Genomic DNA, 113809 nt, shown 5'->3' with positions numbered 1-113809 from the left:
GATTCTATGATTCTATAAAGTGAGTAAATTTTCGTATATTTAAGGGTGAAGTGCTTCCTCTTTGAATGTTCACAAGGGGGCCTCAGGTAACTTGATGCCAGCCATGGTAGTAATACTGTGAGAGCATGGGTGTGAATATTTTCCACGGTACTGTGCTGCAATGTCTTTGATCCATGTTAGAGTAAATAAAGCTCCAGTGCAATTATCTGAGATTATTTCAGTGTCTGTGTAAAACATAGATTTTAAAAATGCTCTTACTTCACTGAATTATTTATGCAGGTACAATAACATTAAAATGAATACCAGTAAGTAGAGCAGCACTATAGTTCCTGTATTTCCTTTTCCACTGCAAGCAAAACAGAACGGCTTCTAAGGAGAAAAGCTCTTTGCTTTGTTTAGGAAAACAAAATTTTAGGGAGAATCCGTCATAAAATGAGTGCAAGTGAAGTAAGGCCGTGACTCCATGCTATCTGCTTCAGCATGTTGCCCATGCTGTATGGTTTAGTGCTGCTAGAAGAGGAGACACACACACATCCAGGCAAAGACAGTCCTACATAAATGTAATGGAGTGCCAAATATACTTTTTTTTACATAAATCTGTATGATCAGACAGTGGATACATACCTTCTTTCTATAGTTTTTATTTTATATCTGGTTTAACCACAAATTATTATACAAGAAAATGTTGTCCTTTTGTAATAACATTCACTGAAAATTTTTCAAATTTATCTGAGGCAAGGGGCATCCATTTGAGCCTTTTAAATGTGGGAATCATTTTGATCCGATGCTGATTTGAGGTACAGTTCTGCTGTTGCTATGTCAGTGAAACTCTTCCAATTGCTTACAAAAAGCACAAGCTGCATGCTTTCTGCATCAGAATCACCTTCTTGAGTTCAAGTCTGAGTTTTTGTGCACTTAAGCCTCTGCATTCCTAGCTACCCTAATCTCCTCTCATTTCAGCTTTTAGTATGTCATTCTATCTTCATGTTTTTTCACACATAGCCCCTTCTGACTGCCTCCTTACTCAGGCCACTTAAAGAAAGACTTGAAGGAAATAACTTCCATCTTTTCTTCCTTCAAATGTTTCCTTAATTGTACTTATGCCTTGCATCCATTTAATTTCAGTCCATTTAGTTACGGTTTTGTGTGTGAGCTCCCATCAATTTAAAACTTGAAGTCTAGTTCTAATTAGGGCAAGTTGAACTACTGTGTCTTCTATCCATTATTAAAACAGTTACTAAAACTGTTGGTACTGCCTTCCTGGCCATGGCATTACAGTTTAGTACAACTTGTTCCCAAGCAATAGAAGGTAAACCAGACAAATCACTTTTTTGCCAGTAAGCCACATCTAAACTAATAAGTCAGACAAGACCAAGGTGTGGAGTCATACACTGTCACCTGGGCATCCATACATTAAAACTGGTGTCATGGTTCATGGTATGGCTTTGCCCACAAACACTGTCCCAAGGAATGTGGGGTATGTCTGAGGGGCATCAGCTATAGACATAAGCCAGGCCAGGCCAGCTGGTCTCAGGACTAGCAAGTCAACAGATTGTTTTACTTACTAGCAAATACATAGCAAAGAGAGACACAAGCCTTTCCAACTGCTTAGTTAAGCAAACCCTAAGTCGAAGTGGTGTAACTGTAAGTAATTCTTTCCTCCTCTCCCCTCCCTATATCTGTTTTCTCCCTCAGAAAAATAAATAAATAAAATATATATCTAATCATCTGATAACAGCAGAATATCACAGAAAAATACAAAAGAGTAATACAAAAATACACAGTGGCAAGACAATCCTTATTCAGCCAGCCAGATGAACATAGGAAGCATCTTCAGACACAGAAGCAGATGACTACTGCTTTGATAGTGACTTTCTGTGGTATCCCCTGGGAAGGATTTCCTCAATATAAGAAGCAAGAGGCATTTTCTACCCTTTACCCAGTGTGATGCCGTTTGAAGCTGTAAAGCTCTGCCGTGCTCCCAGCTACACTTGGCTTTGCCCTTCCTCCAAATTTCACATCTATGACTTTTCAATTAGATTATAAACTGTTTGGCTTTGCCTTTTGTTTCTGAAGTGCCGGGTGAGCTCTTACTGACACTTGCATTAACTGTATCTGTTTAAAAGGGGCATGCTTTTTAAAGGACAACATTTGCCTGCAGACAAAGAGCTCCTACACATCATCTCCCTTGCTGACCTAACTGGATATTTGAATATGACTTAAGTGTTCCAGATGTGTCCTTCACATAAGGGTGAATTTTACCGGACTGCCTGATTGAATTCTGCTCATTCCTCTAGACCACACTACTTTGCCTTCTCTTCCTGTTTATTGATATTAGAAGCACTTTTATTCAGAAAAATAATAAAAAGAAATCCAGAAAAACTCCAACCTTTCCTGCAGAAGGTGGGCCATTTATATGAAGATAAGATTTGTTTACTATGGTGGGACAGTGATGGCACCCTGAGTCCTTGAGTTGTATCATCCATTTCCTTTTCGTAACATACTTTCTTTAGTTTACATTGAAGAGTATGACTAAATCACCTGTGTTTATATAAATAACAGAAGTATAGCACATGTTCAGGTGAATTGAACAAAACTCCATTTGATGATAATGCCATTTTGTTTGTGTGACATTACTTCTACATAATTCTTCATTATTCAAAAGAAATATCAGAAGAAGTCAGGATGCAGATAGATGAAGGACTTTTCCTCAGAGGAATAGCTATAGATAAGTAAGGCTAGAACATATCTGAACATACCATGCCATACATTATATCTGGATAGGTGAGGGAAAGCAAGTATTTAATGATTTTCTTTTTTGAAAAAGCTTTCTCACTTTCTCAATATAGAACAAACCTCTTCTGATGGTGAAAGAAAAGGCAGACAAGAGCACTGATATGTCTGTCCATCTGATTCTTAGATGCCTGTTCTGCATCTGTCATCTTGGGCTGGGTTTCAAGATCACCAAAGTCAAAGGAAAGATCTGTGCCCCCTTTCCACATGTGGAGTTTTCCAAATACATATATAGACACATAAAGCAATGTTTATTCAATTTAAATCTGTTGTGATTAATCTAGAAAGGTTTCTTTCCGTGTGGGCTCCCTCGTTGTACTAGTACTGAAAAGACTACTCATGCAGGGAACTAGCAAAAACTTTCTCTCTTGCAACATTTAATGTTAAGTGAGAGACAGGAAGAGGAAAAGAAAAGGCTGAATTCTGCAGAACTTTGTCTCCCTCAGCACCCACTATAGTCAGCAGAAGCAAAATCATGGGGGTGGCCAGGGAGCATAAATTAGGAACCTGCTCTGAATCCTGCAGTGAAGGATTTTCCCCTCCTGTCTCCTTACACAGAGGTAGCTTATGGAGTAGCTTACGGAGGGAATCTCTCCCAAAACCCAATAAAAGTTAATTCAGGGAACCAGTCCTTTAGTAGCTCTTAGCCAACGACAGAATCAGATAACTAAAATGCCTTTCCTAATCCCCACATTATTTTTTTTTCCTTGGTTATTAGTACTACTTTTTTGACAGCCTCTTAATTGTGCAGTTTTCCTGAGAGAGTGAGTTTCCCTTCATTTTCATTAATGTATTCCTCTTTGATTTTAATAGAGTACTACATTAAAGTTTATTTCTTTTTTTAAACTCATATTATTAACGAATCCAGCACATATCTGGTTTTGCTCTCTAGCTCAGGCACCCTCTGCTGGTCTTCCCAAAGCAAAACACAAAATATCAGAGAATTTTCATTAACAACCAACATTTTTAAGAGAAAAATCCAGATTTCTGTTTCTAAATCTTTTACTATCAGAACAGAAATTACGAGGAAGATCAGCTTTGGAGCTGTAAACTGACCGTGGAGGGAGTTTTTAAATGAATTCAAGAATATAATTGCATAATGAAGCATGTGAACCTGTGGAATTTCTCAGGCAAAAAGTCCAAAAGTGAACGTGGCCTAAAAAGCTGACGACAGTCTGACCTGGCTCTTAGCAGAACCCTGTGATTGTCATTTTAATGAAGATACTATGTAAGGAGCTCTAGAAGCATACACTATTGGGGATGTTTTTTTTCTATGTATCTCAGTTAACAAAAGTCACAGGCAGTAGTCCTGCTTAGATAATGAGGTAAAGAAGTAAGGAGATACAGTGGCTAAATACTAGCTTCCATTCCAGCCGCACAATAAAACAGGGAGCTGATTTAATTATTCATCTGGGGAAATCCCTGGGTGTCAGAGAAGTGGATTACAGCACAGCGCTTTCTTAACCAGTTGAAGGAGAAGGCATGCCGGTGTTGGGAGAGGGGAAGCTTGGTGCACCTGGAACGCCAGTAGGCCCTTTCTGGTAACCTCACCCAAGACAAAGTAGCTCTAAGTCTGCTCTAACTACTATCAACACCTAAAAAAGTTTCCTGCTGCCCAGGATCAGGCAGATGTGGGTCTGTCAGGAAGGTGGCCTTGTTCATCTTCTGAGGTGTATGGGATGGTATGCTGCAAGAAGTTTTATTTTAAATCTACGGGAACACAAATCCAAGATGTACACGATCTGATGAGCATTTCACCTATTCCACTTTCTCAAGTCAACTTTTACTTTTACTTGGCATTAAGCCTCAGTGTAAGCAACCAGGTGCTTTGAGGATCCATCAGCCGGCTGTATATGGTAGCACAGATATCTACCCAGAGAGCTTCAGAAGAGTTGCAAAAGATAGTAATGTTTTATTTTGCATAGCTGAGTTTTTTAATTATGTTTAAAAGCACCTTATATGTTATAGCAACAGGCAAGATACTAGCCACAAGTATTTAAATCAAAGCTATGTAAGCAGCCTCCCGTTACCTTTCCTGCATAAGTGAATTCTTCAACATACTGGACAAAGTGCAGCAGAGGGCCACCAAGATGAAGAGAGACTTAGAGAACCATCTTTGCTCAGCTGTAAGAAGAGAGGGCTAAGGGAAGATATCACTGCCTTCAACTGCAGACCCTTTTCAGAGGCACACGGTGATAACACAAGAGACAACGGACACAAATTGCAACGTGGGAAATTCTGACTGGAAACACAGGAACAGGTGCCCAGAGAGGTGGAATTTCCATTCTCAAAGATGTCAAAACTTAGCTGGACAAAGACCTAAGCAACTCCATCTCACTGGACCTGCTTTGAGCCGGGGGTTGAACTAGATGACTTCCATAAGTCCCTTCCAACCAAAATTATTCTATGATTTCATGATAAGTGACTACTGTATCATTAATCCATCTTAAACAGATGAAAGTAATTTTGACAGTACTGATGCTTCCCCGAGGAAATACATTTAAACCCAATCCAGAATTGCTGAAGTCACTGAGAAACTTGAGTTTAACTTGAAAAGCATTGGATCAATTTCAGTGCTTTTAGCATTCATGTTCAGCAAAGATCCTACAATTTATTTGTGTAGACAACACTAGAAATAGCATCAGAATGGTGTTGGGGTTTACTGCGGTTTCTCAGTAGGTTGCTCTCGCAGCAAGATGAGAACGAAGCATTCCACAACTGCTATCTTTGAGTATTCACAAATTCTACCTAGAGAGTTCGCAGCAGAATTAAGTGTTTGCTCAGTGTCCTGAAGGTATGTAATTTTGCTTTTCAGTTTGCACTTGCAGGAAGATTCCTATTTGCTAACTGGTAATGAGCCTTTCATCTAACTTGGGTTCAGCTCAGGTCAACTGCTACTTTCATGTTGAGACACTGTCTATATTAATTGAAATTTATGTCATAGAATGGCAATCTTGTGACCTCTGTAGAGTGAGCTAATGATTCCAATCCCATTTTCAGCAGGCTGCTGTGAATTAACATCACCAGTGCTTTCCCTTTTTCACCTCATTGTTTGTCTCATCTTTGTAAGACAAGCTTTTTTCCTTATAATATAATAAAAATATTTAAAATAATATAGTCCAGGGATTAGAGTATGTATTTTGAACATAAAACAGAGTAAAACAACACAAGGGAGTAATCAGAATACAGCACAATAAATGTCAAGTACTAGCCAATTATTCTGATTATTCCTATAAAAGTTAAAAAATGAAAAAAAAGAAGTGTGCTTGTAAAAATATAATGTATGCCTCTACACACAAATATATGGAAACAGAATTGCCTTGATAAATACGAGTGATATACTACAATGAATGAAAACAAGCAAGAAAACAAACTTATTTCAAATCCTTGAAAGAAATCACATTCCCAAATCTCTCAAGAAGTAGTTGTACTCCTAATCCATTGGATTAATTGAAATTTCCTGAGAAGGAAGGATACTTTTCTGTTTAGGGTGGAGACCTGAACTATCTCCAAGTAGCATCCACATTTTGAGTAATACTCTAACATGAAGCTGCACCACATTACTTGCACTAAAATGTTCCACAGAAGAACTTAAGCTAATGTGATCTGCAATATGAGATTTTCCTTTCCTCATAGGTTCCTCCTCCTGAAACTCTGAGAATGAGTTGCACAAGTTCTTGCTACACAGATTGTTTTCGTAACGGCCTTTATCGCTTTGCTAGTATTTTGTTCTGCACCATTCCCAAAGTAACATAACACTGTTGAGGGGTGGGGGGCGAGGGTTGTCATAAAAATGGTAAAATCCAAATTACTACTTGGTTTGCTTTCCTAAGAAATCCATCACATATAGCTTTTGATCTCATACCCATTTTTATTATGTCCCTTATGCCAGAAAACATGAAACAATGTCTTTACTTCTTAACAGCCATACCACACCAGCACCTATGTAATGCAACTAAACTTCACTTATGTTGTCAACTAAAAAAGGCGAAGTGGCAAAACCAGAATAAGGTTATCCTTTAGATCCTGGACTCTCCAGAACCCCTGGTACTGTGGAAAACCTATTATGCAAAATACTGAGCAATGTTTACATTTAAAATATCTCCACACCTTGACTATTTGATTCTGACATGCTGATTTTAGTTTAGTTTAACTGTTTAATTGACACAAAAAAATTATCCCCTCAGCTCTGTCCAGATAACAGGCTTGTTAAAAGAGACAACTGATTCAACATATTTATATGAATGAATGTAGCAAAAAGTAAGTTGTGTTTGGTTGTACAAAGAACATGACTAGATCCAACTATTTAAAGAAGAAAACGACCAGTAATTAAAAAAAAAATAGTTTTACAGAATATAAATCTTATCCTCTCATCAGGACTTATCTCCTTCACATCTGGAAATTCCAGTCTTTATTGAATTTCAGTCTTTAGCTTGAATGTTAATAATTATAAAACTTTAAGAGCATCATAAGACTCATGATGACTCAGTATGAAGTATTCTTATGCATCAACAGTCTGACATGTAATTTTCGCTGTGATTGCTAAGCTAATTTTTAGGTTAAACAACTGACAATTGTAGGCAGGCCCATTAAAACTGGCTGGGATAACAGCCATTTTTACAACATGCTAATGACTAAGGGTTTGATCCTGCCACGCTGAGGTCAATGGAAGCTTTGTCACTGACTTTCAGGGTACAGGCTTTCATGCACGGACTACTAATAGCAAATGAAACCAGCAACTTACATATACCCTCACATTTTTAAAACAGAAAAACCATCTAATGAACAGAATAAGCTAAAGCCTAGCTGATAAAATATTCTGGTTGTTATCTACTTCACGGCTTGTCTTATAGCAAAAGATGATCTTGTCAAGAAAATTAAACTTTCAGCAATGGAACACAAAGATGTTGTAAACATTCACCACTGACAGATGAAGATTCAATGAAGTGTACTCCCCTCAGGTTGGAAAGGACCATGGAAGGTAGCTGTGCTGGAGTCCAGTCAGGTGTGAATTCAACCCAGCCCGTAGAATACTGCAAATCAACTGATGTTTTCTACTAATGTTGCTTTAAGCTGATTCATGGTTTCTGCGTTGAGGAGTAATGCAGATGGTCCCAAAGAGACCGTTTCCGTTGTACCATCACAAATTGGGTAGATAGCACAGGGGCCAAGATGAACTGGCATACCCTGGCACGCCATGCCAGCACTTCCTCAGACATTAAACACCTCCCTGGAGGTACAGAAAAGACATGTAGATGTGGCACTTAGGGACATGGTTTAGGGGTGGGCTTGGCAGTGCTGGGTTCACAGTTGGACTCGATGATTTTAAAGGTCTCTTCCAACCTAAACAGTTCTATTATTCTAGGTCTGTCTTGTCCCTTTTTATATAACAAGTTCAGTGCACACAGGCTTTCTATCAAGACTTCTCCATTTCAGTTACTGAGGCAGCTGAGATTCTAAAGGGAGGGGAATAAAATCAGTATTTAACTGGTTCTCTTTTTCACCCCTCATTTTTAATTTTCTTTAAAATGCTCGTAGACTATATTGATGCTCTTAATTTCCCCATTTCACATGAAAAGCAAATTTTCCTGGCCACCAGGTCTTTAGTGACGTCTTGCTACAGGTAGAAGGAATTGCGAAATGTAGGTGATTTGCAAATGAGCTCTGAAAACCTTGACAAACTGCAGTTAGCTTCCTGAGCTGCCTGAATTTTTGTCATCTTATTTTGGTCTTTTCAAGACATTGGGAAGTGTCATGCTCTTCCCATATCTCCCATACATAAAAGTAGGAGAAAAATGGAGGGACAAAAATAATAACAATATTCTAAAATAAAGCTTTATATTAATTTTCAGCATAAAAGGATTTTCTCTCTATTTATATTTTGGTCTTTACTGTACTTTGCTTTTGCTGATTTTCCAGAATTGCAAGTTACTTCCATCAGCAAATTCTCACTGGAACCCCCCCCCCTCATAACCAAGCACTGCTTGCTTTCTCTTATAGCTAGAATAAGAAAACCACATTGTGATGCCCTAATGATTTTGCACCTAATTTTGTCAACTGAAAATTACTAGAATTGTTTTTTAACAAATGTCCCAACTATCTGAATGTTGTATTGAAAAGCTGTCAGGAAAGCATAAATCTCATCTCAGAGGAGCCTGTGTGGCAGTTCGTGTAGCACTTTTCAAGACTCTAGCAGAAAGTGACTTTTATCAGAACTCCTGCATTTCAAGAACGCGGGATATTCACACAGGATGTTCTTCAAAAGACCAAAGTGTTTGTGACATCTTTCAGATAAATTCACTTTGGATACAGGATACACCCTAGGTGTGCGCTTTTGATGATTAAACATCATGTGATTATTAATCATAGCTACAGTACTGGCATTTTATGAAGTTCCCAATGGCACAGCTGCCTTAGCAGATACCTACACATGTCATCACAGCAGGGCGTTGCAGCAACAGTACCAAGAAGACATAAAGCCTGAAGCATAGTCATCCAGCTGGCTTTTAGATCCCAAAAACAGGTACAGCCCACTGGAGAAGAGATGAGGCAGGGCATCAGTACTTCACAAGCCAAGTATAAAGTTCTGGCAAGTTCATGATCACACTATTACAAGCTACACATTTCATTAATATGACAGTTTCTATTAGGTAACTTCTAAGTACCACAGGTGATCCATTTTAGCCATCTGAAAATTAGGGGTCCAGTTTAGGTGATCATCTGAGCTTCTTCTGTAGTCACGGAAACTATAGGAGAGAAAAAGTCACCTTCAGTAGGCAACTCACCCAACCTGCTTTAGACAGCAGTGCAAGCATGGGAGTAATGATTATCTGAAGGTGCCTGTCTCCCTCCACTGAAGCAAGACAGCCTGGACAACACCTTGATTATACATCTAATATTTAATGAGTATTATTTGGTGATACAAACCCTATTCCAAACAATCAAAACCACAGTCTACCAGCTTTCTAGGCTGCAGAGTAACTTCAAATACATTATTCCCTGCCTACATTCAAGGCACACAATATAAGAGAGGAGAAACAGGGATGATAAGTAAGGGAAGCTGAAACCAAAAGGCTCCATTTTTTCTGACCTTTTGAATAAACTACAGGTGAGACACTTGGAAGAAGTACAGCTTTTTTATTTAGGGATCAAGAAATCTAAATCCGGCAACATAACAGCTAATATTTGTATTAAATGTCTCCTGTTTAAGGAGCATACAGACAAAATTCCAACACCTCATGATATACCTTCTAACAGAAGTTTAACCAACTGGTATTAAAACTGAATGAGTTAAAAGAAGCAATATTACACACAGCAATTACAGCAGACTCCTACAGAATATGGCCATTATGATGGAAATAGATTCCAAAATGCAGTTAAATTGCCATGTGATCCTGTGACAACTGCAGTCCCCTATTCTCTTTTTATAGGAAATAATGTCATTGGGAACAGCTTCATTGGGCAAAGTGTGGAATTTTCTAAATTGACAGTTTTAACTGAAAAAAAAATCACCCTTCTGCCTGTAATAACCAAGTGTGCATAGGTGGAAAATATCTATTTATTTAGATACATAGATTTTTTTTGGAAATGCTCTTGGCAAATACCATCCATCTAAAGACTTTTTTAAAGCTGTAACAGGAAGCAGAAATAATTCTCTAAAACTAGTATTATTTAAAAATACACTGTGGAACAGCATGTCACTTTGAATATGCCTTATTATACTAATAGAAATTTCTGGTTCCAAACAGTGAAATATGAATATTCTCCATAATTCAGTTATGGTTTATGATGCAGTGTTGAAATAGTTTCACAGTGGTTCTTGTTACTGGCTTCTAGGTGCTAATGGCTCTAGTGACTACAGGTTCCAATTATCTGTATCCCATCTTGATCTACAGCTAAAGAGAAAATAGACCTGTATGCTGGGAGATGTAGTCTCAGCAGCTAGCTACAAATATACATAGTAAAGGCATACATTACACACAGATTTTTTTATCCTAATTACATGTGATGTTTGGATTTCCTGTAAATATTTATTACCATTGTCAGTACAACAAGCCAGGCAAAACTAGCAAAGTAAATAAAAGTTACACTTTAAGAAAATACTGTGGTAATTTGACTCCATCCAATTCCCCAAGAAAAACATATAAATAGAAAATGACAGCAGCAAACTCTCTGCTGTCATTACATTCTTGCAGCTTAAAAGTAGGGCATCACAAAAAAAAAAAAAAAAAAGAAAAGCTGGGCCATGTTTTCATTCACTTTTATTCAAAAAAACGCCACACACAAACCCACAGCTGTAGGTAACAGAATCTAAATGAAATTCACAATTGTATATAATTCAGTGTCAGGGGAGACTTACTGAAGCGGAAAAGGAGGATGAAGAATTAAATTTATGTTTGTAGAGGTTAAGGAAGCATGGCACATGCCTGCAGGAAACAATTCTGCATAACCTCTACCTTGTCTGTACACTGTTAAGGTGTGGGGGGGATGGGGGCACGGAGAAATGCAGTTTTAAAAATCTGAACTGCATCAAAATTGTAACCAATTGTCTTTAGATACCAAGAAGAAATTCAAAATTGTATTGATGAAGATGATGGGAATTACCCCATAACCTTCCAAAATGTCCCCCTCCTTGTGGAATACGGTACATGTATGCTGCTCCCCTGAAACGTATTTTCAAGGTTTCTTTCTGCTAAGGAATTTTGCTGCTCTGTATCATGCTAACAAACACGATTAGGATGAATACAGTGCGATTGGGTCCAAACATACCATTCAGCCACAGTCAGCAATGGAAACTGGAGATGTTGTAACCGCACTGAAACAGTCAGTTTATCTATTACAGGAAAGCCTTACAACGATGAGGTTTTGTTACGTGTTACAGCTCTTCTAGCTATCTCTGGGTAGGGCTTTGCTGTTGCCGTAGGTCTTATCTGAGCAAGAGCCCTCCATTAACTGCCCTCAGCTGCTGGCACGCTCCAGATGCTGCTGCACCGATTGTTATCTGCAATGGCTAGGGCAACATAACCAGCAGTTTGATGTCTTTCCAAATACTGTTTCGGTAAACCTTAACGTAGGGGTGTTCACTCTGATTGCTGCTGAAGACAGGAACTATCTAAGTAGACAACCTTCCCGATCCTTTACCCAAGTACCTGCTTCACCTTTCCCAAGCCCTCTTCAGTATCTTGTCCTCTGTACTGAATTCCTTCTTCACAGCCTCAAAACTACTATGCATTCCTAATCCTGCCGTTAAAAGCACTCCTTGAATCCACCTCAAAAATCCCCAGCCCTGTGATTTAACTCTAACTTGGCTGGAATTAGCCGTACAGGAGTCCCTGAGCCACCCCGCTCCCAGCGCAACCTCCCCGAGCACCCCCGCCACGTTGTCACCCTCCCTGAGGCGAAGCAGGTTTCTCTAAAAGCCCATCCCCTACATGTGCTCCCCGTCGCTCCCTGAACGGGCTCCTGTCCCTTTTGTCAACAGGCCAGGCTTCATCAAAGGGCTACTGAAAATCATGGGATTATGAAACCCATTAGGCATTCATGGCTGGTAATCCGCTGCTGATTTGGCCAGCAGTTGTGCTGCCAGCGGCGAAGCCCGCGGGGCTCTGCTGCAGCAGGGTGAGATCCCCCAGCGTGTCCCTGCGGCCTTGGGCCGGGACACCAGCGGGGCGGCGCGGCCCCGCCGAGCGGCGAAAGACGCTGCTCCCCGCGCCCCCTCAGGGGGACAGGCACGCCACTGCGGCCGGCCCCGCCGGGGCCGCAGCTTGGCCCTCACTGCCCGCTCCCCCGGCCTCAGGCGAGCAGCGAGCGTGAGCTGCCGCCACGACACCGGCACCGACTCCCACCGACTCCCACCGCCGGAGCCGCCAGCGCTCGCCCCGGTCCCTCCCCTGAGAGAAACAGGCGGCGCCCATGACGTCTCCCACCGCCCCAGCCCGCCCGCGCTCGTGCCGCTCCCTCGCGCCTGCGCAGCGCGGCGAAGCAGGGGGGGCGGGGCGGGGGGTGATGTCATACCCGTGACGGCGCCCCGCCCCCCCGCGGCTTTGCCGGCCCCGACATCCGGGTACCCCGCGCGCGGCATAGGGCGGGGTTTTGCCCCGAAAAGCGGCGTTTGTCGCGTTTGGCGTTTTGTTGCGTTTCTGTTCTGTTTTGGTTTTTAATGGCGGGGGCGGCCCCGGCGGGGAGGGAAAAGGGCGACGGGGCGCGCGCGCGCACCCACTCCCGCCTCCGCCCCCACCCCCCACCCCGTCCCCTGCGGCGCGCGCGCGGTGGCCGCGGCGGGGCGGGTGGGGGGAGGGGAACGGCGGCAGGCACGAGCGCGCGGCGGGCGCGCGAGGCGCGCCTGCGCAGAGAGGAGGCGGAGGCGGCGGCGCAGTGCGCGCGCGCGCGTTTGTGTGTGTGTGTCTGTGTGTCTGTGTGTCCGTCCGCGGGAGAGGCGGGGGGCGGACGGCGGTCCGCGGCGCTCCGCGAGTGGGCGCGGAGCTCGGGCGGGCGGGAGGGGGCCGGGGCGGGGGGCCGGCGGCGGCGAGCGAGGAGCGGAGCGGAGGCGAGATGAGCGCTGGGCTCCCCCTGGGCAGAGAGCCGCCCTCCGCAGCCGCCGCCTGTGAATGAGCTGAGGCGAGGCCGCCAGCCGGGTGCCCCCCTCCTCCTTCTCCCCGTCCTTCCCCCTCTCCCCCGGCCCGCCCGCCCGCCGCCGGCCCCTCCGCGGACGTCCCCGCCTGCCCCCGGCCTCCCTGCCCCCACGCACCTTCGGGAGCGCGGCCCTGCCCGCCACAGCCGGCGCCGTCCGCCGCGGCCGGGGGGTAAGTGGTGCCGCGCCGCGCGGGGCTTCCGGCGGCCCGGGCTGAGGGGGCAGCGGCGGGGCCGGGCTGCGCCGGGCGCTGGGCGAGCTGCGGCCGCCGCCGCTTGGGCCGCGGGGCCTGTAAACAAGCGGGGGCGGCCTGCGCGGGGGCTGCTCTGCCTCTCGGCCCTGCGGGAGCGGGGAGCCCGTGGCGGGGGCCGTGCCTCCTGCGGCCCGGGTGAGGAGCCAGGCGCCATCCCTGGCGGCGGCAGCTGGTACCTGGTCGGGGGTGGCGAGAGGGAGGGAGATGGGGCGGGGGGCGGCGCGGGTGCGGGCCTGTTCGAGATGCTGCTGCCGGGAGCCCCCCCCCGCCCCCCCCCCCCCCCCCGGGCTGAAGGTGGCCTGGCCGCGGAGCTCCGCTGCGCAGCCCCTGCATTGCAGGCGCCTTTGCAAAAGGGTGGGGGGTGGTAGGGCAGCCCCTTGGGGCTGGGCATGGGGAAAGAAAGGGAGGAGGAGGACGACGACGTACAGAGGGGTTTGGGCCCGGCTCAGGTAGCAGCAGCTTTCCTTTTCTCCCTCCCCCCTCCTTTTCTTGGCCGATCCAGAGTTCATTTAATAATGGCTATAAACAGCCTGCTCTCCCATCGCCACCCAAACGCTTGGGGCACGGCACTAGGGAAAAAAAACCCGCATCTATTTATAAAGCACCCCACCCTAGCGAGGGTCGGAGCATCAAGCACTCCCCAAATAGTGACATTATTATGCAGCGGGCGGTTTTCCCTTGCCAACGCCTAAAGTTTGAGAGAGATTTCGCTGCCTTTGAAAACAATGTCGTGAGCAAAGGTTACGCTGATGATCTGAGATCTGTCATAGCATGCGTGTTAAAAGCAACTCTCCTGTATTAAAAAGTTGTCCAGTGATGTACTGGATAATTGGGCTTGCATGTTAAATGCCAGAGTTTCTGAGCATATGTGTAACCTTTTTATTACATTAGCTGCATTATAATAGATAGGATAGGATACAGTTTTAAGACTGTCAGCAAGTTAGTTTCAGAAGAACTGATTTTGTAGACATCTGTTCGTTAATGTATTTGTATTTAATTAGTACAGCTTCAGTTTTTCAGTGTTGCCATGTGTATGGCAAAGTTTTGGTGTTGCAAAACTAATGTTTAAGTTTACGGTAGTATGTGGGAGGAACTAATTTTTTTTTTGAGTTGTACCTTTTGTGAAAAGAGAAAGTCCTAGTTATTAAGATGGCCTGTGTGGTAACCCTAAGGTTTAAGGTCCTGCGTGTCATACAGAAGATTCATTTATTTATTTGTAAACAAAAGGCAGTGTTTAGATCCTGAGAGCAGTAGGTTTGAAGGTAGGTGATGCGTTCTCCTTAGATTGTGACATTTAACATCAGAGTAAGTAGAACTGTAAAGTAGAAGTTCTAACTCCTGTGATTCTAGGAAATAACTTTCCAAACATGAGCCTGTGTAGGTAGCACTTTGCTGAGCCTGTACATGTACATTATCAGTGGTTAGGTGGCTGAAGCAGGATTTGTGAAGCACTAGTGAAATTAAAGGAATACGGCTGCTGTTCCTCGGGACCCTGTGTGACTTGCCAAATGACCAAGAACTGTGCAAGTTCTACCCACATTTCTTCTCTTGATAGCTTCCTTTCTGTTTCTGTTCATAGTTTTTCTGTGAATAACATCAGAGATGCCGGGGGGTGGGGGGGGAATGTGGGTCAGGAAGTTTTACAGTTGACCTATCCAGTCAAAGTGGCAATCAGGAAAGGCATTGAAGGAAAGCAGTTTTGATAGGTGTACCAGCGTTTTTCCCTGGGGTAGGGATAGCTGCCCCTAAAGTTTTCTCTTCCAGGCCTTTCTGGGTCTATCTTTTGTTTGTGAGATTGGGCTGAGAGTAAAAGACTTGCTGATGCATCATGCCAGTTATTAATGTTTTCCTCACAGACATAGATATCTGATAAAACCCTCTGATAAATGTAGCTTGTACTGGAGAGAGCTGGTCTGTACTCTCACGCTTTTCTGGCATAGCCGTGTTTTTCTGGTATACAGGCAAGGCTTAGGTCTGGTTTGTAGGTGTAGTCCTTTGGCTGGTGGTTGTCTGGTAAATCTCTCCCCTTGAGGTACAGTAGAAAACTACTTGTTTCCCAAGTATTTGCTTAACTGTCTATAGGTAAGCTTAAGATACTTTTGTTGAAATGAGGAGGAGAGATGGAAATGCCAAATGACTGGTGAAGCTTGCAGGTCTAAACAAGCAAACTCACTTAGTGCAATTTGGATTAAAGCAGAATACAAAAAAGTTTTTTCTATAAAATCAAGCTAGTTGCTTATCTGAAGTGCAGCTTAGGCAGTGAAGTTGAGTCATTCTTGCTGAGATAGCATTTTAACGACAGTTCTTAAAATGCTTAGATATTTAACTGGCACAGTATAATTTGCAAACTTATGTAACTGGTATGTTTTTGAATGCAGCTGTCAATAAGAGATCTTACTGCACTTTTCCTTTTTAGTGGAAGTAGGGAATACAAAGCAGCTGCTTTCACAAGGCGACCTGAATATAAGTAATTTAACAATAACATATTTCCTCCTAAAATACTGATACTACTATTGACTTAATTTTTATATGTTCAGGTTTATTCTGATGTAAAAATACTGTTTTATGTAATTGGCTGAGCAGAACTGCATTGCAATTAAGTGATTGAATGATGTAGGTTGTGCTGTTAAATAAGCACGTTTTGGAATGAATATGAATTGTATTTGTTCTGTGTCTGCAAACCTGCAGCTCATTTTAAAGACTTGAACAGTAACAGTGTTTGAAGTCAAGACAGTAGTGGGTTATCATAGCTACACCTGAGTCAGACAACATTTATTCTTACTATTGCACATGGCCCTTTGTAATTTTTGTTCCTCTTCTCTCAGAAATTATACCTCACTTTTATGGGTTTTTTGAAACATTGTTGTATCGTCTGTAACTGTTCTAAATGATGGAACCCATAGTGTCATTTGTTCTTTTGAAAATTAAGCTCTTTTTGGATACTACTTTGTTGCTGAACTCTTACAGATCTCTGTAGTTTAAGTCACGTGACCCAAATTTCAGTTAAAAATACTAGGAAAAGAAATAAACATGTAAAATTTAAACATTCTTAACTCCATTGCTCTTCCTTGAAAGAATGGCAAAGTACAAAGTCTGTGTAAACGCTATGTAATCCCTGAAAAAATGCTGGTGTTCTTAAGATGTTTAGGAGATTGAGGGAATTTACATAGAATGTGGTTTATATGGCATTTTATGTACATTCCATTAGCCAGTGCATAAAAATGATCTTTAAGAAGGATTCGTCTATTTGAGCCATGATGTGGTGTAGATCACAGTGGAGACAGCATTATCTGCTTGTAGCTTCTTCATGTTGTTCCTGTTGCTATCTGTCTGTGAAGGAACAATTTAGGATTTATTAAGATTTTATATTGATAGAGTAAGTAATTTAAATCTTAAGACTAGGAAGAATGTTTGGACCAAGGAGATTGTAATTGGGCTGGAGAGGAAGGCAAGTGTGATACTATGGGAGTGAGTAGACTGATTTTTTGTTCCTGAGTAGAGGCAGCACCTGGCTGAGTGTTACTGGTGTTAAACCAGTGCTGTATGGTCTGCTTTTCAGTATTTCTGTCTGCTAAACTCTGCTCTGTGTTAAACCACATACTAAGTTACAGATGTATGTCAAGTCTTTTTGTTTTGGTTTTTTTTTTTGAAATTTCTGTTTGTTTTTAAGCTGAACAAGAGTTTGTTTTACTGAGTGTTTATTTTAAATTTTTTGTTTTCATGTACTGTTAAAATTAACTAATGGATATTTCAGCTTGCTACTGAAGTCTAAAAAACAGAGTGTGTTTATAAATATGTGAAACAGTTGCTCAGATTTTTTTAACAGCTTTTCTAAAAAGGTGTTTATATGTGACTAAAACAACAGAATAAAAACTTCCTTACTATACACATAGTTCCAATGAAGTACATTTCTGCTGTTTAGAGTATAAACTTCGTAGCAGTATAGTAGCAAAAGAGCATCTAAGTGATGCAGAGGAAAAAACCAAAACTGGCTGATCAGGTTTCAGTATTAAAATGTAGAGAAATGCTAGCAGTTTACACATATAGAAAAAAGTACATTAGCCTTTTAATTGCCAACATCTTAGTTCTCCATTCAGATAAGATTATTTTAGTAGATAAAAAGGTCTCTAAAGTGTTCTACGATAATAGTTTACAAACCCAAGAAACTCAAGTGTAACGTGACTTGTGTTCTGATAGCTGCAGTTTAAATAAAGCAAAGTACTTAAATGTGCTTACCCAGATGTGCCACATGCAACTGAATTATGTGGGACTGCTCAGATGAATGATGTTGCTGTCATACTTAAATGTCTTGCTGGATTGTGACCTAGAGGATGAAACAGGGTCTCAGCTGTAACTTGAAGGATTTTCTGTATCTATGCGTACAATCATTTTAACTGCCAACTTTAATTTTGATCTGGAATTTGAATGGTAGCCTGTATTCTCCTTGACCATATATCATAGCTATTTGTGCATAAAACTACGTCGCATTTTTTACTTATGAAATGCCCTAAAATGCAATAGCCATGAGAACTGTGTAAACTGTGTAAAGCCTGAGTTCTGTGTTTGGAGATGAGTTTAAGGAGTTCTCCAGCTGTCTGCTAAGTTAAGTAAAACCTGATATTTGGAAAGGGGTGCAGAATGCAGGAAAATGTGGGCAGGTAAGTGGTTAGGATGAAATTGTAGTAACATTTCATGAAGAAATAAGCAGTTTCGGTCAATAGTTGTCTGGTTCCCCCAATCAATTATACTAGATATTTGGACAGGTCCCTCTTAAAAACCTAGTACTACTGCTCTCCATGAAGAACTACTTGGAGGCTGCAGAATGAGGCCCTGAAAGCTTTGGAAATGCTGGCACTGGCATTGTTTATATTTTGAAGAGCAGGTGAATTTGACAGTGACATTTGGTGACCAGAAGATTTAGAGCTGTGGTGAACTTAAGTTTGGACTCGGGAGAGCACCTTACTGCCTTGTTCATCTAGGCAAATGTCAGCTCTACACTGATATTGATAGAAGGGAACTTGGTAATCAGTGTGACCCTCTGAGGAAAGCTGCCTGTCCTGCAGGTCATTGTCTGCATAAAAGGATAAAACAATAGGGGGTTTCACTTGGTTTCTTTTTTTATATTTTTGTGTAGTCTTGAGGGGGGAAAAAAATCTGCTTTATTGCAGCAGTCATCCTCTGTCCTTGTTCTTTTAATGAGATAGGAATGCTGGGGACGTGAGGGCAAAATAGCTTTGTAAAGAAAAGCTCTGTGTGTGTGTACAAATGAACAAACTCCAGCTTTTCCTAAGCCTTGAGGCTTTGACTTCCACGTCTTAATGTGCTTCTGGCATAGTTTTGATGTCATTTCCTTGCAGGCAAAGCCAGGTTACAGCTGTACACTTCACAGCATTTCCTATTTTATTCCCATTCCCATGTGTAGTCATCAGGTTTTAAGTATCCTGTATGCTACTTTTCCTATGTCCACCAGAATAGTGGTTATGTTGCTGAGATTAGAGCTCCACAAATATTTTCATGTAGAATGAAGGGTCTGGGAAATGGCTTATGTATCTTACTTGGAATTATTTCATAATATTGAGTACTTGGCTAAACAGGAAATTTTGGGCCCTTTATGCAAACATCTTCTAATCACTGGGCACATGCATACCAGTTGCGTGTTCTCTGAATAGTTTATTTTATTCCCAAGCACTATCTGTATAAACCATATTTTCACTTGAGTTTTATTCTTCCATACTGATTAATAAATTACTTGTAAGACAAATCAGAAATAGGTGGCTGATACTCATTGTTGAAGTTAGGAGGATCTGAAGTTTGAAAGCTTTAAATAATTGTTTCAGGAAGAGCTGTTACTTTGGTGAGCAACTGGAGACAGAAGTAAAGAGGAGATAGATTTTACGTTAATACAGTCCTAGATACCTAAAGAAAATGGAATCATCACACTAAGTTGTTTGTTGTGAGATTATTGGTGAAACAGCGTGACAGAAGGATGGTGGGATTCTACAAGACTTCATCCACGCTACCACAGGTGACAATGCTAAATTATGTTAACTGTTAAGAAACCCCAAAAAGTGGCAGTGTCCTGAACTTCATCACGACAGATGAGAGAGTGAGTGTGCATGTAATTTTTTAATGTTTTTATATTTTTTTGCCATGTTTCAGGAATGGTTCAATTAATGCACTTGGTGTTCTGTTGTTTTTTTTTAATTATTGTTTTTGTTTTTTGGAGTCTCAGTGAATAATCCCACTGGTACCTTTTTCCATGTAGCATCATTTTCCTAGTTTATTGTAACACTTCACCTAAAACACTGACAAAGACAAATTGGCCGTAGCTTGACTTTACTCCGGTGGCTTTTGAGCAACCTGAACAGTCCTGGTCATTCTAATAAGTCATTCTGGTGTAGAGGCTTTTTACCCAGTAACTTCACTTTCCGGTTTGGGGGTAGTGGCAGGATGAGCTAGGACTCCAATTCTGCCTTGATTTTTCTAAATATCTTTAGCTGGACTTGATGAAAAAGCAAATGCTCTTTGGGTTTTGTGTGGGTTTTCTTCTTTCTGATGCAGAAGTAGCAGTGGAATAGTATGGTTCTTCCCCTAAAGAAAACATTCCGCTATGAATCTCAACTTGGTTTTTTTAAGGCAGGTATTGTTTGATTGGTAACACTGGCAGTGAACGAAGATGCTGAGGCTTCAAGCTGTAAATAAGAGATTTTTAAAAAAGTAAATGTAAAGAACATGGGGTTATATTAGCTATTACTTGAAGCATGTGATGTGTTCAGATCTGTTTGATTCTTGGGCTTTCAGAGGCTTATACTCAAGTAAGAATTGCCAGTTAGGCCCATGATGCCTAGGAGTGGGGTAGTAGTCTGTTGTGATGGTAGGTGACAGTGGCAGAGCCCGCTTGGTGGTACAAATACTGGGGGGGGGGGGGGGGATGGGATGTAATTCAGTTCTTAGCACTTACTGTAACTCCATTCTTCTGTTGTCATTTTCTGTTTCCTTTTCACCTGTATTTTCTCTCTGGTGAAACTTGCTGTGTGTAGTTCTGTTGGAATAGCTGCATAGCACTGTGTACTCTTTCTGACATGAGCAGTTTGGTAGGGATTCTTATTTTCACTTGTTTGCCTTGCTCTTTTAAAAATTTTGAATCTTTCTCTCATTGATATATAAGATGAAGCAAGGCCTTTCCTCCTCCCAACTTCTGTCTACATAGACTGCAGCTTCCTTGGATCTTCCAGTTCCTTTTTACAGTGCTTATTCCAAAGGAGCTTTGAATTTTGGCTGGAGTCTGCAGGAGTTTGTGTGCTATTAACAAAGTAGTTGTCTAATCTCCGTGTCTAAAATGGGTGTCTTTTGTTTATCTTCCAACACTTTTGAGTAAGAAATTTTGGGAAAATTAAGTATAACCAGAAAGGTGCTGAGCAAGACACCAGCATGGGCATGTTTTCTGCTTATTAATGTTTCAAGCAAGGACCTTGGCTTTTTCATTCTCATACTGTTCAAACAGCAGTATATGAATTTATGGAGAGCTACCTGATTGATTTTCGAAGTCCTTACACAGTTTTGGTTGTCTACGCAGTTTTCCATAGTGATTGGGCTGCTTGTACTTTAATACTGCTGCCTGGTGGGGGTTTTCTTATGCTTTCCCACCTCTAATTTGTAGTATAAATATTTAGAAAGAAGAAAGAGCTCTTTCCAGACCAAGAATTGTTACCTTAGTTGTGTTCTGAGGGTGCAAGTCATGTTAGGATCATGATGAGCAAGTGGTACTTGTGGATATAAGTTGTATCTCCTCTCAGAATCAATATAATGATTTTTCTGTTTCTGGTAGTGGTGCTAGTGATTCTCGAAAGAAGTTAATTTTCTGCAGTAACTGACCATAATAAAATGAAAGCAACTCCATAAATCTTGAAACTACATCACCATCTTTCAAATTTCTGCAGGAATAATTTATTAGAGGTTAATTATCTTTTTCAACATCCAGGGCTTTCTTTTTAAAAAAATCAGATTACATACATCTCCTTTGGAGAGAGTTTGGACCTCAGCCAACATACATTCATATTGAGACTAGAAGCTCCTAGTTTAACTTTGGAACAGGTTTAGTTGTCTGCAGGAAAGTTAGGTAGGAAGAGGAAAAGGCATTTTAAGAAAAAGCTGAAATGTGTTGTTGGAGGGATAGTGTTAACTTATAGTGGTTACTTTGTGTTCCAGAAAACTTCTGGAAGCTTTAGCAATTCTCTCCTAAATCCTACCTACTCTACCATGTACACACGTAAAAAATAAGTTGACATAGGAAAACAAGTGAGATAAAATGTTTTGCTGCTTAGTACGGGGAGGCATTTGGAAAGGTTGTCTGCTCCTAGTGGTTTTAAGCAGAAGTTAAGGTTTAAACAACAAAACAACCTAGCTCAGTGAAATGGAGTGCCTGTGGACCAGCTATCAAGAGGTCAGAGTTCATAGGAGTGTATCAGAGGTGCAGTGATTTAATGTTTTCTGCTGTGGTAAGAAGTTGTAATTGTAAGCACTGTTGCATATTAATTACCCTCCCTCCCCCCTTGTAAGTGGGGAAAGGTTGAAAGTATTCATACTTTCCCTTGCACACAGTGTCTCACACACTTGCTTACCTTTGGGGGTTTTGTGCCCTGTCTCACTTGTGTCCAGTCTGAAGGCCTGTTTCTGAGAGCTTTGATATTTCTCTTTACTTTCTTTAAAGTAATGTTTCCAGCTGTCTGTTTTTTCCTGTTCCCTTTGTCCACCATGTGCCATAGCTCCTACGTCTGTCCTAAAGCAAAAAATTCTTAATGTTATTACAGACTTTTTTTTTACCCATATGGTAGTTTCTTCGTATGTTCTATTTGCAGTTGTGTACTGAAATGCAGTGCAGACTAGTTGCATCTCCAGGAAGCAAGTACTCTGATGGGGAAATCGTGTGTTAGTCCATGTTTATTGAAATAGCCCGGTTTCTGTCTTTTACTACTTTTAATTCTCTTTCATGGACAATTCATGTCTACTAGTTGGCAGTGTATTCCTGTGTCTGCAAATATACATTCAGAAACATCAACTGTAATTTTCAGGACTTTGTTGATGTTGTTGAACTGTGAGTGCCAGAACTCAGTCGTATAGCCTCCAATAGTTTTTAAATAGTTTCGTTGGCAGGAAGCTTTTTCATGACTTCATTCGGCCCATGACTGTGGTGTAATTATGTCTCCTCATCTGCGTGTTCTGTTTTATTTTAGTCATTCTTCCGATCCTTCAGATGATCTCTGACATGTTGTTTGTTAACATAAATTGATTTGGGGCATCCAGTATGTACTGTCAGTTTTTCATTCAACAGGCTTTAACTTCTGAGAATGTTTCCACATTTGCACAGTTACGTGCTGACTGGTTACTGCATCCAGCAGCCTGCTTAAGGCAGGAGGAAAAGTACTACGGATCAGATTGGAGTTGAAGTGATCAAATGCCCTTTTTCTGTTCAGGAGCAGTCTGTATAATTTGGTGACTTGGTCTGTGCCCTGTAGTTCAAGTAAAGATTGTAATCTTTCTTTATGGTGCTCATTACAACACACAGGGCATGATGTCACTTGGAGAATTGTTCCAGGAAATTAAGAGTATGGGGATGTTTGTCACTGTAGTTTGAACAAGTGCCTATGATTTCAGTGTGATTCAGATAAGCAGCTTATCCTAGTAGAAGGACTACAACTTGAACATTGTTTAAAAAGGATTATTAAATTAGATGTTGTTGAAGTACAAGTTTCAGATGGGGGTAGTTGATTTTCTTGGACAAGACAGTCAAATCAGTGTCTGGATTCCTTGGAAAAATAAACTGTGTTTTTACAGGGGTGCATGAAGTTACATGAACTGTCTTTTGTGAACAACTTAAGACTTACCTTCGTTTGAACCTTCAAGCAAATGAATAACAAATAGGAAAATAGCAGAACTTACTTTCCTGTGTATCAGAAGGAGTTATAGTTCTCCTGTCTGGATAGCATAATTTGAGAGACAAATGAAGGGGCAAAGAAATTTCATGCATTCCAGTGATGTATCTGTGGTTGTCCATGGTTGTCCATGGTCCAGTATACTAATTACCCCTCTTTTTCTTTGCCACTCTGTTCTCCACTTGTGTCTGTTTTCAAGGAGTTTAGCTACTGACTCTTTGGCAAGCTCCATTCAGTATTTCACTTTTGTTTCTGATGCTGTAGTCCTTTGAATTTTGGCACTCTTGTGTTTTAAGATAATGTTACCTGTGTTGATTTTTCTAGACCCTGTACAGTATTCTTGCTTTTCTGTCTGCAAACTGCAACTTGAATTTTTCCTGCACTTGCTGTAGAGATTGTCCTTCAGTTTGACCTCCACAAAATCAGCATTTCAGAGTTAGAGTTTAGATACACTTGCAGATGCACGGATGTGTCCCCTGCATATTTGTTTTTATGGGGTCCATTTTCACTTTTAGTTTTGTTCAGAAGCTTCTCTGTTCTTCAGAGCCAAAACCTAGGAACTTAGACTGCAGAAAGCTCTTCTCTTTTAGGAGAAACTAATGGAAGTCACTAATAGGGAGATTGTGAACCAAGAATCATCTTAGGTTAATATTGAAGTTTGCTTGACTAATTGTTGTGGCAGTTGCAGTACCAGGTGATGTTTTAGAGCTACTGTTTCTGAAGGAAATGTTGCTCCTCTGATCTTTTTACAGGGCACCGCTGCTGTAGTACTGTTAAGAGTTTTCCTTCTCTTAAAAAACAACAGCGGGTGGTGTAATTTGCCACTAAACTTCATGATTAAAGTGCATTTTCTCTTACTTTGGCTTTAATAGGAATATGAAATATGTCTGTCGCTTATAGTATGTACATGCATTGTTCGAGCATCCTGAAAATTGAGGCTTCAAGAGCAGAGGATTTGTTCTTTTCCCCCTATGAGGCTGCAGTTTTCTAGTGTGATTGCAGAAATGTGTGGCTGGGTTAAGAAGGGCAAGGGGAAGGGTAGTAAAATTATTTGAATAAGGGTCCTAAGATGAGAGCTCTTGTTTAGGAAGACGACTGAAATAATGTAAGAGAGGGCTAAGTTCAGTCATGTTCAGAATCTGTTGCTTTATTACACATCACACACGCAGACTGTTCTGGGTCCGGCTTCTCTCTCTAGTGTTATTACATAACAAAATCGTGCTGTAACTTGGGTGCTTGCGCTGCTGTAGGTTAATCAGATTTGCATACAGTTATATGCTTAACTAAAGGTGTCATTCTGACTTAATCAGTAAAGCGTACAAACTGCCTCATGAAAGAATGAAGAAACGTACTAGTGATTTAGGTAGACGCTTATGTGGGAAAGATGTTTCTGTAATATGGACTCAAAAACAGGTCTAAAAGGTACTTTTAGTAGAAAGGAGGCATGTGTGTCTTATGTCAGCCTTTTGTGTGTGTGTGAGTATGCATGTCCCTTTTAAAATTATTTTTTCTTTGTTTATAACTAAGACTTCTAAAATTCTCCAGGTTTTAGCCACACGTAAGGGTATGGGAGGAGAAGTAGCAGGTAGCCTCCAATTAATAAGAATTCACAGTCACAGACTGGTCGTATTAAACTCAAATTTTTCTGAACAGGAATTGGAATTCTATAAAAACTAAAGGCTTGGCACATTCATCCTATCCACAGAAAACTGTGCTTTCCCTTCAGATACAGTGAGGATTTTGAAAACCTGGCCTACTTTCCTACAGGTTTAGACTGGTGTTCTGGTGGAAGTATGACGAGCTGGAGTGTTGCAAGGAAGGGAACTGCAGTGTGTTACTGCAGTTTTCAGAAGGTGACTACTTCATGCTATGGGCTGTGAATAATTTCCTAAGGAGAAGTTATGTGACCACATTGTGGTTATCCTTCTGTCTGGTTGTATTCACTTCTACAGTGGGTCGCTCACACCCTTGAAGAATCATGTGTCAACAATGGCTACAAGGCTTAATTTAGAACAGCAACAGCTTTCAGTTTACCTTCTGGGGGGGGATAGAGGGACTTGATTTTAAATGGAGGGCGGATTTGTTAACTTCTGAAGTGTGGTAGGATTTCTGTATGAGTTGCTAGAACTGCACACGACCTGTCTGTAGGTATTTTTAATTGTGGTTTAAGTGACAAATTACTGAGAGGGACAGCTTACAATACACAACTGTGAATACTGAGTACCTAATAATGCAAGAGATTAGAAGGAAAACTGCCTTTCTTAGCCCAAATTTGACAGAGATTTTGATCAGTTTAACTGTATCTTGTTCTTAATGCTTTTGTTTTGTTTTAAACACAGTAATAATGTAAAATACTTCCAGGGCAGTTTCTGCTTTTTGAGCTTTTAAATTAAGGTGAAATAGTTGAGTATCTACATTGTATTTTATGATCTCTTCAATAATAAGAGTTAGGTGTTAAACTGTGCTGCTATTATGGAATGAATAAAAAGTCTATTATTCTGCAAAATAATTTCCCACTTGATTTATGGCAGCGTTCTGTAATTATTTTGATCACTCTGACTTCACTAGAATTGTATGTGAAGATAAAAAAGTCTAAGTTGTATTTTTTCCTAGCAACTGCAGTAATGTGAACCTCATGCATGTGCTTAGGATACAAGACCAGTGTACTATATTTTGTTGACTAGTTACAGTTTGTGTGGGCATCAATATTTTGTGTTCACTTGAGAAGAGACAGAACTTAAAAGCAAGGTTTGGGGTGAGAGGAAGCAGTTGTTAACAAAGCATGTGAGCCAAAGAGCCATTTGAATCACTGTTGTGGTGAGATCAGATGAAAACATTCCTTGACAGTTCCTTGTAATGCAGATATTTTATAAATGCCTGGACGAGACAATGTGAAAAGCTTTGTTGGATATATAGTGTCACTTATAGCTGGAGCTGTATTGCTGTAAAAGTATGTTATCAAAAAGTGTTTATCACTTGGAAAACTGATCAAATATATTCCATGTATGAGTTAAAACCTTCTAAAACCCCTAGCGTACTTTTCTTCTGGTGCAGCTGCTTAGTTGGGGCCCCAGGTAAAATCTGTTTCAGAAATTCTTCTTGCAGTTAGTTTTTTGTCCACTGTTTTCAAATAGAAAAGCTTGTAGTCTTGTTCCATTACCTTGTATTGTATAACAGTGATTTGCACACTTTGATGTGTCCCAGGGCAGAATTTGCAAGTATGTAAAATATGTGACCTATTTTGTATGATTTTTTTTAATAACGAATGCGCAAATAAACTGATGTGCATTAGAAGGGTGGGTTGGGTGGTTAGGGTGTGAAAGTCATGAAGATAAACCAGTCAGTTTATGCTGTCTGCAAATATAATTCTTATTCTCTTAAGCATGAATATTTACTGCATCACATCCCAACGATAGGAGGTGGAGGAGGACAGGGTGTGCAGTATATTGGTCTGGCTTGAATAAGGAAGCGTGAATTTACGATATGTGTGATTTTATTTCCATACAGATTTCCTTAAACTTGTCAGGGGCAGTTGTCTTTCAGTGAAGCATGAATACATTAAGGTTTTAAGTAAATCTGCAGCACAGACATCAAAGAAGCTTGCTGCGTTATTTAACTGAAAATCTAAGGATGAACTTTCACAAGATGGCCGAGCCAAACTAATGGCTTGCTGCTGCCTAAAGGGACAACTGCTCTGGTCCTTCTGAGTCCTGCTCCTGGTTATCTGGTGTTGCCTCTGCCTTTAATGCAGGCTCTGGCATCACTTGGATCATTCAGATCACTTTATCTGTTGGTTGTTTTTTTTTTTTTAAATAAAAACCCACAAACCAAACAAAAACCCACAAACCTCCTGCCCCAAAATAAAACCTAATCAGTTTGGGTTTTTCCCCATTACCATCGGAAAAGCAGAGCATGAGCAGGACTTTGTGGCCAGCAGGTAGGGGTGTAGGGAATGCCACTGTCCTAGAAACATTGAACCCTTTCATTGGTTCAGTAATTGCAGGGAGCATAGCTATCCAGATGTGTGCCAGTTAACAAATCCTCTTTCAAACCAATCTCATACATACTTATACTAGAGGCTTTTGTCAAAACCATGAATGACAGTGGAATATAAGTTTTTCAAGTAAAGCAGCTGAAAATAACTGCAAAAAAATGAAAAGTGCAGTTCAGCTAGTAGCAGTGTCCTTGTTCAAATTAGATGAATGCAATGCAAATTTGACTTGAGAGAGAGAGACAGAAAAGTCAGCTTTATATCTGTGTATTTTTTGTCATCTGAATGTTATTTGGGCTGTTACTTAATAATTTTCAATAGGATTTTAAACAAGAGATGTTTAAGAAATGTCTTATTAATCTTTTTTTTTTGTTTTCTTTTAGAACTGAGGGAAAGTCATCATGGGAGCATTTTTAGACAAGCCAAAGATGGAGAAGCATAATGCCCAGGGGCAAGGGAATGGGCTTCGTTACGGTCTGAGTAGTATGCAGGGCTGGCGAGTTGAAATGGAGGATGCACATACAGCTGTGATTGGTTTGCCAAATGGACTCGATGGATGGTCATTTTTTGCTGTATATGATGGGCACGCTGGATCACAGGTTGCCAAGTACTGCTGTGAGCATTTATTAGATCACATAACGAGCAACCAGGATTTTAAAGGACCAGATGGGCCACCATCTGTGGAAAGTGTAAAGAGCGGCATCAGAACAGGTTTTCTGCAAATTGATGAACACATGAGAGTCATCTCTGAGAAGAAACATGGTGCAGACAGAAGTGGGTCAACAGCTGTGGGTGTCATGATTTCTCCCCAACATACATACTTCATCAACTGTGGAGACTCGAGAGGTTTACTTTGTAGAAACAGGAAGGTTCACTTCTTCACACAGGATCACAAACCAAGTAATCCACTGGAGAAAGAGCGTATACAGAATGCAGGTGGCTCTGTAATGATTCAGCGTGTAAATGGCTCTCTTGCTGTCTCAAGGGCACTTGGGGACTTTGATTACAAATGTGTCCATGGGAAAGGTCCTACAGAACAGCTGGTCTCACCTGAACCTGAAGTTTATGAAATTGAGAGATCGGAAGAAGATGATCAATTCATCATACTGGCTTGCGATGGTATCTGGGATGTTATGGGAAATGAAGAGCTGTGTGACTTTGTAAGATCCAGACTTGAAGTCACTGATGACCTTGAGAAAGTTTGCAATGAGATAGTTGACACCTGCTTGTACAAGGTAGCCAGACTTGAGAGAAGCAGTTTACTGTGTATTCACTACTAGAAGCTTATGAACAAGTTAAGAAAAAGTTTCAGTTCCAGTCTATAAGTATCCAATGGTTTATTTTAGCACTACTTTGACAGTAATCACCATGATTCCCATGAAAATGGTTGTAAGAGGGGAAATGAACACCCGACAGAAATCATACAGCTTTTTGGGTGCTTTTGGGTAATGAAGAGTTTAGAACAGTGTACAGATGCATTGTGATTGCTGGGAAACTAGAAGCTGATGGAAATCTATGGGCAAGCAAAGTACAGTTACTGCCCTTTTCTGTTTCACAACATACTTTACAAAAGCTTAACTCCTAAGACTTAATCAGGCTACAGAATATTCTTTCCCTTCCTAATCTTCCTCTCCTTTCTTGGGCATATAGTAGTAATGTTACTGTCATAATTACACCAAAATAAATACAGAATGAATGAACCTTGCCTTCATATTTTGCAGTTTAAAATTTCTTTTTGACTATATGAAGATCTGACTTCCTAGGTTCATTTTTATTCTGGTTTAATTACTGTATTTCTTATTCAGTGTTGTGCAATACAGGCCTGAAACTAGCTCAAGTAGAAGATGGGACTGGTTTATCTAACAAATCTGTGTAATTTTTTCTACAATAACTTTTACTTTGTATTAATAAGTTGCAGGATGATGCAGTTAAAGAAGAGATTTGAAATACTGAGTTTTGTAGCTTGAACTTAATTTTCCAAAGGCAAGCTATCAGTCATAATGTAAAAAAAGCCAACATTTTTGATGCTAAAGAGATGAGACAGCATCTCCGCTCTTGCCACATGGCTAACAAGGTCATTCTTTCCCTTTTGGAGAAATGTAACTGCTTTTCAGCATTTTGGCAGATTGATAATACATATATTTTTGTTTACAATTTTGGGCTGTTAATCCTGAGAACAAATACCTGGAAAGGAGCAATGGCTTGTGGGTGCTGTAAGGTTTGCAGTACCGAACTGTCAGCACCTCCTCATATGCCCATATACTCCTGTTTTAAACACTGGTTTGTTTTTGATCTTGCTGACTTCAGTTCATTTAATTGGTGTTAATAGCAGAATGTGTTTATATTTTAACATTATTCAAATATTAGGGTTCTGTTTAGTTGGAGTTTTAAACGTTTCCATTTCAAAGAATGCTTTTGTAAAGGGCTGGGCCCCTTCCAGCTGATCTTTTAACAGATTCTGTCACTTGTAACTTTCCTTGTTTTAAAAGAAGAGGGTAGGGGGGGAAGCTAATAGCTGTGATTTTAGGTTGAAGCACTGTCTGAATTCAGCACCTCTCTACTTAGTGCTTTTAAGCAGTAATGCTTTTGTTTACCCATCTAATATTCAGCTGTTTTCCCGAAATGATTGGATAGTGCTTAAAACAAGATGGAATACAACTTTGTAATTACACATCACTCATTAGTGATGTCAGTTTTTAAAGACAATGGACTGTCTGTAATTGACTCATGTAGTCTTCAGACCATAAAAGAGGAAAGAACAAAGAGTGACTTCAAAGTTGTACTAAATGAATGGGCAGACTTCTGGAATTCTGTAAGGGGGTAGGGGGAAATTAGGATTAATATTATCTTTAGCCGTCAGTAGTAAAAGCTGTCTTCTAGGACCATATGATTTGTGATTATTTTTTTGTGTGTGTGTGCGTGTGTAAAATGCTTTGTGTATCCAGCCTGGTGTGTATATGTTCTCAAATAATTTTTTCTTTTCCACCAGGGAAGTCGAGACAACATGAGTGTGATATTGATCTGTTTTCCGAATGCACCAAAGGTATCACCAGAGGCGGTGAAAAGAGAGGCAGAGTTGGACAAGTACCTGGAAAGCAGAGTAGAAGGTGGATCATTTAAAAAAAAATAAGTAACTTTGTTTCTAAACAGACCCCCGGCCCCCTTCCCCTTCCAACAACTAAACTCTTTAACACATACAGGCTTTTTAATAACCTTCAAATGCCGTTGGCCATCTAGTGTATGTCTGAAAAAGGCACTCATAGTCCTGTTTAATGTGCTGAAAAAGTTCTGTTATGAATGTGCAGCAGCCTGTAGCCCTCAAAGTTACTCAGGATGGCAGAGAAATAATTCATTTGTGCTCAGTGTTCTTCATGAGTCTGTTGACAGCACTGACTTCTGACCAGTAAATTCTGGTTCCTGTTACATGGCATTAGATGGAATAATCAGAATATCTTGCAAAGTGTCTGTGAAGATGGTAATTTGAGTGCCATTTTTCCATGTAGTTACGTACAAATTAGCCATAGTATGTTATTATCCAGTTATGGTAGGATTACAGCTTGATTACTGTCATCTGCTAACATATTTACTTATTTGAAAGTATGTCAGAAATTTGTCAAAGCTAATCTTTAAGCATTCATGATGAAAAAGACCTGGGAGCTCATCTTACTGTAATAACTTAAAAATTTTGCTTTAAATTTTTATTTTGGGAGTTCTTAAACTTAAAATTGAAACTGCAAGTCTTAGGCATTTTGGGTCACCTAACTAAAAATGGTATTTCAAATCAGTTTGTTTTAAAAGATTTCTCATTAAAACTGGATTTATAGTGCCTTTCAGTATTTAAAAATGACCACAGCTTGGGGTTTGTTTCTGAAACATAAGACATGCTGTATTGCATTATTTGCATAGGTTGAATCTATTTTTGTAGTGGACTCTTCTAGACCTATATGTTACAAGTCTAATTACGTTTGTGTAGTCCAAGAGTCCTCAATAGCACACAGGGCACAATACACAGAGTTCTTCACAACTATGGTATCAGTGATTAGTAAGTTAGAGGAATATATCGTGCACTCCCCCCTGCCCTTAACTTGCTTGAAGATAAGCCAGTGCTGCTTCAGAAATTCCACAGAGAACTTGCCTACATGGGAATTCTGGGTTCAGACAAATTAATGTGCAATTTTAAAGCACTTACTACGTGTGTAGGTAGGTGCTCCTTCAGAAAGTATCACCATATTCAGCGGCCTCATTTGCAAGGTCTTGACCAACTACATCTGTTCTGCCCCTGAACAAATGTCCAGACAGACACTTGCCTAATAGAAGTTGGTGCATAATCCAACACTTGCCTAAAAGAAGTTGGTGCACAGTAAGGAATAGCGTGAATCTTTTTGACAGCGTAGCAGGAATATCCAAGTGCATGGTAACACTGCATGAGTAAGTGTCAGATGGCTTTCTCCATTTCAAAGCAGTGAGCAGTTCTGCACCAGGCATTTGAAGAGCTTACTATGTTGCCCACTCACAGAATTGGTGAGGAACAAGTATGCTGTCAGTTCACGTACGGATTTACAGCATGCTAACTCTCCTAATCTGGGCTGGTATTACCTTCGTATCTTAGATATTTTGTCTAAGTTTAGACAAACTCATGATCTGGAATATGAAAATACGTCCGAGTTAAAGCTGCATCTTCAGCTGGCCTCGTATGCCAGGGATATTATGATGAGGAAAGCTGACATTTTTCTACAGGCAATTCAGTTTGTAAATGAGGAACCTAAACACTGGAACCGCATCTGACTGCTACATACAATGAATTTGGCTGCCAGTACTTTACATTTATACAAATAGAAAATTTCAGTAATGAGTCAAGTGTGGTACTTGCATAGAGGCAGGATTCTGTATGTAGTTATAAAGCACTTTAATTTAATGGGATGATGTCTGAACAACTTGAGCAAATACATTGTAATTCCTCTCAAGGGTCTTTGCTTTTTTTTAGTTGTCCTCAATCTTTTGTTTATTGTTGCACAAAGATAATATTTAAATTAATTAATACGTAGCAAACACTATTCAACCCAGCAGTGGTTTGTATCAGCTATGTGCACATTTGGCCTTTTAGCTCTTATTCCTGAGGAAAGTTGAGCAGCTGAACTAAGGCAGAGCTTCAAGAACAGGAGTTGAATAACTTTATGTTTAACTTCATAATTCTCATGCAGTTAAATTGTTTCCTGGTGTAAGTGGATAATGCGGTATTGGCTAGTAAGATAAGACTGCTACAGTGTTTGAAACTTTAAACACTACAATGAATAATCTTGCCGTTATCCTAGGATACTTTTAAGGATGGCAGTGCTTACCTTTAAAAGCCTCATCTTCCGCTGAAGGAACTAGAAAATGTAAAGAGTATCATTTCAGAATGATCTTACTAACCTGTAATATCAATTTAAAATTAAAATGCATTAAAATGGGAACTTGGTAAAAATGCATATTATGTGTTATATGCACTGCAGTACTCAGTGTAGTCCAACAAGTAATGAGATTTGGTGCTTACTATTGTGCATTTTTTTCTGGTTGTATTTTTATTCCCTCAGCCCAAACTATATCTTTATACTGTTAAGGAGCAGTATGAGTTTTAAGACTGAATAGGGCTTAGTACTGATGATCTTGAAAAAGCACAGCTGATTAAGATTTTAAAAACATAGGAAGATTTTTGCTTTCCATGCCACCTAGAACTCTCCTCTTATTAACTTTGATGTGTTTGTGGTCTGGATTTGTAGCTACAATGAATGAAAGCTAAAGTGTGGCATCTTTGTGCCATTACTTGCAATAAGTATCAGTCATTCCAAAATGTGTTGCTATTATTTGCACTAATATGTGTTATTGGTATGTTGACTCTAAAAAGAAACTTGTCTAAGATTTTTTCTGTTCTCAGTTTTTGATATAAAAACATTCCGTAATAGATAACCCTTGCAATATTTATACCGATATAGAGATAAATAATTTTAAGCTAGCTGTTAAATGTTCTTTCCCGTATTTTCAAAAAAATCAAAGCTCTGGCTTTTTCTTAACCTTTGTGTGGAATTCCCATTCAGAAGATAAGAAAGCATATATGTTTTGAATCCTTTATTTTAGGGTTGTAAGTACATTTTTCCAGTACTTGATGCCATGAAAATGTATAGAAGGTTTTAAAAGTAAATTAAAGGATGGGGAGAGGGTTGTAAGATGTATTGAAAGAAGGTAATTCCAATAAATTACACAGCTAGCAGACCGACTCCATTTGTTGTCTTCAGTGTTCATTCAGTCTGTATCTATAGTTTTATCAGAATATAAATGTATTCATTTAGTGGAGACTGTATGTTAAATGTACTGCAGTTACAGGTTGTGAAACTGTGTAGTATAGGTAAAGTATAAATTCCTTATTTTTGTACAGCAGAACTTTAGCATTAGCACAATGTAGAATATACTAGATGTTCAAAATTGCACAATAAAGGAACTTGGCAAACCAAATCTGAGATCTTCGCTTCTTATTCAGATATAAGTGTAGATTATTTACTAAATACTAGATGACAAAATGAATTTTGGCTCTAGATTTTGAGGAAATGGCAAGTTTTTGAGGTGTCTGTGGTGTGTGGTGTTGTGTATTTAAAATGTAAGTTTTTAAGTAAACAGTTTAAAGCTTTGTGTTGTAGCATTTAACACTGGTTGAGGGCTAGGCAGTCTTTCCACTGTACCTTGCAAATAATTTACACAGCCTGACTGCAGAATAGAGCTGATGCTTTTTCTAAACACTCACAGCCCTGAAGAACTATTACATGCACAAAAAGTAATTCACAATTGCTGGTTTTAATTTTTTAACTAAAAAGGACTGGATACATGTGGGTTTTAAAAGCTTTTAATGTGCCTTATTTCACTAATGAAATTATAAAATAGAAACTGGTGTGCTCTTTTGTAATTATCATTTAGGGCAAAAACAGAATGCTGGAGTATTTTTTGAAAGTGGTACTGATGAATTCCAACTACTCTTCCAGCTGTGTAAATGCTTATTAAATGAAGAGTAGTGTGCAAGTACATAGGTGCATGTATAGATATATATGCATATATGTACACATTATGGTGTGTATGCTGCAGAATTCACTTCAAGATCAACAGCGCCAAGTCTTAATAATTTGTATCTCTTACAGTTTCCAAGAGCTCATGTTTACAGAGAAACGGATTAGATGCATTTTAAACAATGTGCTTGTTCCTTAAATTTCATAAAATCCCTGTTTAAAGAATGACTCTTCAGGGGCGGTATAGTCTGAAATCTTCTCGGTTCAAATAAAATTGTGTGCTTATGGCCTGGGGGACACACACAACAACAACAAAAGAAAAAAAAATAATCCCAGGCCTAAGAATAAAGTTAAAGAATGGATTTCTTAGCAAACGTGGCTGTGGCTACAATACAGATTCTCTTCACCCAGAAGTTGGAGTGGATCAGCTTTAAATAACTGCCCAATATTCACATATCCCCTGAGTGAGTTGAGGATGGAAAGTTTCTTGAATGTGTTGTCCCTGGCTTTTAATTTGTATGTCATAGTTCTTAAAATTTACGTGTTGCTGTAACGCAGTGGGGTGAAAGTTTTGGCTAATACACATACGGCCATGGGAGTTTTTTCATACGTCTAACATTTGTTTCTTAAAAACATATTATGTGTTCTATGATGGCAATAATATTTTATCCTCTGTTGCAATGATAAAGCTGATGCTAATATCTGCCTCATGCCCAGGGCATTTTGTTGGGAGGATGTTACATCTTCTATTATAGCTAATGTATAGCAGGAAAGCCATTAAATAATTTTTTCCCCCCACTTTTGTTAGGTAGCTCTGTATTTCAAAACCCAATGTGCATGTTAACAGCAGTATATCTTTGTCAAATCTGTTACAGGTTCTTTTTGTTACGGAACCAAACTTAACAATTACCACGTTGAATATGGTCTGTTATCTTTTATATACTTATATTAACAGAAGTTAAGCTGACTTTTTATAAAACTGAGTGTTTCAATCTTTTAAAGTTAAATTTGGACTGCACTTACAAAAAAAGTACTTCTGATTCCCAGAGATCATAAAGAAGCAGGGTGAAGGAGTCCCAGACTTAGTCCACGTGATGCGTACGTTAGCAACTGAGAGCATCCCAAACCTCCCACCGGGGGGGGAGTTGGCAAGCAAGTGAGTTCACATCAGTGTAAATGTGGTTTTTGATTTAAATCAAAACTTTACTGTAAGGCCACTCTTAAAAGTGGGGGGAGGGAAGAAGGGTACAGGACAAAAGGTGATCTGTTCTCCAATTTTTATTACTCGGTTGTTCTGAATGAAAAGGACAAGCATAAGAACAGAGTTAACTGAATCACTACTAAAACATCAAACAGTAGTTTTGGGAAGGACTGAGAGTTTTTTAAGGGTGGCCTGAGTGTCTGTGTTTTGTAATTAACTGGGTTTTCTGGGTGGGAGGTTTACATTTGAAGATGCAAAAATAATGCACTGACTTTAGTTACTAGTTACTTGGATAATGTAGTTCTACACTTTAACAAGTGGTATTTACATGATGTTTTGCTTGGCAGTTTTCTTGTCTGTAGCTAAAGCAGCATTGTAATTGCTTGAAAGTTTGCTTTTGTATCTCTCCTTCTGACAAATCTGAAAACTAGATAGTCTATCAAAAAAGAAAAGTGGGAAGTTAAACTTACAGCTTTATATAGGCTGGCTTTGTCCTTGAAGAGTTCAGTGTTGATGCTCTGTGGCTTCTCAAATTGATGTTCAGTCTTTAAGGAAGCAATGCGCTTAGCTCCTTTGCATGCCAAACCAAGTGCTTTTTGGTTGAATAGTTTGTTCATGAACCTGTGCTGTGTGATTGGGCACATACGGTACAGACTATATTTTTAACCTTTCAGAGCATGATTTTTGTACTGTTACACCAAAACATCAAGACTCTAGGTATGTAACTGAAATCTACTTTGGCTAGCAGTAGCATCGTGATCCTGAGGAAGAGCTGAAGTGACTGACTTCTGTGGGATTTTGTGTCTTAGTCACGCTAGTTTGAATAGGGATTGATAGAAGTATGGATTTAATTGGATCTTAGTGTAACTCAGAGCACTACTGCCAGTTTGGAAGGAAAATAATGCTTTTCAAGAATCCTGCCTTTATTTAGAATCAAAGATACCCATTTCTTGAAAGATAAGGGAAGCTTTCCAGTTCGTATGTGCAACGTACTTTGTGTGTAATTGCTTGTTTTTATTGCTTTAGATTCAACCTCTCCTATTGTGCCCTATAATCACTCCCTAGGTTCACTATGGTGTTTATGCTGCTGCATGGTAGTTCCTGACTTTTCAGTGTTACAGGATGATTATAAAACCTATCATCTACTTTTTTTTTCTTCTAATGCACTCCTTTGCGATTCCTATGCATGCTTTCATGAGCAGTTAAAAGGTTGTTCTTTGAAGCCTGTTTTGTATGGCACTTCACTTGTAGTCTGCTACTTCATCATACTTGATTCTGCAGAAGGGGATCTGGAAGAATGTTGCTTTTAAAGGCCAATCTATCATTCGTGCCTTTTACTCCCCTCTTTCCTTCCTGCTCCCCCTCCAAAGCTGTTTCCTTATATGTTGGGTAAGGCAAAGGCTGCTGCTTCCTTCAGCCTCACATTGGCTCTTTTTTTTTTTGAATATCAGTTTTCAAGAAGACTTTCACCCTGTGTTTAAAAAAAAACAACGAAAATGTTGCTCATTTACATGTTGCTTGCAATTTTTCTATTAATATTTTATCAGTGTATTGTCTCTCAATATTAGAAAAGGTGAGAATCCCAGAGATGAAAGTTAATTACAAGCTGTCTTAAATATGCTAAGCAGATTTTTTTTTTTTAAGGAGGAAACTGTCAAGATGCTTGAATCGATTTTTTTCATATTTTTTCCAGAAAAAATACTTTCCAATCTGAAGATACAATATGTATAACTGCTATTTGCAGATTAAATTTCTTGGAGAAAAGTTGCAGGAGAGTATTGGACATATTATTGTAAGAGTATTGCTTCAGAAATAATTTTTCCAGGTTTACACATGCAAAGTACATTTCAGAATGTAACACAAACAAAATTGTACTTCAGAATGCAATTTTTGTGCATCTAGAAAATAAAAACCCCACTGTTCCCCTGTGAAAGTGCCATAATACATGAAGTACTACTGCAGTGTTCATCAGACACAAATGACCAGGGCATTCAACATCCATCAAGTTTTCTGACATTCTTTTTCGAAGTCGGAAGATGTAGCACCAAGCAGCACCACAGCTTCAACTGAAAGTCAGATTGTGTTCTGCTGAACTCTGGGTGGTGCTCAGCCTTGTTTTTCTTGAACCTAAAGGTTTTAATTATACAGTAGCTGTGGTCAGTGTTTGATGACACTTAGTGATAACTTGCAGTAAGCTTGGTTCTGTGAATTTAAAACCTTTTAAAGTTTGCATTTTAAATTAAAATTGTACTTGGGGAATTTGACTTAGGAAAAAACAAACAAAACACAATCTTAAAATCTTGTGGGTTTTTTTTGGTCTAGACGGAGTGTGATTGAAGCTGTTTATAACAGACTGAACCCCTACAGGAATGATGATACTGTAAGTATCCTTTCTCATACATTATCTTTCCCCCTACCCCAATTATTTTAGCTGTTTTGTAAAGAAACGTATTGCTAGTTCTTGTTAAAAGACCATTTGCCCCAAAGAAGCAATAGCAACGTTGTTCTCTTTGGACTGGTTTGTAATTGTCTTCTGTTGGCTTCTGCTGATCATAATCTCAGAACTCTCGTATCATTGATTCATTTGTCCCCTGGAATTTTCTTCTTTGAATCCTGCCTGGGTTTCCAAATGGTGCGGTCATGTATATCTTCTTTTCTCTTTTATGGGAGACGTTTTTCCCCAAACATCAGGAAGAAAAATGCTATACTTGTAGGTTAAACAGATTTGTAACAATTTTAAGGATATATTAAGTTTCCAAATGGACTGCATAAGCACTTTTTATTCCTCAGCATAGAGCATCCTACAGCAAGCATACAGTTTACATTCTTGTATGTCAGCGGTCAGAGTGACATGAATCCACCATCAGTGGGGGGAAAAAAACCACCCCAGAACTCTTAAAATATGACCAGTGATCCCAATTTCAATTAAATCACGGGAAACAGTGTTCTATCATTGAAAGTGCTGTACTTCATAAAGTAGTTAAATTGATCCTTTACCTATTAGCAAAATAACTTAGATATGATGTGAAGTGCATCCAGACATAAAGAATTGTGCATTGGCCTTACAGCTGGGCACTAGTTTATTTGGCAGTTTCATTATTTCTTCAGCGTAAAAATTCCTGAATAGTTGCTTGAAGAGGATGCTTTACCTTCAAAATACATTCTGTAGTATGTTACTGTTCTGCAAGTGGTTTTGTTTTGTGATGATGTTGGCAACTTGGATATAGAAATTTGCATGCTGAATAGCTGGCATGCAGCTCCTGCGTTTTTACTCGCTATTGTTCTTATTCTTCATCCTTGCACTTGAAACAAACACAACCATTTTGGTCTTTTCATATAATTGCTTGCCTTTGCTACTTCTGGTCTTCAAGAAAAAACTGGAGGTGGTACTTTTGCAAAGGGTAATTTTAGTGATTTTGGGTTGTGTTTTTTTTCTACACCTCCATGCCAACTGTTCTTCATGGCTTGTAATGAATTCTATGTGCAAGTTTGAATGAAGGGTGCAGAACCTTGGTGCTAAGAAATTGTCATATGTGGCATTGCTAGAGACTTAACCTCTTTTTCTCTTGACGGTATTGGTAAGGCAGTGCTTTTAAGGAGGAGTAATATTTCTGCCTCCCACAGTCTTAGTAATGATTAGGAAGTGTAGGTGTGGAAGCACCAGCAGACACTGTTCTTAAAGCCCATCGTGGCCCTTAGTTACTTAGGGGAAGGTAGCAGGCAACACTGCATCAACCAGACTGCTGTAGAGAAGCAGTTTGCTCTGATGTCTGTGCTACAGACTTAGCTGTTGCTTCACTACCCATCTGTGGTACCACTTCTTAGTTGTGGTGTTACGTACCCAACTGATGAGGCAGTACAAGAAAACTGAATATAGAACAATCTAAGCAAGGGAGAAGGAAACAGACAAAGGCATATGGATTAAACCCCACTAGAATTAAATACTCTATTTGTATTAGGATTTTTTTTAACTAATAGCAAGAATTGGTTAAACATTTTTCAGGGGCGTGGTAGTTGCACAAAATCCACTCTTGCCCGTGGGCCTGAACATACCAAATTCTATGGGTACTCAGTTATTGAATGCATGGTTGTCATGCCATGTAGTGTGGTCGTACAGTTACAATTCAGAGCATGTTATATACGTTTTTCTTCCTCCTTATGGTTTTATTACCATCCAAAATTAGGGTTTCCTGTAGTTGCCCAAACTACACTTCTGTAACCTTAAATTATAGGTGCTACAATTGATCTGAATTATAAGAGTGTCATTTGACGACTGTTTCTTCCTATACAGCAAGGGAGGGCTGAAAACAAAAGATGGCAATGATAATAACAAATGGCATGAGGCACATCCTGCTCTTTTAACACACCTGTGTAATAAGTGCATTTGTTTTGTATTACTTCTAAATACTCTAGGAATGCTTTTGAATAAGGCTCCTAGGGTATTATTTTGAGGATCGATAAGGCTGTTATAAAATATTTGGTTAGACTTTGAAATGCCTTGATACTAATGCTTTGCTAATTAAGCATGTATGTTTTTTAGATACTTCTTAAATGCTATTTCTTAAAGGGTAGAGAAAACAGACTTCTAAAATGATTTAAGTCTTCACCCTTTTCAGTCTGGATTATCCAGAAACCACTGTAACTATGGGCACTCCAGACTTTAAAGGGTTCCTTCTTTTTTCTTTAAGGATTCTGCCTCAACTGATGATATGTGGTAAAACTGCTCATCTGGCTGTGGAGTTCACGTTTCATCCTTCAAATAAAAGTGCAGCCCAACCTCAGTTGACCCTTCTTTACATCCATCCTCAACCTTAAATAAAGAAGGGAATACGCTGTGTTGGTGGGAGTGACTACAGCAGTACAACATCTAGCCCAGGAACTGATCTTTTTTGTAAAACAGACTTCTGTAAACGTGATTTCAAACCATAATTCATGTTGTAAATCAGACTCCAGCAATTTATGTTGTATGATTTTGTTTTTGTAAAGTGCAATTGTCTGTGTACAAAATGCTCATATTTAATTATGAACTGCTTTAAATCACTATAAAGGTTAGAAGAAATGTTTGGCTTGTGTGATGCAACAATATATATCCCTTCAAATTCATGTTGTGGTTTTGGATTGCAAGGAGCAGCAGCCTAGCCAGCTAGGTGCTCAAGAGGTGCACAAAACTGTAAAGATAACTTTTTGGTTTATATGAAAGCTGAAGTTGTGGGCAACTTACTAGAAATTACAGTGTGTGAATTTGCTTGGCAATGGAAAAATAACTAAGAGTAGTGCACGTTCTTCAACAAATGTCTGTCGTTTTCTTGGACACTCTCCTGCTCTCACATTGAGTTAAAGGGAGTTCTGATTTTGACTTCAGCGGGAGTTAAATCACGCCCTATTTATAGTATCATGTTCATATGTGTATGAACCTTGGGATTAGAATGCCTTGATTCTTTGCGCCTCTTTTTTCATTAACCCTTACCTGAAACTACTAATCACTGAGCACGAACAGGCAGCTTTCTACATATCGTAGGAGTCTGCAGCATTTTTACAATCCTGATTGGTTCGGTCTGCTGCTGTTCCAAGTAAAATACTTTGGATTCCATTTTATCAATAAAGCTTGATTTAACAAACAGGACATTTATCCATAAATGTGTAATTCCTTTTTTCCTGCCTTTTAAAATGTCAGTGCCATTGTAAATGATACTTGTGCAAGAATATTTTTATTAATTGGTAGCCCATTTTTAAAATGGGAAGGATTTTGATTATTGCCCAAGACATAGCCATATGCTAGAGGATGATGTGGGATTAATCCGTTACCCTATTTTTTACAAGTGTGGGATTTTTCAGGCTTTTTGGTGTTTTATTTTTTTTCTCCCCACTGAAGATGTGCATTGGTTTGAATTTGCCTACTGTTTGATAAAAATACATTTGTCAAAGCCTGACAATCTTTAACATTTTATGGTGTGTGTTTTTAATTGACCCACTTACTTAGAATGAGAGACTAGTGGTTAAACAGTATTTGTGATTTGAGATATAGCATGTTGACAATATTTAACTGTTTGTTGTTTAAAATTCTAATTTAAAATTTTATAAGATAATAAACTAATTTGATTTAAGCTTAGCTTTCTCCCATTGAGCATACAAAAATTAAGTTTTCAAGTCAGTCGTGTTTGCAAAACTGCTGTTTTGTGCACCTTGTATTGTCTTTTTGGTTGAGAATATTGTATTTAATATGTAGTTTACTCATTTAGTAGGCAGATTCCCCAAAAGGAAAATCAGTACAACAAGTAATTGTAACATTTACTGCAGTTAAACAGAATCAAAACGTGGTGTATAATTACTTTTTGATAGGAAAATGTAGTACAATGCATTTTGCTCTATTTGTCTTTCCCTAACTTTGAAATATACATATTTGTATATATAGCCTTAAAATTAATGCAGAGTTAGGGAACACTGAACAGTGAAAAAGTAACTTATAGTGTCTTGGAACTAAGTATAGTATATACCAGCAAACTTTCTTTTATCCCTCTTGTCTATGTGGGGTGCTTAAACGTAACTTCATTGTATTCAGTTTGTAATCTGTTCAAGCATGAATGAAGAAAACATAAGCACTATTTGTATTTATAAATTTATAGCAATTTTTGCTTAAAGAACCAGTTCCTTACCTACCTATGAATAAATGTTTAAAATGTCTAATTTTGTTGTAGAGTGCAAAACTATAATAATGTTAAGTTGTAGCTTCACAGGCACCTAATTAACAAGCGTATTTAATAATACATGGCGTATTAGTGCAAAAAGCTAAACTTAACTTAGGAGTAGGCAGATACAATTCTGTCCTTTTGCATAGAGACTGAAGTTTGGTTTTGGAAATGGCAAAACCTTGAACTGGACTGTGGAACCTCTGAGTTTTAAACTTTAAAAAATTGGAAGCAAAACTGTGGTGTGAAAAGCCATACTTCAAACCATAATCACTTAAACTGTCTCAGTGACAATGATGTATTTGAAGCCTCTTCTAACGAGGTCTCCTAAAGGTTACAAAGGAAATAATTCTGCTATTGCTGCAGGCGATGTAACTAGGTTTGAGGGTAGCAGAAGAAAGCCCGTTTCAGGCCTTTCTCTCTCCCACCGATGTTCAGCATTTTGATGAGGTCAGAGCACTGAATCTATTATGTATGCATAAACACTGCCATTTTAGATAAAGATTTTGATTACAAAATTTACAAACTAAGTATATAAAGCATCCTAGAAAAGAGGCAAGCTGTACTTTTCACTGCTCTGAAAAGGAAAAGGCACTTTTGCACCTTTGTGCATCTCCTTCTTGCACCAGAAACTTCTTTTTAAATGCTAAAAACATTAGCACCTCAGGGGCAAGGCAGCTTTTTTTTTTTTTTTTTGGAAGTATTGTGTGCTATTTATTTCCCTCTTGGAAAAAGATTCTTGTGTGACAAAAATGAAAATTGTGATGTTAAAAGATGTATTTTGAAATACATGTTCAAATAGGATGGTCCCAATTTGCTTGTTTTTAAAAAGAAATTACATTTGTAAAGCTAATTTTCTTCGTATGCCATGCAACTTTGTTTTCCTTCTACTTTTGACAGCTTCACTGGCTTCAGTTTCTGTGAGTTTTGTTATAGTCAGATTAAATGTTTCACTGATCGTTCTGGGAGAATACCTGTACTGCTTTATAGACAACTGTTTCAAGTAATTCTCACTAATTCAGCATTGAAATATGTTCAAGACAGAGGCTTCAAAAGTGCAATTTAAAACCAATGTTGGATTAACTAAATGCAATTGCATTAACTGGGGTCCTAGATTTGCAAGGCTTTGTAAATCCATTGTATCAATGGAGTCCCCGATACATGTGGTGGGGCAGAAATGTGTAGATCCCAGGCAACTTATGAAGCCAGAGCCTCTCAGCTGGCTTGATCTTACCTAGCCAGGAGCAGCACCACAAAGACCTCTGTGTGTGGCCATCGTTCATTTTAATCTTCCAGTGGAAGTGAGAATTGAAGAGAGAGATTTCATCTGCTTGTCATTACACTGCTGAGTTGCAGTAATCCTAGGTTGTGTCATATAGCAAGGTGCCCGATGAATATTAAGCAGCAGATGAATAATGGTAGCACTTACCTTGATAGTTCCTGCAGGTGCCAAAGCTAATCACTTTAACATGTACTTATGGTAAAATGACTTCAGCATCCATTAAATTGTTTATTGCAAAGCTGGTGCTGTCTCAACTCTATAGGTTAGACTGAGCTATTTTGTTCAGTTCCAGAATTGAAAATGTAAAAAGGTGATTTAACAGAATTAGGGAAGTTTTCACTTCAGTTGATTCCTCGATAAGAATCCTGACTTAATTTGATACACTGGGTTAGGGTGGACTTCATATTGCGTTTCATTTTTAGTGATTTATGAGCTAAGGATACGGTTTCATGTTCTGCTTCTGTCAAGACTAAACTGGTTGCTAGAAGTTTGCTCCTACTGGCATTGTGCCAGCACTCATGCTTATGTGGCCGTGCAGTTAGGAGGAAGGAAAAAAATGTGTACTCTCTGGCCTGGGTAAGTTGATAATCCAGCTATGGGGTGCTGGTACTAGGGCAAGATGGAGAGTGGGGAGGCGGGACTGAGAACGAAGAAATGGTTGCATCACCGTCCTGCCACAGTTTGGGAAACCACACACTAAACCAGATAAATGAGTGACCTGTGTAGGGAGCATCAAAGCCTTTGCAGATCATTCTCAGCTCTATAGCAGACAAAACATTTTGCTTTGGGAAACATTCTTTTTCTTAAAATGAATCACGAGACTTTGGTTTTAATGTTGTCTTGTGTACGAGTTCCATGCTGACAAGGCTATTTGCTTTCTCTAGGTGTATGTAGCTCTGTCCTGTGGGATAGACAGCATGGCTGCCGCAATTAGGTTAATGATAGGGTCGTTACAATTTACCTTATTTCAGTGTACATCAGGTTTTCATCATGCTGAGATGTTCTCCTTCATCTCTACCTGCACCTTCTTGAATTGCTTTTATGCACAAATGACTTGGTATATTTAAATTTCTTGATATTTAAAGTTGGCCATGTCTGAAATGGGCAAACATTTAGTAAAATGTTACCCATTTCCTCATCATTGAGCAAATACGGTATTTTAATGCAAACAAGTACCTTGCATAGGTTCAGAAACAGCAAAGCTGTAGAGCTGTGGAGCTGTACCTGACATTTTTCTGTAGAAAATGCAATTGTTACTCTGTGCTGAGCTTCATAAGATGTGAAAATGTCTCCTAGATAACTAGTATACCTGCTTGTTCCTATCACTGTGTGTGTCCGAGATGATCATAACGAGCCTTTTTGTATCGTTACAGGGTATAAAGTCTCTACTTGGCTGGATAGTGTCTTTTAACTCTTAAAGTGGTAAGAAGAGGCTCCACATGTGAATTTCTAGGGTGCTGTAGTGCATAAAATGAACGTGATTCCTGCTATAAACTGTAAAAACGAGATAAAATTCAAAAGTAACTATCTGGGGCTAAGAACTTTTGGCCGACCTGTCTGAAATATTGATCCAAGAATCCCATCTTTTGCTGAGCTGTTTCTGAGCTGTCTCTGTGGAGTGCTTGCAAAGTCTGCAGGTCTCTGCAGGTCCAAGCTGCACCTTCTGAAGCACTCTGTAGCCTTATTTTGCTTAATGACATTGCTTTGTAAATGAGGTAGCAGCCACTCGCCGGCGCGGCGTTTGTTCACAGAAGTTCAGGAAGCTGTAGGAAAACTTAAAGCTTGTCTTTGTTCTCCTGGACCACTAAATGCTTTCAAGTAGAAAAGAAAAAGAATGTACAACGTGCTAAAAGCTGACTGTATGTTATCTCCCACTGAAAACTTGTTTCTGGAAAATTCTACAAGTATTTCAGCTGTTTACTTAATGCATGGGGAAAAAAATGTGTCTGGAGCTTTAACCTCCTGATTGTGTCAGAGTTGGTGACCTATGGTGACCTAGGCTCTATGCATATTCTTTGCTTTATCTGTGGTTTTATTTGTTGCTCTTTCGAGTAGCAGCAAACCAGATCTTCCCTCCCTGCTCTGCCTCCCCCCGTGTAGACACTCTTGTGAAGTCTTTGCTTCTAAGCCAAGAGAACAGGAGCGGTAATGGTGGCTTAGGAAAGGGGTTTTGGGGGTTGCCTTAAAGGTGGCAACAACAAAAACAAAACCCCTAAGCTTTGCAACCACAAAATTTGGGAAGATGGGCCTAATTTTAAATATGCCTTTTATAGAATTAGTGAAATCAGTTCTATTCTGACAGTGTCAAAACTTCAGTAGAGCTGGGATAAGTCAGATTTCTAGAGTATAGTTTTATTCCTGGTTGGATTTTTATGCTTGTACTGATTCCTGCCCAAATGCTTTTTAAAGCAGCACTATACATCTACTTTTTTCTTCTTTTTTTTGTTCCCCAAAAGAAAAGAAAAATAAACCCAATGGTCCTTAACGATTGTGTAACCAGCCATTTATTTGCAAGGGTGAGTGCTGTGTCAGATAGGAACATTTTCTTTTGAGAGTACTACACCTGCACTTCTCAGCTTGCTCAATCACGAAGCTGAAATTCATTTTTGCTCCCATTCACTCTGAAGAGCTGGTGGGAGCAGGGAGTTTTTACAGCTGAAGTAGACAGGACTCTCGGTATGCATTGTGAGTAAGCCTGCAGAGTTGAAGGAGGTGCTATTGTTGTTTCTTTTGAGAAATATCTTTGGGTAGAAAAAGAGAAAGCTGAGACTGGTGGGTCATAAAACCTCACATACTCTTAGTTCTATCAACGCCTCTGGACTAAGGTCCAGAGTTTAATTGCACTTGAGTTACTGAATTCAGCCCAGTCTGAGCAATGGAAATACTAAGTAGCCGATTTCACTTTCACTGTTAGTATTTCAAGCTGAAGCACAGTATTTTTATTCAAACTACAGGGGAAAATTAAACTGAGATAATCTTGGGAAAATTAGGCATGTACTTAACTTCATATCCTGCTGATATTGATGGAGCTTCACACAGCAGTATATAAAGTTTGCACATGTATTGTTGGAGCCTTAACTGTCCCACTGTCCTTGGAATGAAAAAGAAATGTAATCTTTATTCAGTTTTGGTTTTAAAAAAGATTTCTGAAGCCAAAGGGGAGAAGATGGTAATGTTAAAGCAAAGTGTTAGATTCATTGGAGAGAACAATTCTGTAATTCTTCAAACATGTAACAGTATTTTTTTTTGATCTTTTAAAACATCAGAAGGGCACAGTTTACGAGGTTCAGTCTTTGATGTAGTGCTTTTAGCTGTAAAGAATAAAAAGATGAAACCCAAAATTAGTTACCTGGGATGGAAAAACAAGGAGACCCTAAAAACCTAGGAATAAATGTGCTGAATTTACATGGCATTATGTCCATGTCCAGTGGTGGATCTACTGGAAGGGTCTTCGTTGGTGTTTTTAGGGGAACTTTTTATTCTTGCTGAGTGTTTGATGCCAGGCTGGCAAGTCTGCTGCAGTTCGAAATTTCCAGGCTCTTAAATTGGAAACTGGGCATTATACAATAGAGTCCCCAATACACAAGATGCTGCAATACCTGTTACCGCGTGTTCTTTGGGTTAATGCTGTGCGACCATTTGATGCTGGAATTTGGGATTTCCTATCATACGTTTTATTGCTGATGGTGTGATTCGCACTGCCCTTGAGTACCAAGAGTTAAGTGGCATTTATTAACCAGATCTAACTCTTTGGTGCCAGGAATCTAGTTTTTGGAGTAAGTCCTGAATTATGCAAATGTTCTTGGCAAATTGTGCCAGGTAGTTGGAAAACTAAATGACTAGCAATGAAGGGTTAATACAAGATAAAAGCATAGATCCTCCTAGCCTGGGAATACTGGGTCTTTGAAAAGTGTGATATTTGATTTCCAGGACCAGCTGCTACATAAATCTTTCAAAACAGACATTTTGGTTTCTAGCATCTGTCTTGTTACTAAGACCACGTACAAACATGCTGAATTAGAGAGTTTTCACCTATCTTCTCACAGAATTGACTCCACATTGTAACATGAGTCTCATTTGTAGTGACATGCTGTGCCTGTCTTTTTAGAAAATTAATTACATCTTTATAACTATTTTGTGGAAAGTGTAACGTTTTTTCATTGATGACCTGTATAAATGTGTGTTACGAATGGAGAGATTTAAGCTTGAAAAGCATGTTTGCAGATTACACAGCTTCATTATGGAATTTATAAATTTAACAGAGTAATATACAAGAGCATAACTATTTTCCTTAAGTAGAATGTATAACAATATATAATAAATTATTCTCCACGTAGTTCACCCACTATTTACAGTTTTACACTATTCAAACTGTGTTTACAGAAAGTTCAATAAATGTATATTTTGTACTATGTACAGATTCCTGGTCCCAAAGAAAATGTGTCAACTTAGTTTCTAACTTAACTTTTGAGATTGTACTTTTTTTTTTTTTTTTTTAGTTTGGATTCAGTTGAACAAACTGCATTATGCCTGTCGATGGTGGAGCCTTGCATTGGAGTACATGGGAATTGGAAACTAATCTACAAAAGTGATTCCACTAAATAAAACAGGCAATTACATCATGTGTGTGTATTTGAGTGGTATGCTATATATAACTGGTTTATTATCTGTTTTATTGTCACTGATTTATAAACTTAGCGGGTCTCCTTCAGTTTTCTGATTCAAGCTAGTTATATTAAAATAGAATATTGAATGCTTCTCATTTTTAGTTACAATAATAAAAATCCCCCTTTTCACTGTTTTTCTACTTATATGTTGAAATTCCAAGATGAAGCAGCGTTCACTTGGTTCCAGTCACAGTATTTCCCAGGGGCCCTCTGATCTGGGATTTTCAAGAAAGCTAGGGATTGAGAAGGAACTTTCAGAAGACCATGTCACACAGGAGCAAAATGCATTTGTTTATATCTTCTGCCCTGACTGAGTACTGTCAAATACAGGATAGGCTTTTGTAATATAATTCCTAAGAATTTAAGGATGCTAAAGGCTAAAATAAATCTTTACGCTGGTTTTAGCCTGTATGATTTGGAGGGGAAATTAGCTTATATGTCATCAGTTCACCTTTATCTTCCCTGGAAATCTTTATAGGCAGAGAGCTGGTAAGATTCTGATGTGGACTATACAAATTAAACCAGGGGAGGAGGTGGGAGGGTATTCTGCTGTCACCTGTGACCTGGATTCTCAAGTTTCAGTCCCAACCCTTTAAGGATTAAAAATTGGAACTACTGACTTGTCTAGTAAAATGAGGGAATATTTTCTGTGGATTAAAAAACTGAAATTGCTGTGATATGATTGACTGTTAGCCTCAGTTCACGTTAACAGAGCAGACATGGGAGAGAAAGTATATCCCTTTGCTTTCTAGCTCAAAGTTTATAAAAAGAATGTTCTATCCCATTTAATTGGAAATTTACATTTTAGTGTCTTTTTTCCTTAAAGCCAAAGAATAATATACCTCTAAATAATATTGTTGGTTAATTTCAATGTGTTTTTTTAATCTTGACATAATAAATTTGAATGTCACTGGAGCTGTTCAGATAGAAATATTAAGCTAACTTAAGATGTTCATTGTGGCTGAATTTAATCAAACTGCATTTACATGGGCTAATTTAAGAGGAGGTAGAACCCTGAAGCCCAGTTAAATAGTTTAACTGATTTCAATCTTAAATTTCAGCAATTTTTAAGAATATAGGAGTTTATTCTAACATGATGTTCTGAAGGAATGAAGGTGAATGTGGCAAAGAGTAGCAAGAAAAATTGTTTATACTTACTGATAGAAATAACTCAAGACAGTTATCCCTGCAAATACGCGTACAGGAGATGCTCTGGGCAGTGAATGAATTTGGTGTATGGCTCTCACTTGTGAGCTTGCGGGACTGGAAGTTCATCAATATAACAAGAATTTAATATGAGTAAGTTAATTTGCACTTACCAATTTTAGTGCAAACTTTCCAATGTTTTTACTGAAAGTGGGAGAGCTTAAATTTATCTGCAAACTTTCAAAGATCCTACTTATGAACCACAGCTGTGAAAGATTTATTTTCTTTTTCCAATTAACAACTTTTTCTGGTGTTCATCCTCTGCTTCAAGAAAATGGTTGCTAGCCAGGTTTTTAATCCTATTAAACAGGACTGAAAACTTTGCTGTGAATACCACTTAGACTTGTCTTGAATTAAAAGTTTGCCAAATAGACATTTAAACCAGTGAATGTATTTGTACAGTAGAGCCGATATAAAGTAAATACACTTGGCTATATGTGTTTTCTTGTCTTTCCCTCTACTCCTTAGTAGTAGAAGTGTCTGTGACACTGTCCAGTGTCCTGCCAGATTCTCTTTAGGAAGTATCATGTTGCCAAAGCTGCATCATGGCTTTTCCCCTTTACTCTGAAATAGTATGTCAAAGTTTGCTGCTGGGTCATGAATAGCAGGTATCACTTGGTGTGAACAATCACCTTCTCTGACACTTGAATCCTGTCACATAAGCTATAAGAAGGTACAGGATAAAACAGCTTTGTATGATACATTTAAATGAGATAATTCAAGATACGTTACAAGCATTTTTTAAAAAAAAAAAAAAAGGCACCAGAGGAAACAAGCTTTTCAGGTCTGTTTAAAAACAGTAACCTGGGGAGTCCCTAGACTAAGATCTAGACTAAGACAGTAGGAACAGGGTATTTTGACATGGCTGTCCTCCAGGTCTTTTGTAGCTGGGCTTTTCTTTTCTGCATTTCCTACTTAGGCAAATTACTTTTTCCAAAAGTCCAGAAGCCTTTTGAAGTACTCCATTAGAAGAGTAATGTATTGGTTTTTTAGTGCTCACCCCTGCCATGGATATAGTGGCAGTCTGTTACCTAAAGAACATGAAGTGACACAATCGGCTTAAATCAGTCTTAATCCTAATGTGTTTTACTTCATGTTACAAGTATCCTAAAGTGTGCCCTTCAGAGTGGTTTTGGATTTTTCTGCTGTTGTATGTGGGTTTTTTTTTACTTGGCGCTTTTTAATGCTCACTATCAGCTATCTTAGAAGACTGTACAATTGGAATATGAAAGTGAGTGAAGTCACCCTCCAGTTGATTGTTATTGACTTCCAGTAATGAACTGGAGACTAGCGGGATATCAGCAAATCAGTTTCAGGGGGAAAAAAAACCCAAAATAGAAGGCCGATTTTAGAAGGCTTCTACTGAAAATAATAGCAATGAAATGTACAGCATGAACTGAAATAACATAAATTTTTAATTACAGAAATATATTAGCTTAATGTTTTTACACTCTTAAAATGTACAGGAGTTTCATGATGAAAAATTTATTGTTCTGTTAGGAAACACTAATAGGTGGCCAGCCTAACAGGCAGAACCTTGCCCTGGTTTCAGGAGTAAAGCTGAGTGTGAGGGTCTTAATTTACCTGCATCCAAAAACCTCAGCACAGGCATGAGTTCAGTGCTAGAAGGAAACTGCTCCAGGCCACAGCCCAGCTTTTATTATCTAATACCCAATAAAAGTGATTCATATTAAAATTTGATAAGGAGCTGTACTCACCTTAGCACCTTGATTCTAGGTAGGTTGTAACCTTTAGCCCAATTTTTATATTCCCTGTGTACACAAATCTGTTGGGTCTTGTTCTGTGGTTGGTTCTTGCTTTGCATGCAGTGAAGCACATGCCTTCTGCCACCTCTCACATACACCCAATCCCTTTGATTTTTCTTTCTTAATCATCTCTTTTTGGCCTGAAGCTTTCAGACTGTTCTGTAAAAGTCTGCAAATCTTCCAGATGTTGTTGTATTCCCTCTTGCATCTTCTGTATGTTTTCTACGTTTTCTCATATTAGGAAAGAAGTACGTTTTCTTTCTACAGCACCTGGTCTAATACGGTTTCACGCTCTTAGGTGAACTGCTAAAACTCAAAACTCTTTCTAGCATATCTGCAGGCAGCTTGTTCATGGTGTAGTGTGAATACCTTCTCTCGGCTTATCTGACTGCAAGTAGGCATTTAGTCCATTCCCACTCGGTAGGTCCCACATTGTCAGAGCCCTGTGGCATATGCTGAATATTCTGTCCCACCTGAAACCAGTGACCTTCTCACATACTTAAAAATAAGATCATTTATATGTTTTTATGGCACTCGACACACAAATAATTTCCTCTAATGTTGCTATGGATTCTTCTGAAAGAAGAAAGTGAAACAAAGGAAGACACAATTCGGTGATCTCCATTAGCCACAGCAGTGAAAATTAATGGACTTACTTTTGACCCTTTTTAATTTTTTTGACTTCAGTATTGCTTCACTTCAAAGGATATTTGCACGGTTGGCTGGAAAACGTGTTTAATCTAGTGAACTGGTTCTGGTATATCATGTTCTCTATGTTTTTAAGTAATGTAATCCCTGTACTGCAATACACGAGTTTCTAAGAAGTAGTGGTCCCAAACCTTATTCCCAGTTCAGAGAATCACAGACGCTTTTAGGTTGGAGAAGGCCTTTAAGATCACCGAGTCCAACCGCAAACCCAGCACTGCCAAGTCCACCAATAAGCCATGCTGCGGTGCGCCACGTCTGCGCGTCTTTTAACTACCTCCAGGGATGGTGCCTCCACCACTTCCCTGGGCAGCCTCCTCCAGTGCTTGACAACCGTTTTGGTGAAGAAATCTTTCCCAGTATCAATCTAAACGTCCCCTGGTGCAACCTGGGGCCTTTTCCTCTTGTCCTAGCGCTTGTTACGTGGGACAAGAGACCGACATGCACCTCGCCACAACCTCCTTTCAGGCAGCTGCAGAGAGCGCTAAGGTCTCCCCTCAGCCTCCTTTTCTCCAGGCTCAACACCCCAGTTCCCTCAGCCGCTCCTCGTCAGACTTGAGCTCCAGAACCTTCACCAGCTTCGCTGCTCATCTTTGGACGCGCTCCAGCACCTCAGTATTTTTCTTGTAGTGAGGGGCCCAAAACTGATTGCGCTGCTCGAGGTGCGGCCTCAGCAGTGCCGAGCACAGGGGGACCATCATTCCCTAGCCCTGCTGGCCGCACTATTTCTGACACAGGCCAGGGCGCTCTTGGCCTTCCTGGCCACCTGGCCACACTGCTGGCTCATATGCAGCCGGCCGCTGACCAACACCCCCAGGTCCTTTTCCTCCAGGCAGCTTCCCAGCCACTCTGCCCCAGGCCTGTAGGGTGGCGTGGGGTTGCTGTGGCCCGAGTGCAGGGCCTGGCACTGAGCCTTGTTGAACCTCATGGAATTGGCTTTGGACATCAACCCAGCCTGTCCACACCCCCCTGCAGAGCCTTTCTGTCTTCAAGCAGATGAACGCTCCTGCCCAGCTTGCTGTCGCCTGCAAACTTACTGAGGGAGCACTCAAGGCCCCCGTCCAGATCGTCGAGAAAGAGATTAAACAGAACTGGCCCTGGGACTGAGCCCTGGGGAACACCGCTTGTGGCTGGCCACCAGCTGGATTTAACTCCTTTCGCTACCACTCCTTAGGCCTGGCCACCCAGCCAGCTTTTGGCCCCGCAAAGAGTGCAGCCGTCCAAGCCATAAGCAGCTCGTTTCTCAGCAGAATGCTGTGGGAAATGGCGTCAAAGGCTTGTCAGACGCTCACAGCTTTTGACCCAGGCGGCTCCCTTGGTGCTGACCACTGTGCTTGTGGTCGAGGGTGTGCTCTTGGTGCCTTTGGGACAGCAGCGGGTGCGGGGTGGTATATCTCCCGATATCCTGGTGGCGGGACGGGGCCTCTCCACGGCAGGATCTCTGTGCTGCTGTGCCACTGCGAGAGGACATTGCTTCCAAAGAGATGTTTCCCAAGGGGCATGACGGGGTGCGGGTGGACGTTCCCCAGCAGGCAACTCCCGCTGCCGAGAGAGCACCGTCTTCTCCATGTCCAGCATGTTCACTTCTGCGGTACCAGCTCCCTGGGGAGTGTCTGGCACGGGCAGATTCTCCAGCCGGACCCCAGTGAACACGTGGAGGCACATCAGCGGTGCCTCCCGCTTGGTCCCTGCCCAGCCGCAGCTGCCAGGGAGTTTCTGAGCCCGTGTGGCATTGCCACCGTGGCCGTGAAAGTGTGAAGGGGAAGCAGGGTGACTATCATCTTTGCAGCCACTGTGGTCTTCAGCGGCCGCTGCGCTGGGATAGACCACTGAGAGGAGGATGCTGCCGCTCTCGTCAGAGGGCCGCTGTGCAGGCATTTCCCTTCCGTTTCGGTGTCCCGCATTCTGCCCTCTCCTGCCCTGCAGTATGAGGTCAGGTGAATGTCCCCAGCTCCCAAGAGACGCAGCTTCTCAAGGGTAGATCCACGATGATGGAAGCCAAAACCTTGAGCCCCAGCTACGCAGCCAGGCACTCTTCTATTCAGCATGTCTCCTCCTTGCTGAAGCCCCTCCTCTGCCTGGGAGGATGGAGGAGAACACCACCTGCGCTCCTGATTCTTTTAGCATTGCTCCGCGGGGCTACAGTTTGATTTGATGGTCCTCAGCTGCCTCGTCACAGCATCACTAGACCTTACATTGCATAGTAGGAGTGGACGATAACCTGTAGGCTTCAGCAGGCTTGGCAGCCTCTCGGTGATGTCACGACTGTGAACTCCTGGTGGGCAGCAAGCTTCTCTAGAGAAACTGTCTGGGCAGCAGACAGGTGCTTCGGTGCCTCTCAGGACAGACGCTCCAGCTGCTAATACTTAGGCGCTTTCCTGGTGGCACTGGTTCTGATGCAGGTGGCTGGGTGGGTGGCTCAACTTGGCCTCCTGGACTTCTCCTGGATCCTGTCCCTTACTCACGTGCTCTGAATGCCCCAATCGCAGACTACCATGCCTGCCTCCGAGCCCCTCTAACACCTCTGTGAAACCCCCCCGTTGCCTGGCAGCACTGATAAGTAACCGTAGCGAGACCAGCTCCAGGGTCGTTTACATCAAGAACGCGGCAGGTGGGACGTGATGCCACGTGATGCCATAGAATTGCAGCTGCTTTGCAAAATAATAGTATCTCTGAGTTAAAGAGGGATTGGTCAAATCATGTTGAGGTCTGAGAACCTCGTGTAAAGCCGTGTTCGGGGTGCCCCAGTTTGAATGGGACACCTCATGCACACGAGTAAAGAATTACTCTTGTAAGTCCATACTTTGCCTCCCGGCCTCTCTCCTGGCTTGGCCTGGGCCAGTTGTGAAAGTTTCCTAATGCTTCCCATGATCCAAAGTGGCTGTGGGGACAGCCAGCACCGCCCGACTCTCCCAAGACCTGCTGCCTTCTGGCCTGGCCCTCCCACATGCAGCCCAAGGGTGGGTTTCTGTTGCTTTTAATTCTTTTTTTCTTTCCTTATTTGAAAACCACCAAGATAAAAAGGGAGTATCTCCTGCCATGTGCCCACTCACACCACATGCTGGAGGTAAACAGAATGACAAAATTGTGCTGTAGCACACTGCCCTGTATGAAGATTGCTGGGGTCTGTAGTGGGTCTGCAGACGAGCTAGTTGCTTTAAAGACTTAGCCGTGTACCTTTCAGACAGCCCCAAATTGTCAGGTATGTAAACAGGATGTGAAGAACCGGAACTTAGAACCGTAGCATACGGGCACCTACAGCAACAGCAAATAGCAAACAAGAAGGACACAGAAAGCCTGTCAGGGTCTGACACATGTACTATCGAAGATATTTATATACAATTTATATAAACAATAAAAGGCATTTTTCCATTTTGTCCGAACCCAGCCACGTAGGCATAGTGTTTCTCAGTCTGCCTCCACTTGCGTCACCACCTAAGTTCCACCGCAACGGTGTTTCTTCGTGCTTAACTTCATGAAAAGTGCTGCTGCATGCACTCTCGCGTGGCCTCATCCAGCTCCTCACCAAGGCTCCTTGCATCGGTCCCTTCCGCTGCATCGGGCCCCGCGCCCCACAGTGCGCTTTTGCTGTGGAGGAAAGGTGCGGCAGCAATTGCCGTTGCAAACAGAGCAGTGTGTTGTGCGTGTCCGATGCGCTCCGTTGTGCAGCACCAGCTCTCCGGGGAGTGTCTTGAGGACTGGCCCTGTGCATGAAGAACTGAACCTCTCCCATAGCACAGCTCGCTGGCTGCGTCCTGCTGCTGGCAACAGTGGCCTCTGCCTACCTGATGCTCAGGAAGATGTCCGTGTCATCCTGCTGCAACCCAAACATCATGTCAGTCAGGAGGGCAGCTTTGGAACCGGACATCAGCCGGACCTTGCAGGAGCGCCTGGAGGGCAGCACTGTCAGACCGCAGTGTTCCGACTTAGGCAAACGCTGCCAGGCTGCTTTTAGCAATATCTGGAACCAGCGGGTGGTTTCCTCCATGTCCAGGTAGGGGCCAGTGCAGAGGGTGCCTAGGAGGCTGGCACCCTGATTTTCCATCAGCTCCTCCTTGGGGTGGTGGATGAAGCACAGCGCGCCCTCCACCAGCTGCTCCTGCCCGCATGTGCACTTCAGCTCTACGCGGAGCATGGGGTTCCTCAGCAGCTCCCCCTCTGCGGTGCCCCTCTCCATGTGGAAGGCATGTCCTTGGGGGCGCTCCAGGGGCACGAGCAAGCGGTAGACAGCGTAAGTGTTGTGGGGAATCCAGTCTTGTAAGGCAATGCCCACACTGATGGCTGGCTTCAGTCGTGGCACGAAACTGGTCCTGGAGAGTTTTTGGCAGACACAGAGCATTCATCAGCTGCTGCAGCATCACAGACCGTTTCGGGGGGCACTTGGTCGAAACTTGCCACATCCAGCGCAACACTGGGTTTCTCTTCTTGGTCCTCCTTACACGCCTTGTTTTGGGAGCTGCCCTCCTTGCTGCTGCTCTCTGGCTCATGGCTGCTTTTGCTGGGACAGCACCACAGCACTAAGCACAGGACCAGGGGTGCAACAATGGCCCATAACAACCAGTGCTGCCAGGCAGCCGAGAGCAGGGCTCCGCAGGTAAAGCCGCTCTTCTGCTCCAGCTCCTGCAGCAGCCGAGACATCTCCTGGTTCAGCTGCTGGGCACGCTGCTGCATGCGCTCATGCATGGCATCATCCAGCTCATCACCAACCATCTGTGGCTGGATGAGGCTTACTACCAACCAATAGAAGAATGTTGCAGCCATGGCCTGCAGGAGGAGAGAGAGAAGGGCTTCAGTGGGGCTGGGCAGGAGGGAGCTGGCTGTGGGAGCCGCAGGGAGCTGGGGGCAGGCAGGAGAGGGGGTGAGCCAGCTGGGAGGCAGCAAGGCCTGCGCCCAGCCCCAGCACCCGGGCGTCCCCATGCCCTGCCCAAGGCGCTCCCGCCAGCGGCTGGGCCCTCGATGCAGGGTGAAATAACTAAAACTTTGCACCCCGTAGTAGCAAACCCATATATGCTTTTAACAAAATTAAGGATAACTTGATTTGGGTTACAGTGTTAGACTTAAAAGATGCCTTTTTCTGTCTACCCCGAGCTCAGGAAAGTCAAAAGCTTTTTGCTTTTGAATGGGAGTCTCTCAACAGAGGGAGAAAGATGCAGCTAAGCTGGACGGTTTTACCACAGGGATTTAAAAATAGTCCCACTTTGTTTGGTAACCAACTAGCCAAAGAATTGGAACAATGGCAACAGCCACTGGGAGATGGCGTTCTTCTACAATCTGGAGATGACTTATTAATAGCGACCGAAACAGAAGAAGAATGTGTACAACGGACGATCTCTCTTGTAAACTTCTTGGGTTTAAGTGGCTATAGAGTCTCCCAACAGAAAGCACAGCTGGTGCAAGAAAAAGCGGCATACCTGGGATACGAAGTCTCCGCTGGGCAACGCTCCCTGGGAAGAACAAGGAAGGAGGCTGTCTGCCAGACACCCAGACTGGAAACGGTGAGAGATCTACGAACCTTTCTAGGAACGACAGGTTCGTGTCGTCTATGGCTATATCAGTATGGACTACCTGCAAAGCCTTTATGTGATCCGCTGAGCACAACCCGAATCAACGTAACATGGACTCCCGAGGCAGACAAAGCATTCAAGGCTGAAATGAGAAGGCAGGGTGAGAGCCCACCCGCGGGGGCCAGCCTTTCTCCCCCAGCCCTCGTCCAGCCCAGCCTCCCGCCACGTGTGCACTCACGGCTGGCCCAGGCCTGCTGCCGCCCCTGGTAACTGTCCCCATTGTGACATCTGACATCCCAGGCCTGCTGGCGCCCCTGGTAACTGTCCCCATTGTGACATCTGACATCACCAGAGCGCATCACAGGCACGGCCACCGGCCAGCCCGGCCTTTGGCCCCAGCCCGCCTCAGCGGCTCACAGCTGCCCTGGTGTACTCCTTGAGGCTGGGCTAGAGTTAATTTCCTTCACAGCCGCTTGCCATGTGATACGCACGCTGCTATAGTTTGGACGTATTGTCATATAGAATCAGAGAGTCGTTTAGGTTGGAGAAGGCCTTTAAGATCACCGAGTCCAACCGCAAACCCAGCACTGCCAAGTCCACCAATAAGCCATGCTGCAGTGCGCCACGTCTACGCGTCTTTTAACTACCTCCAGGGATGGTGCCTCCACCACTTCCCTGGGCAGCCTCCCCCAGTGCTTGACAACCGTTTTGGTGAAGAAATCTTTCCCAGTATCAATCTAAACGTCCCCTGGTGCAACCTGGGGCCTTTTCCTCTTGTCCTAGCGCTTGTTACGTGGGACAAGAGACCGACATGCACCTCGCCACAACCTCCTTTCAGGCAGCTGCAGAGAGCGCTAAGGTCTCCCCTCAGCCTCCTTTTCTCCAGGCTCAACACCCCAGTTCCCTCAGCCGCTCCTCGTCACACTTGTGCTCCAGAACCTTCACCAGCTTCGCTGCTCATCTTTGGACGCGCTCCAGCACCTCAGTATTTTTCTTGTAGTGAGGGGCCCAAAACTGATCGCGCTGCTCGAGGTGCGGCCTCAGCAGTGCCGAGCACAGGGGGACCATCATTCCCTAGCCCTGCTGGCCGCACTATTTCTGACACAGGCCAGGGCGCTCTTGGCCTTCCTGGCCACCTGGCCACACTGCTGGCTCATATGCAGCCGGCCGCTGACCAACACCCCCAGGGCCTTTTCCTCCAGGCAGCTTCCCAGCCACTCTGCCCCAGGCCTGTAGGGTGGCGTGGGGTTGCTGTGGCCCGAGTGCAGGGCCTGGCACTGAGCCTTGTTGAACCTCATGGAATTGGCTTTGGACATCAACCCAGCCTGTCCACACCCCCCTGCAGAGCCTTTCTGTCTTCAAGCAGATGAACGCTCCTGCCCAGCTTGCTGTCGCCTGCAAACTTACTGAGGGAGCACTCAAGGCCCCCGTCCAGATCGTCGAGAAAGAGATTAAACAGAACTGGCCCTGGGACTGAGCCCTGGGGAACACCGCTTGTGGCTGGCCACCAGCTGGATTTAACTCCTTTCGCTACCACTCCTTAGGCCTGGCCACCCAGCCAGCTTTTGGCCCCGCAAAGAGTGCAGCCGTCCAAGCCATAAGCAGCTCGTTTCTCAGCAGAATGCTGTGGGAAATGGCGTCAAAGGCTTGTCAGACGCTCACAGCTTTTGACCCAGGCGGCTCCCTTGGTGCTGACCACTGTGCTTGTGGTCGAGGGTGTGCTCTTGGTGCCTTTGGGACAGCAGCGGGTGCGGGGTGGTATATCTCCCGATATCCTGGTGGCGGGACGGGGCCTCTCCACGGCAGGATCTCTGTGCTGCTGTGCCACTGCGAGAGGACATTGCTTCCAAAGAGATGTTTCCCAAGGGGCATGACGGGGTGCGGGTGGACGTTCCCCAGCAGGCAACTCCCGCTGCCGAGAGAGCACCGTCTTCTCCATGTCCAGCATGTTCACTTCTGCGGTACCAGCTCCCTGGGGAGTGTCTGGCACGGGCAGATTCTCCAGCCGGACCCCAGTGAACACGTGGAGGCACATCAGCGGTGCCTCCCGCTTGGTCCCTGCCCAGCCGCAGCTGCCAGGGAGTTTCTGAGCCCGTGTGGCATTGCCACCGTGGCCGTGAAAGTGTGAAGGGGAAGCAGGGTGACTATCATCTTTGCAGCCACTGTGGTCTTCAGCGGCCGCTGCGCTGGGATAGACCACTGAGAGGAGGATGCTGCCGCTCTCGTCAGAGGGCCGCTGTGCAGGCATTTCCCTTCCGTTTCGGTGTCCCGCATTCTGCCCTCTCCTGCCCTGCAGTATGAGGTCAGGTGAATGTCCCCAGCTCCCAAGAGACGCAGCTTCTCAAGGGTAGATCCACGATGATGGAAGCCAAAACCTTGAGCCCCAGCTACGCAGCCAGGCACTCTTCTATTCAGCATGTCTCCTCCTTGCTGAAGCCCCTCCTCTGCCTGGGAGGATGGAGGAGAACACCACCTGCGCTCCTGATTCTTTTAGCATTGCTCCGCGGGGCTACAGTTTGATTTGATGGTCCTCAGCTGCCTCGTCACAGCATCACTAGACCTTACATTGCATAGTAGGAGTGGACGATAACCTGTAGGCTTCAGCAGGCTTGGCAGCCTCTCGGTGATGTCACGACTGTGAACTCCTGGTGGGCAGCAAGCTTCTCTAGAGAAACTGTCTGGGCAGCAGACAGGTGCTTCGGTGCCTCTCAGGACAGACGCTCCAGCTGCTAATACTTAGGCGCTTTCCTGGTGGCACTGGTTCTGATGCAGGTGGCTGGGTGGGTGGCTCAACTTGGCCTCCTGGACTTCTCCTGGATCCTGTCCCTTACTCACGTGCTCTGAATGCCCCAATCGCAGACTACCATGCCTGCCTCCGAGCCCCTCTAACACCTCTGTGAAACCCCCCCGTTGCCTGGCAGCACCGATAAGTAACCGTAGCGAGACCAGCTCCAGGGTCGTTTACATCAAGAACGCGGCAGGTGGGACGTGATGCCACGTGATGCCATAGAATTGCAGCTGCTTTGCAAAATAATAGTATCTCTGAGTTAAAGAGGGATTGGTCAAATCATGTTGAGGTCTGAGAACCTCGTGTAAAACCGTGTTCGGGGTGCCCCAGTTTGAATGGGACACCTCATGCGCATGAGTAAAGAATTACTCTTGTAAGTCCATACTTTGCCTCCCGGCCTCTCTCCTGGCTTGGCCTGGGCCAGTTGTGGAAGTTTCCTAATGCTTCCCATGATCCAAAGTGGCTGTGGGGACAGCCAGCACCGCCCGACTCTCCCAAGACCTGCTGCCTTCTGGCCTGGCCCTCCCACAGGCAGCCCAAGGGTGGGTTTCTGTTGCTTTTAATTCTTTTTTTCTTTCCTTATTTGAAAACCCCAAGATAAAAAGGGAGTATCTCCTGCCATGTGCCCACTCACACCACATGCTGGAGGTAAACAGAATGACAAAATTGTGCTGTAGCACACTGCCCTGTATGAAGATTGCTGGGGTCTGTAGTGGGTCTGCAGACGAGCTAGTTGCTTTAAAGACTTAGCCGTGTACCTTTCAGACAGCCCCAAATTGTCAGGTATGTAAACAGGATGTGAAGAACCGGAACTTAGAACCGTAGCATACGGGCACCTACAGCAACAGCAAATAGCAAACAAGAAGGACACAGAAAGCCTGTCAGGGTCTGACACATGTACTATCGAAGATATTTATATACAATTTATATAAACAATAAAAGGCATTTTTCCATTTTGTCCGAACCCAGCCACGTAGGCATAGTGTTTCTCAGTCTGCCTCCACTTGCGTCACCACCTAAGTTCCACCGCAACGGTGTTTCTTCGTGCTTAACTTCATGAAAAGTGCTGCTGCATGCACTCTCGCGTGGCCTCATCCAGCTCCTCACCAAGGCTCCTTGCATCGGTCCCTTCCGCTGCATCGGGCCCCGCGCCCCACAGTGCGCTTTTGCTGTGGAGGAAAGGTGCGGCAGCAATTGCCGTTGCAAACAGAGCAGTGTGTTGTGCGTGTCCGATGCGCTCCGTTGTGCAGCACCAGCTCTCCGGGGAGTGTCTTGAGGACTGGCCCTGTGCATGAAGAACTGAACCTCTCCCATAGCACAGCTCGCTGGCTGCGTCCTGCTGCTGGCAACAGTGGCCTCTGCCTACCTGATGCTCAGGAAGATGTCCGTGTCATCCTGCTGCAACCCAAACATCATGTCAGTCAGGAGGGCAGCTTTGGAACCGGACATCAGCCGGACCTTGCAGGAGCGCCTGGAGGGCAGCACTGTCAGACCGCAGTGTTCCGACTTAGGCAAACGCTGCCAGGCTGCTTTTAGCAATATCTGGAACCAGCGGGTGGTTTCCTCCATGTCCAGGTAGGGGCCAGTGCAGAGGGTGCCTAGGAGGCTGGCACCCTGATTTTCCATCAGCTCCTCCTTGGGGTGGTGGATGAAGCACAGCGCGCCCTCCACCAGCTGCTCCTGCCCGCAGGTGCACTTCAGCTCTACGCGGAGCATGGGGTTCCTCAGCAGCTCCCCCTCTGCGGTGCCCCTCTCCATGTGGAAGGCATGTCCTTGGGGGCGCTCCAGGGGCACGAGCAAGCGGTAGACAGCGTAAGTGTTGTGGGGAATCCAGTCTTGTAAGGCAATGCCCACACTGATGGCTGGCTTCAGTCGTGGCACGAAACTGGTCCTGGAGAGTTTTTGGCAGACACAGAGCATTCATCAGCTGCTGCAGCATCACAGACCGTTTCGGGGGGCACTTGGTCGAAACTTGCCACATCCAGCGCAACACTGGGTTTCTCTTCTTGGTCCTCCTTACACGCCTTGTTTTGGGAGCTGCCCTCCTTGCTGCTGCTCTCTGGCTCATGGCTGCTTTTGCTGGGACAGCACCACAGCACTAAGCACAGGACCAGGGGTGCAACAATGGCCCATAACAACCAGTGCTGCCAGGCAGCCGAGAGCAGGGCTCCGCAGGTAAAGCCGCTCTTCTGCTCCAGCTCCTGCAGCAGCCGAGACATCTCCTGGTTCAGCTGCTGGGCACGCTGCTGCATGCGCTCATGCATGGCATCATCCAGCTCATCACCAACCATCTGTGGCTGGATGAGGCTTACTACCAACCAATAGAAGAATGTTGCAGCCATGGCCTGCAGGAGGAGAGAGAGAAGGGCTTCAGTGGGGCTGGGCAGGAGGGAGCTGGCTGTGGGAGCCGCAGGGAGCTGGGGGCAGGCAGGAGAGGGGGTGAGCCAGCTGGGAGGCAGCAAGGCCTGCGCCCAGCCCCAGCACCCGGGCGTCCCCATGCCCTGCCCAAGGCGCTCCCGCCAGCGGCTGGGCCCTCGATGCAGGGTGAAATAACTAAAACTTTGCACCCCGTAGTAGCAAACCCATATATGCTTTTAACAAAATTAAGGATAACTTGATTTGGGTTACAGTGTTAGACTTAAAAGATGCCTTTTTCTGTCTACCCCGAGCTCAGGAAAGTCAAAAGCTTTTTGCTTTTGAATGGGAGTCTCTCAACAGAGGGAGAAAGATGCAGCTAAGCTGGACGGTTTTACCACAGGGATTTAAAAATAGTCCCACTTTGTTTGGTAACCAACTAGCCAAAGAATTGGAACAATGGCAACAGCCACTGGGAGATGGCGTTCTTCTACAATCTGGAGATGACTTATTAATAGCGACCGAAACAGAAGAAGAATGTGTACAACGGACGATCTCTCTTGTAAACTTCTTGGGTTTAAGTGGCTATAGAGTCTCCCAACAGAAAGCACAGCTGGTGCAAGAAAAAGCGGCATACCTGGGATACGAAGTCTCCGCTGGGCAACGCTCCCTGGGAAGAACAAGGAAGGAGGCTGTCTGCCAGACACCCAGACTGGAAACGGTGAGAGATCTACGAACCTTTCTAGGAACGACAGGTTCGTGTCGTCTATGGCTATATCAGTATGGACTACCTGCAAAGCCTTTATGTGATCCGCTGAGCACAACCCGAATCAACGTAACATGGACTCCCGAGGCAGACAAAGCATTCAAGGCTGAAATGAGAAGGCAGGGTGAGAGCCCACCCGCGGGGGCCAGCCTTTCTCCCCCAGCCCTCGTCCAGCCCAGCCTCCCGCCACGTGTGCACTCACGGCTGGCCCAGGCCTGCTGGCGCCCCTGGTAACTGTCCCCATTGTGACATCTGACATCCCAGGCCTGCTGCCGCCCCTGGTAACTGTCCCCATTGTGACATCTGACATCACCAGAGTGCATCACAGGCACGGCCACCGGCCAGCCCGGCCTTTGGCCCCAGCCCGCCTCAGCGGCTCACAGCTGCCCTGGTGTACTCCTTGAGGCTGGGCTAGAGTTAATTTCCTTCACAGCCGCTTGCCATGTGATACGCACGCTGCTATAGTTTGGACGTATTGTCATATAGAATCAGAGAGTCGTTTAGGTTGGAGAAGGCCTTTAAGATCACCGAGTCCAACCGCAAACCCAGCACTGCCAAGTCCACCAATAAGCCATGCTGCAGTGCGCCACGTCTACGCGTCTTTTAACTACCTCCAGGGATGGTGCCTCCACCACTTCCCTGGGCAGCCTCCCCCAGTGCTTGACAACCGTTTTGGTGAAGAAATCTTTCCCAGTATCAATCTAAACGTCCCCTGGTGCAACCTGGGGCCTTTTCCTCTTGTCCTAGCGCTTGTTACGTGGGACAAGAGACCGACATGCACCTCGCCACAACCTCCTTTCAGGCAGCTGCAGAGAGCGCTAAGGTCTCCCCTCAGCCTCCTTTTCTCCAGGCTCAACACCCCAGTTCCCTCAGCCGCTCCTCGTCACACTTGTGCTCCAGAACCTTCACCAGCTTCGCTGCTCATCTTTGGACGCGCTCCAGCACCTCAGTATTTTTCTTGTAGTGAGGGGCCCAAAACTGATCGCGCTGCTCGAGGTGCGGCCTCAGCAGTGCCGAGCACAGGGGGACCATCATTCCCTAGCCCTGCTGGCCGCACTATTTCTGACACAGGCCAGGGCGCTCTTGGCCTTCCTGGCCACCTGGCCACACTGCTGGCTCATATGCAGCCGGCCGCTGACCAACACCCCCAGGGCCTTTTCCTCCAGGCAGCTTCCCAGCCACTCTGCCCCAGGCCTGTAGGGTGGCGTGGGGTTGCTGTGGCCCGAGTGCAGGGCCTGGCACTGAGCCTTGTTGAACCTCATGGAATTGGCTTTGGACATCAACCCAGCCTGTCCACACCCCCCTGCAGAGCCTTTCTGTCTTCAAGCAGATGAACGCTCCTGCCCAGCTTGCTGTCGCCTGCAAACTTACTGAGGGAGCACTCAAGGCCCCCGTCCAGATCGTCGAGAAAGAGATTAAACAGAACTGGCCCTGGGACTGAGCCCTGGGGAACACCGCTTGTGGCTGGCCACCAGCTGGATTTAACTCCTTTCGCTACCACTCCTTAGGCCTGGCCACCCAGCCAGCTTTTGGCCCCGCAAAGAGTGCAGCCGTCCAAGCCATAAGCAGCTCGTTTCTCAGCAGAATGCTGTGGGAAATGGCGTCAAAGGCTTGTCAGACGCTCACAGCTTTTGACCCAGGCGGCTCCCTTGGTGCTGACCACTGTGCTTGTGGTCGAGGGTGTGCTCTTGGTGCCTTTGGGACAGCAGCGGGTGCGGGGTGGTATATCTCCCGATATCCTGGTGGCGGGACGGGGCCTCTCCACGGCAGGATCTCTGTGCTGCTGTGCCACTGCGAGAGGACATTGCTTCCAAAGAGATGTTTCCCAAGGGGCATGACGGGGTGCGGGTGGACGTTTCCCAGCAGGCAACTCCCGCTGCCGAGAGAGCACCGTCTTCTCCATGTCCAGCATGTTCACTTCTGCGGTACCAGCTCCCTGGGGAGTGTCTGGCACGGGCAGATTCTCCAGCCGGACCCCAGTGAACACGTGGAGGCACATCAGCGGTGCCTCCCGCTTGGTCCCTGCCCAGCCGCAGCTGCCAGGGAGTTTCTGAGCCCGTGTGGCATTGCCACCGTGGCCGTGAAAGTGTGAAGGGGAAGCAGGGTGACTATCATCTTTGCAGCCACTGTGGTCTTCAGCGGCCGCTGCGCTGGGATAGACCACTGAGAGGAGGATGCTGCCGCTCTCGTCAGAGGGCCGCTGTGCAGGCATTTCCCTTCCGTTTCGGTGTCCCGCATTCTGCCCTCTCCTGCCCTGCAGTATGAGGTCAGGTGAATGTCCCCAGCTCCCAAGAGACGCAGCTTCTCAAGGGTAGATCCACGATGATGGAAGCCAAAACCTTGAGCCCCAGCTACGCAGCCAGGCACTCTTCTATTCAGCATGTCTCCTCCTTGCTGAAGCCCCTCCTCTGCCTGGGAGGATGGAGGAGAACACCACCTGCGCTCCTGATTCTTTTAGCATTGCTCCGCGGGGCTACAGTTTGATTTGATGGTCCTCAGCTGCCTCGTCACAGCATCACTAGACCTTACATTGCATAGTAGGAGTGGACGATAACCTGTAGGCTTCAGCAGGCTTGGCAGCCTCTCGGTGATGTCACGACTGTGAACTCCTGGTGGGCAGCAAGCTTCTCTAGAGAAACTGTCTGGGCAGCAGACAGGTGCTTCGGTGCCTCTCAGGACAGACGCTCCAGCTGCTAATACTTAGGCGCTTTCCTGGTGGCACTGGTTCTGATGCAGGTGGCTGGGTGGGTGGCTCAACTTGGCCTCCTGGACTTCTCCTGGATCCTGTCCCTTACTCACGTGCTCTGAATGCCCCAATCGCAGACTACCATGCCTGCCTCCGAGCCCCTCTAACACCTCTGTGAAACCCCCCCGTTGCCTGGCAGCACCGATAAGTAACCGTAGCGAGACCAGCTCCAGGGTCGTTTACATCAAGAACGCGGCAGGTGGGACGTGATGCCACGTGATGCCATAGAATTGCAGCTGCTTTGCAAAATAATAGTATCTCTGAGTTAAAGAGGGATTGGTCAAATCATGTTGAGGTCTGAGAACCTCGTGTAAAGCCGTGTTCGGGGTGCCCCAGTTTGAATGGGACACCTCATGCACACGAGTAAAGAATTACTCTTGTAAGTCCATACTTTGCCTCCCGGCCTCTCTCCTGGCTTGGCCTGGGCCAGTTGTGAAAGTTTCCTAATGCTTCCCATGATCCAAAGTGGCTGTGGGGACAGCCAGCACCGCCCGACTCTCCCAAGACCTGCTGCCTTCTGGCCTGGCCCTCCCACAGGCAGCCCAAGGGTGGGTTTCTGTTGCTTTTAATTCTTTTTTTCTTTCCTTATTTGAAAACCACCAAGATAAAAAGGGAGTATCTCCTGCCATGTGCCCACTCACACCACATGCTGGAGGTAAACAGAATGACAAAATTGTGCTGTAGCACACTGCCCTGTATGAAGATTGCTGGGGTCTGTAGTGGGTCTGCAGACGAGCTAGTTGCTTTAAAGACTTAGCCGTGTACCTTTCAGACAGCCCCAAATTGTCAGGTATGTAAACAGGATGTGAAGAACCGGAACTTAGAACCGTAGCATACGGGCACCTACAGCAACAGCAAATAGCAAACAAGAAGGACACAGAAAGCCTGTCAGGGTCTGACACATGTACTATCGAAGATATTTATATACAATTTATATAAACAATAAAAGGCATTTTTCCATTTTGTCCGAACCCAGCCACGTAGGCATAGTGTTTCTCAGTCTGCCTCCACTTGCGTCACCACCTAAGTTCCACCGCAACGGTGTTTCTTCGTGCTTAACTTCATGAAAAGTGCTGCTGCATGCACTCTCGCGTGGCCTCATCCAGCTCCTCACCAAGGCTCCTTGCATCGGTCCCTTCCGCTGCATCGGGCCCCGCGCCCCACAGTGCGCTTTTGCTGTGGAGGAAAGGTGCGGCAGCAATTGCCGTTGCAAACAGAGCAGTGTGTTGTGCGTGTCCGATGCGCTCCGTTGTGCAGCACCAGCTCTCCGGGGAGTGTCTTGAGGACTGGCCCTGTGCATGAAGAACTGAACCTCTCCCATAGCACAGCTCTCTGGCTGCGTCCTGCTGCTGGCAACAGTGGCCTCTGCCTACCTGATGCTCAGGAAGATGTCCGTGTCATCCTGCTGCAACCCAAACATCATGTCAGTCAGGAGGGCAGCTTTGGAACCGGACATCAGCCGGACCTTGCAGGAGCGCCTGGAGGGCAGCACTGTCAGACCGCAGTGTTCCGACTTAGGCAAACGCTGCCAGGCTGCTTTTAGCAATATCTGGAACCAGCGGGTGGTTTCCTCCATGTCCAGGTAGGGGCCAGTGCAGAGGGTGCCTAGGAGGCTGGCACCCTGATTTTCCATCAGCTCCTCCTTGGGGTGGTGGATGAAGCACAGCGCGCCCTCCACCAGCTGCTCCTGCCCGCATGTGCACTTCAGCTCTACGCGGAGCATGGGGTTCCTCAGCAGCTCCCCCTCTGCGGTGCCCCTCTCCATGTGGAAGGCATGTCCTTGGGGGCGCTCCAGGGGCACGAGCAAGCGGTAGACAGCGTAAGTGTTGTGGGGAATCCAGTCTTGTAAGGCAATGCCCACACTGATGGCTGGCTTCAGTCGTGGCACGAAACTGGTCCTGGAGAGTTTTTGGCAGACACAGAGCATTCATCAGCTGCTGCAGCATCACAGACCGTTTCGGGGGGCACTTGGTCGAAACTTGCCACATCCAGCGCAACACTGGGTTTCTCTTCTTGGTCCTCCTTACACGCCTTGTTTTGGGAGCTGCCCTCCTTGCTGCTGCTCTCTGGCTCATGGCTGCTTTTGCTGGGACAGCACCACAGCACTAAGCACAGGACCAGGGGTGCAACAATGGCCCATAACCACCAGTGCTGCCAGGCAGCCGAGAGCAGGGCTCCCCAGGTAAAGCCGCTCTTCTGCTCCAGCTCCTGCAGCAGCCGAGACATCTCCTGGTTCAGCTGCTGGGCACGCTGCTGCATGCGCTCATGCATGGCATCATCCAGCTCATCACCAACCATCTGTGGCTGGATGAGGCTTACTACCAACCAATAGAAGAATGTTGCAGCCATGGCCTGCAGGAGGAGAGAGAGAAGGGCTTCAGTGGGGCTGGGCAGGAGGGAGCTGGCTGTGGGAGCCGCAGGGAGCTGGGGGCAGGCAGGAGAGGGGGTGAGCCAGCTGGGAGGCAGCAAGGCCTGCGCCCAGCCCCAGCACCCGGGCGTCCCCATGCCCTGCCCAAGGCGCTCCCGCCAGCGGCTGGGCCCTCGATGCAGGGTGAAATAACTAAAACTTTGCACCCCGTAGTAGCAAACCCATATATGCTTTTAACAAAATTAAGGATAACTTGATTTGGGTTACAGTGTTAGACTTAAAAGATGCCTTTTTCTGTCTACCCCGAGCTCAGGAAAGTCAAAAGCTTTTTGCTTTTGAATGGGAGTCTCTCAACAGAGGGAGAAAGATGCAGCTAAGCTGGACGGTTTTACCACAGGGATTTAAAAATAGTCCCACTTTGTTTGGTAACCAACTAGCCAAAGAATTGGAACAATGGCAACAGCCACTGGGAGATGGCGTTCTTCTACAATCTGGAGATGACTTATTAATAGCGACCGAAACAGAAGAAGAATGTGTACAACGGACGATCTCTCTTGTAAACTTCTTGGGTTTAAGTGGCTATAGAGTCTCCCAACAGAAAGCACAGCTGGTGCAAGAAAAAGCGGCATACCTGGGATACGAAGTCTCCGCTGGGCAACGCTCCCTGGGAAGAACAAGGAAGGAGGCTGTCTGCCAGACACCCAGACTGGAAACGGTGAGAGATCTACGAACCTTTCTAGGAACGACAGGTTCGTGTCGTCTATGGCTATATCAGTATGGACTACCTGCAAAGCCTTTATGTGATCCGCTGAGCACAACCCGAATCAACGTAACATGGACTCCCGAGGCAGACAAAGCATTCAAGGCTGAAATGAGAAGGCAGGGTGAGAGCCCACCCGCGGGGGCCAGCCTTTCTCCCCCAGCCCTCGTCCAGCCCAGCCTCCCGCCACGTGTGCACTCACGGCTGGCCCAGGCCTGCTGGCGCCCCTGGTAACTGTCCCCATTGTGACATCTGACATCCCAGGCCTGCTGCCGCCCCTGGTAACTGTCCCCATTGTGACATCTGACATCCCAGGCCTGCTGCCGCCCCTGGTAACTGTCCCCATTGTGACATCTGACATCACCAGAGCGCATCACAGGCACGGCCACCGGCCAGCCCGGCCTTTGGCCCCAGCCCGCCTCAGCGGCTCACAGCTGCCCTGGTGTACTCCTTGAGGCTGGGCTAGAGTTAATTTCCTTCACAGCCGCTTGCCATGTGATACGCACGCTGCTATAGTTTGGACGTATTGTCATATAGAATCAGAGAGTCGTTTAGGTTGGAGAAGGCCTTTAAGATCACCGAGTCCAACCGCAAACCCAGCACTGCCAAGTCCACCAATAACCCATGCTGCGGTGCGCCACGTCTACGCGTCTTTTAACTACCTCCAGGGATGGTGCCTCCACCACTTCCCTGGGCAGCCTCCCCCAGTGCTTGACAACCGTTTTGGTGAAGAAATCTTTCCCAGTATCAATCTAAACGTCCCCTGGTGCAACCTGGGGCCTTTTCCTCTTGTCCTAGCGCTTGTTACGTGGGACAAGAGACCGACATGCACCTCGCCACAACCTCCTTTCAGGCAGCTGCAGAGAGCGCTAAGGTCTCCCCTCAGCCTCCTTTTCTCCAGGCTCAACACCCCAGTTCCCTCAGCCGCTCCTCGTCACACTTGTGCTCCAGAACCTTCACCAGCTTCGCTGCTCATCTTTGGACGCGCTCCAGCACCTCAGTATTTTTCTTGTAGTGAGGGGCCCAAAACTGATCGCGCTGCTCGAGGTGCGGCCTCAGCAGTGCCGAGCACAGGGGGACCATCATTCCCTAGCCCTGCTGGCCGCACTATTTCTGACACAGGCCAGGGCGCTCTTGGCCTTCCTGGCCACCTGGCCACACTGCTGGCTCATATGCAGCCGGCCGCTGACCAACACCCCCAGGGCCTTTTCCTCCAGGCAGCTTCCCAGCCACTCTGCCCCAGGCCTGTAGGGTGGCGTGGGGCTGCTGTGGCCCGAGTGCAGGGCCTGGCACTGAGCCTTGTTGAACCTCATGGAATTGGCTTTGGACATCAACCCAGCCTGTCCACACCCCCCTGCAGAGCCTTTCTGTCTTCAAGCAGATGAACGCTCCTGCCCAGCTTACTGTCGCCTGCAAACTTACTGAGGGAGCACTCAAGGCCCCCGTCCAGATCGTCGAGAAAGAGATTAAACAGAACTGGCCCTGGGACTGAGCCCTGGGGAACACCGCTTGTGGCTGGCCACCAGCTGGATTTAACTCCTTTCGCTACCACTCCTTAGGCCTGGCCACCCAGCCAGCTTTTGGCCCCGCAAAGAGTGCAGCCGTCCAAGCCATAAGCAGCTCGTTTCTCAGCAGAATGCTGTGGGAAATGGCGTCAAAGGCTTGTCAGACGCTCACAGCTTTTGACCCAGGCGGCTCCCTTGGTGCTGACCACTGTGCTTGTGGTCGAGGGTGTGCTCTTGGTGCCTTTGGGACAGCAGCGGGTGCGGGGTGGTATATCTCCCGATATCCTGGTGGCGGGACGGGGCCTCTCCACGGCAGGATCTCTGTGCTGCTGTGCCACTGCGAGAGGACATTGCTTCCAAAGAGATGTTTCCCAAGGGGCATGACGGGGTGCGGGTGGACGTTTCCCAGCAGGCAACTCCCGCTGCCGAGAGAGCACCATCTTCTCCATGTCCAGCATGTTCACTTCTGCGGTACCAGCTCCCTGGGGAGTGTCTGGCACGGGCAGATTCTCCAGCCGGACCCCAGTGAACACGTGGAGGCACATCAGCGGTGCCTCCCGCTTGGTCCCTGCCCAGCCGCAGCTGCCAGGGAGTTTCTGAGCCCGTGTGGCATTGCCACCGTGGCCGTGAAAGTGTGAAGGGGAAGCAGGGTGACTATCATCTTTGCAGCCACTGTGGTCTTCAGCGGCCGCTGCGCTGGGATAGACCACTGAGAGGAGGATGCTGCCGCTCTCGTCAGAGGGCCGCTGTGCAGGCATTTCCCTTCCGTTTCGGTGTCCCGCATTCTGCCCTCTCCTGCCCTGCAGTATGAGGTCAGGTGAATGTCCCCAGCTCCCAAGAGACGCAGCTTCTCAAGGGTAGATCCACGATGATGGAAGCCAAAACCTTGAGCCCCAGCTACGCAGCCAGGCACTCTTCTATTCAGCATGTCTCCTCCTTGCTGAAGCCCCTCCTCTGCCTGGGAGGATGGAGGAGAACACCACCTGCGCTCCTGATTCTTTTAGCATTGCTCCGTGGGGCTACAGTTTGATTTGATGGTCCTCAGCTGCCTCGTCACAGCATCACTAGACCTTACATTGCATAGTAGGAGTGGACGATAACCTGTAGGCTTCAGCAGGCTTGGCAGCCTCTCGGTGACGTCACGACTGTGAACTCCTGGTGGGCAGCAAGCTTCTCTAGAGAAACTGTCTGGGCAGCAGACAGGTGCTTCGGTGCCTCTCAGGACAGACGCTCCAGCTGCTAATACTTAGGCGCTTTCCTGGTGGCACTGGTTCTGATGCAGGTGGCTGGGTGGGTGGCTCAACTTGGCCTCCTGGACTTCTCCTGGATCCTGTCCCTTACTCACGTGCTCTGAATGCCCCAATCGCAGACTACCATGCCTGCCTCCGAGCCCCTCTAACACCTCTGTGAAACCCCCCCGTTGCCTGGCAGCACCGATAAGTAACCGTAGCGAGACCAGCTCCAGGGTCGTTTACATCAAGAACGCGGCAGGTGGGACGTGATGCCACGTGATGCCATAGAATTGCAGCTGCTTTGCAAAATAATAGTATCTCTGAGTTAAAGAGGGATTGGTCAAATCATGTTGAGGTCTGAGAACCTCGTGTAAAGCCGTGTTCGGGGTGCCCCAGTTTGAATGGGACACCTCATGCGCATGAGTAAAGAATTACTCTTGTAAGTCCATACTTTGCCTCCTGGCCTCTCTCCTGGCTTGGCCTGGGCCAGTTGTGAAAGTTTCCTAATGCTTCCCATGATCCAAAGTGGCTGTGGGGACAGCCAGCACCGCCCGACTCTCCCAAGACCTGCTGCCTTCTGGCCTGGCCCTCCCACAGGCAGCCCAAGGGTGGGTTTCTGTTGCTTTTAATTCTTTTTTTCTTTCCTTATTTGAAAACCACCAAGATAAAAAGGGAGTATCTCCTGCCATGTGCCCACTCACACCACATGCTGGAGGTAAACAGAATGACAAAATTGTGCTGTAGCACACTGCCCTGTATGAAGATTGCTGGGGTCTGTAGTGGGTCTGCAGACGAGCTAGTTGCTTTAAAGACTTAGCCGTGTACCTTTCAGACAGCCCCAAATTGTCAGGTATGTAAACAGGATGTGAAGAACCGGAACTTAGAACCGTAGCATACGGGCACCTACAGCAACAGCAAATAGCAAACAAGAAGGACACAGAAAGCCTGTCAGGGTCTGACACATGTACTATCGAAGATATTTATATACAATTTATATAAACAATAAAAGGCATTTTTCCATTTTGTCCGAACCCAGCCACGTAGGCATAGTGTTTCTCAGTCTGCCTCCACTTGCGTCACCACCTAAGTTCCACCGCAACGGTGTTTCTTCGTGCTTAACTTCATGAAAAGTGCTGCTGCATGCACTCTCGCGTGGCCTCATCCAGCTCCTCACCAAGGCTCCTTGCATCGGTCCCTTCCGCTGCATCGGGCCCCGCGCCCCACAGTGCGCTTTTGCTGTGGAGGAAAGGTGCGGCAGCAATTGCCGTTGCAAACAGAGCAGTGTGTTGTGCGTGTCCGATGCGCTCCGTTGTGCAGCACCAGCTCTCCGGGGAGTGTCTTGAGGACTGGCCCTGTGCATGAAGAACTGAACCTCTCCCATAGCACAGCTCTCTGGCTGCGTCCTGCTGCTGGCAACAGTGGCCTCTGCCTACCTGATGCTCAGGAAGATGTCCGTGTCATCCTGCTGCAACCCAAACATCATGTCAGTCAGGAGGGCAGCTTTGGAACCGGACATCAGCCGGACCTTGCAGGAGCGCCTGGAGGGCAGCACTGTCAGACCGCAGTGTTCCGACTTAGGCAAACGCTGCCAGGCTGCTTTTAGCAATATCTGGAACCAGCGGGTGGTTTCCTCCATGTCCAGGTAGGGGCCAGTGCAGAGGGTGCCTAGGAGGCTGGCACCCTGATTTTCCATCAGCTCCTCCTTGGGGTGGTGGATGAAGCACAGCGCGCCCTCCACCAGCTGCTCCTGCCCGCATGTGCACTTCAGCTCTACGCGGAGCATGGGGTTCCTCAGCAGCTCCCCCTCTGCGGTGCCCCTCTCCATGTGGAAGGCATGTCCTTGGGGGCGCTCCAGGGGCACGAGCAAGCGGTAGACAGCGTAAGTGTTGTGGGGAATCCAGTCTTGTAAGGCAATGCCCACACTGATGGCTGGCTTCAGTCGTGGCACGAAACTGGTCCTGGAGAGTTTTTGGCAGACACAGAGCATTCATCAGCTGCTGCAGCATCACAGACCGTTTCGGGGGGCACTTGGTCGAAACTTGCCACATCCAGCGCAACACTGGGTTTCTCTTCTTGGTCCTCCTTACACGCCTTGTTTTGGGAGCTGCCCTCCTTGCTGCTGCTCTCTGGCTCATGGCTGCTTTTGCTGGGACAGCACCACAGCACTAAGCACAGGACCAGGGGTGCAACAATGGCCCATAACCACCAGTGCTGCCAGGCAGCCGAGAGCAGGGCTCCCCAGGTAAAGCCGCTCTTCTGCTCCAGCTCCTGCAGCAGCCGAGACATCTCCTGGTTCAGCTGCTGGGCACGCTGCTGCATGCGCTCATGCATGGCATCATCCAGCTCATCACCAACCATCTGTGGCTGGATGAGGCTTACTACCAACCAATAGAAGAATGTTGCAGCCATGGCCTGCAGGAGGAGAGAGAGAAGGGCTTCAGTGGGGCTGGGCAGGAGGGAGCTGGCTGTGGGAGCCGCAGGGAGCTGGGGGCAGGCAGGAGAGGGGGTGAGCCAGCTGGGAGGCAGCAAGGCCTGCGCCCAGCCCCAGCACCCGGGCGTCCCCATGCCCTGCCCAAGGCGCTCCCGCCAGCGGCTGGGCCCTCGATGCAGGGTGAAATAACTAAAACTTTGCACCCCGTAGTAGCAAACCCATATATGCTTTTAACAAAATTAAGGATAACTTGATTTGGGTTACAGTGTTAGACTTAAAAGATGCCTTTTTCTGTCTACCCCGAGCTCAGGAAAGTCAAAAGCTTTTTGCTTTTGAATGGGAGTCTCTCAACAGAGGGAGAAAGATGCAGCTAAGCTGGACGGTTTTACCACAGGGATTTAAAAATAGTCCCACTTTGTTTGGTAACCAACTAGCCAAAGAATTGGAACAATGGCAACAGCCACTGGGAGATGGCGTTCTTCTACAATCTGGAGATGACTTATTAATAGCGACCGAAACAGAAGAAGAATGTGTACAACGGACGATCTCTCTTGTAAACTTCTTGGGTTTAAGTGGCTATAGAGTCTCCCAACAGAAAGCACAGCTGGTGCAAGAAAAAGCGGCATACCTGGGATACGAAGTCTCCGCTGGGCAACGCTCCCTGGGAAGAACAAGGAAGGAGGCTGTCTGCCAGACACCCAGACTGGAAACGGTGAGAGATCTACGAACCTTTCTAGGAACGACAGGTTCGTGTCGTCTATGGCTATATCAGTATGGACTACCTGCAAAGCCTTTATGTGATCCGCTGAGCACAACCCGAATCAACGTAACATGGACTCCCGAGGCAGACAAAGCATTCAAGGCTGAAATGAGAAGGCAGGGTGAGAGCCCACCCGCGGGGGCCAGCCTTTCTCCCCCAGCCCTCGTCCAGCCCAGCCTCCCGCCACGTGTGCACTCACGGCTGGCCCAGGCCTGCTGGCGCCCCTGGTAACTGTCCCCATTGTGACATCTGACATCCCAGGCCTGCTGCCGCCCCTGGTAACTGTCCCCATTGTGACATCTGACATCCCAGGCCTGCTGCCGCCCCTGGTAACTGTCCCCATTGTGACATCTGACATCACCAGAGCGCATCACAGGCACGGCCACCGGCCAGCCCGGCCTTTGGCCCCAGCCCGCCTCAGCGGCTCACAGCTGCCCTGGTGTACTCCTTGAGGCTGGGCTAGAGTTAATTTCCTTCACAGCCGCTTGCCATGTGATACGCACGCTGCTATAGTTTGGACGTATTGTCATATAGAATCAGAGAGTCGTTTAGGTTGGAGAAGGCCTTTAAGATCACCGAGTCCAACCGCAAACCCAGCACTGCCAAGTCCACCAATAACCCATGCTGCGGTGCGCCACGTCTACGCGTCTTTTAACTACCTCCAGGGATGGTGCCTCCACCACTTCCCTGGGCAGCCTCCCCCAGTGCTTGACAACCGTTTTGGTGAAGAAATCTTTCCCAGTATCAATCTAAACGTCCCCTGGTGCAACCTGGGGCCTTTTCCTCTTGTCCTAGCGCTTGTTACGTGGGACAAGAGACCGACATGCACCTCGCCACAACCTCCTTTCAGGCAGCTGCAGAGAGCGCTAAGGTCTCCCCTCAGCCTCCTTTTCTCCAGGCTCAACACCCCAGTTCCCTCAGCCGCTCCTCGTCACACTTGTGCTCCAGAACCTTCACCAGCTTCGCTGCTCATCTTTGGACGCGCTCCAGCACCTCAGTATTTTTCTTGTAGTGAGGGGCCCAAAACTGATCGCGCTGCTCGAGGTGCGGCCTCAGCAGTGCCGAGCACAGGGGGACCATCATTCCCTAGCCCTGCTGGCCGCACTATTTCTGACACAGGCCAGGGCGCTCTTGGCCTTCCTGGCCACCTGGCCACACTGCTGGCTCATATGCAGCCGGCCGCTGACCAACACCCCCAGGGCCTTTTCCTCCAGGCAGCTTCCCAGCCACTCTGCCCCAGGCCTGTAGGGTGGCGTGGGGCTGCTGTGGCCCGAGTGCAGGGCCTGGCACTGAGCCTTGTTGAACCTCATGGAATTGGCTTTGGACATCAACCCAGCCTGTCCACACCCCCCTGCAGAGCCTTTCTGTCTTCAAGCAGATGAACGCTCCTGCCCAGCTTACTGTCGCCTGCAAACTTACTGAGGGAGCACTCAAGGCCCCCGTCCAGATCGTCGAGAAAGAGATTAAACAGAACTGGCCCTGGGACTGAGCCCTGGGGAACACCGCTTGTGGCTGGCCACCAGCTGGATTTAACTCCTTTCGCTACCACTCCTTAGGCCTGGCCACCCAGCCAGCTTTTGGCCCCGCAAAGAGTGCAGCCGTCCAAGCCATAAGCAGCTCGTTTCTCAGCAGAATGCTGTGGGAAATGGCGTCAAAGGCTTGTCAGACGCTCACAGCTTTTGACCCAGGCGGCTCCCTTGGTGCTGACCACTGTGCTTGTGGTCGAGGGTGTGCTCTTGGTGCCTTTGGGACAGCAGCGGGTGCGGGGTGGTATATCTCCCGATATCCTGGTGGCGGGACGGGGCCTCTCCACGGCAGGATCTCTGTGCTGCTGTGCCACTGCGAGAGGACATTGCTTCCAAAGAGATGTTTCCCAAGGGGCATGACGGGGTGCGGGTGGACGTTTCCCAGCAGGCAACTCCCGCTGCCGAGAGAGCACCATCTTCTCCATGTCCAGCATGTTCACTTCTGCGGTACCAGCTCCCTGGGGAGTGTCTGGCACGGGCAGATTCTCCAGCCGGACCCCAGTGAACACGTGGAGGCACATCAGCGGTGCCTCCCGCTTGGTCCCTGCCCAGCCGCAGCTGCCAGGGAGTTTCTGAGCCCGTGTGGCATTGCCACCGTGGCCGTGAAAGTGTGAAGGGGAAGCAGGGTGACTATCATCTTTGCAGCCACTGTGGTCTTCAGCGGCCGCTGCGCTGGGATAGACCACTGAGAGGAGGATGCTGCCGCTCTCGTCAGAGGGCCGCTGTGCAGGCATTTCCCTTCCGTTTCGGTGTCCCGCATTCTGCCCTCTCCTGCCCTGCAGTATGAGGTCAGGTGAATGTCCCCAGCTCCCAAGAGACGCAGCTTCTCAAGGGTAGATCCACGATGATGGAAGCCAAAACCTTGAGCCCCAGCTACGCAGCCAGGCACTCTTCTATTCAGCATGTCTCCTCCTTGCTGAAGCCCCTCCTCTGCCTGGGAGGATGGAGGAGAACACCACCTGCGCTCCTGATTCTTTTAGCATTGCTCCGTGGGGCTACAGTTTGATTTGATGGTCCTCAGCTGCCTCGTCACAGCATCACTAGACCTTACATTGCATAGTAGGAGTGGACGATAACCTGTAGGCTTCAGCAGGCTTGGCAGCCTCTCGGTGACGTCACGACTGTGAACTCCTGGTGGGCAGCAAGCTTCTCTAGAGAAACTGTCTGGGCAGCAGACAGGTGCTTCGGTGCCTCTCAGGACAGACGCTCCAGCTGCTAATACTTAGGCGCTTTCCTGGTGGCACTGGTTCTGATGCAGGTGGCTGGGTGGGTGGCTCAACTTGGCCTCCTGGACTTCTCCTGGATCCTGTCCCTTACTCACGTGCTCTGAATGCCCCAATCGCAGACTACCATGCCTGCCTCCGAGCCCCTCTAACACCTCTGTGAAACCCCCCCGTTGCCTGGCAGCACCGATAAGTAACCGTAGCGAGACCAGCTCCAGGGTCGTTTACATCAAGAACGCGGCAGGTGGGACGTGATGCCACGTGATGCCATAGAATTGCAGCTGCTTTGCAAAATAATAGTATCTCTGAGTTAAAGAGGGATTGGTCAAATCATGTTGAGGTCTGAGAACCTCGTGTAAAGCCGTGTTCGGGGTGCCCCAGTTTGAATGGGACACCTCATGCGCATGAGTAAAGAATTACTCTTGTAAGTCCACACTTTGCCTCCTGGCCTCTCTCCTGGCTTGGCCTGGGCCAGTTGTGAAAGTTTCCTAATGCTTCCCATGATCCAAAGTGGCTGTGGGGACAGCCAGCACCGCCCGACTCTCCCAAGACCTGCTGCCTTCTGGCCTGGCCCTCCCACAGGCAGCCCAAGGGTGGGTTTCTGTTGCTTTTAATTCTTTTTTTCTTTCCTTATTTGAAAACCACCAAGATAAAAAGGGAGTATCTCCTGCCATGTGCCCACTCACACCACATGCTGGAGGTAAACAGAATGACAAAATTGTGCTGTAGCACACTGCCCTGTATGAAGATTGCTGGGGTCTGTAGTGGGTCTGCAGACGAGCTAGTTGCTTTAAAGACTTAGCCGTGTACCTTTCAGACAGCCCCAAATTGTCAGGTATGTAAACAGGATGTGAAGAACCGGAACTTAGAACCGTAGCATACGGGCACCTACAGCAACAGCAAATAGCAAACAAGAAGGACACAGAAAGCCTGTCAGGGTCTGACACATGTACTATCGAAGATATTTATATACAATTTATATAAACAATAAAAGGCATTTTTCCATTTTGTCCGAACCCAGCCACGTAGGCATAGTGTTTCTCAGTCTGCCTCCACTTGCGTCACCACCTAAGTTCCACCGCAACGGTGTTTCTTCGTGCTTAACTTCATGAAAAGTGCTGCTGCATGCACTCTCGCGTGGCCTCATCCAGCTCCTCACCAAGGCTCCTTGCATCGGTCCCTTCCGCTGCATCGGGCCCCGCGCCCCACAGTGCGCTTTTGCTGTGGAGGAAAGGTGCGGCAGCAATTGCCGTTGCAAACAGAGCAGTGTGTTGTGCGTGTCCGATGCGCTCCGTTGTGCAGCACCAGCTCTCCGGGGAGTGTCTTGAGGACTGGCCCTGTGCATGAAGAACTGAACCTCTCCCATAGCACAGCTCTCTGGCTGCGTCCTGCTGCTGGCAACAGTGGCCTCTGCCTACCTGATGCTCAGGAAGATGTCCGTGTCATCCTGCTGCAACCCAAACATCATGTCAGTCAGGAGGGCAGCTTTGGAACCGGACATCAGCCGGACCTTGCAGGAGCGCCTGGAGGGCAGCACTGTCAGACCGCAGTGTTCCGACTTAGGCAAACGCTGCCAGGCTGCTTTTAGCAATATCTGGAACCAGCGGGTGGTTTCCTCCATGTCCAGGTAGGGGCCAGTGCAGAGGGTGCCTAGGAGGCTGGCACCCTGATTTTCCATCAGCTCCTCCTTGGGGTGGTGGATGAAGCACAGCGCGCCCTCCACCAGCTGCTCCTGCCCGCATGTGCACTTCAGCTCTACGCGGAGCATGGGGTTCCTCAGCAGCTCCCCCTCTGCGGTGCCCCTCTCCATGTGGAAGGCATGTCCTTGGGGGCGCTCCAGGGGCACGAGCAAGCGGTAGACAGCGTAAGTGTTGTGGGGAATCCAGTCTTGTAAGGCAATGCCCACACTGATGGCTGGCTTCAGTCGTGGCACGAAACTGGTCCTGGAGAGTTTTTGGCAGACACAGAGCATTCATCAGCTGCTGCAGCATCACAGACCGTTTCGGGGGGCACTTGGTCGAAACTTGCCACATCCAGCGCAACACTGGGTTTCTCTTCTTGGTCCTCCTTACACGCCTTGTTTTGGGAGCTGCCCTCCTTGCTGCTGCTCTCTGGCTCATGGCTGCTTTAGCTGGGACAGCACCACAGCACTAAGCACAGGACCAGGGGTGCAACAATGGCCCATAACCACCAGTGCTGCCAGGCAGCCGAGAGCAGGGCTCCCCAGGTAAAGCCGCTCTTCTGCTCCAGCTCCTGCAGCAGCCGAGACATCTCCTGGTTCAGCTGCTGGGCACGCTGCTGCATGCGCTCATGCATGGCATCATCCAGCTCATCACCAGCCATCTGTGGCTGGATGAGGCTTACTACCAACCAATAGAAGAATGTTGCAGCCATGGCCTGCAGGAGGAGAGAGAGAAGGGCTTCAGTGGGGCTGGGCAGGAGGGAGCTGGCTGTGGGAGCCGCAGGGAGCTGGGGGCAGGCAGGAGAGGGGGTGAGCCAGCTGGGAGGCAGCAAGGCCTGCGCCCAGCCCCAGCACCCGGGCGTCCCCATGCCCTGCCCAAGGCGCTCCCGCCAGCGGCTGGGCCCTCGATGCAGGGTGAAATAACTAAAACTTTGCACCCCGTAGTAGCAAACCCATATATGCTTTTAACAAAATTAAGGATAACTTGATTTGGGTTACAGTGTTAGACTTAAAAGATGCCTTTTTCTGTCTACCCCGAGCTCAGGAAAGTCAAAAGCTTTTTGCTTTTGAATGGGAGTCTCTCAACAGAGGGAGAAAGATGCAGCTAAGCTGGACGGTTTTACCACAGGGATTTAAAAATAGTCCCACTTTGTTTGGTAACCAACTAGCCAAAGAATTGGAACAATGGCAACAGCCACTGGGAGATGGCGTTCTTCTACAATCTGGAGATGACTTATTAATAGCGACCGAAACAGAAGAAGAATGTGTACAACGGACGATCTCTCTTGTAAACTTCTTGGGTTTAAGTGGCTATAAAGTCTCCCAACAGAAAGCACAGCTGGTGCAAGAAAAAGCGGCATACCTGGGATACGAAGTCTCCGCTGGGCAACGCTCCCTGGGAAGAACAAGGAAGGAGGCTGTCTGCCAGACACCCAGACTGGAAACGGTGAGAGATCTACGAACCTTTCTAGGAACGACAGGTTCGTGTCGTCTATGGCTATATCAGTATGGACTACCCGCAAAGCCTTTATGTGATCCGCTGAGCACAACCCGAATCAACGTAACATGGACTCCCGAGGCAGACAAAGCATTCAAGGCTGAAATGAGAAGGCAGGGTGAGAGCCCACCCGCGGGGGCCAGCCTTTCTCCCCCAGCCCTCGTCCAGCCCAGCCTCCCGCCACGTGTGCACTCACGGCTGGCCCAGGCCTGCTGGCGCCCCTGGTAACTGTCCCCATTGTGACATCTGACATCCCAGGCCTGCTGCCGCCCCTGGTAACTGTCCCCATTGTGACATCTGACATCACCAGAGTGCATCACAGGCACGGCCACCGGCCAGCCCGGCCTTTGGCCCCAGCCCGCCTCAGCGGCTCACAGCTGCCCTGGTGTACTCCTTGAGGCTGGGCTAGAGTTAATTTCCTTCACAGCCGCTTGCCATGTGATACGCACGCTGCTATAGTTTGGACGTATTGTCATATAGAATCAGAGAGTCGTTTAGGTTGGAGAAGGCCTTTAAGATCACCGAGTCCAACCGCAAACCCAGCACTGCCAAGTCCACCAATAACCCATGCTGCGGTGCGCCACGTCTACGCGTCTTTTAACTACCTCCAGGGATGGTGCCTCCACCACTTCCCTGGGCAGCCTCCCCCAGTGCTTGACAACCGTTTTGGTGAAGAAATCTTTCCCAGTATCAATCTAAACGTCCCCTGGTGCAACCTGGGGCCTTTTCCTCTTGTCCTAGCGCTTGTTACGTGGGACAAGAGACCGACATGCACCTCGCCACAACCTCCTTTCAGGCAGCTGCAGAGAGCGCTAAGGTCTCCCCTCAGCCTCCTTTTCTCCAGGCTCAACACCCCAGTTCCCTCAGCCGCTCCTCGTCACACTTGTGCTCCAGAACCTTCACCAGCTTCGCTGCTCATCTTTGGACGCGCTCCAGCACCTCAGTATTTTTCTTGTAGTGAGGGGCCCAAAACTGATCGCGCTGCTCGAGGTGCGGCCTCAGCAGTGCCGAGCACAGGGGGACCATCATTCCCTAGCCCTGCTGGCCGCACTATTTCTGACACAGGCCAGGGCGCTCTTGGCCTTCCTGGCCACCTGGCCACACTGCTGGCTCATATGCAGCCGGCCGCTGACCAACACCCCCAGGGCCTTTTCCTCCAGGCAGCTTCCCAGCCACTCTGCCCCAGGCCTGTAGGGTGGCGTGGGGCTGCTGTGGCCCGAGTGCAGGGCCTGGCACTGAGCCTTGTTGAACCTCATGGAATTGGCTTTGGACATCAACCCAGCCTGTCCACACCCCCCTGCAGAGCCTTTCTGTCTTCAAGCAGATGAACGCTCCTGCCCAGCTTGCTGTCGCCTGCAAACTTACTGAGGGAGCACTCAAGGCCCCCGTCCAGATCGTTGAGAAAGAGATTAAACAGAACTGGCCCTGGGACTGAGCCCTGGGGAACACCGCTTGTGGCTGGCCACCAGCTGGATTTAACTCCTTTCGCTACCACTCCTTAGGCCTGGCCACCCAGCCAGCTTTTGGCCCCGCAAAGAGTGCAGCCGTCCAAGCCATAAGCAGCTCGTTTCTCAGCAGAATGCTGTGGGAAATGGCGTCAAAGGCTTGTCAGACGCTCACAGCTTTTGACCCAGGCGGCTCCCTTGGTGCTGACCACTGTGCTTGTGGTCGAGGGTGTGCTCTTGGTGCCTTTGGGACAGCAGCGGGTGCGGGGTGGTATATCTCCCGATATCCTGGTGGCGGGACGGGGCCTCTCCACGGCAGGATCTCTGTGCTGCTGTGCCACTGCGAGAGGACATTGCTTCCAAAGAGATGTTTCCCAAGGGGCATGACGGGGTGCGGGTGGACGTTTCCCAGCAGGCAACTCCCGCTGCCGAGAGAGCACCGTCTTCTCCATGTCCAGCATGTTCACTTCTGCGGTACCAGCTCCCTGGGGAGTGTCTGGCACGGGCAGATTCTCCAGCCGGACCCCAGTGAACACGTGGAGGCACATCAGCGGTGCCTCCCGCTTGGTCCCTGCCCAGCCGCAGCTGCCAGGGAGTTTCTGAGCCCGTGTGGCATTGCCACCGTGGCCGTGAAAGTGTGAAGGGGAAGCAGGGTGACTATCATCTTTGCAGCCACTGTGGTCTTCAGCGGCCGCTGCGCTGGGATAGACCACTGAGAGGAGGATGCTGCCGCTCTCGTCAGAGGGCCGCTGTGCAGGCATTTCCCTTCCGTTTCGGTGTCCCGCATTCTGCCCTCTCCTGCCCTGCAGTATGAGGTCAGGTGAATGTCCCCAGCTCCCAAGAGACGCAGCTTCTCAAGGGTAGATCCACGATGATGGAAGCCAAAACCTTGAGCCCCAGCTACGCAGCCAGGCACTCTTCTATTCAGCATGTCTCCTCCTTGCTGAAGCCCCTCCTCTGCCTGGGAGGATGGAGGAGAACACCACCTGCGCTCCTGATTCTTTTAGCATTGCTCCGCGGGGCTACAGTTTGATTTGATGGTCCTCAGCTGCCTCGTCACAGCATCACTAGACCTTACATTGCATAGTAGGAGTGGACGATAACCTGTAGGCTTCAGCAGGCTTGGCAGCCTCTCGGTGACGTCACGACTGTGAACTCCTGGTGGGCAGCAAGCTTCTCTAGAGAAACTGTCTGGGCAGCAGACAGGTGCTTCGGTGCCTCTCAGGACAGACGCTCCAGCTGCTAATACTTAGGCGCTTTCCTGGTGGCACTGGTTCTGATGCAGGTGGCTGGGTGGGTGGCTCAACTTGGCCTCCTGGACTTCTCCTGGATCCTGTCCCTTACTCACGTGCTCTGAATGCCCCAATCGCAGACTACCATGCCTGCCTCCGAGCCCCTCTAACACCTCTGTGAAACCCCCCCGTTGCCTGGCAGCACTGATAAGTAACCGTAGCGAGACCAGCTCCAGGGTCGTTTACATCAAGAACGCGGCAGGTGGGACGTGATGCCACGTGATGCCATAGAATTGCAGCTGCTTTGCAAAATAATAGTATCTCTGAGTTAAAGAGGGATTGGTCAAATCATGTTGAGGTCTGAGAACCTCGTGTAAAGCCGTGTTCGGGGTGCCCCAGTTTGAATGGGACACCTCATGCGCATGAGTAAAGAATTACTCTTGTAAGTCCATACTTTGCCTCCTGGCCTCTCTCCTGGCTTGGCCTGGGCCAGTTGTGAAAGTTTCCTAATGCTTCCCATGATCCAAAGTGGCTGTGGGGACAGCCAGCACCGCCCGACTCTCCCAAGACCTGCTGCCTTCTGGCCTGGCCCTCCCACAGGCAGCCCAAGGGTGGGTTTCTGTTGCTTTTAATTCTTTTTTTCTTTCCTTATTTGAAAACCACCAAGATAAAAAGGGAGTATCTCCTGCCATGTGCCCACTCACACCACATGCTGGAGGTAAACAGAATGACAAAATTGTGCTGTAGCACACTGCCCTGTATGAAGATTGCTGGGGTCTGTAGTGGGTCTGCAGACGAGCTAGTTGCTTTAAAGACTTAGCCGTGTACCTTTCAGACAGCCCCAAATTGTCAGGTATGTAAACAGGATGTGAAGAACCGGAACTTAGAACCGTAGCATACGGGCACCTACAGCAACAGCAAATAGCAAACAAGAAGGACACAGAAAGCCTGTCAGGGTCTGACACATGTACTATCGAAGATATTTATATACAATTTATATAAACAATAAAAGGCATTTTTCCATTTTGTCCGAACCCAGCCACGTAGGCATAGTGTTTCTCAGTCTGCCTCCACTTGCGTCACCACCTAAGTTCCACCGCAACGGTGTTTCTTCGTGCTTAACTTCATGAAAAGTGCTGCTGCATGCACTCTCGCGTGGCCTCATCCAGCTCCTCACCAAGGCTCCTTGCATCGGTCCCTTCCGCTGCATCGGGCCCCGCGCCCCACAGTGCGCTTTTGCTGTGGAGGAAAGGTGCGGCAGCAATTGCCGTTGCAAACAGAGCAGTGTGTTGTGCGTGTCCGATGCGCTCCGTTGTGCAGCACCAGCTCTCCGGGGAGTGTCTTGAGGACTGGCCCTGTGCATGAAGAACTGAACCTCTCCCATAGCACAGCTCTCTGGCTGCGTCCTGCTGCTGGCAACAGTGGCCTCTGCCTACCTGATGCTCAGGAAGATGTCCGTGTCATCCTGCTGCAACCCAAACATCATGTCAGTCAGGAGGGCAGCTTTGGAACCGGACATCAGCCGGACCTTGCAGGAGCGCCTGGAGGGCAGCACTGTCAGACCGCAGTGTTCCGACTTAGGCAAACGCTGCCAGGCTGCTTTTAGCAATATCTGGAACCAGCGGGTGGTTTCCTCCATGTCCAGGTAGGGGCCAGTGCAGAGGGTGCCTAGGAGGCTGGCACCCTGATTTTCCATCAGCTCCTCCTTGGGGTGGTGGATGAAGCACAGCGCGCCCTCCACCAGCTGCTCCTGCCCGCATGTGCACTTCAGCTCTACGCGGAGCATGGGGTTCCTCAGCAGCTCCCCCTCTGCGGTGCCCCTCTCCATGTGGAAGGCATGTCCTTGGGGGCGCTCCAGGGGCACGAGCAAGCGGTAGACAGCGTAAGTGTTGTGGGGAATCCAGTCTTGTAAGGCAATGCCCACACTGATGGCTGGCTTCAGTCGTGGCACGAAACTGGTCCTGGAGAGTTTTTGGCAGACACAGAGCATTCATCAGCTGCTGCAGCATCACAGACCGTTTCGGGGGGCACTTGGTCGAAACTTGCCACATCCAGCGCAACACTGGGTTTCTCTTCTTGGTCCTCCTTACACGCCTTGTTTTGGGAGCTGCCCTCCTTGCTGCTGCTCTCTGGCTCATGGCTGCTTTTGCTGGGACAGCACCACAGCACTAAGCACAGGACCAGGGGTGCAACAATGGCCCATAACCACCAGTGCTGCCAGGCAGCCGAGAGCAGGGCTCCCCAGGTAAAGCCGCTCTTCTGCTCCAGCTCCTGCAGCAGCCGAGACATCTCCTGGTTCAGCTGCTGGGCACGCTGCTGCATGCGCTCATGCATGGCATCATCCAGCTCATCACCAACCATCTGTGGCTGGATGAGGCTTACTACCAACCAATAGAAGAATGTTGCAGCCATGGCCTGCAGGAGGAGAGAGAGAAGGGCTTCAGTGGGGCTGGGCAGGAGGGAGCTGGCTGTGGGAGCCGCAGGGAGCTGGGGGCAGGCAGGAGAGGGGGTGAGCCAGCTGGGAGGCAGCAAGGCCTGCGCCCAGCCCCAGCACCCGGGCGTCCCCATGCCCTGCCCAAGGCGCTCCCGCCAGCGGCTGGGCCCTCGATGCAGGGTGAAATAACTAAAACTTTGCACCCCGTAGTAGCAAACCCATATATGCTTTTAACAAAATTAAGGATAACTTGATTTGGGTTACAGTGTTAGACTTAAAAGATGCCTTTTTCTGTCTACCCCGAGCTCAGGAAAGTCAAAAGCTTTTTGCTTTTGAATGGGAGTCTCTCAACAGAGGGAGAAAGATGCAGCTAAGCTGGACGGTTTTACCACAGGGATTTAAAAATAGTCCCACTTTGTTTGGTAACCAACTAGCCAAAGAATTGGAACAATGGCAACAGCCACTGGGAGATGGCGTTCTTCTACAATCTGGAGATGACTTATTAATAGCGACCGAAACAGAAGAAGAATGTGTACAACGGACGATCTCTCTTGTAAACTTCTTGGGTTTAAGTGGCTATAAAGTCTCCCAACAGAAAGCACAGCTGGTGCAAGAAAAAGCGGCATACCTGGGATACGAAGTCTCCGCTGGGCAACGCTCCCTGGGAAGAACAAGGAAGGAGGCTGTCTGCCAGACACCCAGACTGGAAACGGTGAGAGATCTACGAACCTTTCTAGGAACGACAGGTTCGTGTCGTCTATGGCTATATCAGTATGGACTACCCGCAAAGCCTTTATGTGATCCGCTGAGCACAACCCGAATCAACGTAACATGGACTCCCGAGGCAGACAAAGCATTCAAGGCTGAAATGAGAAGGCAGGGTGAGAGCCCACCCGCGGGGGCCAGCCTTTCTCCCCCAGCCCTCGTCCAGCCCAGCCTCCCGCCACGTGTGCACTCACGGCTGGCCCAGGCCTGCTGGCGCCCCTGGTAACTGTCCCCATTGTGACATCTGACATCCCAGGCCTGCTGCCGCCCCTGGTAACTGTCCCCATTGTGACATCTGACATCACCAGAGTGCATCACAGGCACGGCCACCGGCCAGCCCGGCCTTTGGCCCCAGCCCGCCTCAGCGGCTCACAGCTGCCCTGGTGTACTCCTTGAGGCTGGGCTAGAGTTAATTTCCTTCACAGCCGCTTGCCATGTGATACGCACGCTGCTATAGTTTGGACGTATTGTCATATAGAATCAGAGAGTCGTTTAGGTTGGAGAAGGCCTTTAAGATCACCGAGTCCAACCGCAAACCCAGCACTGCCAAGTCCACCAATAACCCATGCTGCGGTGCGCCACGTCTACGCGTCTTTTAACTACCTCCAGGGATGGTGCCTCCACCACTTCCCTGGGCAGCCTCCCCCAGTGCTTGACAACCGTTTTGGTGAAGAAATCTTTCCCAGTATCAATCTAAACGTCCCCTGGTGCAACCTGGGGCCTTTTCCTCTTGTCCTAGCGCTTGTTACGTGGGACAAGAGACCGACATGCACCTCGCCACAACCTCCTTTCAGGCAGCTGCAGAGAGCGCTAAGGTCTCCCCTCAGCCTCCTTTTCTCCAGGCTCAACACCCCAGTTCCCTCAGCCGCTCCTCGTCACACTTGTGCTCCAGAACCTTCACCAGCTTCGCTGCTCATCTTTGGACGCGCTCCAGCACCTCAGTATTTTTCTTGTAGTGAGGGGCCCAAAACTGATCGCGCTGCTCGAGGTGCGGCCTCAGCAGTGCCGAGCACAGGGGGACCATCATTCCCTAGCCCTGCTGGCCGCACTATTTCTGACACAGGCCAGGGCGCTCTTGGCCTTCCTGGCCACCTGGCCACACTGCTGGCTCATATGCAGCCGGCCGCTGACCAACACCCCCAGGGCCTTTTCCTCCAGGCAGCTTCCCAGCCACTCTGCCCCAGGCCTGTAGGGTGGCGTGGGGCTGCTGTGGCCCGAGTGCAGGGCCTGGCACTGAGCCTTGTTGAACCTCATGGAATTGGCTTTGGACATCAACCCAGCCTGTCCACACCCCCCTGCAGAGCCTTTCTGTCTTCAAGCAGATGAACGCTCCTGCCCAGCTTGCTGTCGCCTGCAAACTTACTGAGGGAGCACTCAAGGCCCCCGTCCAGATCGTCGAGAAAGAGATTAAACAGAACTGGCCCTGGGACTGAGCCCTGGGGAACACCGCTTGTGGCTGGCCACCAGCTGGATTTAACTCCTTTCGCTACCACTCCTTAGGCCTGGCCACCCAGCCAGCTTTTGGCCCCGCAAAGAGTGCAGCCGTCCAAGCCATAAGCAGCTCGTTTCTCAGCAGAATGCTGTGGGAAATGGCGTCAAAGGCTTGTCAGACGCTCACAGCTTTTGACCCAGGCGGCTCCCTTGGTGCTGACCACTGTGCTTGTGGTCGAGGGTGTGCTCTTGGTGCCTTTGGGACAGCAGCGGGTGCGGGGTGGTATATCTCCCGATATCCTGGTGGCGGGACGGGGCCTCTCCACGGCAGGATCTCTGTGCTGCTGTGCCACTGCGAGAGGACATTGCTTCCAAAGAGATGTTTCCCAAGGGGCATGACGGGGTGCGGGTGGACGTTTCCCAGCAGGCAACTCCCGCTGCCGAGAGAGCACCGTCTTCTCCATGTCCAGCATGTTCACTTCTGCGGTACCAGCTCCCTGGGGAGTGTCTGGCACGGGCAGATTCTCCAGCCGGACCCCAGTGAACACGTGGAGGCACATCAGCGGTGCCTCCCGCTTGGTCCCTGCCCAGCCGCAGCTGCCAGGGAGTTTCTGGGCCTGTGTGGCATTGCCACCGTGGCCGTGAAAGTGTGAAGGGGAAGCAGGGTGACTATCATCTTTGCAGCCACTGTGGTCTTCAGCGGCCGCTGCGCTGGGATAGACCACTGAGAGGAGGATGCTGCCGCTCTCGTCAGAGGGCCGCTGTGCAGGCATTTCCCTTCCGTTTCGGTGTCCCGCATTCTGCCCTCTCCTGCCCTGCAGTATGAGGTCAGGTGAATGTCCCCAGCTCCCAAGAGACGCAGCTTCTCAAGGGTAGATCCACGATGATGGAAGCCAAAACCTTGAGCCCCAGCTACGCAGCCAGGCACTCTTCTATTCAGCATGTCTCCTCCTTGCTGAAGCCCCTCCTCTGCCTGGGAGGATGGAGGAGAACACCACCTGCGCTCCTGATTCTTTTAGCATTGCTCCGCGGGGCTACAGTTTGATTTGATGGTCCTCAGCTGCCTCGTCACAGCATCACTAGACCTTACATTGCATAGTAGGAGTGGACGATAACCTGTAGGCTTCAGCAGGCTTGGCAGCCTCTCGGTGATGTCACGACTGTGAACTCCTGGTGGGCAGCAAGCTTCTCTAGAGAAACTGTCTGGGCAGCAGACAGGTGCTTCGGTGCCTCTCAGGACAGACGCTCCAGCTGCTAATACTTAGGCGCTTTCCTGGTGGCACTGGTTCTGATGCAGGTGGCTGGGTGGGTGGCTCAACTTGGCCTCCTGGACTTCTCCTGGATCCTGTCCCTTACTCACGTGCTCTGAATGCCCCAATCGCAGACTACCATGCCTGCCTCCGAGCCCCTCTAACACCTCTGTGAAACCCCCCCGTTGCCTGGCAGCACCGATAAGTAACCGTAGCGAGACCAGCTCCAGGGTCGTTTACATCAAGAACGCGGCAGGTGGGACGTGATGCCACGTGATGCCATAGAATTGCAGCTGCTTTGCAAAATAATAGTATCTCTGAGTTAAAGAGGGATTGGTCAAATCATGTTGAGGTCTGAGAACCTCGTGTAAAGCCGTGTTCGGGGTGCCCCAGTTTGAATGGGACACCTCATGCGCATGAGTAAAGAATTACTCTTGTAAGTCCATACTTTGCCTCCCGGCCTCTCTCCTGGCTTGGCCTGGGCCAGTTGTGGAAGTTTCCTAATGCTTCCCATGATCCAAAGTGGCTGTGGGGACAGCCAGCACCGCCCGACTCTCCCAAGACCTGCTGCCTTCTGGCCTGGCCCTCCCACAGGCAGCCCAAGGGTGGGTTTCTGTTGCTTTTAATTCTTTTTTTCTTTCCTTATTTGAAAACCCCAAGATAAAAAGGGAGTATCTCCTGCCATGTGCCCACTCACACCACATGCTGGAGGTAAACAGAATGACAAAATTGTGCTGTAGCACACTGCCCTGTATGAAGATTGCTGGGGTCTGTAGTGGGTCTGCAGACGAGCTAGTTGCTTTAAAGACTTAGCCGTGTACCTTTCAGACAGCCCCAAATTGTCAGGTATGTAAACAGGATGTGAAGAACCGGAACTTAGAACCGTAGCATACGGGCACCTACAGCAACAGCAAATAGCAAACAAGAAGGACACAGAAAGCCTGTCAGGGTCTGACACATGTACTATCGAAGATATTTATATACAATTTATATAAACAATAAAAGGCATTTTTCCATTTTGTCCGAACCCAGCCACGTAGGCATAGTGTTTCTCAGTCTGCCTCCACTTGCGTCACCACCTAAGTTCCACCGCAACGGTGTTTCTTCGTGCTTAACTTCATGAAAAGTGCTGCTGCATGCACTCTCGCGTGGCCTCATCCAGCTCCTCACCAAGGCTCCTTGCATCGGTCCCTTCCGCTGCATCGGGCCCCGCGCCCCACAGTGCGCTTTTGCTGTGGAGGAAAGGTGCGGCAGCAATTGCCGTTGCAAACAGAGCAGTGTGTTGTGCGTGTCCGATGCGCTCCGTTGTGCAGCACCAGCTCTCCGGGGAGTGTCTTGAGGACTGGCCCTGTGCATGAAGAACTGAACCTCTCCCATAGCACAGCTCTCTGGCTGCGTCCTGCTGCTGGCAACAGTGGCCTCTGCCTACCTGATGCTCAGGAAGATGTCCGTGTCATCCTGCTGCAACCCAAACATCATGTCAGTCAGGAGGGCAGCTTTGGAACCGGACATCAGCCGGACCTTGCAGGAGCGCCTGGAGGGCAGCACTGTCAGACCGCAGTGTTCCGACTTAGGCAAATGCTGCCAGGCTGCTTTTAGCAATATCTGGAACCAGCGGGTGGTTTCCTCCATGTCCAGGTAGGGGCCAGTGCAGAGGGTGCCTAGGAGGCTGGCACCCTGATTTTCCATCAGCTGCTCCTTGGGGTGGTGGATGAAGCACAGCGCGCCCTCCACCAGCTGCTCCTGCCCGCATGTGCACTTCAGCTCTACGCGGAGCATGGGGTTCCTCAGCAGCTCCCCCTCTGCGGTGCCCCTCTCCATGTGGAAGGCATGTCCTTGGGGGCGCTCCAGGGGCACGAGCAAGCGGTAGACAGCGTAAGTGTTGTGGGGAATCCAGTCTTGTAAGGCAATGCCCACACTGATGGCTGGCTTCAGTCGTGGCACGAAACTGGTCCTGGAGAGTTTTTGGCAGACACAGAGCATTCATCAGCTGCTGCAGCATCACAGACCGTTTCGGGGGGCACTTGGTCGAAACTTGCCACATCCAGCGCAACACTGGGTTTCTCTTCTTGGTCCTCCTTACATGCCTTGTTTTGGGAGCTGCCCTCCTTGCTGCTGCTCTCTGGCTCATGGCTGCTTTAGCTGGGACAGCACCACAGCACTAAGCACAGGACCAGGGGTGCAACAATGGCCCATAACCACCAGTGCTGCCAGGCAGCCGAGAGCAGGGCTCCCCAGGTAAAGCCGCTCTTCTGCTCCAGCTCCTGCAGCAGCCGAGACATCTCCTGGTTCAGCTGCTGGGCACGCTGCTGCATGCGCTCATGCATGGCATCATCCAGCTCATCACCAACCATCTGTGGCTGGATGAGGCTTACTACCAACCAATAGAAGAATGTTGCAGCCATGGCCTGCAGGAGGAGAGAGAGAAGGGCTTCAGTGGGGCTGGGCAGGAGGGAGCTGGCTGTGGGAGCCGCAGGGAGCTGGGGGCAGGCAGGAGAGGGGGTGAGCCAGCTGGGAGGCAGCAAGGCCTGCGCCCAGCCCCAGCACCCGGGCGTCCCCATGCCCTGCCCAAGGCGCTCCCGCCAGCGGCTGGGCCCTCGATGCAGGGTGAAATAACTAAAACTTTGCACCCCGTAGTAGCAAACCCATATATGCTTTTAACAAAATTAAGGATAACTTGATTTGGGTTACAGTGTTAGACTTAAAAGATGCCTTTTTCTGTCTACCCCGAGCTCAGGAAAGTCAAAAGCTTTTTGCTTTTGAATGGGAGTCTCTCAACAGAGGGAGAAAGATGCAGCTAAGCTGGACGGTTTTACCACAGGGATTTAAAAATAGTCCCACTTTGTTTGGTAACCAACTAGCCAAAGAATTGGAACAATGGCAACAGCCACTGGGAGATGGCGTTCTTCTACAATCTGGAGATGACTTATTAATAGCGACCGAAACAGAAGAAGAATGTGTACAACGGACGATCTCTCTTGTAAACTTCTTGGGTTTAAGTGGCTATAGAGTCTCCCAACAGAAAGCACAGCTGGTGCAAGAAAAAGCGGCATACCTGGGATACGAAGTCTCCGCTGGGCAACGCTCCCTGGGAAGAACAAGGAAGGAGGCTGTCTGCCAGACACCCAGACTGGAAACGGTGAGAGATCTACGAACCTTTCTAGGAACGACAGGTTCGTGTCGTCTATGGCTATATCAGTATGGACTACCTGCAAAGCCTTTATGTGATCCGCTGAGCACAACCCGAATCAACGTAACATGGACTCCCGAGGCAGACAAAGCATTCAAGGCTGAAATGAGAAGGCAGGGTGAGAGCCCACCCGCGGGGGCCAGCCTTTCTCCCCCAGCCCTCGTCCAGCCCAGCCTCCCGCCACGTGTGCACTCACGGCTGGCCCAGGCCTGCTGGCGCCCCTGGTAACTGTCCCCATTGTGACATCTGACATCCCAGGCCTGCTGCCGCCCCTGGTAACTGTCCCCATTGTGACATCTGACATCCCAGGCCTGCTGCCGCCCCTGGTAACTGTCCCCATTGTGACATCTGACATCACCAGAGTGCATCACAGGCACGGCCACCGGCCAGCCCGGCCTTTGGCCCCAGCCCGCCTCAGCGGCTCACAGCTGCCCTGGTGTACTCCTTGAGGCTGGGCTAGAGTTAATTTCCTTCACAGCCGCTTGCCATGTGATACGCACGCTGCTATAGTTTGGACGTATTGTCATATAGAATCAGAGAGTCGTTTAGGTTGGAGAAGGCCTTTAAGATCACCGAGTCCAACCGCAAACCCAGCACTGCCAAGTCCACCAATAACCCATGCTGCAGTGCGCCACGTCTACGCGTCTTTTAACTACCTCCAGGGATGGTGCCTCCACCACTTCCCTGGGCAGCCTCCCCCAGTGCTTGACAACCGTTTTGGTGAAGAAATCTTTCCCAGTATCAATCTAAACGTCCCCTGGTGCAACCTGGGGCCTTTTCCTCTTGTCCTAGCGCTTGTTACGTGGGACAAGAGACCGACATGCACCTCGCCACAACCTCCTTTCAGGCAGCTGCAGAGAGCGCTAAGGTCTCCCCTCAGCCTCCTTTTCTCCAGGCTCAACACCCCAGTTCCCTCAGCCGCTCCTCGTCACACTTGTGCTCCAGAACCTTCACCAGCTTCGCTGCTCATCTTTGGACGCGCTCCAGCACCTCAGTATTTTTCTTGTAGTGAGGGGCCCAAAACTGATCGCGCTGCTCGAGGTGCGGCCTCAGCAGTGCCGAGCACAGGGGGACCATCATTCCCTAGCCCTGCTGGCCGCACTATTTCTGACACAGGCCAGGGCGCTCTTGGCCTTCCTGGCCACCTGGCCACACTGCTGGCTCATATGCAGCCGGCCGCTGACCAACACCCCCAGGGCCTTTTCCTCCAGGCAGCTTCCCAGCCACTCTGCCCCAGGCCTGTAGGGTGGCGTGGGGTTGCTGTGGCCCGAGTGCAGGGCCTGGCACTGAGCCTTGTTGAACCTCATGGAAGTGGCTTTGGACATCAACCCAGCCTGTCCACACCCCCCTGCAGAGCCTTTCTGTCTTCAAGCAGATGAACGCTCCTGCCCAGCTTGCTGTCGCCTGCAAACTTACTGAGGGAGCACTCAAGGCCCCCGTCCAGATCGTCGAGAAAGAGATTAAACAGAACTGGCCCTGGGACTGAGCCCTGGGGAACACCGCTTGTGGCTGGCCACCAGCTGGATTTAACTCCTTTCGCTACCACTCCTTAGGCCTGGCCACCCAGCCAGCTTTTGGCCCCGCAAAGAGTGCAGCCGTCCAAGCCATAAGCAGCTCGTTTCTCAGCAGAATGCTGTGGGAAATGGCGTCAAAGGCTTGTCAGACGCTCACAGCTTTTGACCCAGGCGGCTCCCTTGGTGCTGACCACTGTGCTTGTGGTCGAGGGTGTGCTCTTGGTGCCTTTGGGACAGCAGCGGGTGCGGGGTGGTATATCTCCCGATATCCTGGTGGCGGGACGGGGCCTCTCCACGGCAGGATCTCTGTGCTGCTGTGCCACTGCGAGAGGACATTGCTTCCAAAGAGATGTTTCCCAAGGGGCATGACGGGGTGCGGGTGGACGTTTCCCAGCAGGCAACTCCCGCTGCCGAGAGAGCACCGTCTTCTCCATGTCCAGCATGTTCACTTCTGCGGTACCAGCTCCCTGGGGAGTGTCTGGCACGGGCAGATTCTCCAGCCGGACCCCAGTGAACACGTGGAGGCACATCAGCGGTGCCTCCCGCTTGGTCCCTGCCCAGCCGCAGCTGCCAGGGAGTTTCTGAGCCCGTGTGGCATTGCCACCGTGGCCGTGAAAGTGTGAAGGGGAAGCAGGGTGACTATCATCTTTGCAGCCACTGTGGTCTTCAGCGGCCGCTGCGCTGGGATAGACCACTGAGAGGAGGATGCTGCCGCTCTCGTCAGAGGGCCGCTGTGCAGGCATTTCCCTTCCGTTTCGGTGTCCCGCATTCTGCCCTCTCCTGCCCTGCAGTATGAGGTCAGGTGAATGTCCCCAGCTCCCAAGAGACGCAGCTTCTCAAGGGTAGATCCACGATGATGGAAGCCAAAACCTTGAGCCCCAGCTACGCAGCCAGGCACTCTTCTATTCAGCATGTCTCCTCCTTGCTGAAGCCCCTCCTCTGCCTGGGAGGATGGAGGAGAACACCACCTGCGCTCCTGATTCTTTTAGCATTGCTCCGCGGGGCTACAGTTTGATTTGATGGTCCTCAGCTGCCTCGTCACAGCATCACTAGACCTTACATTGCATAGTAGGAGTGGACGATAACCTGTAGGCTTCAGCAGGCTTGGCAGCCTCTCGGTGATGTCACGACTGTGAACTCCTGGTGGGCAGCAAGCTTCTCTAGAGAAACTGTCTGGGCAGCAGACAGGTGCTTCGGTGCCTCTCAGGACAGACGCTCCAGCTGCTAATACTTAGGCGCTTTCCTGGTGGCACTGGTTCTGATGCAGGTGGCTGGGTGGGTGGCTCAACTTGGCCTCCTGGACTTCTCCTGGATCCTGTCCCTTACTCACGTGCTCTGAATGCCCCAATCGCAGACTACCATGCCTGCCTCCGAGCCCCTCTAACACCTCTGTGAAACCCCCCCGTTGCCTGGCAGCACCGATAAGTAACCGTAGCGAGACCAGCTCCAGGGTCGTTTACATCAAGAACGCGGCAGGTGGGACGTGATGCCACGTGATGCCATAGAATTGCAGCTGCTTTGCAAAATAATAGTATCTCTGAGTTAAAGAGGGATTGGTCAAATCATGTTGAGGTCTGAGAACCTCGTGTAAAGCCGTGTTCGGGGTGCCCCAGTTTGAATGGGACACCTCATGCGCATGAGTAAAGAATTACTCTTGTAAGTCCATACTTTGCCTCCCGGCCTCTCTCCTGGCTTGGCCTGGGCCAGTTGTGGAAGTTTCCTAATGCTTCCCATGATCCAAAGTGGCTGTGGGGACAGCCAGCACCGCCCGACTCTCCCAAGACCTGCTGCCTTCTGGCCTGGCCCTCCCACAGGCAGCCCAAGGGTGGGTTTCTGTTGCTTTTAATTCTTTTTTTCTTTCCTTATTTGAAAACCCCAAGATAAAAAGGGAGTATCTCCTGCCATGTGCCCACTCACACCACATGCTGGAGGTAAACAGAATGACAAAATTGTGCTGTAGCACACTGCCCTGTATGAAGATTGCTGGGGTCTGTAGTGGGTCTGCAGACGAGCTAGTTGCTTTAAAGACTTAGCCGTGTACCTTTCAGACAGCCCCAAATTGTCAGGTATGTAAACAGGATGTGAAGAACCGGAACTTAGAACCGTAGCATACGGGCACCTACAGCAACAGCAAATAGCAAACAAGAAGGACACAGAAAGCCTGTCAGGGTCTGACACATGTACTATCGAAGATATTTATATACAATTTATATAAACAATAAAAGGCATTTTTCCATTTTGTCCGAACCCAGCCACGTAGGCATAGTGTTTCTCAGTCTGCCTCCACTTGCGTCACCACCTAAGTTCCACCGCAACGGTGTTTCTTCGTGCTTAACTTCATGAAAAGTGCTGCTGCATGCACTCTCGCGTGGCCTCATCCAGCTCCTCACCAAGGCTCCTTGCATCGGTCCCTTCCGCTGCATCGGGCCCCGCGCCCCACAGTGCGCTTTTGCTGTGGAGGAAAGGTGCGGCAGCAATTGCCGTTGCAAACAGAGCAGTGTGTTGTGCGTGTCCGATGCGCTCCGTTGTGCAGCACCAGCTCTCCGGGGAGTGTCTTGAGGACTGGCCCTGTGCATGAAGAACTGAACCTCTCCCATAGCACAGCTCTCTGGCTGCGTCCTGCTGCTGGCAACAGTGGCCTCTGCCTACCTGATGCTCAGGAAGATGTCCGTGTCATCCTGCTGCAACCCAAACATCATGTCAGTCAGGAGGGCAGCTTTGGAACCGGACATCAGCCGGACCTTGCAGGAGCGCCTGGAGGGCAGCACTGTCAGACCGCAGTGTTCCGACTTAGGCAAATGCTGCCAGGCTGCTTTTAGCAATATCTGGAACCAGCGGGTGGTTTCCTCCATGTCCAGGTAGGGGCCAGTGCAGAGGGTGCCTAGGAGGCTGGCACCCTGATTTTCCATCAGCTGCTCCTTGGGGTGGTGGATGAAGCACAGCGCGCCCTCCACCAGCTGCTCCTGCCCGCATGTGCACTTCAGCTCTACGCGGAGCATGGGGTTCCTCAGCAGCTCCCCCTCTGCGGTGCCCCTCTCCATGTGGAAGGCATGTCCTTGGGGGCGCTCCAGGGGCACGAGCAAGCGGTAGACAGCGTAAGTGTTGTGGGGAATCCAGTCTTGTAAGGCAATGCCCACACTGATGGCTGGCTTCAGTCGTGGCACGAAACTGGTCCTGGAGAGTTTTTGGCAGACACAGAGCATTCATCAGCTGCTGCAGCATCACAGACCGTTTCGGGGGGCACTTGGTCGAAACTTGCCACATCCAGCGCAACACTGGGTTTCTCTTCTTGGTCCTCCTTACATGCCTTGTTTTGGGAGCTGCCCTCCTTGCTGCTGCTCTCTGGCTCATGGCTGCTTTAGCTGGGACAGCACCACAGCACTAAGCACAGGACCAGGGGTGCAACAATGGCCCATAACCACCAGTGCTGCCAGGCAGCCGAGAGCAGGGCTCCCCAGGTAAAGCCGCTCTTCTGCTCCAGCTCCTGCAGCAGCCGAGACATCTCCTGGTTCAGCTGCTGGGCACGCTGCTGCATGCGCTCATGCATGGCATCATCCAGCTCATCACCAACCATCTGTGGCTGGATGAGGCTTACTACCAACCAATAGAAGAATGTTGCAGCCATGGCCTGCAGGAGGAGAGAGAGAAGGGCTTCAGTGGGGCTGGGCAGGAGGGAGCTGGCTGTGGGAGCCGCAGGGAGCTGGGGGCAGGCAGGAGAGGGGGTGAGCCAGCTGGGAGGCAGCAAGGCCTGCGCCCAGCCCCAGCACCCGGGCGTCCCCATGCCCTGCCCAAGGCGCTCCCGCCAGCGGCTGGGCCCTCGATGCAGGGTGAAATAACTAAAACTTTGCACCCCGTAGTAGCAAACCCATATATGCTTTTAACAAAATTAAGGATAACTTGATTTGGGTTACAGTGTTAGACTTAAAAGATGCCTTTTTCTGTCTACCCCGAGCTCAGGAAAGTCAAAAGCTTTTTGCTTTTGAATGGGAGTCTCTCAACAGAGGGAGAAAGATGCAGCTAAGCTGGACGGTTTTACCACAGGGATTTAAAAATAGTCCCACTTTGTTTGGTAACCAACTAGCCAAAGAATTGGAACAATGGCAACAGCCACTGGGAGATGGCGTTCTTCTACAATCTGGAGATGACTTATTAATAGCGACCGAAACAGAAGAAGAATGTGTACAACGGACGATCTCTCTTGTAAACTTCTTGGGTTTAAGTGGCTATAGAGTCTCCCAACAGAAAGCACAGCTGGTGCAAGAAAAAGCGGCATACCTGGGATACGAAGTCTCCGCTGGGCAACGCTCCCTGGGAAGAACAAGGAAGGAGGCTGTCTGCCAGACACCCAGACTGGAAACGGTGAGAGATCTACGAACCTTTCTAGGAACGACAGGTTCGTGTCGTCTATGGCTATATCAGTATGGACTACCTGCAAAGCCTTTATGTGATCCGCTGAGCACAACCCGAATCAACGTAACATGGACTCCCGAGGCAGACAAAGCATTCAAGGCTGAAATGAGAAGGCAGGGTGAGAGCCCACCCGCGGGGGCCAGCCTTTCTCCCCCAGCCCTCGTCCAGCCCAGCCTCCCGCCACGTGTGCACTCACGGCTGGCCCAGGCCTGCTGGCGCCCCTGGTAACTGTCCCCATTGTGACATCTGACATCCCAGGCCTGCTGCCGCCCCTGGTAACTGTCCCCATTGTGACATCTGACATCCCAGGCCTGCTGCCGCCCCTGGTAACTGTCCCCATTGTGACATCTGACATCACCAGAGTGCATCACAGGCACGGCCACCGGCCAGCCCGGCCTTTGGCCCCAGCCCGCCTCAGCGGCTCACAGCTGCCCTGGTGTACTCCTTGAGGCTGGGCTAGAGTTAATTTCCTTCACAGCCGCTTGCCATGTGATACGCACGCTGCTATAGTTTGGACGTATTGTCATATAGAATCAGAGAGTCGTTTAGGTTGGAGAAGGCCTTTAAGATCACCGAGTCCAACCGCAAACCCAGCACTGCCAAGTCCACCAATAACCCATGCTGCAGTGCGCCACGTCTACGCGTCTTTTAACTACCTCCAGGGATGGTGCCTCCACCACTTCCCTGGGCAGCCTCCCCCAGTGCTTGACAACCGTTTTGGTGAAGAAATCTTTCCCAGTATCAATCTAAACGTCCCCTGGTGCAACCTGGGGCCTTTTCCTCTTGTCCTAGCGCTTGTTACGTGGGACAAGAGACCGACATGCACCTCGCCACAACCTCCTTTCAGGCAGCTGCAGAGAGCGCTAAGGTCTCCCCTCAGCCTCCTTTTCTCCAGGCTCAACACCCCAGTTCCCTCAGCCGCTCCTCGTCACACTTGTGCTCCAGAACCTTCACCAGCTTCGCTGCTCATCTTTGGACGCGCTCCAGCACCTCAGTATTTTTCTTGTAGTGAGGGGCCCAAAACTGATCGCGCTGCTCGAGGTGCGGCCTCAGCAGTGCCGAGCACAGGGGGACCATCATTCCCTAGCCCTGCTGGCCGCACTATTTCTGACACAGGCCAGGGCGCTCTTGGCCTTCCTGGCCACCTGGCCACACTGCTGGCTCATATGCAGCCGGCCGCTGACCAACACCCCCAGGGCCTTTTCCTCCAGGCAGCTTCCCAGCCACTCTGCCCCAGGCCTGTAGGGTGGCGTGGGGTTGCTGTGGCCCGAGTGCAGGGCCTGGCACTGAGCCTTGTTGAACCTCATGGAAGTGGCTTTGGACATCAACCCAGCCTGTCCACACCCCCCTGCAGAGCCTTTCTGTCTTCAAGCAGATGAACGCTCCTGCCCAGCTTGCTGTCGCCTGCAAACTTACTGAGGGAGCACTCAAGGCCCCCGTCCAGATCGTCGAGAAAGAGATTAAACAGAACTGGCCCTGGGACTGAGCCCTGGGGAACACCGCTTGTGGCTGGCCACCAGCTGGATTTAACTCCTTTCGCTACCACTCCTTAGGCCTGGCCACCCAGCCAGCTTTTGGCCCCGCAAAGAGTGCAGCCGTCCAAGCCATAAGCAGCTCGTTTCTCAGCAGAATGCTGTGGGAAATGGCGTCAAAGGCTTGTCAGACGCTCACAGCTTTTGACCCAGGCGGCTCCCTTGGTGCTGACCACTGTGCTTGTGGTCGAGGGTGTGCTCTTGGTGCCTTTGGGACAGCAGCGGGTGCGGGGTGGTATATCTCCCGATATCCTGGTGGCGGGACGGGGCCTCTCCACGGCAGGATCTCTGTGCTGCTGTGCCACTGCGAGAGGACATTGCTTCCAAAGAGATGTTTCCCAAGGGGCATGACGGGGTGCGGGTGGACGTTTCCCAGCAGGCAACTCCCGCTGCCGAGAGAGCACCGTCTTCTCCATGTCCAGCATGTTCACTTCTGCGGTACCAGCTCCCTGGGGAGTGTCTGGCACGGGCAGATTCTCCAGCCGGACCCCAGTGAACACGTGGAGGCACATCAGCGGTGCCTCCCGCTTGGTCCCTGCCCAGCCGCAGCTGCCAGGGAGTTTCTGAGCCCGTGTGGCATTGCCACCGTGGCCGTGAAAGTGTGAAGGGGAAGCAGGGTGACTATCATCTTTGCAGCCACTGTGGTCTTCAGCGGCCGCTGCGCTGGGATAGACCACTGAGAGGAGGATGCTGCCGCTCTCGTCAGAGGGCCGCTGTGCAGGCATTTCCCTTCCGTTTCGGTGTCCCGCATTCTGCCCTCTCCTGCCCTGCAGTATGAGGTCAGGTGAATGTCCCCAGCTCCCAAGAGACGCAGCTTCTCAAGGGTAGATCCACGATGATGGAAGCCAAAACCTTGAGCCCCAGCTACGCAGCCAGGCACTCTTCTATTCAGCATGTCTCCTCCTTGCTGAAGCCCCTCCTCTGCCTGGGAGGATGGAGGAGAACACCACCTGCGCTCCTGATTCTTTTAGCATTGCTCCGCGGGGCTACAGTTTGATTTGATGGTCCTCAGCTGCCTCGTCACAGCATCACTAGACCTTACATTGCATAGTAGGAGTGGACGATAACCTGTAGGCTTCAGCAGGCTTGGCAGCCTCTCGGTGATGTCACGACTGTGAACTCCTGGTGGGCAGCAAGCTTCTCTAGAGAAACTGTCTGGGCAGCAGACAGGTGCTTCGGTGCCTCTCAGGACAGACGCTCCAGCTGCTAATACTTAGGCGCTTTCCTGGTGGCACTGGTTCTGATGCAGGTGGCTGGGTGGGTGGCTCAACTTGGCCTCCTGGACTTCTCCTGGATCCTGTCCCTTACTCACGTGCTCTGAATGCCCCAATCGCAGACTACCATGCCTGCCTCCGAGCCCCTCTAACACCTCTGTGAAACCCCCCCGTTGCCTGGCAGCACCGATAAGTAACCGTAGCGAGACCAGCTCCAGGGTCGTTTACATCAAGAACGCGGCAGGTGGGACGTGATGCCACGTGATGCCATAGAATTGCAGCTGCTTTGCAAAATAATAGTATCTCTGAGTTAAAGAGGGATTGGTCAAATCATGTTGAGGTCTGAGAACCTCGTGTAAAGCCGTGTTCGGGGTGCCCCAGTTTGAATGGGACACCTCATGCACACGAGTAAAGAATTACTCTTGTAAGTCCATACTTTGCCTCCCGGCCTCTCTCCTGGCTTGGCCTGGGCCAGTTGTGAAAGTTTCCTAATGCTTCCCATGATCCAAAGTGGCTGTGGGGACAGCCAGCACCGCCCGACTCTCCCAAGACCTGCTGCCTTCTGGCCTGGCCCTCCCACAGGCAGCCCAAGGGTGGGTTTCTGTTGCTTTTAATTCTTTTTTTCTTTCCTTATTTGAAAACCACCAAGATAAAAAGGGAGTATCTCCTGCCATGTGCCCACTCACACCACATGCTGGAGGTAAACAGAATGACAAAATTGTGCTGTAGCACACTGCCCTGTATGAAGATTGCTGGGGTCTGTAGTGGGTCTGCAGACGAGCTAGTTGCTTTAAAGACTTAGCCGTGTACCTTTCAGACAGCCCCAAATTGTCAGGTATGTAAACAGGATGTGAAGAACCGGAACTTAGAACCGTAGCATACGGGCACCTACAGCAACAGCAAATAGCAAACAAGAAGGACACAGAAAGCCTGTCAGGGTCTGACACATGTACTATCGAAGATATTTATATACAATTTATATAAACAATAAAAGGCATTTTTCCATTTTGTCCGAACCCAGCCACGTAGGCATAGTGTTTCTCAGTCTGCCTCCACTTGCGTCACCACCTAAGTTCCACCGCAACGGTGTTTCTTCGTGCTTAACTTCATGAAAAGTGCTGCTGCATGCACTCTCGCGTGGCCTCATCCAGCTCCTCACCAAGGCTCCTTGCATCGGTCCCTTCCGCTGCATCGGGCCCCGCGCCCCACAGTGCGCTTTTGCTGTGGAGGAAAGGTGCGGCAGCAATTGCCGTTGCAAACAGAGCAGTGTGTTGTGCGTGTCCGATGCGCTCCGTTGTGCAGCACCAGCTCTCCGGGGAGTGTCTTGAGGACTGGCCCTGTGCATGAAGAACTGAACCTCTCCCATAGCACAGCTCTCTGGCTGCGTCCTGCTGCTGGCAACAGTGGCCTCTGCCTACCTGATGCTCAGGAAGATGTCCGTGTCATCCTGCTGCAACCCAAACATCATGTCAGTCAGGAGGGCAGCTTTGGAACCGGACATCAGCCGGACCTTGCAGGAGCGCCTGGAGGGCAGCACTGTCAGACCGCAGTGTTCCGACTTAGGCAAACGCTGCCAGGCTGCTTTTAGCAATATCTGGAACCAGCGGGTGGTTTCCTCCATGTCCAGGTAGGGGCCAGTGCAGAGGGTGCCTAGGAGGCTGGCACCCTGATTTTCCATCAGCTCCTCCTTGGGGTGGTGGATGAAGCACAGCGCGCCCTCCACCAGCTGCTCCTGCCCGCATGTGCACTTCAGCTCTACGCGGAGCATGGGGTTCCTCAGCAGCTCCCCCTCTGCGGTGCCCCTCTCCATGTGGAAGGCATGTCCTTGGGGGCGCTCCAGGGGCACGAGCAAGCGGTAGACAGCGTAAGTGTTGTGGGGAATCCAGTCTTGTAAGGCAATGCCCACACTGATGGCTGGCTTCAGTCGTGGCACGAAACTGGTCCTGGAGAGTTTTTGGCAGACACAGAGCATTCATCAGCTGCTGCAGCATCACAGACCGTTTCGGGGGGCACTTGGTCGAAACTTGCCACATCCAGCGCAACACTGGGTTTCTCTTCTTGGTCCTCCTTACACGCCTTGTTTTGGGAGCTGCCCTCCTTGCTGCTGCTCTCTGGCTCATGGCTGCTTTAGCTGGGACAGCACCACAGCACTAAGCACAGGACCAGGGGTGCAACAATGGCCCATAACCACCAGTGCTGCCAGGCAGCCGAGAGCAGGGCTCCCCAGGTAAAGCCGCTCTTCTGCTCCAGCTCCTGCAGCAGCCGAGACATCTCCTGGTTCAGCTGCTGGGCACGCTGCTGCATGCGCTCATGCATGGCATCATCCAGCTCATCACCAACCATCTGTGGCTGGATGAGGCTTACTACCAACCAATAGAAGAATGTTGCAGCCATGGCCTGCAGGAGGAGAGAGAGAAGGGCTTCAGTGGGGCTGGGCAGGAGGGAGCTGGCTGTGGGAGCCGCAGGGAGCTGGGGGCAGGCAGGAGAGGGGGTGAGCCAGCTGGGCGGCAGCAAGGCCTGCGCCCAGCCCCAGCACCCGGGCGTCCCCATGCCCTGCCCAAGGCGCTCCCGCCAGCAGCTGGGCCCTCGATGCAGGGTGAAATAACTAAAACTTTGCACCCCGTAGTAGCAAACCCATATACGCTTTTAACAAAATTAAGGATAACTTGATTTGGGTTACAGTGTTAGACTTAAAAGATGCCTTTTTCTGTCTACCCCGAGCTCAGGAAAGTCAAAAGCTTTTTGCTTTTGAATGGGAGTCTCTCAACAGAGGGAGAAAGATGCAGCTAAGCTGGACGGTTTTACCACAGGGATTTAAAAATAGTCCCACTTTGTTTGGTAACCAACTAGCCAAAGAATTGGAACAATGGCAACAGCCACTGGGAGATGGCGTTCTTCTACAATCTGGAGATGACTTATTAATAGCGACCGAAACAGAAGAAGAATGTGTACAACGGACGATCTCTCTTGTAAACTTCTTGGGTTTAAGTGGCTATAGAGTCTCCCAACAGAAAGCACAGCTGGTGCAAGAAAAAGCGGCATACCTGGGATACGAAGTCTCCGCTGGGCAACGCTCCCTGGGAAGAACAAGGAAGGAGGCTGTCTGCCAGACACCCAGACTGGAAACGGTGAGAGATCTACGAACCTTTCTAGGAACGACAGATTCGTGTCGTCTATGGCTATATCAGTATGGACTACCTGCAAAGCCTTTATCTGATCCGCTGAGCACAACCCGAATCAACGTAACATGGACTCCCGAGGCAGACAAAGCATTCAAGGCTGAAATGAGAAGGCAGGGTGAGAGCCCACCCGCGGGGGCCAGCCTTTCTCCCCCAGCCCTCGTCCAGCCCAGCCTCCCACCACGTGTGCACTCACGGCTGGCCCAGGCCTGCTGGCGCCCCTGGTAACTGTCCCCATTGTGACATCTGACATCCCAGGCCTGCTGCCGCCCCTGGTAACTGTCCCCATTGTGACATCTGACATCACCAGAGCGCATCACAGGCACGGCCACCGGCCAGCCCGGCCTTTGGCCCCAGCCCGCCTCAGCGGCTCACAGCTGCCCTGGTGTACTCCTTGAGGCTGGGCTAGAGTTAATTTCCTTCACAGCCGCTTGCCATGTGATACGCACGCTGCTATAGTTTGGACGTATTGTCATATAGAATCAGAGAGTCGTTTAGGTTGGAGAAGGCCTTTAAGATCACCGAGTCCAACTGCAAACCCAGCACTGCCAAGTCCACCAATAACCCATGCTGCGGTGCGCCACGTCTACGCGTCTTTTAACTACCTCCAGGGATGGTGCCTCCACCACTTCCCTGGGCAGCCTCCCCCAGTGCTTGACAACCGTTTTGGTGAAGAAATCTTTCCCAGTATCAATCTAAACGTCCCCTGGTGCAACCTGGGGCCTTTTCCTCTTGTCCTAGCGCTTGTTACGTGGGACAAGAGACCGACATGCACCTCGCCACAACCTCCTTTCAGGCAGCTGCAGAGAGCGCTAAGGTCTCCCCTCAGCCTCCTTTTCTCCAGGCTCAACACCCCAGTTCCCTCAGCCGCTCCTCGTCACACTTGTGCTCCAGAACCTTCACCAGCTTCGCTGCTCATCTTTGGACGCGCTCCAGCACCTCAGTATTTTTCTTGTAGTGAGGGGCCCAAAACTGATCGCGCTGCTCGAGGTGCGGCCTCAGCAGTGCCGAGCACAGGGGGACCATCATTCCCTAGCCCTGCTGGCCGCACTATTTCTGACACAGGCCAGGGCGCTCTTGGCCTTCCTGGCCACCTGGCCACACTGCTGGCTCATATGCAGCCGGCCGCTGACCAACACCCCCAGGGCCTTTTCCTCCAGGCAGCTTCCCAGCCACTCTGCCCCAGGCCTGTAGGGTGGCGTGGGGTTGCTGTGGCCCGAGTGCAGGGCCTGGCACTGAGCCTTGTTGAACCTCATGGAATTGGCTTTGGACATCAACCCAGCCTGTCCACACCCCCCTGCAGAGCCTTTCTGTCTTCAAGCAGATGAACGCTCCTGCCCAGCTTGCTGTCGCCTGCAAACTTACTGAGGGAGCACTCAAGGCCCCCGTCCAGATCGTCGAGAAAGAGATTAAACAGAACTGGCCCTGGGACTGAGCCCTGGGGAACACCGCTTGTGGCTGGCCACCAGCTGGATTTAACTCCTTTCGCTACCACTCCTTAGGCCTGGCCACCCAGCCAGCTTTTGGCCCCGCAAAGAGTGCAGCCGTCCAAGCCATAAGCAGCTCGTTTCTCAGCAGAATGCTGTGGGAAATGGCGTCAAAGGCTTGTCAGACGCTCACAGCTTTTGACCCAGGCGGCTCCCTTGGTGCTGACCACTGTGCTTGTGGTCGAGGGTGTGCTCTTGGTGCCTTTGGGACAGCAGCGGGTGCGGGGTGGTATATCTCCCGATATCCTGGTGGCGGGACGGGGCCTCTCCATGGCAGGATCTCTGTGCTGCTGTGCCACTGCGAGAGGACATTGCTTCCAAAGAGATGTTTCCCAAGGGGCATGACGGGGTGCGGGTGGACGTTTCCCAGCAGGCAACTCCCGCTGCCGAGAGAGCACCGTCTTCTCCATGTCCAGCATGTTCACTTCTGCGGTACCAGCTCCCTGAGGAGTGTCTGGCACGGGCAGATTCTCCACCTGGACCCCAGTGAACACACAGAAGTTGCCCACCAGTAACCAGTTCTTCACCAGCCAGCACTCCACAGCCAGGTTTTGAACTGGCCACTGTATGTGCTTCTCAAAATACCTTCCCAGATCACTTGCATCATCCTTGTCTTTGTCTTCCTCTTCCTCCTCCACCTACTCCCTGTGGCTGCTAGAGCTCTCCTTGTCACTGCTATACTCTGGCTGATGGCTTCTTTTCCCTGAGTCACTACCACAGCCTAAAGTGCAGGGCCAGGACTTCAGCAATGGTCCAGAACTGCCCCTGCTGCCTGCTTGATTAATCCACTACCCGTCCGCCTTGCATACCCTGCCTGTCTCTCCTGAAGAGCCTATAACCATCCATCACACCTCTCCATTCACAAGATTTCTTCCCAACAAGTCCCACTTATGCCAATGTTGTCTTAGCTCTGGGACTTAGCCAAAGCTTCTAGTTCCTCCTCTCTATTCATCATATTGTGTGCATTAGTGTATAAACATTTCCAGTGTACTCCGTACATCCTGGAGCAGAGCAAAAGCTCTCACTAGCACACTGTCCCTCAAATATTGTCATGCTGCCCCATGACTTATCACTGATAAGCCTGACTTTATCCTTTCCTCCCCTTCAAACCTAGTTTAAAGCTCTTTCAGTCAGCCCTGCTAACTCATGAGCAAAAATACTTTTCCCGCATTGAGAACGGTGAATCTTGTGAGGCCCCAGACCACACCATGACTGAAGAACCGCCAAATCTGCCAGTGATGCTAGCCTTGGAGCCAGGCACTGATAGGCTGCATCTGCTTGGTTCTTTCAATGTCACTCTACAACTAGGAGGACAGAGGTGAGTACTACCTGTGCTCCTGGTCCCTTTGTGAATCTCCCCAAGGCCCTGAAGCCTCTTTCCATCACCTTTGGACAAAACATCCAGAACACAGCTAGGCAATTCCATAATACATTGGGTGTGCGAGTGACTGATGGGTCAGGCTCAAGGAGTCAGAGCAAATGGGGTCACATCAGGCCAGCGCCAGCCACCAGTGGGGTTCCCCAGGGCTCCATTTTAGGGCCAGTGCTCTTCAACATCTTTTATAAATGGTCTGGATGCAGGAATTGAATGTACAGTAAGTAAGATTGCCAATGATCCTGAACTAGGAGGAGGTGCGGACTTCCTCAAGAATATGGAGACCTCACAGAGAGATCTGCCTAGACCAGAGAGCTGGGCAGTCACCCATTGTTTGGAATTCCACAAGAGCAAGTGTGGGATTCTCTACCTGGGACGGGGTAATCCTGGTTATATGTACAAACTGGGGGAGGAGAGGCTGCAGAGCAGCTCTGCAGAAAGAGATCTGGGCGTTTGGGTTGATGGCAAGTGAACAGGAGTCAACAGCGTGCCCTGGCATCCCAAAGGGCCAACCATGTCCTGGGGTGCATCAAACACAGCATAGCTAGCCAGTCGAGGGAGGCGATTGGCCCGCTCGACACTGCACTGGTGCAGCCTCACCTCCACGTCTGCGTGCAGTTTTGGTACCATCAAACTACTAGAGTGTGTCCAGAGGAGGGTGACCAAGATGGTGAAAGGTCTCGAGGGCAAGACTGAGGAAGAGCGGCTGAGGTCATTTGGCTTGTTCAGCTCAGAGAAGAGACGGCTGAGGGGTGACCTCATGGCAGTCTGCAGCTTTCTCAAGGGGGACAGTGGAGGGAGGAGGTGCTGTCCTCCTCTCCCTGGTGACCAGCAATAGGTCCAAAGCCCCAAACTGAACAGCATTCAAGGTGTGGCCTTAACAGTGCTGAATACAAGGGACAATTGGAAGCAGAATCTCTCCCAAGTAATACCACAATGAGACTCATTTTTCTCTATTAGAGCATCACAAGTCTTAAAGTTGCCACGTCTTTGCTACCTAAATCACCTCAGTAGTTCTCTCCTGTGTTGAGTGCTCTGCTTGCTGGGAGCAAAATTCTTCCTTCTCTTGTGTTGGTTATCGCTTACGCTTTCTAAGCAGAACAGCTTTAACTGGATGACAGTTACAAATCCTGAAGTGTGCAAGCCTATGTGCAAAAAAGGAGATGCTGACAATTGAATATATGAGCTAAAACCCCCTATGTTACCAGTCCTCATTCTGCTGTACTTCTAGCTAGAGAAAACCTTAAGACAAAGACACTGGGCAGCCCAAGGCTCCAGGCCAGCTGTCTCTTTTGACATATATTTCATTAGGCAGTTGTAGTTCCTGAATTACACACGTTCTTTGTCTATTACATCATGACCCCTGGCACAGCTGGTGATGATTTTTTGAAGGGGAGGAGGAAAACTGCAGTTCATCCTTTTCTGATCTCATGGAAATCATATCTTTATGAAAGGAAAGCCAATGTTTTCCTCTCTGAAGAATAGCTGGGAAGGGCTGTTTCTGTAGGTCCCCTTTTGCTAGCCACCGTTAGGATCTTGGGCCAGGGACCCTCCGATGTATTAGCTCCGAGAAGATGTAGCTGTTTCTCTTTTGCCATTCGTAGATAGGGTCATTGACTCCATTCAGCTGAAGGCCTTCTGTAATCAATTTTCAAAACAGTCTGAGGTCGTTGCATACTGTGCCTTACGGCATCCCAAGGATTTGTGTATTGTGTGCTTTGACCTGATTATTTTTTCCCCCTCTCTCCCAGCATCCTGAGGTAGAACTGCCATGCTTTGTTGTCCCTCACAAGAGTCTTGGGGGTGGGGTGGTAGAGGTTTGATTTGATCTTTTAATTAATGCCTAGAAATCTACATGTAGCAACAGCTTTTTGCCTTCCACCACCCAACCTGTAGTATCTTTGCCCTGAATTAGAGCCCTGGTGGGGCTTTTGCATGATGTGTTCAAGCTATTTGGATCTGTTCTGCCAGCACATTCACAAAAGAATTTATGAAGCCACAAGATCAGACCATAGGTGTCTAAGATGTAGATAAAATATACATTTTGAGTTGTGCCCCTTGCTTTGTTGCAAGATACAGAGATAAAGGCATCACTTTGTGTAGATCCCTCATCTAAGTCAATTAACTGAGCATACAAGAGTTTTCTTCTTCATTACACTGAGCTCAGAATATTTTGTTTTAATTTGATACCTGCATGAGTTAAAACGTTTATACAGATCTGTCCATGCGCGTGGCTGGTGCTTTACAGTCAAACATAAACAGAAGACACTAACAGCGTACCTTTCACAGCAGAAATTTAGAAACAAAAGAATTTCACACAAATTAAGTGTAGGGAAAATTCGCAGTGAAAAGAACTTTAGAACAGGAAAAGACAATGTGTTATTTCTCTAGATTAAATGTTAATTAGACTAATATTTGTACATATTGCAAATTTATGGTTAATATTTGACAGAAGTATGAAAATAGGGTAATTTTTTTAATATCATTTGGCTTGCCAGCTTATTCCCATATAAATGTCAAATATGGTCTGTGTTTAAATGGAATCACCCTGCTGTCAAAAACAGACATTAAAAGTCTCAAGACATTACCCAAGCAAATACATGCCTACATTCCATTCTCATTTAGAAGCACAAACTCTAATTGCAGAAGTGCTTTTGAAAACTGTATTAGGAATTTTCTCCACTAGCAAATCAGCTATTTTCTTTGCAGAACTGAACAATGGAGAACTGACCTAAATACACACAATTATGCAGGATATTTTGCTTTGGGGCACAAAATGGAATTGTAGGCTGAGTATGAAAGTTAATTTGAATTTCAGACTGAGTCCCAACTGTTGCAGAGGGAGAGTCAGAGGAAACTGTATTTGAGGGATTTTTTCCAGCCAGCTGTGAATGCTGAATTTTCCTGCAGCAATCTCCTTTTTATAAATGAGACTTGTAAATCCTTGTAAAATAGTCTGTCACTACTGAAGTTTTCTCACCCTTTTTCCTCCTGTGCTTCAAATAATTGTGTGCCTGTTCTCAGGGAGACATACCAGAATAAGATGGCCTCTTTCTCTGGGTTAGTGGTGAATGCTGGATCTGGGCTGTTGCCACTAAGTCTGGCTGCTGCAAAACTGAGCAGTGCAAAATACAGCCAGAATGACAACAAAGTCCAGACACCTCAGCAATAGAAATGTAGACAAAAATTTTGGGGTCAAAATGCTGCACTTGCCTTCTCTTTCTCTTTGCAGACAGGGTCTGGTTTCCAGAACAAAAAGCAGCAAAGAGAGAAACAAGTTAATTGAAAACAAAATAATCACATGTAATGAATAGGAAGAGGCCAGAACTGTCTATTCATCTGAATATAGCACAGATTGATGAAAAAATAACAGAGGAAATAGAATAGAAAACTAAAATAGAAAAAATAATAGAAAGTTTGTAGACAATCAAATAAATTAATAAAAGGTCAATAGAAAATCAAACAGAATTAATAGAAAAATTAAGAGAAAACAAAAGCTGGTGGATTGCTGTGTATTTACAGGCTAAATCTGTATTTCTGATAAAAAACTTGCATTTGTAGTGTGCTTCAAAAATCAGGATGTTGCAATATGGTGAATCTATACCTGCAGTCTGCAATGTTTTTCACTGAGCAAAAGTCTTCACCTAGAGATGTCAAAGCCTTTCCAAGGGGAGGATGTCTCTCATTCTGCTCTTTGGCTGTAAAACAGTGCTTCCTCTTCTGGCAGTGAGAGGTGGTGGGGTGGGACAATCATGCTGTTGTCATGTCTGGTACCCAAGTGAACCAAAAAACTCCAAGCATGCTGCAGTGCAGCCTCTTACCCATTCCTGTGCTCTTCTTTACAGCAGCTGAGGAAGACTGCTAAGGGTAGTTATGGGGGGACCATGTTATGGGGAAACCATGGAGAAACAGGCAAGCAAAAGCCTGGTGAGGGGTTGCATGTTGAATGGGGTCCTCATCCCACTGATGGACCCATTTCCTACAGTGCTTGGGACCAAGTCCAGTTTGGAGATAGGCAGACAGGAGATTACTTTTTTATTCTCTTCCTTTCTGATTTAAAATAACTTCTCCATGGGAGAAATATCTACGGTGTCAAACAGCAAGGCTAAGACTGTTATTTCAAATGCCCTAGAAGAGAAGCATCTGTCAAGAAAATTACTTTCCAATGCTCCTGGTTTTAAGTCACTGACACCAGTCTCAGTGAGTGCACAGGTGTCCTGGGCACATCCAGGTATCCTGGGAGCTGCACAGGTATCTTCAGGTTTATAGGGGGAAAGTGGAGGCAACAGGAAGGAGGGACAGATCTTCATTTGTCCCGGAGGGAAGCCAAACTTCTCCCATATTGCAACAGACACCTCGGCGCTGTGCCCATGCATTGCTTGTGCCTTAATTTCTTTAGGAATAATAATGCTTGGCCCCACTTATGTCTTATAGTTCACACAGATGGACAATATAAAAGCCCAGTGATGTAATGTCTCCATTTGAAACATCTGCCCACTTCCTCCTCCAGCCTGCAGGTCAGAGGAAGCCATGAAAAAAAGGCTCAAGGACATTCCTTCTGACTCTGATTTCTGCCTTGATAGGGCTCAGACCAGTGTTGCTTCAATTAGTTTATTTTCTTTTAAAGCACGTGTTTCAGAGCACTAGAAAAACTGGATTCCCTAATCTCTGGTAGATCAACATGAGTCAGAAGCATCTGCAGGAAGAGCAGAAAGGTGCCTTGATAGCATATTTCATGCAGCATGCTCATGTCAGAAGGAGCAGTGCTCTAGCAGAGGCAAGTCAGCCAACAGAAAGGGTTTAGCAGAAGATTGTGTTGAGTTCAGCAAACTCAACACAAGTCTGTTGTAAGCTGCTGCTTTAGGGATGTTCAGAGAAAGCAACTTCTGTACTGCTGCCCTCCCCTGAATTTTCTTTGTGTGTTTGTCAACAGATTAGAAAGTGAAAGAAATGAGAAAATTATTCTTAAAAAGGAATATTTTTTTATGTGCAAGAACATACCTGACCCTTCCTTTCCCTGCCCTGGCAGCAGGGCTGAGGTTTTGTGGTAGGACCGGCAATCTTCAGGCGTCCGTGCAGTGTGTATGGCAGCAGAGCAGAGAGCACTCTATGAGGCAGGGCCACCACTGCTGCAGAGCTCCCAGCAAGCCTACATGTCCAGGGCAGGTTCCCCTGGACTCTACTGGGGCCTTCATGGGTGGCAACCTCCCCTGACCTGCTGGCAAGGCTCTGCCTCTGCCTAAGGCAGCACAGGAGGCTGTTGCCCATGAGGACACATGCCTGGCCCATGGGCAACGTGGTGTCCAACAGGACCCACAAGTACTTCTGTGCAAGGTTGCTTTCCAGCTGGTTGGTGCCCAGGCTGTGCTGGTGCATGGGTTTGTGTCTCCCCTCCGCAGGACTTTGCATTTCCCTTTGTTGAACTTCATGAGATGGCTGTTGACCTGCTTCTCCACCCTGTCAAGGTCCCTCTGAATGGCAGCACAACCCTCTGGTGTATTAACCATTCCTTCAAATTTTATGCCGTTTTCAAACTTGCTGAGGGTGCACTGTTTCTTGTCACCCAGGTCAGTAATGAAGAGGTTACAGAGTATTGTCCCCTATATCGACCCCTGGGGAACATCACTTTTCCAGTTGCAATGGGTGAGTTATGGTGCAGTGCACCTTTCTCTGACCTCTGGCCTGCTGGTTGGAGGACAGACTAGGAGCAGGAGACTGCCAATTTTAAAAGGGTGAATTTGGGGCAGGATCACAAGAAAGCATGCCAGAGTATACCACATATTTATTGGGAACCAGAATTGCTTCTGAGAAGAAGGACCAGGGCTCCCACTGCCTCCACTCTAAGTCTGGATGAGACAAGAGAGGCTGTTGGATGTAGGTTGAAGTTGAACAAGAGGGAACTTCTCCCCTCTAGCATCCAGGACTCATTTAGCTTATTGCACATGCTTTTCAGAGAAGTGATGAGAGAGACAGTGTTTATCTGGCATCAATGTCTCGGTATTTGATTTTGAGATTTTTTGAGGAGGGGGGAAGACAGAAAAGACACCTTTGGTTTAGATAGGTGG

General features: G+C 47.8%; 1 protein-coding gene across 6 annotated transcripts; it reads left to right on the top strand.

Annotated features, from left to right (window-relative positions):
- Positions 1–13206: 13206 nt before the first annotated feature.
- PPM1A (protein phosphatase, Mg2+/Mn2+ dependent 1A) lies at positions 13207–48421 on the top strand. Of its 6 annotated transcripts, none has more exons than XM_055715415.1 (6): positions 13207–13595; positions 27983–28834; positions 30589–30706; positions 35678–35786; positions 38154–38211; positions 40448–43479. In XM_055715415.1, the coding sequence occupies exons 2-6, from the start codon at positions 28001–28003 to the stop codon at positions 40493–40495; spliced, it is 1167 nt and encodes a 388-aa protein (XP_055571390.1). In that variant the 5' UTR covers positions 13207–13595; positions 27983–28000; the 3' UTR covers positions 40496–43479. The 6 variants fall into 6 exon arrangements, with proteins under 6 accessions (XP_055571390.1, XP_055571394.1, XP_055571389.1 ...); XM_055715416.1 differs by lacking the exon at positions 40448–43479 and adding an exon at positions 48299–48421 and having other exon boundaries at positions 13208–13595; XM_055715417.1 differs by having other exon boundaries at positions 13208–13595; positions 40520–43479.
- The last annotated feature ends 65388 nt before the right edge of the window (positions 48422–113809 follow it).

The sequence above is a fragment of the Falco cherrug genome, chromosome 7 (assembly GCF_023634085.1).
Source record: "Falco cherrug isolate bFalChe1 chromosome 7, bFalChe1.pri, whole genome shotgun sequence".
NCBI lineage: Eukaryota > Metazoa > Chordata > Aves > Falconiformes > Falconidae > Falco > Falco cherrug.
The sequence above is the reverse complement of the archived record's forward strand: the minus strand, read 5'-3'. Positions and strand labels throughout refer to the sequence as shown.

Coding starts and splice junctions, on each gene's coding strand:
- PPM1A (XM_055715414.1), top strand. CDS start 28,001: ATGGGAGCATTTTTAGACAAGCCAAAGATGGAGAAGCATAATGCCCAG. Junction 28,835..30,588: donor TTGACACCTGCTTGTACAAG/GTAGCCAGACTT, acceptor CTTTTCCACCAG/GGAAGTCGAGACAACATGAG. Junction 30,707..35,677: donor CCTGGAAAGCAGAGTAGAAG/GTGGATCATTTA, acceptor TCTGATTCCCAG/AGATCATAAAGAAGCAGGGT.